Source organism: Liolophura sinensis, chromosome 11 (assembly GCF_032854445.1).
Source record: "Liolophura sinensis isolate JHLJ2023 chromosome 11, CUHK_Ljap_v2, whole genome shotgun sequence".
Taxonomy (NCBI): Eukaryota; Metazoa; Mollusca; class Polyplacophora; order Chitonida; family Chitonidae; genus Liolophura; species Liolophura sinensis.
The window spans coordinates 12,715,986-12,842,942 of NC_088305.1; the positions used below are offsets into that span (position 1 = coordinate 12,715,986).

At 39.7% G+C, this 126,957-nt stretch overlaps 3 protein-coding genes and 1 long non-coding RNA gene across 4 annotated transcripts; 2 read left to right on the forward strand and 2 right to left on the reverse strand.

Annotated features, from left to right (window-relative positions):
* Positions 1 to 41,566: 41,566 nt before the first annotated feature.
* LOC135477557 (uncharacterized) lies at positions 41,567 to 49,753 on the forward strand. Its single transcript, XR_010445208.1, has 3 exons — positions 41,567 to 41,695; positions 47,045 to 47,086; positions 49,665 to 49,753. It is a non-coding gene; the product is annotated as an uncharacterized LOC135477557 (long non-coding RNA).
* A 204-nt stretch (positions 49,754 to 49,957) lies between these two features.
* Positions 49,958 to 110,850, forward strand: LOC135477607 (secretin receptor-like). The gene is made up of 13 exons (XM_064757773.1): positions 49,958 to 50,423; positions 62,166 to 62,265; positions 64,923 to 65,033; positions 69,386 to 69,528; positions 93,819 to 93,913; positions 96,009 to 96,177; positions 97,631 to 97,787; positions 98,273 to 98,333; positions 99,500 to 99,569; positions 100,714 to 100,805; positions 102,024 to 102,162; positions 103,283 to 103,324; positions 110,271 to 110,850. The coding sequence occupies exons 1-13, from the start codon at positions 50,346 to 50,348 to the stop codon at positions 110,589 to 110,591; spliced, it is 1,578 nt and encodes a 525-aa protein (XP_064613843.1). The 5' UTR covers positions 49,958 to 50,345; the 3' UTR covers positions 110,592 to 110,850.
* LOC135477609 (uncharacterized) lies at positions 79,763 to 83,735 on the reverse strand. Its single transcript, XM_064757775.1, has 3 exons — positions 83,605 to 83,735; positions 81,954 to 82,106; positions 79,763 to 80,480 (listed from the first exon to the last, which is right to left on the reverse strand). The coding sequence occupies exons 1-3, from the start codon at positions 83,669 to 83,671 to the stop codon at positions 80,308 to 80,310; spliced, it is 393 nt and encodes a 130-aa protein (XP_064613845.1). The 5' UTR covers positions 83,672 to 83,735; the 3' UTR covers positions 79,763 to 80,307.
* On the reverse strand, positions 85,615 to 87,831 carry LOC135477608 (uncharacterized). Its single transcript, XM_064757774.1, has 3 exons — positions 87,679 to 87,831; positions 86,891 to 87,043; positions 85,615 to 85,889 (listed from the first exon to the last, which is right to left on the reverse strand). Exons 1-3 carry the CDS (start codon positions 87,743 to 87,745, stop codon positions 85,711 to 85,713), a joined length of 399 nt encoding a protein of 132 aa, XP_064613844.1. The 5' UTR covers positions 87,746 to 87,831; the 3' UTR covers positions 85,615 to 85,710.
* Positions 110,851 to 126,957: the final 16,107 nt, after the last annotated feature.

Here is a 126,957-nt window from a genome sequence, read left to right on the forward strand (position 1 = left end):
CCATGCAGAGTCAATGAAACCTAATTCATTTGTCGATTTAATAAAATAATCTCTCCACTATTTGCCTTTGTTATCGCTGATATGGTGTGAAGACATAGGCATTCATTCATCGATTCATTTATATATTTTGTTTGTTGTTCCTGTTACAAAGACTGCATGTTCTACATGTCAATGCATATTCATATGACATAAGCACTAAACGTTTCACTTGAGTTAAACTTTCTGTTATAGATATAATAAGACTTACAGCATAATGTCTTATAATAAGACTGTCAAACAGCAGCAGCGACGACAGTGTGATAGTGGAGAGCTCGTAACAAGCCAGTTCACGGATATGAACTCATTTGTTATTTCCCATGTTTCGTCACAGATATCGGTGTATATGTGCTCATAAAACATATATGAAGTACACACGCACTGCAACGTCACAGAAGAAAACAATGCGTTCTACTGTCATTTGGGTCTTTTGTGTCGCTCGTCATAGTCTCCACTGGGAAACGTTTATGCGAATTCGGTGAAATACAGCCCCTTGCCAGTTTATTTCAACTGTTTTAATTCTCGTCACGCAATGCCCAAGACTTCGTCAACCTCGAATAAAGCCATAATCGTTGATTCTTTTGTTCATTCAATCATCCAACCATCCATTCATCATTTATTTCAAAGGCTTAAGTTTCTGTTATATAAGCTGCTCTCACCATGATAGGCTTCTTATACTGCTGATTTTGCAAAAAGCTGAAATTATTCATTCATTCATTTATTTTAAAGAACTTAGTTTGATGTTCTGTTGTGACGACTATTCTCGTCACGAATATGTTTGTGTGTGACACTGTCTGTTTAGCTTATTTACTTACAGCCATGTTTGTCATTTTCTACACAAACAGGAAGTCTAACATGTTCATGGGGGATAGGCCTGTTATTTATGTCAAACTGAAGCTTTCCATTCAGAAATTCTCTACATTTAATACCCGTGGCATTTGGACGATGGATATTTTATTCGCCTTTGACATTTTATACATTGTATGTATACGGCTGCTTAACAAGGTTCCTGGTTATACTTAATAAGGCGCTTTTTTGCTTTTTATATCCCCTAGTCGCTGTTAAAATCTCTGTGGACATCCAGGTCATATTTCAAGTAACGGCTTATTGATCAGGGCGTGATTTGCTATCTTCGGAAATGAGCACTTTATTTTCCGTTATAGCCTCCTTGCCCCGCTGTCAATTGTTGTCTAAGTGCTCCTGGCATCCTCTGCTTTATGGGGCAACTCACTGTCATGCCAGTCTCGCCAAATCTTCCAGAGCATCTTCGTGTGTACTGTACATGCCCGGGCTGCTACCTCCTCCATGTAGCTACAAAACAGCAGTCTACATCATGTTAGGCACATTCCACTTCGACGCTAACTAGCCCCTCTTTGTGCATTTTTCACGTGCTCCCCTATTTATATATTAAAGCCACTACTGATCGCCTCTATGGGAGACAAATGAGACCATTTCCCTCGTGAATCCATCTCCGCAAAGAGATTTTGAATCGGAGTTGTTGTTTGAAACATATTTCAAATCAATGATACAGACATGCATCATCCTTGAAATTTACAACCGTGACAAAGCCTAACTTAAACTGTGAATTGTTTACCAGTTTTTAAATAAGCCTTGGCATAATCCCGGTGAATTGTTGTCATCTATATGGAAACAATGTATCCATGCAAACTTGTGTAGAAAGGAACCTGTTAAGTAGACATAACATATACTCTGTTGAAGGTGATAGGTTATCACTGCAACGTCAGTGATAAATACACAATTTTTCCAGTAGACCAGTCATATAATTACCTTTTTGTTATAATGTTATACATGTTGGTAAATAGGCCATTAAGTTTCTAAAGGTCACCAAACAACCATTTTCTGAAGGTCACCAAACAACCATTTACGTATATGTGTTCTTACATGAAGTTCATTAAAGATCGTTTGTCTTCCAACAGTGGCTTACACACAGTTTCACTCTAAGGGTGTAATTATGTTTTTCATGTAGGAAAGTTCTTCAGTCAGCTGGCAGAGTTCAGTGGTTTTCTCTGGACACTCAGGATTTTCTCCACTCAGAACACTTACTTCCGTCGCATACCTGAAATTTCCTTTAGTACGATGTTAAACTATAATCAGTCACGTCAAATCAGATTACACCAGTCACTGAGTTGAACAATAGCAGATATCAAGAGCATTTCCTTTTTTTCCCGAGAAGAGCTATAAACGTTAAATCGCTAAACACCAATCAAATAAATAAACAAATTATACTCAGAGACAGGCCGTCCCACGTTATCTATGCAACACACAGTGGTATGGAGATTAGAAAATTACGTTGCAGTCCGGTATTGCAAGGTGTGGTGTTCGCTTTCGCGTACTGAGCGTACTTCACCACTAGGTTATTCACATTGGTGTGACAGTTCAGATGCACAAGCAATTTCACCTCTGCGTTTATTTTTGCCCTTGTGTTTTCTCCTCACCCATTTCTAACCTGATGTGTAATTTTGGGAATGTGCTTATCAACTACTGATCTACAAACGCTGTGCAAAACGCAGTCACTCGGCTAATTGCCCCCCACACTCCTTAAGACAGAAGTGTGGGTTGGGCAACTGTAGTTAAGGTTCGACTACTGTACTGTGTAAACCTATACCTCCTCAGCGTCTGTCAGACCAGCTCCTGTTTGTAATTTGTTAAGTTGTCTCTTTTGATTATGTATAGTGAGAGCGATAATTACTGCTGGGCTTAATAGGATACAAATTGAGCACAACGACAGAATCTGCTTTTCTCCAATTGTTAAGAACTAGACTTGAGATCTCGGTTCCAGACATGACAATTGGTACAAACACCTCTTAATTGGCCTTGCGATTATTGACCTGGAAGGTCCATATTGGTTCACGGCTGGTATGCGAATATCTTTTTCGACGCATAGATTCTTAAAGATTACTTGCACTGTAAAGTTTGCACCGTCCAAGTTTTGAAATGATGTAAATTTCGAATAACGTACTAGGCTAGCACATCTGGTCAAGCCGACCACATTTCAGCAATCCTGTCACATTGTCTTCTGAGACTGAGTGTATTAGGTCGTTTGATTTCCATTTTCTGCTTACCTTGCCCGGTCTTGTGACAGATGTAAAACGGCTCTTGCTAAGTACTGTCTAGACTGAATTTGTCATTGGCTGATTGAAATAGTCCCATTTTCATGTTATACATACTCAGTGACCACAATAGTTGATGTAGATGGGTGTATTCAAGTCCCTGAGCGTAACTTCATGTCCATAAACGTAAACTAAGCGTGATCACCAGCGTAAACCTGTATCCCTCAACGGGTACTCGTGTCCCTCTGCGTATACTCGTGTTCCTCTGCGTAAACTCGTGTCTCTCTGCGTAACATCATGCTCTTCAGCGTAAACTCGTGTCCCTGAACGCATTTGCTCGTGCTCCTCTGCGTAAGCTCCTGTCCCTCTGTAAACTCAAGATCCTCAGTGAAAAGTAGTGTCCCTCGGCGTAATCTCAAAGTTTTCAGCATAAATTCGTGTCCCTCAGCGTAAACTTACCTCACAGTCTAAATTCGTTTCTCTCACCATAAACTCCGTCAGTCCGTCAGCGTAAACTCGTGTCTCTCAGAGTAAACTCTTGTCCGTCTGTAAACTCAAGCTCTTCAGTGTAAACTCCTGTCCTTCAGAATAAACTCGTGTACCTCTGAGTATACTCGTGTTCCTTTACGTAAACTCGTGTCCGTCTGCGTAAACTCATGCACTTCAGTCTAAATTCGTTTCTCTCAGCGTAAACTCCGTTAACGTAAACCCGTGTCCCTTACAGTAAACTCGTGTCTCTCAGCGTAATCTCGCGTAACTCAATGTAAATTTGTGTCCATCAGCGTAAACTCTTGTCCCTCAGAATAAACTCAAGTATGTCAGAGTAAAGATACGTCCTTCAGAGTAAACTATAGTCATTAATCGCACGCAGATGTTCCTCAACCTTAACTCGTGTCCCTCAGAGTAAGGTCTGTCCCTAAGAGTAAGCTCTTGTCCATCTCTCAGAGTAAACCCGTATCTTTCATAGTAAACTCGAGTCCCTCAGAGTAAACTCGTGTTCCCTTAGCGTACAGTCGTGTCTCTCAGAATAAACCCGTAATCAGAGTAAACCCGTATCCAGAGTAAACTCGTGTTCCTCAGCGTACAGCCGTGTCTGTCAGTGTAAACTCGTGCCCGGACATCACTATCCACTCGTACGCGTCAGCGTAATCGTGTGTCCCTCAGGACACAAGAGACACACTCGTGTCCGCCATCCGCCAGCCCTCATGTACGAAAACAGTTTGTCATAATAAACTGAAAATTTAATGGCTTCATCATAACAACTTACAGATGAAGTTCAAGTTTCTCTCTAATTCGTTTATCCTCGACGAAATTAAAGCCGTTTTTGCCCTATTTCAGAATGGACCTTATTCTGAACTGAAAATTGTTACATGCATTTGGATTCTCCAAGACGTGTTACAACTCAACGTTAAGCTTTGGGCTCTTCGTTTAAGTTTCAACAAAATTATGGTCGTTTTCAATCTGTTGTTGATTTAACTATTATCCTGATCTCTCAAACCAGTATAGAGAAATTTATGCCTGTTACTTTTACTTTATTATTTATCACCCTGATTTGGGCGACACTGGGATTAGTTATAAAAGTACAAAATGGGTTGATATCCGAGGTTGTAATTGGTTGAATATCCCAGATAGCACCATTGCTTTGTTCAGAAATTATCCCAAAATAAGACTGAAATATCTTTATTATCAAATTCAATTCCACCAGATGACGAAGCCATACCTGTGTAACTCACGCTGCTGTGGACAATTGTGCCGTTATTAGTAATGGTATATATATGTGTGCTTGGGGCTGATATCATTTGGCTCACAGCCTTCGCCTGGGATCCAACGTGCTGAATGATCTCTCACACATTGCTCTGACAGTTTCTACTTCGTGACTAACAGACCATACTGATCGTGAGAATACAAATGTATCTCAAAAAAGAAAATGACCTTTTGAATAATGTTTGGTTTGCATATATATGATGAAAGAAATGAAAACAACGGCGTGAAATTTCGGTTATCTATATATCGCACAACAAATATGAAATAAAATTTCGTTTTGTTTTCTATGAAATATTGAATGAAAGTCATTGCATGGGAGCAATGAAGGTATTTCACTTATTGCTTAAAAGCAAAGAAAACACTAAAATAAAATATTTATCACTGGAAAGAACAGTAAACACTGTCCAGAAAAAAAGGCTGATTAATTTTTTTTATAATTTTTCTAACCGAGTAAAATGCATTTAAAACAGAGGATTCTATTCTATTGAGACCCAGAGGGTATCAGTGACGTCACAGCAATATTGTTGGTTTGAAATAATTCGTTTTAATGTCAATTTGTTAATTGCATTGATAGCTCTAAATGTAGATGTATTTTGAATGATGACGTACAGGAAACTATGTGTGTCAAATGGCAAAATCTGATGTGACGTCAGTTGTCCTATTATAGTCAGAAGAGCATATCGTAGAATCCAAAGTTTCAAATGCATTTTACTAGATCTAAAAATATTCTAAAAAAAGATAAATCAAACTATTTTCCCCGACAGTATTTAATGGCCTTTCATCTGACATGTACTTCATGTTAGTGTTTTACTTGCGTGTACTATGGCATGTTCACTGTTAAAATTTCCCCGTAACCGTTCACTGAAAAAGGTGCATCTGGGCTGCATCTGCGATGCGGTAACGTTTGACTTCAAAGAAAAGTACACGTTTCCTTTTGTAATGTAAATGTTAAAATTTATCTTGGTAAACTTTTACCGGTCATGAATAAACATGTTTACTGACATATTTACTCACAGATATGTAGTTTTTGCAGAATTGCAGTCCTCATTCATGCATTCTACATAAGACCTATAAAGGAATATTTGCTTTATAAAATATAAATAATTTAAGAAAAACACAAGCGTCTTACGTGGCCAAATATACGTTCAGTTGTTTGGATGGAGAGTGGACTGTACCCGCAACTTACTATTGCAATGTAAACAATTACTATTTCAAGTAGAAATAGTGCAGATTTATCTTATAAATGTGGAATGTTCAGTGTAAAAGGTAAACATTAACACAATATGTGTAAAACATGTACCCTCATCCGTTAAGTCTAGATGACTTGGCAGTCCAGGCATTATTCTGAGCTTGCCATGTAAACCGATGGAAGGGTATTAACGGAAGGAACTGCCGAGTGTCTGTAAATTACAGGTCAATAAAACGTTCGCTACACTCCCTGTTGCGTGATTAGATTTTTTAAAATTCCTGATGGAGCGTAAGATTTCGCTGATTTTATCGTATGCTGATGACATCCTTTCGGCGCAACTGTCTGCACGAACGACTCGGCTATCGCCTCGGCTTCCACTCGCCATTCTCTGTCAGTCAATCAGTGATTGAGACAGCTCCCCCTAGCGTGATTTCTATCTCCTGAGATCTAACAATCTAATTTACTTTCCAATACCCATATTAATGACTTTTATACAAAAGGTGATTTGGACCTCGTTCTGGACACCCAAAATTGGTTGGGTGGGTTTGGGTAGATTACTCGTCGGTAAATAAAGTGGATTTTCTTCGGAGCCTTACCGTATTCAGACGCGATTACTGAGTTCATTAAAGGCATGTTTTACAAGACAAGTCGACTATCTGCTGACGACATTTTGGAGCTGCGGACAGTAACAAAAGTTTCGAGCGTTGTCAATATGTCTGTTTGACCAACTGTCCGAGTTATCCCCGCCATGCAGGAAGCTTCTCTGTCACACCCATAAATTATCCTCCGTGGGTCTGACGGGAAGTGAAACCCCAACATGCTAATGTACTTACGTAGTATCCAATTGTAATTTATGTAAAATGTAGTTAGACGTAGCACAAAACATTACTGAAATGAAGTGTACATCAGGAGCAGCATAGTTGTGGCTTGAAGGCCCGCCATCTCATACACGCCATATCACCACGCTATGGGCCGCCACGTGACAATATGGCTCAATCAGCCAATGTTCACTGTCGTTACTATACGTCTGCGGCCACTCTGTGTTCGTGTATATTCCGCTTTGCTTGTTTAGGCGATTTTTTTAAAGCTACCACTACAGAAAAAACATATATCTTGATTCTCGCAGATTTGGGGTTAAGCGAGTGTCTGCCATCATGATGGTGACTTTTGCACACTTGGCATGCGTCGGTGGTTTGAAGTAGGCAATGATGTAAATGAGGTAATTTGACCAAGGCTCGTATTTCACTAGTTACGTGTGCCCCTTTGCCAGAGACATATACTGTCGTCGCTGCTCTGGTTTCACTCTCTATGCTGTAAGTCTTTTATCATAATCTTGTATTTGGTGTGGGATGTTTGTTTACTAGTTCTTCGACCTATGACCGGCCCAGATAGCACAGTTGGTAGCGCGTCCGCTTAGGGAGCGGTAGATCCAGGATTTATCCTGGGTCGAGTCACACCTAAGACTTTAAAAGAGGGAGTTGTAACTTCCTCGCTTGGCGTTCAGCATGAAGGGGATAGTGCAACGTCTGGTTGACCCGTATCAGTATAATGGCTAGGGCAGGGCGCCTTACTTGCCTTCGGTAAGGCGTCTCAGTGAAGCAGCACTTGATAAAAGAACGGTGGAAATCCGTACTGCAAGAAGGAGGTACATTACATGCACCCAAAGGATTCCTTCGTCGTCATATGACTGAAAAATTGTTGCGCACGACGTTAAACCCCAAGCACTCACTCACTCACTCTTCGACCCATTTATGTGACAAATATAATACAGAGCATCATTTACGTTAAAAGTCTCCCCACTGGCTCTCTGAGACTTGTCGAGATGATGGTCAGTGAGGCTGTGTGCCGTCGCCAACATGTGGCTAAAAGAAACAGTGCCAAAGTGGCGTAAAAGCCATAATCATTCATTCCCATTTATATCCTGATTTATCACACATCTAGTGGTCATGAATAGCGGAGTGACGCTTGTACCACACCACTTAACCGCTTTTATTTGTCAAGTTTTGTATTTGGCGGCCACAAGTTGACGGCAACAAATCGTCAATCAGTGGGACATATTACTGTATCTGCGTGAAGTGTTCCCGTGGCACAATTGATTGGCTAACCAAAGAAGGAATGTCCATGCTCTCACACAGGTCCGCGCTTTTCAGAAGCTTAAAATAACACAGGTTTCGCGATTTCGCTAATGTAACATATGACAGGTTTCTACTGTTTGTAGAATTTACAATATGTAGGACATTTTTGTTGCGGTGTCCAGCTATACATATCTATACAAACAAATTCAGTACTTTGCGGAAAACTGGTCAGGCTAAAAAGCTATTACTTATATATATAACCAATCAGTTTCTGATTTTATCCCGCAAACCTACAAATTTACCTCGAGTGATCCTTGCTCCGTCAGATCCAGCCGGTCTACTGATGTCTATTATCCACATAACTAGTTATACTAAGGTGATACTGTTCCTGGCCGTGTGGGAAACTAACAATGGGTTTTGCCTGGTGAGATTGCAGGAGTAAAACTAAGGGGATATTTACTGGACTCTCAGACATGTTTACTGATGTGATTAAAGACCCATCGAACCTGGGTTTAAGCGAACATCAAATATAGTTGAGGTTTTCTGTTGTGGCGATTCAAGAGCCATATATGTGCATTGTCGAGAAAAACCCGTTAAAGATTACATGGTGCGATATGTCTCGGTTGTTACAATAATGGTGGGTTTTTCTGTATAATTTTTATTTTACTTAAAAATTAAACATATATCTAAAAATACCTTTACTGCCAATCGCTTGCCCCAGTGACAGTCATATGTAGATTGTCGATCTGCCACCAACCAGCTGCGGATGGTCCTGGTTTTCCAACAGGCCCCGCCCGGTTCCTTCCCGCCATAATGCAGAGAACGGCGTAAGAAAACAATGAAATGAATGAATAAATACAAGTGAAAATTCTTCAGTATAGCTCCAAACATAAAACAAATAAATGAACGATAAATAAGAATCAGACCTATTTGTCAAAACAGATTCATTATGACGGCATCGGTTGGGTTCTTGCTCATCAGTCTACAAAATCCAAGGGCGTTGCCAATTAGATCGTATTCTATTTACGATTGAGTGCACCATAGGGCAACAGTCCAGAATTGTGTTGTCACGCCCCACTGAGCAGATTAATCCCTGGTGAATGGCCTATGAGTTGTCAAAGACATCAAACGAGACCTGATCTGATAACGACTGAATGTCTTTGTATAATTAATACCATAAACAAAGTAGCAGGTTAATTACCTTAAAATGGCCTGATCAGTAGCGCGGCCATTACAGGTTTTAAGACTTGTTTTTCTTTGTCCAAGGATTTGACGGTGTTGTTGTTGTCCATGCGGTCTGCCTGGCATTTGACATTATACGTTTTTCCTTGTGCATTCTAGCGTTACTGAATATGACGTCGCTCATGAACATGTAGGTTCCCTTCGTTTCAACATTTTTCAAGAATGATATTAGGTAAATTATTGGACCGGAATTTTGCTGTATTTTATTCATAATAATTACTTATCTTATAGAGTTTTACACCGCATGTTTCACTTACACGACGACGACCAATATTATGGTCGGAGGAAACCGGGCAGAGCCTCTAGGGGACACCCAGGACCATCTGCAAGTTGCTGTCAGACCTTCTCTGGTACGACCGGAGAGGAGGCCAGTATGGGCTGGACCTCCTGACTTACAATCATGGCTGGATCCGAACCTAGGAGCTCATTGTTCAACAGCGGATCGGTAATCGCGCCGCAAACAGACCTTTACATAACTGAGCCAGCGAGGGTCGAAAAATTGGTTTAAGATTCTGTGTTTTGGCAAAACAAATGAGGCATTCAATTTGGACGATTGTATGTTTAGGTCTGAGAGGGCAGTGTAATGTCTGAAAAGAGATGCGGTCGTATAGAACAATCTCCACGGCTCTAGCACTGACTTTTCAGTCACTGTTTCATATTAATTGATATTAATATGCAGCCATCATATTAGAGGAAGATATGGAATTAGCCGACTGCAAGTTGTCCTATCTTACATAATGTGTAACTCACTTCAGCAAACACAGCTACTAATCTTCCATCTGCTTTTGTCGGTCATTTGCACTGTTGAGCCATCACAAAATACAGATCATAACCGCGATAGAGAAGTAATTGAAGTGCAACAAGGATATTGAAAAAGCCCCAAAATCTCCGTGGATACGGAAATAAGGCGTTAGCCAATTTCATGCCGCTGACAAAGTGTATTCAGCCTGTTGGATATTTATATTCATTTTGGGAAGTTCAGAATGATCTTGTTTTGGAATAATGCGTTTGCATTAAGTGTTTCACAGCAAATGCTTTGACAAGAGGTTTAAAGCAAGCAGGTGTTTTTTTTCCATTTCATCATAAAACACTAAAACTGGATAAAAATGCATATAAATTAGAAAAATAACGAATACATCTGTTCGATTAGTATTTAAAATACGTATATATAAAATGAATGTCTTTTGACAGGGCATAGGCGACTACCCGGTGGAATAAGGCTTTTGGCAATTTACCTCAGTTAAGGTTTTGTCCTAGCTGTTCACGTACATGGTTAAACAGTAGCAAACTAGACGCCTCTACATTAGAAGAAACCAACACAACACTCAAATAAGAAATGCCGGAATGTTGCTTTAAACAACACTCAAATGAATGAATAAAAAGCTGTGAATGTCAAACTTTGTTTCAAGGGCATCGTCAAAACGTCTTATGGGACAACGCAATGAAAAACATTGTGTATTATTTCCAACAGATGGCGACAATCCACGATCTTGGGGAAAATGAAAGCGTTGTCATGTCTTTACCCGGCCTCTGAATGGCATTTATATATCGAATTACGTTTTTGATGACCTCCATCTATTGAACCAAGGCGTCGATAAGCTGACCGTGTTTTGGCATTTAAAACAGGTATTGCCTGTAAAGGACTGTTTGAGTAGCTAAGATCAAATCGCAATGCTCTCACACGGGTCCGCGTTTTTCAGGGCCAAAGCGTAACGTTCGTATGGTTATTATCTTCTTAAAATATTTATTTCGTATACTTAGGCATATTTAGAGTGCTTGTCACATATTTTTCTTTAACGGCTTTGCATTAACCAACTTCTAACAGTTGCACTGTCAGCATTAAAGTAGCCCTAACAAATATCTTCCCCTACCTCTCTGCATATTTTAGTGTTGACGCTTTATATTTGCCCTGAGGTACTCTGGAAAGGCACTTCCTTGGTCATTTCCGGATCGAGGGCACCATATCAACATTTCATTGAACGGTGAATAAACACTGTCGTTGACCATTGGTCGCCTGTACCTTTGTTCATAATCGATATCAATCACATTTCTCCGATGAACAGTTGTCAGATTGGCTAGGACAAATAGAAGGATTCCCACCAATTCAAAATAGCCAATTGTGACTTTCGCTCAAAATTTTAAAAAATGATTTTAGGGCTTATTGCTGGGCTCGACAGAAATTAAATTATGACCACCTCATACGTAATGTTTAATTAAAACATCCGAAAAAAGGCTTTCAAAATGTAAACTTCCGGTACAAAAAACTGTTAAACACGGTGACGAATTTTATATTCAAGGCATAAATATAAGTGCTGCTCAAACTTTGTTGTTTAGTGCTTGTCCTTATTACTTTTCTTAACCGTGACGTCACGCAGGCAATGCCGATGCAATCAATATTCTTTAAGCGAAAGAAAGCAAAAGTGAATTACGCATCCATGGAAAAAGCACAGACAACTGTGTTACAAACTTCTTTTATATTTTGCAATTGCGCCGTTTCCATGATGGCTTAACAAAACATATTGTTGAGGTTGAAAAGCAGTGATGTAAAAACGGATTTTCTCCATTAACTTTCAGTTCCATTTTTAAACAAACGTTTGTAAAATTTTAATAATTTTACCAGTTAAATGATGCAAATCCCTGATCGGTTCTAACATTAAATATCGTGGATGCAGTGAAATAAAATCTGAGATGTCACTGACCGGAAAAGTGGTACATGAAGTCCACCTCAGGGATCAACATTAGACTACATTTTATTATATATATGCTTGGGGTTTTATATCGTACGTTACACTTACATTTTATTCAGTCCAAAAGTATCTAAAAAGGTATACTATAGGTTTCACTTGACTTTCCACTTATGTCTACTTCATTTTGTTTTCCTTTTATTTATTTTATTTATTTATTTATTTATTTGATTGGTGTTTTACGCCGTACTCAAGAATATTCACTCATACGACGGCGGCCAGCATTATGGTGGGTGGAAACCGGGCAAAGCCCGCGGGAAACCCGCGACCATCCGCAGGTTGCTGTCAGACCTTCCCACTTACGGCTGGAGAGGAAGCCAGCATGAGCTGGACTTGAACTCACAGCGATCGCATTGGCGAGAGGCTCCTGGGTCATTACGCTGCGCTAGTGTGCTAACCGACTGAGCCTCGGAGGCCCCGTTTTCTTGTTAACACTAGCAGCTCAACAACAGTCATCGAATTAAAATTCCAGCTTTTGTTGTATTTGCAATTTGCCTCTGACCTGAATATTGTTATGGCATTAAGACGCCCGGGAAGATATGTAACAAACCACATCTTCATGTATGACCACTTCTCTTTAACATACGTACTGCGTTCGGGCTTAGGTATTATGCATATTTTATTATCGCCAACTTACATTCTTTCATGGTGCACGATTTGAATACTGCTAACCGCTTCTCTTTGGATGATTCCGTCCTATTTTGGTACTTAATATGCTTTCTTAGTTCTACAGCAGTTTGTGTTAAACGTCGTTTTTGGAATTGCCCTGGAACGTCCATGTTGGTTGCCGGCTGACATACGAATGTTTGTTTCATAGACTGAACCGTTGTAAAGCAAAATTATAAAACATAATAGGTAATTTATCAAAGTGGTTTATCTCCACTCAATAAGTTTTTAATACATTGTTTGCTGTTGTTTTTTTTTTTTATTTCTCCCAAAAAGATGTAGTCTAAAATATTTAGAGCTACAAGAGATAAGACTTAGCCTGAATGCACATATTGATGTGTGAAACCTATTCTAACTGCTTTTATTGATGAGTTCAAATCAAACATAAAGCTTTGTGGATTAGTCGATACTGACGAGTAAGTGAGTGCTTGGGGTTTAACGTCGTACTCAACAATTTTTCAGTCATATGACGACGAAGGAATCCTTAGGGTGCATGTACGTGTAATGTGCCTCCTTGTTGCTCTTTTAATAGTGCTGCTTCACTGAGACGACTTACCGAAGGCAATTAAGCCGCCACGCCGGAGCCATTATACTGATACGGATGAACCAGTCGTTGCACTATTCCCTTCATGCTGAACGCCAAGCGAGGAAGTTACAACTTCCTCTTTTAAAGTCTTAGATGTGACTCGATCAAGGATTGATCGAGTGATCCTGGATCTACCGCTCCCGAAGCGGACGCTCTACCAACTGTGCTATCCGGGCCGGTCGATAAAGACGAGGGTTGTGGGAACATATGGCTTATAGATAATCTGCCAATAAGGGTTTGCCATCATTTTCAGCTCAAAGGCCAAAAGAAAAACCTGCAATGATTAAGGCTATTAACCTATGTAATTTAGCTATATCATGTCATCAAGATATATCAAGATACCATCTTAAAGTGTTATGTGATGCTGATATTGCATGCTTACTCTTTTCAATACCATTTGCAATGCGCTGGAATACAGAAAAGACACAAGGCCAGCTCATATCAAAGTGCCTATGAGGGTGATAATTACCATCTCGTTACATGTGTTGCTTTATGGACTGGGTTTTACTTCAACCATTTATAAGAGGATGATTAGTAACAAGATACATGTAACATGCAAAAGACTACATTATAGAGGGTAAAACTAGAGCAGTGACGACAGTGTGGTAACCGGTGAAATCTTGGGAAGACTGAATCAGAGCAGTGAGGAGGGTGTGGTAACCGGTGAAATCTTGGTAAGACTGTACCAGAGCAGTGACGACAGTGTGGTAACCGGTGAAATCTTGGTAAGACTGTACCAAAGCCGTGACGACAGTGTGGTAGCCGGTGAAATCTTGGTAAGACTGTACAAAGCAGCCCTTCGATTGATATTTTTTAAAACATACATCTCCTGAGTCATCTCTTTTAACGGACCATTGCATCTTAACCATTCAGAGAAACGTGAAGCTACGATGGCCGTAAAGCCGCTAGAATGGATTATACGAGTGTAACATCGTTGTCTTCTGTTTTCCTTAAAAAAACAAAACCCTTGAATGCCTGAAGAATTAAATTGCTTGTAAGCCTTAACTTATTTCTGCAACTTTGTAAAATGAAGATATATGTCATCATCCTGGATAAGGGCAATTGCTGTATTTTACTGGCCAATGGTCAGGAATCTTCCCCCAAAATCTCGTAACTTTGTGACGGGATGATTCAAAAGGACGATACTCTGGTGTAAAGTTCTTAACTGGGGGCTTTTTAAAATAAAATTTCTGTTATCGGGCTAGAGTGTGAAGATAGGATACAGTTTGGGTTACTTTTAGGATTTGGCTCATGTATGTTCGTCCTTAGTAAAATCGACATACTGATCTGGAAAAAAAAATACCACTGCAGCCCTTGCAGGAATTATGGCCAATCAGAATTTATCTTTCCCTTTGCTGCTGCGCGATGCAAAATGGTATTTAGAGTCAAGTACACTTCATCGCTATTGATAATGCTGGCCGCCGTCGCGTTAGTGATATATCCTTGAGTACGGCGAAAACACCAATCGGGGTATCCGTGGCTCAGTTGATTAGCGCGCTAGAGCAGCGTAATGACCCAGGAGCCTCTCACCAGTGCGGTGGCTGTGAGTTCAAGGCCGGCTCATGCTGGATTCCTCTCCGGCCGTACGTGGGAAGGTCTGACAGCAACCTGCGGATAGTCGCGGGTTTCCCCGGGCCCTGCCCGGTTTCCTCTCAGCATAATACTGGTCGCCATCCTATAAGTGAATATTCTTGAGCACCAATGAAAAAAATAAATAAAATAGAACACCAATCACCAAATAAATAAATAAATAAATAAATCCTTGCTATGGCTTTCGAAGTATCGTTCTTGGTTTTTAGCAAATTTGTCTTTAAATCAAGAGAGCCTCATGTTTAAAAAACAGGTCAGTTATTTATGGATCAATTCAAGGTTTTGTGGAACCCCGCACTAGCGTCTGGTAATCGCACTGCTATCGGTATCATCCTTATCAGATCCAGCTATCCCTCACATAGCATTTGTCTCTCAAACTGAATTTTCTGTGTCGTGCACAAACAAAACAAAAAAAAAAACGTTCAGCTACATTTCATTAAACCCAAACAAGCGAGTCATTTGAAAGTGCAATTTTCCAAATCCTGACTTTCCTACAGATAAAAAAGCTTTTCGCGTGGTTATCACGGTGGTGTTTTTTGTGCATCCTCCGCGTCTTACAAAAAATTCTCTCTCTGTCAACACGAGACGTAGTTTCCGAGCATATGGTTCCAGTATCATAGCATAAAAATGTTTCTGAAAGATGTATTCTCAAACGATTGAACACTCCCTGGAAGGTTCACAATTTTGAACTTACAGTCTTTGGAAAGACAATATCTCAACCAGTGACAAACGACATTTCGACAATGGCGGTAATCTGGACTGGGCACTATGCTATTAGACAAGGGGAGGTAACAAGGGTTTAGATACCCAGTTACGCCAGTGTCGTCTATTTAGTGACACGCCGAGAAAAAATAAAACAGCTATGACATCCAGCAGAAAGGTGTTTGTCGTCTGGCACTCAGACACCTCGTTAAGTGAATGCTGGAAGATAAGATATTAAACATTGGACCGATGGACAGGCCCACTTACTTGCTTGCAGCAGGAAAAAACTTTGAATCGTTAAATGTCGCACGGTTGTGAAAAATGAAGGAAGTGCGAAGAAATAAAACGATTAAAACCTTCTGTTTCCGCCTACAGAGTTCTATAGATCCTCAAGAGCAATGTCTTCAGGTCTGTAAACTCTGTGTGTACCCCACGGCAATATCATATCTAAACCAGCACCAAACGTTTCGTTTTAGCCAAAATGCCAGCTAATACATCTTGTAACCCAAATCACGTAGTATGGACAAAGTCTTTGGTTAAATCAGATGAAAAAAGAAAACAGAGGCAAAATGGCTCCCGACGAGGAATAATAGTATTATCAGGAATTCTCAAAATGCAATCTGTTAAAATAAAAAGACAATCTATTGTTGAGCTGTTGAGTGACATTAGAATGTTTGATTTATTTATTTGATCGGTGTTTTACGCCGTACTCAAGAATATTTCACTCATACGACGGTGCCCAGCATTATGGTTGGCGGAAACCGGGCACAGCCCGGAGGAAACTCACGACCATCCAAAGGTTGCGACGTACGATCAGAGAGGAAGCCAGCAAAGGCTTGATGAAAGGCTCCTGGGTCATAACGATGCGCTAGCGCGCTAACCAACAGAGTCACCAGTTGTTACAATAGATCATTGTGTTAAACACAGCAAACATATTCTTCCAATTCAAGGCGAGAATGACACATGACACATTACATTGAATATGGCACAGAATTGTGTCATGACAGCAGAATACATGATAACGTCACACAGACAACAAATATACGTCTGTATGAGATATCGATGCCACCACTAATGTTCGGTACATTGGGATCGACATTGAATTGATGGTAGTAGAAAAGATTGCCTCCAGTCGCTCGCAATATCGACTACTTTAATTCGAATTACCAAACTTCTTGTTTCATAAAACAATTGTCCCAAAGGAAACAAACAGATTGGTTTATCAGGAAATTTAGCTTGGTAAAGTGGCATAGCCACATCTGTCAAATTTTGGATGAATTGCTTGAAGACAACGCTAAGAAGTCTTACTGGCTTCTTGGTCTGGTTTTTTGGTTTAACAACTTTCTTGAAAAGCTGTTGAATGATCACCCCGGAATTTTTCTGACAGTTCCTTTCTAAGCCTAGACGACCCGAGATAATCATTCACACTCCAATGTCTAACTGGATTTTGTTTTTTAAAATGCATCGGCAAAAATGAACGTTTCACTGGCATATCTAATTGTTTTTATATTAACGATGATGGATGTAAAGTAAAAAGACATTTGAAATTCTGTAACACTCATTGGCGAGCGAGCTTGTATCAATCCAATCGTTTGCAAAAGTGATATACTGCAACTAGCATTGAACCATTTTCTATGGACCAAAATAATCATACTCAGGACATCTGTTTTAATCTCAATTGTATTTACAAAATCGAATGCCACCTCATTCATATTGTCTTAAAATGCTTTGGCTGTGGTATTTTTCTGCAGGGATATATATGCACAATGGGAAAGCATCGAGGGAACAAAAATCGAATCCCTTTAAATTCCGGCTTTACACAATAAACTACATTCGTCCCAGATGGAATACGATAGTTTTTTTCTACATCTAGTCTCCCATACAATTTGATAATATCTTATACGTACCATAATGTTCATGTCAATAGCTTATGGATGTTTTACACAACCGCCTTTGAAATTTCCCTCTCGGATGTTTACAAACTTCTTTGAGTTAGTAAACAGTGATGATTGCATGTGCTCTGATCGAGACCGTGTCTAATTAGTGATTTTTACATTGTTACATCCAAACAACCGTATTTCTATTGTGAACAATGTGTCTGCACCAAGAATTTGCGCATGTGCAATCCGTCCATTGATTGGGTAGTGGCAATGCGTTGTTTCCTGCAGAGCAAGGTAAACAGGGATAATACACTCTCCACCTGCTCAGCGGTGATATGGATTTAAAAACAAGCTCAGTCATGGCAAAAAAATTAAGAAAGCTAGCCAACCGTTTGTGTTAATATTTATTCATGTAACTGATTGTTTGTTTATTTGTTTACGTCAATAGCTTGTTTTTTGATCTGCATATCCGATGGTCGAAAGTCTTTATCCATTTATGCAGAGAAAATGCGACTTGCCATTTATAACTGGCATTCCGCAAACACACTACTTGCACACTTGTAGCAAGCTTCTAACGTGCTTTTCCAATCTAATTAAAGACGTACAACACAGAGAGTAAAACCAGATCAGCGACGACAGAGTGATAGCTGGCAAATGGTCACACGTGCCGGGTAAAATACGGCCTCTTGTCAGTTTACCTCAGTCAAGGTTTTATTCTAACTGTTCATGTTAATGCATATATGCAAATTACATGACTCGTAGCACCATGGTGTAAGTAGAATTAAGTAAAAAATATGCAATGATATTTTAATTTATAAGACGTCACTTGGCCTAGAAATACTCAAATTGCTGTGTTGTCATCACATTTAACATAAAACTCACACAGGAGTTGTTCATTCTGAGGCATTTCTTGTGTGACCTGTAGAATTGGTACCTAGCACCACTATAGCAGACTTGTAGAAGACTTCCAGCATGCGTTTTCAATTCAACAAGCCTTAATTGGTCCAAAGAGATCTAAAGCATGGGTTATATGTTTTCATACAATATTAATATATTATCTGTAAAGGGAATATTAATGGATCAAATGTAGTTTGCGACCTCAAGACATGAACAGCAAAAGATATCTTTTCTAGACTCATTTCAGAAAGCGTAGATTTCTGCATACTCTACAGAAATTAAGCTTTTTGATATTTAAAAAATAGTATAAACCACAAAAACCATAAACCATACATGTGCTATTCACCATGAGTGATCATCATAAAAATAACAGAATTTATCTAGTTAAAGACAAAAGTAAAAAAAAATCAGGCGACATCTCTATGAATATCTGTGCACGTAAACTAATTAACTCATATAACAAATATGCACCTGGGAACATGGTTTTATTACGAACCTCATTGTAATTCCATGAGTATGGTTACGTTTGGGATTTCTTCTGACTAACTAAAACAATCCATTACCACATCCTTAAGGAGCCAGAATCGCCCTGTCAGCCTGGGCATTGTACACGTGTGACAGATCACAAATCTCCTCAAAGTTTCTTCACACTGTCTTCATGTCACGATAGATTGGCGTCTTAGGCAGAGGCGTATTTTGCACATATCAATGGCGGCGTTCATGTTTATGGTGTAGTGGAAACCGGAGTACCCGGGACAAACCACCGACCTTTGGCAGGTATGTGACAAACCTCCTGGCTTAAAAAGCTGCGACTGACTATGAGTTATTTTAATGTTAAGTTTTTACCGACTTTTTATATTTGTTTTTATTTCTACGTCTTTCCTACATTATTCGTAATCGCTTACATGTGTATATTGGCTCTGCTATATCTCGATGCATATTAATAAAATCCAGTGGGAAACTTAAAGACATTCGTAACATGAACTGATAACAACACCTGCAACTTTATTAGAGTAATACATTATACAACCTCCCAACACAGGAAACGCAAATGTGACCCGTACATGGTCCTGACACCTGATGCTGAGAGGAACGTCTCCGTGTGACTTAGTGTCATCCCCGAATTAATTTCTATTGCATATTTTATGATTTTGGACACATTATCTCATTTCTTCATCTTGACATTATGTGGAATGACAACACATTCAACAGATTATCCTCCTCTGAACTAAAAACAGATTCATCATGTGAATATTCGACTTTGTGGGTTTTGCTTGTCTGTTGTTGTTGTTGTTGTTTGTCGCACTTTTTTGGCATCATATACATGTGGAAAGTTAAATTCATAAGAAAATAACAATTATAGTACAGGTAAAGCCTGATCAGACATTTGCTTATCAATAAAGGAATCTCAGTATGTTTGTCCTTCGAATTTGTCCACTTCCGTTCATGCGATCACTTTTATACTTGCATTGTGGCGGACCCAAGGTGTGTCTAATGTTCGAAACATTTTGGATATCGTATGGAAAATAGGCAATGGGGATGTCAGAAACAGGCACTGCAATAGTTATATTTTAATGAAGAAGAGAGAGAAAAATAAACTGGCTATCTTTTGGACACGAGTTTGGATTTATCTGAACGGGGAAGTAGTAATAGTATGTTTAAACGCAAAATGCTGCCACCAACAGTAAAACACTTTGATGTTAATGAAATAGATTTTGCTAATTTAAACCTGATTAACATAACAGCAGCTTTTGCATTTCCATATCTCCCCATCATCAAAGGACACTGATCACAAGTTCTCGTTTTGCTTTATGCTGGACTGCGTCAAGCTCGTTTCAAGCAATGCGATTATTTCCAAGTCACAGCGAGCATAAAAGAAATCACTCACTTGGCAAAATTTGAACAAAAGACATCAGTCGTGTCGTCAAAGGCACGTTCCAGTGATATAACTACGCAGGTTTTCAGCTGGACAAACAATTAGTGGTACATATGACAGTTCCCCGAACACTTGTAAAATCAAGAATTATAAATATGAACCAGAATACGTTTTTCAGAACTGTCCTATCCAAAAAATATTAAATCCGCTTTCTTTTGCTAATGTCTTTGGTTTCTAAAAATCCTGGGCTTTTACTGGTTCGCTTGACTAAAATCAGAAGATCAGCTATATACTCATTTTATTACAGTTTGTCATGACCCTGCTGAACGCCGACAACAGATAAAATTTCCTCTCCCAATATGTCGCCGCTGTATAGTTTATCCTGTCCCATAGCAACATAACGCAATGTAAATTATGCCATTCACAGGGCAAGAAAAGATTTTAGGAGTGAGGTTTAAAGATATAATATAATATAAGTATGAATAATAATACTTTAATTTTTAATTTGAAATCGATACAGGCTGAACATCACAGTATCTATATTTCCTGCTCCACGCCCGCCTCACTGCGCTGATGATATAAATACATGAGTCCTTTCATTTCAGTGCAAATATCACTCTATTTCGTAGTGTTGAACCACACGAAATCTCATGGGAACACTAAGGCTGTTACAGAGTCACAGGGGAATTTTGTGTATAGGAGATGAATGTGGTTTAGAGGTTAGCATGAACAGGTCCTAGCTACCATAGCACTGTGGTTGGAAAATACATGCACAAATTTGCCTGTCATGTTTAAGAGGAATTTCAAAGCACAGGGCTGACGAAACGTAACGTGTTGTGTGCTGTTTATGCCGTTCATGGAATGCCTTTATGTGATTGAGTACGGCCACGTTTGCCTGCTCTGCTTTTCATGCTGTAAACTGGTTTAAAGATAAGCTTCATCAATTATCAGGAGTCAGTCTGACAGTTTGCAATGAGTTAGGCTAGCCATTCTCAGTCACGTGGGCTATGAACCCACCAGCTATTGTGTTAATGAGTAGTATAAGAGGTGGTGCCTTGAGTGTACCTGCAATCAGAATCATGCTTGTCTCTATGACAACTGATGATAGGTCATCCTAGGGTAATGACATTGGCCTGATTTGATCACTTACACCATTTCAAGATATTCCCGAGTACTGATACTGACGAAAGAAACTTAATAAAACAACGGAATTACAACAAAACAAATATATCTAAAAATAAGCAGTAACTATGTTCAACTTCAATTTTTTGTTACATTCTATTAGCGTAAACGCTGCGCATTTGCACCCATCGTTTAGCAGTTGTGCTTCACATATTTCTAAGCCTGTACGCATAGCCTTGCAAAGCCATACACTGTTTCGGATTACTTCTCAACTAGAGAACAATCTGCAGACGCAACGTTTAAAATGTTTTTCACCGCAACATTAATCATAGCCCCACAAATACGTCCTTGATTTCTGATTATCTTACAATAACTGTAAATTAAGTTGTCTGTACCCAGACATCATTGCAAAGTTCACGTGTGGAAACTTATAGACCTATGCGGATTCATTGTCGTCATATTTCGATAAGAGAGGTTGCCATTTCATTTCGTTGGTTCCTCTACCAGACATCGCGTCAGATAACGCTAAATGGAATGGAATTCTGCGAGACTTTTACGATGACGTATCTGACAGGACCTTCAGTTTTTTTCTACACATAAGCATGCACCATACAAACTATATATTTAAAAGCGGTGTGCGCTCATGCCATTACAACGCAGTTTAAGACCTGCCAGATCATATTCAGGATGAAGGCTTATTGACATCATACAGAATTGCAAAGCAAACGTTTTGTGTGCGCAAAACCTCTGCACTGCTTTAATGTGTCAAGCCATGCGTTTAGAAGCCCCCATCTATCGATGAAAGGCATCCGTAAAAAGGGAAATGATTTGTCTATGCCTGTGTAATTCTTCCGTTGGAAGGTCAAGTGTTTGACTGGCTAATCTACATCCTCGATGCTTTCTCACGGGTCCGCGCTTTCCATCATGAAACCATAATACTCATCCGCGTAAACCTTTTGACGTTTTTCCTTTTTGAAAATATTTTCTCTTGTTCACATTGCACGTTACATCTTTTATAGACCTGGGCACTAAAGTAACCCTCTTTCCTCACTGGGATAAAAACTAATCCGATACCTTTAAGGCGTCTTTACAGGAGTGAACACTCTAGTGAATGTTGATATTGTTTTGTACTAACATTCGCCACAATCCACAGTCAGCTGTCCTTTCTAACGTACAACTGGGAATAGCCTACGAAATATCCTCTTCAGTCGTTCGTGATGGCGTGAATAGAAAGGTCATATGACCAAGTAATGCATCTAGAAACACTTTCTGAACGGGTTAAATAATCAACTGGAAGTTAGTCTCAGATGAGTACTTGACTTCTGGCCTGAGAGCTTGTAGGAAGTTCCATTTGTATGCTAATACATGTGATTTGATTCTATTTCTGGGTTCCCACAAGCCTTGTTTGGTCTTGTGCTTATATGGACATATTTTTCTCTCTGAAATAAAGCATTATTGTTATTAACATTATTATAAGTATTATTCGATTAACCTTCCTAGATTTGGGCATTGGGGGGCTACCAGTGATACTATTACTTTCTGAGAGGCATATGTTCATGTATTATGTCCTGGACATTTGATGAAACGTATCACCAATGCTGAATTCCCCATTAGCTAATGCCAGTCTAAAAGTAAAGAAGAAGTTATGATGACGTGGGAAACTAAAGAAAGTAGTAAACCCAATGTATTCATGAATTCATCCAGGAATTACTGGGCTTCACTAACTCATTACCAGCCACTGTGCCTGCTTAGAGAGAGATTTACACACACAGGTTCAGTATTCCCTGAAGGAATACCAAGAACGTGTTTTCTTTGTCGGTGAAGCAACGTTTGTATAGGCATTAGCCATACACAGGGACGAGGTGAAAAATGACTTGTGGCTTAGTAATCTTATGGGATAACACCCTGTAATAGTAAATTGCGTACATGTACTTTTAAAGTAAAATTTGCTGGAAATGTGGGCCACAGGGAATTTTTCGACAAATAACTCAGGTTTAACTTTAAATCTACACCCACTTGTATATTTACCTAGTAACCATGGTACTGCCAAAGGGCAATGCTGCACCCTGTTTTCTGACACCCGTAACCAAAATGGTGTTTAGGCTCAAACAACAATAAAACACAACACTTGCAATATTTGGTAAAGTTTACAGGTAACATGAGTGCTTTATTGACCATGAAATAACACCACTTGTGCAACATATTCAACCATATCGTGGACAGCATGTAATTTAATAGTGTATGTATGTCAGTACTGCAAACATAAATCATGTATTTGAATATGTGCAGTATTTTCTTACAGATGTACTTAATTGTCTGAATTGTCGTCAAGTATTTGCAGTACCTCTGTCTGTCGTAAAATACAGCAAAACAGTATACGTATGTTTGCAGAGATTTTATACAATGGTGATGCAACGGTAGTACTAAAACATTATTAAACGTTTCCTTTTCACAGTAAATCGTTTAAGTTCAACCTGTAACTTTTCCTTTTTTCAGCCCCTTTGCTCACTCTTATCCAGCTGTTTAAATGTCTTCATAAAGTGCTCATTATCAGTAAATAAATTTATCATGAGTAAAAAATCTGTTTTTTTTATTTTATTTTTCTGATATAATAAAAAAATGTAATACGAAAATAACTCAAATAACAGAGAAAAAAGTTTGAAGTGGAAATTTATTCATTTACCCAATAATGGATTTAAAATACACATAAGGATTGATTTTTGTACATTATCATCATTTTTAGAAATGTGGCTTTTAGAATCGATACCATAATTTACAAAGATCAGCAAGCTACCATTTTTATTTATAAATAATCAATCTTTATTTGATTAAAATTTTCCCAATGTTGAGTACTCTCTCATAGAAAACGGAAATAACGAACCCAGTTTTTTCATTTGTCTGATTTTAGAACGATGTCTTCTTCCAACGGTGTCTTAGTATCATGCTATTAGTTTATAAAGGTAAGCAATATGTCAAAATACTTATATTTATTCATTTATTGATTGCCGGTTTACTCCATGCTTAAGAATGTTTGCACCCATACGATGGAGCTTAGTCTCTAGAGAATACCACCGACCTTTGGCGAGTGACTGACAAACCTTCATATGTGACATACGTCATAATGGTGGAAAGGAAACGGTCCCAACGAAATTCATTGTAAGTCACACAAGACAACACCGTCTACAACTGTCCACCAACAAGGTCAGGAAATCAGTAGAAACGCGGGAATCAACAGTGATCCCATGTCTTCCTTAAAACAGAGAATGAAAGGCAAACACTGTATGATACTGATCTCTGTTAAACCATGGCAAAGATGACAAATATGCGGTCACCATGCGCTAACAGAACGGGGGTCAACAAATATACTTTTATATAATTTTAAGAGACCCTACTTTGATTAGTGACACTCGTCCTTGGGAATTTGAATTTGGATTTTATTTCAGCGGTTGACGGCATGAACTGTGATTTGGGTACTTCGCTGTTTACTATCACATTTTCCTAAACGCTGAGCACGAATGTCGTCGATTTGCAGATCTTCTTTTTATATACATAATATTTGACTTCAGAAACATAGCGCTGTTGTGACGATAGCTTTTACAGCTGAGAGATCACTTTTCTTCGATAGGCACACATCCGAGCGTTTGTTCTCGTGTTCTCGTCTAGAAAGCTCTGTCATCTTGGATCGTAATTATGTTGAATTTGGCCATATTGGCATAAGTTCAGTGGCCAGATACTTTGTATTTGGTTGAAGGAATGTTGGCATTGTATGCGGCAATTATATTTGTAGATCCTCGTTTATGGGGCCATGTGAACCATGTTGGCTGCTAGCCACTGAAAGTAGGCCTACCTTTTAACATAGTTATACCGTCATCAATATTCCCATCTTCCTATAGGTGTAATGGCTACATGAACACACCGCTGTTGATTCTAGTAAAATGCTGCTTCCTGCAAGAACTGGCTTCGGACCGTGACTTATACCACTAATTCCTTTGTATACTGACTACACTCTGCAACATAGACTTATTGACGGATTCTTATTTGACGCCATATTCGATGATGTTTCTTTAATTTGTCGATAAGGGTTATTTGTCTAGATTTAGAAAACTGGAGCGTTTAGAATAAACCACAGACCTTTGGCAAATTACAGTCGGACATTCCAACGGAGTGCACTGACTTCTGAAAGCCACACCCGACCGGTCCTTGACCAGTGAGGTCGGCGGTTCAAATCCAGATCTTGCTAATTCGGCTCTGCCTTTCAGTCAGCTGATTTTTGGGGCACCTGGCGCGGACGGCAACTTACTCTGAACCCTCCGGTTCCTCTACTCACAAATCAAAATAGCTGAACACGATGTTAATCACGGCATAAATGTTTTTATATTTTAGTTTCCAATGTAGGTAACTAATTTACAGAAAACATTACACTGTATTTAAAAACGAGGCGAGGGGACTGCGTGACCCATGGGGTTGGCACGCCAGGGCGACGCAACGACATGACCAATGCGGTCGTTCTGAGATCAAGTCCAGCTCATGCTGGCTTCCTCTGCGGTCGTACGTGGTAAGGTTTTCAGCAACCTGCAGATGGTCGTGGGTTCCCCCCGGGATCAGCCCGGTTTCACTCACCATAATGCTGGCCACCGTCGTATAAGTGAATTATTCTTGAGTACGGCGTAAAAAAAAAAAAAAAAAAACGCGACCTCTTGATTTTGCACTGTGGTCGGTGGTTTCGTTCAGTATGTTGGAGGCCAATGATTTTCATTGGATTGTAGGGTACAAACACACAGGAAGAATGACTGACCATATCAATCACATATGATATATGCATCAGGTTTACTTTACATAAATACTGAGATTGCCAATACAGCTTACGTAGCATAGTTATACAGTGTTTGTTCTTGCGATTTGAATGATATGCTGCCATTACAGGCAGACAAATATCCCCACGATCGTTCACAGAATTAGACAGCAACACCAGTTTCTTGCAGGTATTTCTTAAAAGCTTGTTGTGCTAAGAGTAGAAAAAAACTGATATAGGTGGGAGTAGGTTGGGGGTAGGAATTGTCAGATAGTAATGTACGTGCAAAGGTTTGCGACGGGTTTATTTGCTTGCCAATGAAAGCTACACAGAGGTAGAAAATTATATAGGTAATTGATATATGTGATGATGGTTATTTAGGATATACACACTGCTGCATAGCGGTATAAATCCATTGAACTGGATAATTTCTGGCATGACCCGGAATTGTACATGCATCGCTTTATAAAACAGGTAATAAAAACAAGCTTTTTATAAACATTTCAAAACAGGCGTAGGAGAAATTGTACTGGGGGCTTTCGGGTATAATACTTATGATTCAAAGCTCAGAGTTAAATAACAGCGGTAGAGCAAAATTTGTACAGAAATATAGGACCTTGTTCATCCGATTCGTATGTCGATGACATTTATCACAGCACAAAGATAGCACCGATAATTTAACTGAAAGGTATATTGGCATAGACAAGCCTATTGATCTTGATTTAATTCTGCGGGGAAATTCTGTTGAGTGAAATGAACGCACCGCTGATAGCAGCGCCAAACACTCACAGAATGTTGTAAGTTTATCCTCCAGAAATGACGGTGTGGTTGCTTAATTTTTGCTACTAATGACGGATTGCGTTTGATGTCGACCGCAGTGCCGCTTTCCGTCTGATGTCGTGAATGCTCTTGGGAAGGAATAATGGCCTTATGTAGGTCTAACCTTTATAATTCCATTTTGGTGCCTAATATGCTTCGCGGTTGGGATTTTTTTTCATCCAAATGGCTGACACACGGAGTACAGGGCCCAGTTTCACAATGCGGCGTACGACATTTTTTTTATCTGTCGTGCGATATTTTGTAGGTTACTAATATTATTATTATAATAGTTTTATTGTTATATCATTTCATCTACTAAGGTTAGGAATCGTCCGAAAATTTCTGGTTTATTACCGAACGGACTGCTCTGGTTGTACTCCTCTAAGGTGTATGTCCTTCATTATATTGTATTCCTGCATAAACCAAGATTCTGCTGGTGGACTAAGCTTCCAAGAGGCCTTGTCCCTTTGCTTTGTTTTCGTTGCGATTATATGTTAAATGTGATGACAACACAACATTTTGAGTAATTCTAGACCAGTGACGTACTAATATATTGCAATTAACATCACTTCATTTGTTTTTACCTAATTCTGCTTAACCTAAGAGGGCGTGTAATTTGCTACCATTTATGCATTTAGCTGAACAGTTAGAATAAAACCCTGACTGAGGTAAACTGACAAGCGGCGGTATTTCACCGGTTACGTGCGACCATTTGCCGGCTTATCAAACTGTCGTCGCTGTTCTGGTTGTACCCTCTGTGCTGTTCGTCTTCGATTATATTTTGAGCCTTATGACTTGCCCTTGGGAACGGTCACAAAGACACAATCCACTCTGTCTGAAATCTGATGCCTATTTTCAAAATCCGCTTTCGGGCTGGATAGAAAAAATAGCTAGCTTCCTTTAATGGCATGACTTTTAGACATTCTTTCAAAATCACGTGATTTCTGATCCACTATCGTCTGCTCATAATCACTTACCGCGCCCTCTGTTCTGAGAGGGAGATAAATCTTGCCAGGGGGCAGTCTCCGTGACAGCGCATTTCAGCTTCATTAATAAATGTAACCCAACACCTATAGACAGACGAGACAGATCGCCACAGACGGGTTTCTCGAAATCACTGACTTCAAGGAGGCGTTATAACTTCAAACATGACCACTAGATCGATAAATAGTAACAACCGATAGTCATCCATAACGTATGATATTTGGTCCATTGTGCACCATAGTTCTATTTATTTATTTATCTATTTGATTGGTGTTTTACGCCGTACGCCCGTAATATTTCACTTATACGACGGTGGCCAGCATTATGGTGGTGGAAACCGGGCAGAGCCCTTGGGAAACCCACGACCATCCGCAGCACCATAGTTCTATATTAAATGCCAACATATGATATAGTGTAGCGATCTTGATCAGCTGAATATATACTAGGCTTAAATACAGATTCCTAGGCTTAGATACATATACCTAGACTTAAAATACAGATACTTATTCTTAAAATACAGATACAAACATAAAGGCTGCCTGGCTGCCTTACTGTCGAGCTGACTGATTGCTTTTGTGTCGGTTAAACTGACTGCATTAGTGTTAGTCAGACTGTTGGCCTTACTGTCGCTCTGACTTACTAATCGTCTCGCTGACTTGCCGGGTCGGTCTCACTGACTGTCGATCTGACTGGCTGATTGTGTGTCTCTGGCTGGTTGAGTCATTAGCTGACACAGAGTTTCATTCTAAAAAAAATGCATTCATGTTAGTTGTCACTTATTAGTCATTGCTGGTTTAGAATGCTCTGTTTTCACCACATTAAAGGCTGACAGACTTGAACATACAATATTGAAAATTGTCCACAAACAGGGCTTTAGTTATTAAAATTTGAATTATCTTGCAAGTTAAAATAAATAATCCAAGTAACACAATCCATCGATTATGGATAGTATTAATTACCCTATATATCCGCCAATGTTACGACTTCATGGCATAAAGGAACATCCACACCGTGTCATAACGAGACACAACTCAAAATATCCGCATTGGAGGTTGTAGAACTAATCATTTGTCAGGCACGATTATAGCTGAACTATAGGTGAACGAACTTGATGTCACTGCTTTGGAGGCTCGATTCAAAATTGTGATCAACGTCTCTTGCTTGTGTATAAACACACCTGGTCTCGCACCCGAAGGCTTATTTTGTACTAACGCTATATTCCTGTCTCTCGTAACTGACATCTGTGACTTTTACGTGTTGCGCCATTCCCGTCCCACGGACGTGACGTTGTGGTAGACAGGCTTATGGTTGTATAGAGCATGTCGATAGTCAGTTGAGGATCAAACTTGGCCAGTCTCCCCTGCGGCGAACCGTCAAGGCGTGCTCAATCGCCCTCCATCAGTTGGGAGTTGGATAACTTCCCCCTCGTAAAATCTTTGCCTCGGCTGTGAAGTTTTATTTTTGGGTTCCCCACGGCTAAAACAGGCTCGCTTACTAAAGATAAAGTAGCATGTGATACAACCAGTAACCCTTTAACGATTAACCCGGCATTAGCTCCAAGTGGCTCCGATTTCAAAGAACGGAAGCCACACGAGACGCTAATAAGTGACCGCCCTTTTCGCGTATCGGATGAGGTTTGAAGCGTAAGGGGCAGCCTTGTGCGTGATTTGGAACCCAAGACGTCTGCAGGCAGTCAAAAGCCTGAAACACACGATGTTCTCTACAAATTGTGATATCGGTTACTTTAAAGGCGGTGACAAGGTTCCACAGAAACATAGGATAAATGTCCTTGTAAATTCATTCTATCAAATGAATATAGGCAAAGTTTGGTCAAAGGAAAGATTATCTACCTTTGTTTAGTATATGGAGTATCTCTTGATTAGCGCCAGTTAGGTCGCAAGTTTGTATCTAATCTCCGCCTATTTGGCTGCGGCTGAAGTCAGATCTTGAAATTTATCAGGTATCCCTGGGAAGATACCGTGGTTTCGCCAATGCTGAACAGAATTCCCTCCGCTCAGTAACATCGCTAGCACGTGTATGTTAAAGATCGTCAGTACAACCGGGATCAGTAGATCCAGTGTCAATCCTGGGTCACACCTAAGACTTTGAAAGAGGGAGTTGTAACTTCCTCGGTTGGCGTTCAGCATGAAGGGGGAAGTGCAACAAATGGATGATCCGTATCAGTATAATGGCTCGGGTGGGGTAGATTACTTGCCTTTGGTAAGTCGTCTCTGTGAAACAGCACTAGATAAAAGAGCGGTGGAAATCCGTCCTGCAACAAATAGGCACATTACACGCACTGTAAGGATTCCTTCTTCGTCATATGACTGAAAAATTGTTAAGTACGACGTTAAACCCCATGCACTCACTCACTCATTCCAACAGCTATTCAAAGACATAAGTAAATAAATCCAGTGTTTATAGCTGTTGTCTTTGAGAAACCATTTTACCAGTTTGGTTTCCAATTGTTCAATGTTTTCGCTGTATATTTTTAGGCAACGTAAACCCTACACTTCGTAATGCCAACCGTAATATAATATTTATTATTTAAAAAGTCAAATGTATTTTTACCTATATTCCCAACACTTCCCGGATGCATTTCTGATACATACTGAATCTGCTGAAGTCCGGACAATTTCATAGACAAGTCTTAGTCAATACCGTTTAACTATAGATGCCAATAACGTCCGTTAAACGGTATAATTGTGAGCAGACAAACACCAAGAGATACCATATCATTTTGGTTTGACTGTTAAAGAATGCCAGATAACTTTATAACGGTTCCATAGATATTTGTAATAAAATTTAAACACGCAATTCGAAATTAAGACTGCACAGATAACAGAGGAATTAACGTTCCCGCCTTTACCATGATGTATAGGTATTTATATTTGACTACGCTATCTCATATTGTTAACCTGTGACAGTTGAGTGCACTGGCAACTGCCTACACCACATCCCAACTATATAGGACTACCGCTTATACCACGCTCATTTTTTGTAACTGATCGAAACCAATTCCACCGACAGAAAATGCTGCAGAATTTGAGCACTGTTCCCACAGAGTAATCGAGTCGTATGTCTACACAATTATACGTTTCACTTTCGTATCTATTTTAGGGCGGATTATACTGGCACTTTACTAGGATGCAAATTCGTTAATAATTCAGTAATCAATCTATGGGGTTTCAGTTTGTATACGAGTAAAAGGATACTTTCGATAAGGGTTTCCTTAACCGTATAATCATTTCAGTAACAGATAAAAGTTATTTACAGGTTTTGGTCCTATTTCTGTATCACTATTTTTGTATCGAATGTGTCAGGTGTTACGTAACTACGATTTCTGGCTGTCCTAACAGTAATTTAAAAAAAAAAATTAACCAAAGGCGTTTCCAATAGGCCAGAGCTAGCATAAAGTGTAAGGATGGAACTAAGGCCCCTAACTGAAACTAGCAGAAGCACCAATGGCATACTGTAAAGATCGGCCTATTTGAGAGTGGCTAGATTTCATAAACGTTATCACTCATCAGTTTTCAATGGTCTCTCTAGGTTAAACATAATCAGATTTAGAAATATTTATACAAATATGTATCACTTGCGCTTTAATTTCAAGAGTTGCTATATTAAGCTATATATCGTATATATCTATATTACTATTTTATCCAGGCCATGGAGCAAAATTATCATGTTTATTTGATTATTATTTAAAGCTGTATCTGACACAATTTGCACTTGTATCGACAAGTAACTTACAAACCTTTCTTTCTGTGACGTACAGCGGATTAACGTGTTATTATCGGAATCAAGTATGTACACCGCGAATGGGGCTTGTTTTGTAATTCTTGCATCAGCTAAGGCGTTTACTTTGCGCTTTTCAACTAATCGGTGTCCAGTATGTATTATTGTATAATCCTTACGTAGATGTCTTTGGCTACAGGAAGTGTCCAGTCTGCCATTGAGAGAATATGTGCATATTATCACAGGGATCTAGTCTGTAGAGCTTATTGTAATCAGCTTGGGATACACTTTTCTCTATACATAGCTCGCTGTTTATGAAAATTTAAGTGGAATGCGCTTGCCGCCCTAAATCCGTCTATGAGTAAACTACCCACATGTACCTTAGGTTGTATTAACCCTGTCTCTAGCAGTAAGGCATTTGCCCTATGATTTGATTACGATGAAGACTGCATTCATTCGGGCCACAAACTGGTTGTACTATTGTCCACGTGGCGTACTGCCACGGCCATTTATTGATACAGTATTGCCTGCAATAAGATTTTATATTAATACTTACTTTACAAATCTGTCACGTTGAGCTCTCCTTTACCATAGTAACTTTATTGTGTGTTACAAATTCCGGGAATTAAATATCATCTAATGTATGTGTATATTGTTTGTGTTGCCACGCTTGATTCCATGTATGACAACATCAGTTGGGTAATAATAGAAATGCCCTTTCAGTTTGTTACTTATTCCACTCATGAGACATTAGCATCAGATGAGTTCACAAGTGATGTTTGAAAACCTTAAACTATGGTTCAGTGAGCGGAGGCAAACAAAGCAATTAGCAAACTGTGCCCATTCAGTTCGCTTTTTATGGCCAAGGATAAGGCTGACAATCAATAAAAAACACACACATTGAGAAATATCTGCGTTGTCACCAGTTGCCACCGGTCATAACTCAGAATCTGAGTTTAATTTGTGATTCTGTGTAACCCGATGTTATGGGGCGAAAATTTAACATAGAAGTGCTAGTCACAAAACAACAGGGAACATTTTGTTTGAATTTATTACTTCCAGTGTCAGTGTTCGGTCGGCATTTTTTGTCTGTTTGTATACATTTATCTGGCTGTCTGTATGTTTTTGTCCATCTGCCTGTCAGCAAGCTTAAGGAATGAAAAATTTGACCAATCTGTTAAAGTTTGGTGACAGTCCGGTTACAGGAAACGGGTTGGCCAGAAATTCAGATTATTGCCCATTTGTCATTAGGTTAGTGAAGGAATTTGTACATTCAGCCGTGATGGTGGATTCGGCTCTTATAAAACGTATATCAAAACTTATATGCTACGAATCTGTGTTATGACCTGGTCAGGGGCTATTCTTGTAACGCCCACACCCTACCCTGCTCTGAGTTATGGCCTAAAAGATTATTACCCAGGAGCCTCTCACCAATGCGATCTCTGTGAGTTCAAGTCCAGCTCATGCTGGCTTCCACTTCGGCTGTACGTGGGAAGGTCTTTCAACAATCTGCGGATGGTCGTGAGTTGCCCCCGGGCTCTGCCCTGTTTTCTCCCACCATAATGCTGGCCGCCGTCGTATGAGTGAAATATTCTTGAGTACGGCGTAAAACACCAATCAAATAAATAAATAAATATATAAATATATAAATAAATAACCAAAAGATTATGCTCAGCTCTAAGTGTTTTGTTATGTCATTTCATCTACTGATGTTAAGAATCGTCCGAAAATTTCTGGATTATTACCGAACGGACTGCTGTGGTTGTACTCTCTATGCTGTACGTCTTTCATTGTGAGTAATTATAGACCAATTACGCCTAATATATTGCAATTAACAACACTGCAATTTTTTTTTACCTAACTCTGCTTAAGGCATGGTGCAAAGAGGCATGTAAATTGCTACTATTTGTGCATTTACATGAACAGTTAGAATAAAATTCAGTAAACTGACAAGAGGCCGTATTTCACCGGTTAGGTGCAACGATTTGAAGGCTATCACACTATCGTCACTGCTAAAGCTGTACTCTCTATGCTGTTTGTCTTTAATTATATTTTGAGCCTTATGTCTTGCCCTTGGGAACGGTCAGAATTACAAAGACTTTAAGAATCCATTCTGTCTGAAGTCTGATGTCTACTTTCCAACTCCCGGTTTTTTATGGAAAAAGTAGCTTGCTTTCTTTATGGATAACTTTTAGATATTCTTTCAAAACGTGATTTCTATCCCGCTGTGGTCCGGTCATGATCACTTACCGCGCCGTCTGTTGTGAAGGGGAGATAAATCTAGCCCGGAGGCAGTCTCCGTGTCGAAATAGATGAGATTTCCGTGACAGCGCATTACAGTTTCATTTATAAATGTTACCCAACACCTATGGACAGACGAGAGTGTAAATCTCCACAGACGGGTTTCTCGAAATCACTGATTTCAAGGAGGCGTTATAACTTCAAACATGACCACTAGATCGATAAATAGTAACAACCGATAGTCATCCATAACATATGATGTTTGGTTCCATTGTGCACCATAGTTCTATAGTACATGCCAACATGTGGTATGGTGTTGCCATCTTGATCAGCTGAATATATACTAGGCTTAAAATACAGATACCTATTCTTAAAATACAGATACAAACATAAGGAATGTGTGGCTGTCTTGCCGTCGGGCTGACAGATTTCCTTAGTGTCGGCCTGACTGACTGCCTTACTGTCGGTCTGACTGACTGTTTATCTCGCTGACTTCGCGTGTCTGACTGACTGATTGACTCGCTGACTTGCCGGGTCTGACTTAATAACTGTCTCTGACTGTCGGTCTGACTGGCTGATGGTGTGTCTATGGCTGGTTGAGTCATTGGCTGACACAGTTAGAGTTTCATTTTTAAAAAATGCATTTATGTTAGTTGTCACTTATTAGACATCACTTGTCTAGAATGACTAAAACTGCTCTGTTTTCACCACCCTGAAGGCTGGCTGTCTTCGCTAGCACAAGTACTTGGATTGGCTTTGGAAATGACAGACTGATTACGTTACTTGTTATGATTATATATCGTATTTGCTGGTTGAGTTTACAGATGTTTGGTTTAAATTCTTCTGTGTGATAAGTCAAGAAGGATACGGGGTTTCGAGTGGTGACGCAATGAAGTCCCCTACTGGTCTCGCACCTGAAGGCTTATTTTGTACTAACACTATATTCCTGTCTCTCGTAACTGACATCTGTGACAGGTATTTTCACGTGTTACCTTATTCCCGTCCCACGGACGTGACGTTCCGGTAAACAGGCTTATGGTTGTATATAGCGTGTGTATCGTCAGTTGAGGATCTAACTAGGAGGACCGTCTTAGCGCGCTCAATCGCCCTCCATCAGGTGGGATTTGGATAACTTCCTCTTGTAATCTCTTAGCTTTGGCTGTGAAGTTTTATTTTTGGGTTCCCCACGGCTAAAACAGACTCTCTGACTAACAGATAAAGCAGCATGTGATACAAACAATAACCCTTTAACGATTATCCCGGCATTAGCTCGGTCCAAGTGGCTCCGATTTCAAAGAACGGAAGCCACACGAGACGCTAATAAGTGACCGCCTTTTCGCGTATCGGATGAGGTTTGAAGCGTAAGTGGCAGCCTTGTGCGTGATTTGCAACCCAAGACGTCTGGAAGTCGTGACAGCCTGAAACACAGCCTGTTACTTTAAAGGCTGTGACAAGGTTCCACAGAAACTTAGAATAAATGTCCTTGTAAATTCATTCCATCAAATGAATGGAGACAAAGTTAGAGCAAAGAAAAGATTATCTACCTTCCTTTAGTATATGGACTATCTCTTGATTAGCGCCTGTTAGGTCGCAAGTTCGTATCTAGTCTCCGCCTATTTGGCTGCGGCTTGAAGTCAGATCTTGAAATTTATCAGGTATCCCTGGGAAGATATCGTGCTTTTGCCAATGCTGTACAGAACTCCCTCCGCTCTGTAACATTGCTAGCAAGTGTGTTTTAAACATTCTCAGTACAAAAGCCATTTAAAGACATAAATAAATAAATCCTGTGTTTATAGTTGTTGTCTTTGAGAAACCATTTTACCAGTTTGGTGTCCAATTGTTCAATGTTTCCGCTGTATATTTCTATGTAACGTAAATCCTTACACTTTGTAATCCTAAGGGTAATATAACCTTTATGTTTTTCTGGATGCTTCTTATTAACAGACAAACACCGAGTGGTATCCAGTCATTTCGGCTTAGTTGTTAAAGAATGCCAGATAACTGTATGACAGTTTCCATAGCTATTTGTAATCAAATTTACACACAGAATTCGAAATTAAGAAGGTACAGATAACAGAGGAAATACCGTTCCCATGATGTATGGGCATTTCTGTTTGACTACAGTATATCATTTTGTTGGGTGGGGGGGGGGCCTCCGTGGCTCAGTTGGTTAGCGCGCTAGCGCAACGTAATGACCAGGAACCTCTCCCCCAATGTGGTCGCTTTGAGTTCAAGTACAGCTCATGCTGGCTTCCTCTCCGGACGTACGTGGGAAGGTCTGGCAGCAACCAGCAGATGGTGGTGGGCTTACCCCACCGGCTGTGTCCGGTTTCCTTCCACCATAAGGCTAGCCGCCGTCGTATAAAACACCACTTCTCTACACAGCCATATAGAACATTTTTGTATCGGATCGGAAAAAATTCCATCGGCGGAAAATGCGGCAGACTTTGATCTCTGTTCCCACAGAGAGTAATCGAATCGTATGTTTTCGCAGTTATACGTATAGAAACTTTCATATCAGTTTTTACTGCGCATTTATACTGGTTATTTTACAAGGACTGCAAATTCTTTTTAATAGCTCAATAATCACCTTGTGGGATTTCAGCCTGTCTACGAGTAATAAAACACATTCGATACGGATTTTACGGATTTATCCGTCTATACATCTGCCCGTACGTATCATTTTTTTAATTTCCCCTCATTAAAATGAGAAATGGGTGGACATATGGTGTGTCGACTCGTGCGACTTTCTTCTACTCGTGCGTTACTTAAGCTCCAGATTGGCGCATCAACTGCGAGCATTGGCTAGAAGTAACAACGCGTAAGACCACCGCGTGGGCATCTGGGATTCATAATCACAAGACAAATTTTCCGAGCAGGCCTTGATATAAATTCCCAAAGTATTGTGTTACACACGTAAAAGAATATATGACTGTAAGGTTGAGGGCCGACTATAATGCATCCCTTCACGGAAGCCACCTGCTGCATGACTGATGATCAGCTGTATAGGCTACTTTTACGTTACATTAACTATTAATCAAATGTATCAATAAATTAAGCTCTGTTTGCCGGAAGCGCTTTCTCGTATCATCAAGAAGCACACAAGCAAATCGCAGAGCGTTCTACCAAATCATGAGATTTCGTTTATCTTCGACCGAAAGCTACAAACAGAACAGGGTAGAGCACGTGCTTTTTAATGCTACTTGTATGTCATAACATTGCTGAAAACTGCTTTTCTTTGCATGATTCCGCCCTAATTTCGTACTGAAATACTTTCTTAGTTCTTTGGTGGCTTGTGTTAAATGCCGTGGCAATTCATAGGTCAAGAATTCAGAAAAAAAGCGGTAATTATGAGATTCCGCCACTGCATGCCCTTACATACTATACCGGACCTTTCAGGTCTTTTGCAGTGTTGATCAAAGGAGTATCAACAGGAACAATCAACCAAAAAAGTTTAAAATTTCCATTGATGACAAAGTTTCAAAATTATCCCTTCATCTTGTGAGCTCATCCCTTGCATACAGACTTGGACACGAGATGACGTCAGGAAGGATATCATTTAAGAGTGGATCGGTGTTTTCTTCGGAACACTATTTGATCTGCTCGCACCTTAAAACATAATTGTCCTCTTGAGTAAATATCAAGCAAAACTGCTAAAGAGATAAATGAAAAAATATATTTTTCTTAAACGAAACAGTCTACTTCATTTACACAGCGATATGTAAGCAGGTGCAATTGCAGAGCAAAGAGCACAAATGTCTAACCTCCTATAAGAACCATTTGTCTTTCCAACAATATAGTCAGCATGTCTGTAGGTACCGCGTGGAAAAGTCTGCCGCTGGTTCGAAACCCGGAGTGGTCGTAGGCCAATTCTCAGCACTAGAATCTGCGCTATATTCAGAAAGTGTAATCCTAATACTTAGGATATAATAATATAATATAACATAATATAATACTTAATAATCCCCTTTCCAAATGGCATCTATATCTGTCTGAACATGCCAAAAGTCCATGGTTTACCACGGGCATTCCTCCATGGTTTTCTCCACCCGTACATCTGACCTCCATCGAATAGCGTTCAACAGGAATTAAATAAACTTATTTACGCCGCGGACAATAGTGATTTCCTAACATGGCGGCGATCAGATTTATTATTGCAGGAAACCGGACAGAGCGTGGGATGCATTAGGCTTCATCAGGTACCGTATTAATAAAACTCTTGGTTACGATCAGCCTTGGATGCAGATGTACCGGTATATGTATCCCCTTTCCTAAAGCCTATAGCCTACCTATCCCAAGGCTCGGTCAATTGAGCTGGGGGAGAAAGAGAGAGACGAGTGAGTAAAACCCTGATCTGATCGTGACGCACGATTAGTTCAGTGATCCCTAGGGGGAGGGAGCTTAGGTCTAGGTGTTGTCAAATGTCAAGTCCTGTGGCGTGCCCCGTCAACCTTACTGGGGACTTTATCAGCTTTATCGGATATATCTGTTTTTACAACAATTTGCGTGAGATCGGGTGTTAATATAGTTAGGTCTGGTCGATTTATTTTGCACGCTGCCTTGTCACCATTAATGCGTGTCTCCGATTTTTCAATACAGGTTATTGTTTTTATGGCAGCTTATGGGTCCGGTGGACAGAGTGAATCAGCGTACTGTTCAGAATCTAGTGGTACAGACGAACTATATTAAGCGACAGAGATATGGTTCGTTGACAAGAATGCTCCACTTGATTGTGTCTTCACTGTGAATGTAATTGGTTAACGACGGCAGTCATACGTGAATGGTTTATGTCCTGGTGCTCAGACTGAACTTAGGAATCTTAACAATCCTCACGAAAGGTGAATCAGGCATGTACTGTCCGTGCTATGTCATGACATAAACACAGAATAAATGCTGTGTGCCAGCAAAGCGGGATTAATACCATACAGAGGAACCAGTCATTTCATCTGTAGATGACAAAAGATATACACGTGTACAATGTACACGTTGACACGTGTACCGTATGCTGAAATGAAGTATTTTAAGCATATACCAATCGGAGAGGTATGTGAAGCCGTTTAAGACCATCATCGTACATTCGTATTATCGCCCCATCGCCTCACGATTGAACGAAGCGACGATGTGACAGTCGGAAGCGGTGATACCACACTGTCAAGCGATGGAACGAGGCTGGCATCGCTTCGCAATATCGTGTTCTCGCTTTGTTCATTCGTTTCATCACTTTGTTCCTTAGTGTCATCGCTTCGTCACATCCTTCGATCGGCTTTACGACAAGTGATGTTATTGATGTTTTCTTGTTTCAGTGGAATTTACAAGTTGAGTTGGACAACATAACAAACATAGGAATCACAACTATTTGTTTCGACGTTTCGGTATAAGTACTAATACTAATACCGTTATCAAGCCTAATGCTTAAACACGGTATTGATACCTCTACCGAAACTTCGCTCACTGAATAAAAAGAAGTTGTGATACACATATTTGTTATGTTACGTGCGTTCATTACTAGTTCCGCTTTATGTATGTCACTGTTTCCAAATACACTTGAGAAAGGCGCGAAGCTAGAAAAGTCCACGTGATTACATTTTCCAAATTTTCGGCTAATGACAAGTATTAGTACCAGAAAAGGAAAACTGAAACCACAATGCTCTGCTTTGGTCATGCGACGAACGAAGCAATGGTTCGTACCAGAAAAGGAAAAATGAAAACCACAATGCTAGGCTTTGGTCATGCGACGAAGGCTGTGGAACGAAGCAATGGATCGGTGGCGCGGAGTGGGTACGTGATGCTACGAAGTAAATGGAACAAACCGTCGTCTGGCGACAATAGCACTATCGTACGATGATGGCCTTAACCACATTTTATAGTTGATGACCTTAAAGAATAGTTTCCAGGCAAAATGGTCATTTCACAGGTAAATCATACATAAGGTCGCATGTCCACTGGTATCTTTCAGGCAGATCATTTTTATCACAAATCTTTGTTCGACATTTTACCGTAAGAAACTTTGTGTCTGTTGTGACCAGAAACTGAACGAGATTTATGCACATGGCACATAACTTTTCAAATTCGAAGATTGTATGTGAAAACTAGAAGCCAACCTGCTTTACCTCTCTCTCTCTCTCTCTCTCTCTCTCTCTCTCTCTCTCTCTCTCTCTCTCTCTCTCTCTCTCTGTCTCTCTCTCTCTCTCTCTCTCTCTCTCTCTCTCTCTCTATATATATATATATATATATATATATATATATATATATATATATATATATATATATATATATATATATATATATATATATACCTTGATGTAAAAATCGATCAGTTTACACCAGACGGCCATGGGGGAATATAAGTTGACATAGGATCAAAGGGTTTCAGCCCAATCCAAAAATTTCGCTGCATATCAAATTCCTTTCACTTTTTTCAAGGTGCTACTATTAAAACGAATCAGTCGTTTTCTGAATAGCTTGCCATGTTTTCGCACCTTCGACTAGATTAATTGCCAAGTATAACTATAGCAGTAAGTGAAAATATTATGCATGTAACATCGGTGATATATAATGAATTGCAGTCCACTCAAACTGTCAGCGGTTTTGGAGGTTTACAGCTGGAAACCAGCTGTGGCTAGGTTAAGTGCGGCTTTGAGTTTTGCGGTTTGTCTTGTATGCCGGTACCTTGCTAAGGACGGTGGTTTCCTCCGGGCAGTCCGGTTTCTTCTTGACCGAGGTTGTATAGGTGGGAAATAGATATATATATTTGACAAAACAGAAATCAAATTTGGTGTCGATGTTTTTCTGTTTTGTGGCATTTCCTCATGATTTGCGATACATGTATATCAAAACAACTGAAATCGAAACCAATGAAAGTAGTGCCTTGAGTGTAACCAGCACACACGACTTACAAGGTGTTTTGCATCCTTGACCCTCCAAACTAACCTGTGGTCACTGATTAAAACGATTCGCTTTTATGATATTTTGATTGTCTGGGGTTTAACCCCATATCTCACTTTTATCACGCTGAGCAGGTGTATTGGCAGAGGAAACTCGAGTATTTGACAAATACCACCGTTCTTCTCCAGGTACCTGACAAACGAGCTGACTTAAAGTCGCAGTCTTATTAGCGACACCTAGATGCAAACATCACCCAACGTCAGGAGTCACAAGTTCAAATTTCTCCGCAGCAATTGTTTTGTTTAGCTTCATTGTCGACAAATTCAAGTAAATAATTCAGGTGATAATTGCAGCTTTATTGGGGTTTATGAAACACCTAACTGTCAATAAGGCGTCGATTATAGAATAAATTTCCCTGATTGCTCAACATTACTGTATGGGTTTAAGACCAAGCGCAATGTCTCACAAAAGTCTGCACGGCCAGCTTTGCTGGGAATGGCCGGATCGTATTATATTCAAGTCTATCTTGCCGACTGTGATAGTAGAAAATTGGCCATTAGTACTACATAATTGTGTAAACTACGCCTATATGCATATAAAGCTAGCTGTTCGTGCTAGTGTATGCGCTGTAGGCATAACAGGCCATAGTGTATGACATCTGCGCACAGTTAGCAGGTCTGCTTTATTGACTACACCAACGTAATGACAATGTATCAACGTTTATACCTACTTTCATACACGTTTATGTACGGCGTATTCCTCAATATATGTAGCCCACATTAGAACGCTGACTGAGGTAAGTCCTTTCTTTATTATGCATCGTGTAACCAAAACCATTGCTTGCTGAAAGATAATTTATTTTCTTTCACTGGGAAGACGCCTTCATTTTTGGATAAAAATTGGCTGGGTGCAGTGATTTTGTGCAGTATTTTTGTGGCATGTAACGCAATACTCAAGAGCTGTCCACTTGTCTGAGGGCCGTCTGAGGGCGGCCAGGTTTTTGCGTGCCGTGCCGTACCTCTTCTATCTAGAAGAGCCGCTTCTTGAATCCTTATTGTCACTGTTCCTGTCATTTTCCTGACATTATCTCTCTGTTATTATCCCATTTTGCTAATTTTGCCTACATTGATCTCAGATGCCGTACTCGGAGCTGGCCGTGGCCGAGTGGTTAATGTGCCAGTCGCAAATACACTTATGACGCGAGCTCAATCCTCTTCTCGTGGACTCGGTCATCAATGTTCTTCTCTGTAGTTTTATATGGATTTGGCTGGAGGCCACTAGTTTTTCATCGGTATGACATATGTAACAAAAGGGGCTGTTTGACAGGGTAAAATTCGTGGGTTCGATTTCCACGGGGTACGGTGAAATCCTCTAAAAGCAAAGTTTTTACACGATAATCAAATAAATAAGTACAAAAAATAAGTCCCGGGCCGGGACTCATAATTTTCACTTGCATTACCTCGTGAGGAAGCCGCCGAAGGATTTGAACAGGTGTTTGCATGAAGTATTATATAATTAAGACCTACAGCTTAGAGAGAAAACAGTGTGATAACTGGTAAATGGTCACACATAACCAGTGAAGTACGGCCTCTTGTCAACTTACCTCAGTAAGGGTTGTATTCTAAACTGTCCATGTAAATGCATAACTAGTAGCCAATAACACGTCCCATAACACCATAGTTTAAGCATAATTAGGTAAAGTAATGCAGTCATGTTAACTGCAATTTATTATACGTCACTGCTCAAAAATACTCAAAATGTTGTGTATTCATCACATTTAACCTACAAACACATTAAAACAGTGTAACACCTTTCTACCTATTAATAGCAAATGTCAAACTAGAATCAAACGGGGGCCTCCGTGGCTCAGTCGGTTAAAGCGCTAGCGCAGCGTAATGACCCAGGAGTCTCCCACCAATGCGGTCGCTGTGAGTTCAAGTCCAGCTCATGCTGGCGGCCGTACGTGAGAAGGTCTGCCAGCAACCTGCGGATGGTCGTGGGTTTCCCCCGGGCTCTGCCCGGTTTCCACCCACCATAATGCTGGCCGCCGTCGTATAAGTGAAATATTCTTGAGTACGGCGTAAAACACCAATCAAAAAAAAAAAAGGAATCAAACGTGCGACCTTATTTGTCGAGAGACGATCGACCTTTGGTAAGATCGAAGCACCACGTAGAGCCGCGAACATGGCTTGTCACAGACAATGTGAACAGCAAGCTTTAACTGACGATATGTATTCCAGTCCGGCACAGCCAGCGCCCAGCGTGGCTCTGTGTACTCGGAAATAGCTGCTTACGGCGCAAAAGGAAATAAGGTCATTTCTACACGGCATAAATGTTATAGTTAAGTTAATATGTCTCTGACCTTTCATTAACATGCAACTTAAACATGAACGCTATGATTAGTAATAAGGGCTGCAAAGTGGAAAGTTTCTCGTTATGTCACGTTTGCCTTGGTTCGATGTAAATGCCAAATACCTATCTCGATTTACGTTGTAGTGTATAAGTGAAACATTCGTGAGTACGTGAAAAATAATCAAATAAAAAAATAAGTAAATCAAGTTTAATGTGAGTTTCAATCAAAAATTAAAATCTTAAAAATAAGACTTTAATTTCGCAACGCTTATCTGAAGATTTCTTTTTTGTTCAAATCATACACCAGTTGTGAAGCTTGTTGTGTAACTGGTCATTTCAGCCCATAACGCATTATTCTTTTCCTCGGAGCTAAAATTCTTAAAATGCATAGAATTAAATCCAGAATTTCCCCTCAAAATGACGAATTTATTAAATTAAACTGTTATTAGCGGAATTCCTTTTATCTCCTCTTTTCTACAGTACCACAGTATACCTTTATGCTTTTTTATATTATCCCTAATATGTGTTCGTGCACCAACGGCATTATCTAACTTTTATGTTAGATCTTTCTTTCCTTTTCTCAGCTAAAGGGATAGATCAAGCTGATGTGAGCTTTAATCCCTCCGCTCTGCTAACTGTTTTTCTATATGTTCATATTCACATATCTTCTTTCTTTAAGGTTGTTCATAATATTGTAATATTAATTTCATTGGTGATTAAACAAATCAAATAAAATCGATTTTGTTTCAATATGCTGCCTAACTCAAACACATGTCGACATTATAACCATGTGAATAGCGTTTACTTGGCAGCAGATCTACCCTTAGACGGCTCTCCGCTGATACTGAACCCAAAAGATCAAAACGATCGGATGTCATCATTTTTACGTTAGTCGTAACAAACGAAATTACCCGGGGTTGAACTTGCCAACTCTCACGCTTAACTTCGCTTCTCTAGTTTTACTCTCTATGAGATAGTTTCTTTATAAACTGACGGCCAAAAGAAACATTATGACTTCGTGAGTTAAATTTAGCCAGACTTTTTAGCAAATTAATACCAAATTATGGTAGGAAAACATTGTACAAAACATATTCCCATGTGCAACAAGTGTCATATACGCTCACACAAATTTGTTTTGAGACAATGAAGAAAGTTGTGAAGTTACGGGAACCTAACAGCTCAACGTTACGTAGACGAAATTCTACGTCCTGTTATCCTGCCATTCCTTCAACAGCAGCCACGTGGTGTCCTGTACCAGTATGACAACACCAGACCCCATACAGCTCGAGTTGTGCAGAACTTCTTGGAAGTCAGCGACGTCAACGTCTTGCCGTGGCCTGCACGTTCCCCAGATATGTCCCCCATAGAACACCTTTGGGATATCATGGGTCGTCGAGTAAGACAAAGCCAACATCTTGCAGCCAACCGACAAGAAATGGCTATCCCTGTCCAAGATGAATGGCAAAGAATCCCACGTCGTCTCATCGGACGACTGACTTTTTACTATGCGTCGGAGAGTTTTTGCATGCATTGAAGCAACGGGTTGCCACTCGCGAGATTGATTGGTTTTGATACTGACTGATTTTAAAATGAACTTTTTGTATACTCTGCCCATTGTTAAATAAGATGGAATGGCTATTTTTCTACCCCTGTTCTGTTTGTTCACTTGTAAAATGATTTGAGAGCTGCTTTGTCCGTTCTTACCCAAAACTTCCAATATCTAAAGTCATTGGTCTTTTCAAAATATTAAACATTCAGTTATCCTGTTTTCTGCTTTAGCAAAATAAATTGATTTGAACTCTTTGTAAAGTTTCTTTTGGCTGTCAGTTTATTATACTACGCCTACGCCAAGAAGGACGAAGGAAATGTCTGAAATTTTCACTAATACTAGCATACATGCGAGAGGTAGTTCCATACTATATATACCTATATTCTATTTGTTCTTCATCTTTTCACACTGGCCTCTTGCCATTCACTAATTGCGCACTTTTCATTCATCACCAAGACCTTGATAAGTGCGTTCAGGATTGATTGAGCAGAATTTTCAAAATACGTTGGCACAATGTTTAACTAACTGTGTTATCGCTTCAAATACGTACCACTTTTACCTTGGCAGCGCAAGAGATTAACTCCCGCAAATCATGATATAATTTTCAATTATAGCTGTGGGTGCCAAGATAAGTGCTTGAATTAGTGTAGAATCTTTGCGTACCCTTGTCAGTTTGCTTGCCAGTTTTATGGTTAGCTATTATGTCTTCACCTGTGTACAGTGTGATCGCTATTTAGTCTATATATACATATATATATATATATATATATATATATATATATATATATATATATATATATATATATATATAGACTAAATATATATATATATATATATTGCCCTACCCGCTTTCCGTAGCACAGGCTACCATGAAAAGGCCGCTGTGTATATCACACTGCACCGTGGCCACGACTGTGGGCGACCCTTACATATACCACGCCGCGTATTCTTCGTAGGTGTGACCGCTACATACATGTACACAGGTTTAATCAACGTGTCACACGTGTACCATTCCGCGAGGTGAATTGACAAGAGGCTGGATTTTACCGGTTTACGTGTGACCATTTTACCTGCGTTGCGCTTGTTTTATACAATGTGCTGTAGTCTTTCATACGGTATGTCGGCCTCTTTAAACCAGAATTCTGGAGGTGGACTAAATAACACTGAGGCCTGTTTCTTCGCTTTGCATTGTTTTCAAAGCATTTTGTGACTAATTATTTGGGAAATTGTGAACTATTCGCTTTTAGCATATTCCCGATTCTGGTTAGATCGTGGTGTTAGGGACTCTATGATTTGTTACCGCTTGTGCATTTTCATGAACATTTGGAAAGAAACCTGAATTGAAGTTCTCATATAAGTGTACGGTAGATGGACTTTGACCGTACGTTTCGTCAGGCGCACAAGTCCCAGAGTATATTTTGTGTGACTGGCCATTATATTTTATATTTTGGTGTTTAAGACTTTGCTTCTGAATTCATTTCTGGCCTGAGGAGGGAGTGGGGAGTAGTGAGAGCTTGAGTGTAACTTGATTATCACAGACAAACTACCTCGTATAACCCATTTATTTCTATATTTACGTCATTACATGTATAGATTGCTCCCCTAACAAAATGTTTATTTTACCTCCGTGCATGGCAAGTAGCATTTTCCACAAATACAGTCATGTCTCCTATATTTTTCTCTCCGTCTGACAGAATATCAAGCAATGTGAAAATAAATTACTTTGTTACTCGAGCGTGAATTATATACACTGAAACTATAAATAAATACTGCTGAACATATATACCTTCAATGGAGGCATTTATCTTCGCTCGCCAGAGCTTGGCGCTTGACCTTGACACGGAGCTGTGCGGACTTCAAGGTCAGAGAGACAAGTCTGTTTTCCGTTCGTCTTGACAACATTTGCCCTGCTTTCCTTCAGACATCGATAACCCTGCGCGATTTGGGGGGTGATGACTTGTGAAATAAACAAGGGTAAATAATGTTGCCCTGTAGGGCTTCTCTGGCAAAAACGCCTCTATTCATGGATTTTACATAAAAAGGAGTATTACCATTTTATGTTCCAAAAATAAACTCCACTTTTATCTGAAATATCTGTATACATACAATAAGAATTTTAGCGACTTATATTTCAGATTGTGATGAATAAAATGGGTTGTAGAGGTCTGAATAGTGAAAAGGGTCACTAAGAACGGGGCGTAAATGATACCGGCTAATAGACACATGTTTATCTCTAATTTGCAGACTTTCTTCCGATTGACTTTGAGCGATGTTGTTCTCAGTTTGGTAAGTAATTTTAACACTTGTTTGAGAATAGTTTAATGTTTATGCTCAACCTAAATATGCGGATATTTTTAAACCAAAGCGAATTTTAGTTGGAAACTGTGGTAAGCCTTGAAATGACGGTTTGTTCATTGATACAAATTTAAAAGATAACAAACTTCAAGGGCTATAAATGTGCCCCTTTTCCCAGTCTCACAGTTGCGCCTTTGAAATTTGTTTTGCTGTGCACTTAATTAAACATTAATCACTGACGTTTAATGCTATATAATAAGAATGCCGGCTTACTAAACTTTACTTTGGCTTTTGGAACGTTGCGTCCACTGGACATTTGGCTTTTGGATTCGTCACATGGAATTCGTCTGCAGCTTCTAAAAATTCAAATCTGGTAGGTTTCATTTTTTATTTGTGTAACAAGGTGAGATATGAGCGCTACACTAAAACAAAATTGTTAATTTTAACAGAAAGCCTGTTGGCTGAGCGATGCTAGAGAGTATTCTGTTATTACATAATAGTGTGTCATATTAAACATAATATTCTGTCATTTTAATGGAATCTTTATGATGAATTAATAGAATATGTGTCTTATATTCAATAGAATAATCTGTTTCAATAGCAGAATACATTCTAGTGTTAGTCAGAAAACAGACTTTCTGTTAAAATTAACAGAATATTTTTTTGAGTGTATCTACATATACCTTTGTGCTGGGGGAATTCTCTTCTAGACTGGTAGAAACGTCGAATGAAAATCCAGTCTGGAGGTCATTGGCTCAAATCCCCAAACCCCCTTCACATTTATCGTCGGTTTTTACGCAGCTTTTGTTATCACGATATTGAGATAAACCATGTCGAAGACACCAGGCGTGAAGTTCTGTGTATTCGCAGTCTATTGCTAGCGTGCCCAACATCTACATGACCGATTATTGTAGCGAAGGCGACGAAGTACTGAAAACTTGGCATTGACACGATTCAACTCAACTCAATTCAACTAGTCGTACCCAGTTGGTCCCAGTCGTTAATGCCCATAACGATTTTAAGATTGACCGGTGTACACGTAACGCCTGGAGTTCAACTCCAGCTGAGTCGCGTCTTTATTTCGCATACGCGAGGCCTTGCGCTCTGACGCTTTAGTCAAGTTGACTTAGGTTTTAAGCTCTTGTGTAAGCCCAATGTTTTTTATAAGCATATACACACCGAAAAGTGTTACACACTACAGGAAAGCACAAAGTGAGCAAAACGTGTGGTTTATAGTTCAAAGCTCGATATACTCAACTCACCTCAACCAAACTGTTGCGTGGGTCGTCAGATTTCCGATACAACTAGAGTTTGTATTTCAGTTGTTACGTGTTTACCGGTTCAATCCAACGCCATATGGCCACCAGCGGCTGCGACCAACTACGTACGACCAGCTGGGTTGGGGTGAGTTGCATCTTAATCTCCTGTGCATGATGAGAAGTGCATAGTAAGAACGTATTTCCCGTTTTTAGCTGAGTCACGTGCTTATACCGTATACACTCGCGAAACGGTCGAGTTGAGTATCTGGGTCAAAGTCACGCTAATGTCACGCATTCGTCGCTGACCCACTCACACTCACCATACTGTACTGTTATATATTGAATTACTTTATTATTGAATTCCTGCATAAACCAGGATTCCATTGAAAGACTAATCGTCCCCAAGGACTGTCTCCATTGTATTTAAATTTCAATGTTATTGCTGTATGTTAAATGTGATGACAACACAGTGTTTTGAGTAATTCAAGACCAGTGGGTCCAATGTAGTACCGTTACCATCACTGTGTGTTTTACTTTATTAAGCTTTGGCCACGGTGGTAGTGGGCATGTAAATTGCTGTTATTAAACGTTTACACGAATAGCAAATGAAATAAATGAACATGAATTTCTTTATTTATTTATTTATTTATTTATTGATTGATTGATTGATTGATTGATTGATTGATTGATTGATTGATTGATTGATTTATTTATTTATTTATTTATTTATTTATTTATTGATTTATTGATTTATTTATTTATTTATTTATGTGACTGGTGTTTTACGCCGTACTCGAGAATATTTCACTTATACGACGGCGGCCAGCATTATGACGGGAGGAAACCGGGCAGATCCCTGGGGAAACCCACTACCACCCGCCGGTTGCTGCGGACATGAATGAATAATAAATCCCTGACTAAGGTATATTGACAAGATGCCGTATTTCACCGGTTAAGATGCCGTATTTCACCGGTTACGTGTGACCCTTGGCCAATTATCACACTTTCGTCTCTGCTTTAGTTTTATTCACTATGCTGTCGTCTGTATGGAGCTCCCTTTTGTACCGAGCTTTAGGAGTAACCCATGTTTTAAGTCTAAGGTGTGACCCGACTTAGAATTGAACCCGGGCCTTCTCATTTTCCAGCAGTACAGTCCTAATCACGCGGCAGTTCGGCAGATGTCATCACGGTGTTGACGAAACTGCCACCGTGGCCAAAGCTTAATCTAATTAGTCCCTTTCCTGAAATGTTGTATCTCTGCCCATTGTAATGATCTTATTGTAAATGAATTACTCTTATTGTCTTTACAGATTCGACCTCAAGGAACCATGTCTGTCTAACTGCGGGGTAGGGGATTACCGAACAGAAATCTGGAAATCTGTTCCATCCTACAGGAGAGCATTAAGCAAGATAAGCCGTGGCTTGTGTAAGTACAGGCTAGACAGCTGGCGAGTTTATGGGCCTTTGGCCTACGCTGAGCACCAAACTTCCATTCTCCTCAGCTGGTAGTCCCAAATAAGTATCTTGTTGCATGGACTGTGTGACTGGTCTGACATTCACTCCCAACGCTATCAGAATCTCTGTGTCAGACAGTCGGCCATAAGGAGGAACATTCCCATTTGTCTCAGGCTGTGTACCTGTCAATCCTTTTTCATTCAAGTGGCCGATAGTTTACTGTCCAGGGGACCGACTTTTGGAACACATTTATAGATCCAAGCGAAAAGCGTTTCTCGTGAGGCACGCATGATTACCCACAGTTACCTGCCGACGAGGTCAAGCAAGACTGTGAATGCTCCGAAGACTTCAGTTAGACATGCCAATAATGGAAACTCGACGAAGCCTACAGTTCTGTGATTTCTAAAAGGCACAGTTGATATTCCCAGAGTCATTCTAAAGCTGTGATAGTTTTCCTAAGAAAAGTACTAAGGTGACCGGCCACAGAGACAAAAAGGTTATCTTCCAATCAGAACACTGTTACGGTGCATACTGCGATGTATGTGACAATGACTTCCTGGACGTCCCAGTTGACTTTATTTGGTGTGTTGTTGTTGGTGGCGATTGCTCAAATGGTAAGTATACTATTTGAATTACGTAGAAGTGTGTAAGTTAATTATCCAAGGTATACGTATAAATAAACTGATTATTTATCATTACATACAGGAAGTAGGAAGGTGGCTTTATTTTCCAAAATTTTCCCTTTGGGATGCGTAACATGTAAAAACCACTTACCCAATAATGAACGCCTTTAACTGTTTCACCAAATGTTGTTTTTCGGCTTCAACATCCGTAGTAATATAAGCTAACCGACTCATTCATCCTAGGAATTATACAAATGAATACATCCAATTCCATTTAATCAATCAAATCTCAATTAGGAATTCCTTACTCAATGTTCAATAAAGTTCACTCTGCCTATTTAAAACGTCCGGTCCGGTTTAATTTCACTTTCTAGCTTTATTCTTGAGTGCGGCGTAAAACACCAATCAAATAAATAAATAAGTGCTAACTTTATTTCCATGCTCCAAAATTGTTCACATGTTTGATGCCATTAACATACCCGGCGATCTTTGCCAAATTACGAACGATCTTTCTCGTGTATAACGCACATATGCCTCGCCATATTGGAGAAACTATCATTGTTCTGTTTTTTCCCCTGGCCTTCGTCCGCGTTCATCCACCGAATCGTCGTCATATGGGTGAAATATAGTTGAATACCGGATCCAGCCAAATGAATTAAAAAATAAAGATAACGTTTCTTAACATTTACATGCAAAAATACTTGCGGCCCATCACCCTGGCCGGACCCCTCCCCCCCCCCCCCCTCAAAAAAAAAATGGCAGACGTTCATTTGAGTGGTCCGGTTCGAAAGTTTAAACGGCTGGACAACTGTTGAAAGATGCTTCACCAGTGCTGGCTTTGACATATTACATTTCGGGCGTTTTAGGGAATCAGTGGATAGCAAAAATAAGGTAAGGTTCGAGCAGGTTTTGTACTGAAATTGTCCGCGTGGAAGTGTATATGACCGAAGCTGGGCGTTACGGTAAGAACGTCCAGCATAGCTTTGGGCTATGTCAACACATGATGAAGAGTAACGTAACCATATGGTAGGCGAAGGCCCCAAGTGTTGCGACATCCAAGAGTAACCCAATCATGATAAACACTCTAATCGTAGGCCCCTAGTGTTGCGACATCCAAATGTAACGTATTCATGGTAAATACGCCTAGCTGAGCTTTGGGCTATGTCAACACATGGCGGAGAGTAACATAACCAAATGATTGGTGTGGACTCCTAGTGTTGCGAGATCCAAGAGTAGTGTAACCATGGTGAACACGCTAGGCGTAGGCCCCTAGTGTTGCGACATCCAAGAGTAACATAATCATGGTAAATAAGCTAGGCGTAGGCCCCTGGTGTTGCGACATCTTTGTGCAGGTGGATTAGTGTTGTATTTGAATCTACATCACACGATGCAGGTGTTATTGTATGATAGTTGCCACATGAAGTTAGCCACATGTTTGCAAAGAGCCCTTCCCTCGCATGTCAAATTTATGGTTCTGTATATTCCTTGCACATACGCGTAAATCTGTCCTACCACTCAGTTCAGCTTGTTGTTTCACGTTGCATCTGGCGTAGGCTTTCAGCTGCTTAATTTGACGGTCAAACCAGCTTTTTGATTTATTTATTTTATTAAATTATTTCATGTTTTACTTCGTGCTTAAAAATATTATGAAATGATATGACGTCAGTAGTGTTTATGTGTGGATACCGGCTCAGACATAGTGTAATTGGTTAAGGCCTACTCTGTAAAACAACCTAAGCCATGGACAAAGTGTGGACAATCTCTGCCATCGCTTAATAACTACATGTATGTGTAATTTCCCTTAACCTGGGGCAAGGGGATGTATATTCACCGTGTTGAATAAGATTGTAACCTGATTCTGCCCCGTTTCCTCCCACCAAAATGCTAGGCACCGTCGTATAAGTGAAATATTCTTGAGTACGGGGTAAAACACTTTTTATCAAAAAAAAAAAAGAGTTAGATCGTCACGTTGGATACATGAACAGTAGCACTCAAAGCGCTACTGAGATGCACATTTTGATCATCGAGATCTTATGTGCTTCACGCTACACGAATTAGGTACTGATTTCATTCATTCGCCTAGAACAATTATTGCGTTTTTCCAAACATATTGAAAACTGTTGACTGCTTCCCTTTGCATGATTCCGTCCTAATTTTGTACTTCATATACATTCTTAGTTCTTTTGTGGTTTGTGATAAACGTCATTTTGGAAATTCACGATTATTGACCCCAAAAGTTCATTTTGGTTAACGGCTGGTATATTAATGTCTGTTTTTACACATTAATAGTTAAACCAACGGAAGTGGAGATATCAAAATTAATAATAGAAACCATTAACGGTCAGCTTTATGAGCAGAAGGCGAGGGGCGCACAGTAAATCAATAGCCTTCATTAGGTACAACCCTCGTCACAGAGCAGACGGGACCAGGATTCGAGTCTAGGATCTCCGAGCCGCTTTATCTGCGGGGAACAAATCAGCAAAGGTCACCATTAAATAATGGGAAAGGTGATTTTACGTCCATCATGTGAAACTGGATCTATGTCGTATTATGCAACTGATTAAAATAAAAATGTCACACGCGGATACATCTAAGTGCCTTGTACTGGAAAAACATTCACGATTAGCATAGAAATAGTTCTGCGGTTCTACTGTTTGTTTTTCAAGACATATCCATGGAGACACCACCCTCGAAACTTTCTCACTTTGAGACTTTTCTCCCACGCAATTTGTCTCCTACCAGAAAATGTCGTTATCACATAACCAGTGTCATGTAGCTTTCCTATAGTAGACGACAACGGTGTTTTGCTTTTCGCTGAGGGGTGGGGCTCTCGTGTGGTTGTTTACGCAATCTACTCCTGCGCAGAAGGGCACTTTCACTGCTCGTGACACCTTGGTGACAAATAGAGGTCTACCACGCTCAATATAATTTATATATTTATTTGGTTGGTGTTTTACGACGTACTGAAGAATACTTCACTTACACCACGGCAGCCACACTATGGTGGAAGGAAACCGGTCAAAGCCCGGGGGAAACCTACGATAATCCACAGGTTTGCTCAATATAATGTTCTGGGCCCATTTGTTCGAAAGTGTGTTAGCCAATTCTGGTATTAAGTCACTTTTTATATTTAAGTTTTGGCCGAATGCGGCCACCAACGTACTATGACAATATAATTGTCCCAAGTCAAGTATAGCAGTAGCAGATATATACTTCATATTTAATGCGCTGTTAAGAAATTAGTTTTGGTACTAATTACCATCACTGAAGACCAGACAACAATCAAATAAACAATCCCGAGATTTTCCTCCCACACAGTTTACCTCTGAGCAGAAAATGAGGTCAGCACTTAATCGGTGTCATGTATCATTGTCAGGGCAGACGACAATTGTGTTTTGGCGGGACCAGGTTATATTGTTTACGCACTTATACAAGTTGTTTGGGTCGACACCATTTCTTGGGTGACATATAAAACTGTGCTGTAAAAACTACATATCACGTGCCGTAACGTTTCTTTGCTGAGGCTTATATCATCTCTGCGGTTTCTGAAGGGGAACACATCCATTTTTTTTGGATATCAACTTACCTTTCCAAGGAAGATATTAGTTTATCCATTTTTTTTTGTAATTCTACAGACAAAAACCCACCCATAGGTAAAACAACGATGTCATGTTAACAGAGATACTGTTGGACCGATTCACATAGTAATGAATAAACACAGTTTTAGTAAAATGCCAAATATCATAACTAGCGTCATAAAACTTTATTTGTGTGAATATTAAAAGAATTAAATATTAAAAAGATTCTGAGACCATACGGAAAATGTAGATTTGTGTAAATGAAGACATTTTTAAACCATTTTATAAATGTTTCGTCAGACGAGTTGGCCGACAAAATAGTATGCGTACTTTTAAACTCAGTTCAGTTAACCTCACGTGCGTGTAACATAACGTGACAGTAACGCAATGCAGTTGTAAGCATCTAATGGTTATTTTATTTACTTATTTGATTTAGTTGGTTGATATTTTACGCCGTACTTAAGAATATTTCACTTATACAATGGCGGCCAGCATTATGGTGGGAGGAAACCTGACAGCCCCGGGGGAAACCCATGACCATGCGCAGGTTGCTGGGTAATGACTAACAGTACTATTGTGAAATATGAGCATCTAAATATATATTTATATTTGTTTGCTACAGTGGAGTTTTGTCCCGCATTCAAAAATATTTCACTTTACGGATGCATAGAGAAAGACGGTGCAAGACAAAGCACTCGTGAAAAAGCTGCAGGTTTCATGGCAAAAGTCATTTATCCCTTCGGGACGTCACAGTATTAATTTATAACATTAGGTCATAGTTATACAGATCCGAGCATGTGTGTAGTTTCGAACAACTGAGTAAAGTAATACACATTCAGTTGTATTGATACACACTAGGTCATAGTGGTACACATACGGTTATATTGATACACATATGCTCACATTGGTACACATCCGGTTATACTGATGAACACCCGAGGGTATTGATACAAGATTTCTCACACAGTGACCGTCCTGTTGTACACGTATTACCAGACATGCGCTTCCACTGATACGCATTTGATAATAGTGGTACACATCCAGCTTTATCTATATTCATCAGCTTACACTGAAACACATCCGGTTATAGCGATGTACATTCGGGGGTATGGATACATCATTTTTCACATAGTGATACACATGGGGCTATAGTAAATACTATAGTGATACACAACCTAACGTAATGATACAGGAACAGAGAATTCAGCTCTACTGCATACACACCTGAACATGGTGATTCTCATCAGAACATGGTGGTACACATCAGGATATGATGATACACATTTGAACATAGTGATACACATCTGAACATGGTGGTAGACATGTGGATATGATGATACACATCTGAACCTAGGGTTACACATCTAATCATAGTGATACACATCTGAACATTGTGATACACATGTGAGCTTGGTGATACACATCGTGAACATTGTGAGATATCTGAACATGGTGATACACATGTGAACGTAAAGATACACATCTGATATGATGATACACATCTGAACATGGCGATTTACATCTGAACATGGTGATACATATTTGAACATGGTGGTAGACATATGGATATGATGATACACATGTGAGCTTGATGATACAGATCTGAGCATAGTGATACACTTGTTGACCTGGTGATACACATGTAAGCTTGGTGATACAGATCTGAGCATGATGATACACACGTAAACATAGTAATACACAGGTGAACATATAGACACACATCTGAACATGGTAATACACAGCTTAATATAGTAAAACACATGTGAACATGGTGGGTGATACACATGTAAACATTGTGATACACACGTGAACATGGTGATGCGCATGTGGACATGATGATATACATCTGAACATGATAATACACATCTGAACATGGTGGAGCACATCTGGATATAATGATATACATCTGAACATCGTAATACACATCTGAACATAATGCTACACATCTGAACATGGTGGTACACATCTGGACATGATGATACACATGTGAACATGGTGATATACATCTGAACATGGTGATACACATCTGAACATGGTGGTACAGATCTGAACGTGATGATACACATGTGAACTTGATGATATACATCTGAACATGGTGATACACATCTGAACATGGTGGTACACATCTGGATATGATGATATACATCTTAACATGGTGATACACATCTGAACATGGTGGTACAAATCTGGACATGATGATACACATGTGAACATGGTGATTCACATCTGAACTTAGAAAAACACATCTGAACATGGTGATGCACATCTGTGATACACATCTGAACATGGAGATACACATTTGAGCATGGAGATACACATCGCAACATGGTGATACACATCTGGACATGGTGATGCACATGGTGATACTCATCCGAACATTGTGATACACATATGAACACGGAGGTACACATCTGACATGTGAACATAGCGATACGCATCTTTTCACCTTCACCAAATAAATATTAATGATTGTCGAGGATGGGGTTGATGGCGGATGGGGTAATAAAACATGTTACACATATTGGATATTCGTGATTGACGAGTTTTATTCACTCATTCTGTCCATAATTACAGGATAATTTACAATTGCTGATTAGGTGTTATCCCTAATCCGTAATAATTTAGTGACTGAAAACATGGTGATACACATCTGAACATAGGGATACACATCTTAACGTAGTGATACACTTCTGAACATTGTGATACACATGTTGACATGATAATACTCATGTGAGCTTGGTGAAACACATCCGAGCATGGTGATACACATCTAAACATGGTGATACACACGTGAACATAGTGAGACACATGTGAATATAGAAATACGCATGTGAACATGGTGATACACATGTGAAGATGATGATACACATCTGAACATAGTGAAACACATGTGAACATAGAGATACACATCTGAACATGGCAATACACATCTTAATATAGTGATACACATGTGAATATGGTGATACACATGTGAACAGGGTGATGCGCATCTGGACATGGTGATACACATCTCAACATAGTGGTACACATCTAAACATGATGATACACATCTGGATATGGCCATACACATCTGGATATGATGATACACATCTGAATATGGTGATACACATCTGTACAGGGTGATACACATCTGAACATGGTGATACACATCTGAACATGGTGATACACATCTGAACAAGGTGATACACATTCGAACATGGTGACATGTTAAAATAGCGATACGCATCTTTTCACCTCCACTAATTAACTATTAATGATTGTCGAGGGAGTTTGGGTTGATGGCGGATGGGGTAATAAAACACGTTACACATATTGGATATTCGTGAATGATATTGTATCAATTGGATAATTTACAATTGCTGATTGTTATCCCTAATCTTTAATAATTCAGTGACAAATTAATGAGCGCTGCAAACAGAGCAGATGTTTGGAATTAGAGAGCAGTTGTTTGGAGTTCGTGAGTCTCTCAGTGCTGAACGCTAGGCAAGGCAGCAATGCATACTGTTTAATATGACTCGATCCGAGTTTAATTCCGACTTCGAGGTACACGCTCTAAACCTCTGGTCACCGCGGTGCGGGAACTTTGTAGTTGAAAAGATATCAAATCCACCACATTGTGAATGATTGACTGATTGATTCATAATGTGAATCGTACGTGGGTAGGTCTTCCAGCAACCTGCGGATGGTCGTCGGTTCCCCCGGGCTCTGCCCCGTTTCCTCCCACCATAATGCTGGCCTCCGTCGTAGAAGTGAAATATTCTTGAGTACGGCGTCAAACACAAATGAAATAAATAAATAAATAAATGGTAATGTGATTTGCGCATCATAATGGTGGAAGACAACTGGTGTTCAACATAAGAGTGCTTAAACGGCCCTACGATCGTCGTCAATCTCTTATTGTTACCATGATCCCAATGCGAACACTGAAAGCAGGGGAAATCCACAAATCCCCAGTCCAGAGCAGGGATTGAACTCTTGTCTCATGTGCCTGGTGGACGAGCGTGATTGATTATTACTCTTATTATACTGTGTTAGAACATGTGATCTCCGGACAGATGCATGTCACATACAGATTGCGCAGTTCCCGAGAGTGCAGGTTGTAGCATGTCGTGACAGAAACTATCCTAGCACACTCCAGACAACCAGAGGGGGCAAACATCGGCAAGTCCGTGCGATAAGAGTACATGTATAATTAACGGTGCTGCATCGTTCTATCCATCATCGAACCGCAAAAGTACGGCAGGTATATGTTCGAAAGTAAAAACTCGCTGGAAGCTAACTGAGTGATACAGATTTCCAGTAATTGATGTTATACTGACACAGTTGGCCTGCGGTCAAATGCGTACTTTTAAAACATTTGGCGCGTTTACTAGGAACGTTTTTATCTTTCAACAACAGATTTTTTCTCACTCGGGTCCTATAAAAATGAATTAAAAGTTACATCCGGAAACTCATCTTTTATACAGCAGTGTGGATAAATCGCGCATGTACACTCACGTAATTGATTGATCCACAGGATTCCGCCAAAAGTGCCAATCATTAATAAAAAGCAACAATATATTATCCGGTCACATACTCGATTTTCATTTTGTACAAATTGGAAATTCTTTGCTTAACGCAATTCGCAGCTGACGTGATGAAAGATATTAGGAAATGAGAATTTGGTTCCAAGGAATGAGTATTGTTCCAGCCCTGAGGAATAAAGGAACTCAAAATTTGAAGTGTCATTTCATGATTTTTTTTAATATTAGGAGTTAGAAAAATGGTGTTATATTAAGGCATATCAATCTATTAGAATTTGAATATTCAAGGCCATAAAAATATCATCCCAGAGAAGGTTTTCAAATTGTTGAATATCAATTAGAAGTCGTTTTGAGGTACATGTGCCCTGGTCCTTAGTTGTCCCGTCAACTTCTGTCCACACCAAAGAAAGATGGAATTGTTCATGCTCAGTTTATTTGTCTGGCTGTTTGTTGCATTTATTTTCATTTTTGTTTTTGTGTTTCGTAGGCATTGTCATACTATATTGGCAAACATTTCCTTGTGTGACATATGTTTATTGTCATATAGCAAATCGTGTCCAGCGAACAGCGAAGAGGAAACGATTCAAGGATTGGTGTTTGATTCGAAGGCCCCGAGAATGATGTCTTGGTTTTCCATTTCGTTACAACGATACATCGAAACAAATAGCCCTTAATCTTGAGGTAAAAGGTGTAATGTTGGGCGATGGCTTAACGATACACAAGTCAGGATTTAATGCCCAGCAAAGGTTATAGACCATTGTGTTGTGAATCTATGCATCGTGTGATGCACAAGTCAGCATGTAATGTCGAATACAGGTTCTAGATCAGTGTTTTATGAGGCACGAGTCAGCATCTGATGCTGAGCAAAGGTTCTAGGCGATTGCCTAATGCTGCGTAAAGTTTCTAAGCGATCGTCTTATGAGACTATCTAATACCAAGAAAAGGTTACAGACTATTGTGTTGTAAATCTATGCCTCGTGTGATGCAGGAGTGAGGATCTGATGTCGAATAAAGGTTCTGGGAGATTACTGTATGAGTCACGAATCAGCAGCTAACGACAGGTAAAGGTTCTAAGTGATTGCCTTATGAGACAAGACACATGATCTAACGTCGAATAAAGAATCTATGGGGTTTCTTTATGAGGCAAGACACTGGATCTAACGTCGAATAAAGGTTCTAGGGGATTGCTTTATGAATCTTGGATCTTGTATCAAGGACAAATTACAGGCCACTGCTTCACGAATCTGTGAAGCACGAGTGAGGATCTATTGTCGAATAAAGGTTCTAGGTGATTGCTTTATGATGCACAACTCAGGATCTAATGTAAAATAAAGGTTCTAGGCGATTGCTTTATAATGCACAAATCAGGATCTAATGCTGAGAAATGGTCCTGTGAGATAAGACATAGAATATCAGCCAAGAGTCTAAGCGATTGCTTTGTGACACAAGAAACAGTATATAATGTTGAGTAAAAGTTCTAGGCGACTGTTTTGTGACACAAAAGAGGACCTAATATGGAGTAAAGGATCTGGGCGATTGCTTTGTGACTGAGGAGTTAGGATCTAATAGTCGAATAAAGGTTCTACACCACTGCAGGAGCCAGGATCTTACGACGAGTACACGTTCTAGTGAAAGGCACTGGCGGTCGATGGGTTACACCGTCCGTGAGCGTGACGATGGCAAGCGGTTTATCGCTGCAGTTGGATTTTCTATATTGCTGCCATGTCATCCTGAAGTACAACGCTTTCACAATGACGTGCTCTACCTACGCATTGTCCCCCAGTCTCTCTGTTAGAGGGCCCTTGGTGACAATGTGGTGTACGTATCGGTATGTCACACATGACGAAGTTCGTCGATAACTTGCCAAAGATCTTCTGGGTTTCCTATGCCTATACAACTTACAAGTAAAACATTATTTAGTATGGCGTTAAATCAAACATAGAAATAAATATTGACTGTTGGCCGCCGTCGTATAAGTGACATATTCTTGAGCACGGCGTAAAACACCAATCAAATAAGTAAATATCAATAAACATTGTGCTTCGGATATTGCTGCGCAGGTAATGTCCCCTGGATATATTCATGATGATTGCATTCCTTTGCTTCTTAGTTTATGCTCAGAACATGTTATTCCTGCGACTTTCTGCGAACTAGCTACCTGTTTTTCATATACATATATAATCATTTAAACTGGTCACCAAATTTGTTGTGGACTCGTTATAAGTTCATGAAACCTCTGCTGGGTACTAACAAAGACGAGAACGAAATTCAGCGGTTATAAATTAAATGTTGATGAAAAGCTTGGGAAATGGACAGGAAGTCATTTCCTGCGTTCATTCATAGGCTCTTTAGCGCTATCTTCAATATGAATTCCCCTGCTGATTTCGCTTGATTGACGCATTCATTTGCTCTGGAAGTCTCAGTGTATTTGCTATTACATAAGCCAGCACTTCTAACGGGCCAATCTGAGAACGAAAAAATACGTGGCCCGGGAAAAGAAGATCATGTTAATTCTGTAAAATCAAGCTCTTTGAGAACGCTTTCCCAACATGTCACCGTCACTAGAATATCTTCTGCTGAACGCTGACTGTATTATGAACTTTGTCATTCGCTGAAATCGGCCTAACATGGAAGTAAACAAGTGCATGTAACGAGGTGAATATTTACACAACAGAAAATTTTGCCACTCATCACAGCAACTCTTTCGGATGTTATAAGCACTTTCTGTATGGCTTTGATTTATTGATTTATTTGATTTGTGTTTTACGCCGTACTCAGTATTATAGTGGGAAGAAGCCGAACAGAGCCTTGGGGAACTCAGTCATCCGCAAGTTGTATCGCTTAGAATGAATGCATGAGTATTAGAGGTTTAACGTCCTATGTAGCAATCTCTCAGTCATATGACGAGGAGGAGTCATTAGGTGTGTGTACGTATACTTGTATTGCTTATATATATTTAGGTCTGTGCAGAAATGGAACGCATCATCTTCTAGCAAGTTCTTCTGACATGTTTTGTTATTGGTTTTGTTATATTTCCGTTTCTCACAATTTAATACATACCTGAAAAGCTTGCGTTGTCGTGGGTTTCCTCTCACTATAATGCTGGCCGCCGTGGCGTAAGTGAAATATTCTTCCTTACGACGTAAAACAACAATCAAATAAATAAACAAATAAATTAAAGCAGAAGAAAATGTAAACATCAAACAAATACCGTTGAAAAGAGTATGCATACCAAATAAAATTCTAATATGTACCTCAACTTGATAAATTATAAATAAAATCCGTTATGGGCGTCTCCATTTTCCCTACGAACTAGTCCTGAAGTCTTCTGTGTTAGGAGAAGACTTAAGTGCAGTTCGTACATTTGCGGTAGAAAATGTACGTGACCTGCCAACCACCGGTAATTCGCGTTGCTTCGGTGATTTTCGCTTGACGATTGGGAAACCGGAATCTTGGACGTAGGTTCCGAGTTAACATGAACAAGCCGGAAGTTTTAACGACTCTCATTGACTGAAAGACAACACACCCGGTGTGACTTCCTTTCCAACTATCATATTCTGGGCGCTACAAAGTTTTTATTTCTCTGCTGTAACCCTTTACATGGTATGCCTGTTTTTTTCTGTTGTTTTCAGGAAGTCGTAAACATGCAAATGGATCAACAGTCTAAGCTGCACGACAACGCGCGCAGGGAATGTTTCGTGGCAATCGCTAAGGATCCCTACCCAACCGGAGGTACGTCAATTCCTTCGTGTCTCCTCTTCCTTTCTCCCACCTGACTAACTAAACATGGGATTCCCGAGCCTTCTACAAAGGAAAGCAAATATGTTAACTCATAAATCAGCAGTGCCCTCTATCCATTTGAATATCAGTGTCAGGTATTATTATTCATGTTACTGGTGTTGGTATTGAAATCAGTGGTATTGTTATTTAACTAGGTAGAGGGCACTGCTGTTTCACGAGTTACAACATTCGCTTCCCTTTGTAGAGGGCTGGAGAACCCTATTGTAATCGACCCAATCATCTCATCCTGACTGCCGCCTGTATTTTAACTGCTTTACCAGAATGCAAGGGGGTGGGAGGTGGTCCTATAGTAAGTGTTTTATTACATCGTATTTCTGTATCAACCTGGTTTCTGCTGGTGGACTAAGCATTCCCGAACCGTGTCCCCCTTACATTGTTTTAATGTCATTGTGCGTTGAATGTGATGGCAATACAGTAATTGCATTTTTTAAAGCTAGTTCTGCCTAAGTTGTGATCCTAGTGGGCGTTAAAATTGCTGTTATTGAAGGATTTACTCGAACAGTTAGAATAAAATTCGAATTGTTGTAAACGGACAAGAGGCCATATATCACGAGTTATGTGTAACCATTAGCCAACTATCACACTGTCGTGGCTGCTCTGGTTTTACTCTCTGTGCTGTACGTATATCACACTGTCGTGGCTGCTCTGGTTTTACTCTGTGCTGTACGTATATCACACTGTCGTGGCTCTTCTGGTTTTACTCTCTCGGCAGTCCGCATATTACACTGTCGTGGCTGCTCTGGTTTTACTCTGTGGGCAGTACGTCTATCACAATGTTGTCGCTGCTCTGGTTTAACTCTTTGGGCTGTACGTTCATCACACTGTTGATTACACGTACATGCACCCTAATGATTCCTTCGTCGTCATATGACTGAAAAATTGTTGAGTACGACGTTAAACCCCAAGCACTCACTCACTCATCACACTGTTGTCGCTGCTCTGATTTCACTCTCTTTGCTGTACGCCCATCACACTGTTGTCGCTGCTCTTGTTTTACTCTCTATGCTACACGCCTATCACACTGTCTTCGCTGCTCTTGTTTTGCTCCCTGTGCTGTACGCCTATCACACTGTTGTCGCTGCTCTGGTTTTACCCTCTATGCCGTACCTCCATCACACTGTTGTCGCTGCCCTGGTTTTACTCTCTATGCTGTACGTCCATCACACTGTCTCCACTGCTTTGGTTATACGCTCTATGTTGTACGTCTTCATTTATATTGTATTCCTGCAAAACCCGGGTTCTGCCAGTAGTTTTACCTTGTCCCTTTGCATGTTATTGTGTAGTTAAACCGTCTCAAGAAGAGGTCTTGTGATACATGTATTGGAGAAGATTCCATTCAACAACTTTTCTTTTGTGGTAAAGAAAAAGCAGTGACAATAGGACCAAATTCTACACTACAGCTAGCCTACAAAGGCATTTTAATTCATTCTTAACAGAAAAACACTTGTATCCATTCCGTATATACGGGGCCTCCGTGGATCAGTTGGTTAGCGCGCTAGCGCGGCATACCAACCCAGGAGTCTCTCACCAATACAGTCGCTGTGATTTCAAGTCAAGCTCATGCTGGCTTCTTCTCCGGTCCTACGTGGGAAGGTCTTCAGTAAACTGCGGATGGTCGTGGGTTTCCCCCCCTCCCCGTCTCTGCCCGATTTCCTCCCACCATAATGCTGGCCGCCGTCGTATAAGTGAAATATTCTTGAATACGGCGTAAAACACCAATCAAATAAATAAATAAATGTTTAACTCTCAGATAAATAAATGTTAAATAAATGTTTAACTCTCAGATCAAACAAAGAAACACGAAAACGCTTGAATTTTATTTATTTATTTTTATTTTATTTGGTAACCAATTGAGCCACGCTTGAATAAGTTCAATACATATATTCTAACAAAATAATACAATTGATAATAATATTCAAAACAATACCATTAATTAAAAAAATATATAGTCTCTTACTGATGGTAGCGTCTAAATCCGGATGGAATATTCCGCTTCCACAGGCGAGTCAGTTCACGTCAATATAGAATTCACAATAAAGTGGAATTCTCAAATCGAAGGATGACAGTCCGATAAGTGACAAGCTGTAGACGACGGTTGGTCCACAATTGCCTGTGAAGGTGTAACTTCTCAGTGCGAACAGGTTGACAGTAGCGTCCGTGATGCCGAGCTGGCGATGTATGTTTCATTCCTCGGAAATATACACAAAGTGACTTTCACGGTAAACTGGGATGAAATGTACGTAATCGCACTAGGAGATAATGACCGATACAAGCTCTAAAATAATGTCTCCAAGAAATAGCAAGTGGCGAAATACAAGCTAACAATGTGCTGCGTACAGAAAATGGAGTGCAAATGACTAATGCTGAATACCTCCAAACCCGGTAAAATCCTTCACGGGGAGCATATAACTTGTACTATCTAAGAATTTAAATGAACAGTGAGAATGAAAGCCTAACTGAAGTAAATTGACAGGGCGTATTTCAAGGGTTACGTGTGACCATTTACCAACCATCGTACGGTTCTCATTGCCACATTGCCACGTTATGTTATTTTCTTATAAACTAAAATTTTCCACTTTCTGTTTTAGGTATATACTGTAATCGAACCTGGGACGGGGTGATGTGTTGGCCGGACGCCCCAGCGGGCACTACCAGCATCCAGCCCTGTGCCGACTATATCCATGGGTTCGATACAAGCAGTAAGTGTCCTTATGAAAACTGAACAAGAAAAATTAGTTTTGTCTACAGGATCTTTTATTTCGGCACGAGTTTATATACGATAAGACTGGATACGATGACACAACTGTCTCAAGAGAATTCAACTTTCTTCTCATTGTGTTATTTAATGTACACAAATTAGCCTTAAACACACTTCAGACTGATTTAGTATACACAAATCAGTCTTATACACACTTCAGACTGATTTAGTGTACACAAATTAGACTTATACACCTTTCAGACTAATTTAGTGTACACAAATTAGTCTTATACACACTTCAGCACATCCGACTTATGCGTACTTCTTCACACGCAAACCGGATCGGTGTTTTATCCCTTTTAAGCCCATTAACAATGATATTTCTAGGAGTCCAGTCATTTCATGTATTTTTTCACGGTCTTATATAGCCTTAAAAGAATAAAACAAATGATGCACCACCGGCTTCGGAACCACGACTGTCCGCTTTGGCCGTGTCATAGCATCCCGAACAGCAAAGTTTCACCCTCATTAAATCCTTTACTCTCGAAAGCTGGGCTACGGGGTTATGACAGACAATACCATGTCTGACGCATCGCCTGTCAAAACAATTTTTACGGCGATGCCGGATAGGCCACAGAAAATTTTGAGGCATGGCCATCGACTTGTTCAATAAATTAGAGCTCTCGTTTCGTGAGCAGCGAAGCAGTTTCAATGTAGACGTCAAAATCATTACTATACCAAATTGTTTGGTGGTTTGTGTCACGTTGTTGTGGGAATTGACCTTGGGATTAATGACACCGGTGCAAGAAAGTCTGTTTCGAGGCAGAAATTTATGCTACTTTCCGTGTGATACAAAATCTGCAAATCTACAGCACATACTTTTGTAGATAATCGGCTCTGTGCTTCAGGTACTTTATATGCTTTCTTAAGTTCTTTGATACTTGGTAGTTTGGTAAACGTCGTTTCGGGAATTGGCCTTGTGATTATTGCCGTATAACGTCTATCTTGGTTGACGGCTAATATAACAATGCTTGTTTTGGCGCATAGATTGTAAATCTCCCTTATTCAGTATGCCACAGAGTATGTTTTGTGTTTATTCGGTGAATACTCGTATCTGTCTAGCGATTATTTATCACTATTATCGTGTGACCATTGGTAATCGATCACACCGTACATCAAATGTAATGTAAAAAGTTCTATACCTACAGAAATTATATTAACTCTGTGGAATAGAAATAAAAAAAAACTTTATAAGCTAAAAGTACATATTTATATTACACGTTAATTTTACACCAGATGTTAAGTTTCACTTACAGACATTATATTTACTTACATTAACTGTTTGAAATAAAGAGAATAAAGAAACAGAATGTCTTGATATGCTAAAAGGACATCTTTATGCCAGATGTTCAGTTTTACTTACTGAAAATATATTTATTTACATTAACTCTTTGAAATAAAGAGAATAAAGAAACAGAATGTCTTGAAGCTGAAGGACAAAGCTGTTAGAGAAGAAAGAAGGGCTTTTTTCCTGTGAAAGAAGGTCAAGTTAAATTGATTTACTTTTTCGTTACTATGACGTTCTCAGAAGACAGGTGGTATCGGCATCTGACTGAGATTTATAAGGGGGATAACTTCAGTTACGTGAGTGGACTCGTTTATGTCGAACTTGTGGACATAAATCCGTGTTTGTGGCCGCTTGGAGCTAACAGGGGAGATAAGCCGGGTATCATTTGCGAGTACAGATTGCTGACTGGCTGTCACTTCCGGTGCAGCTGATAGACGGCCCGGCGAAGAAACGCTCATTTATCTGTCTCGCCTGTACAATCATATTGTAATTAGAGATAATGTCTCCTTGTTCTTCCAGCTGTAGATTCACGAAGGATCGCAGAAAAAAACCCGTCCGCTAGAATGGGATTCACGGAATGTCCACTTATCTGTTTCGAAGAGCCAGACTTGTTGGCATTTCTCACGTTTTGACAGTAGCGATAACTCTAGTTGCGTTTTCCGGCCGCCAGGGCTCATTTAGACATCACCATGGTACATTTCCTAAGGGCTTGTCATTTCTTTCCCGCTGCCATCAAGGCCATTGCAAGATAAGGTAAAGAGTACAGTGTGTTTGTTGTGACAAAGCTGATATCATTGATGTCGAAACATAAATAGCACCATCGGTTTACTAACCCCTGGATACACAGACCATATATTTTTAGGTCAAAAAGGTCGGCTGTATAACACATGATCATTACATGCACTATGTAGCTTTAAATATTGTCTTGCGTTAGAAATGATTTATAGAAACCCATTGCGTCATTGACAGTGAAAAATGGAAAATGTTTCATTGCTGGTAGGCGTGTGTGGCTCCATACATTTTAGCGGTACTGCATTACATGTATAGCACAAAACAAAGCTACTGCTTATCACTGACTGTGGATCGCTTAAGCTTCGGCTTCTATAGTTTCTATTTTGACATTGTAAATTATCCTTACTTGGACAGCAACATATCAAAGGGCATATGGCGTGTACATAGCTCGATTTTGTAGCATTTGTAAGATCCTGCGTGTTGCGTGAAGGTTTCAATCAACGTCACAAGTTAGTATTGCAAAAACCAGTGTCGTGGCTATTCCGTCAAATGCCTTCAATCTAAGTTTTACAATAACTATAATTCCCTTGTAAGAAAATATGGACACAGCCTCCAGAATCTGTGACCGTCCCGATTGCACAGTTGGTAGAGCGTCCGGTTCAGGAGCGGTGGATCCGGGATCAATCCTGGGTCGAGTCACACCTAAGTCTTTAAAAGAGGACGTTGCAGCTTCCTCGCTTGACGTTCAGCATGAAAGGGATAGTGCACGACTGGTGTTATTTATTTATTTGATTGGTGTTTTACGCCGTACTCAAGAATATTTCACTTATCCCACGGCGGCCAGCATTATGGTGGGTGGAAACCGGCAGAGCCGGGGGGAAACCCACGACCATCCGCAGGTTGCTGCATACCTTCCCACGTACGGCCGGAGAAGAGGCCAATATGAGCTGGACTTGAACTCACAGCGAACGCATTGGTGAGAGACTCCTGGGTCATGCACGACTGGTGACCCGTATTAGTATAATGGCTCGGGTGGTGCGGCTTGCCTTCGGTAAGTCGTCTGAATGAAGCAGCACTAGACAAAAGAGCAGTGGAAATCCGTCCTGCAACAAGGAGGCATATTACATGCACTCTAAGGATTCCTTCGTCGTCATATGACTGAAAAATTGTTAAGTACGACGTTAACCCCTAAGCACTCACTTCACTCACTCCAGAATCTGTGCAGCTCTACTTCATGTTTGTGTCTAATTACGCTTAACCCCGGGCCAGGGGCGGCATTCTTATCACCTTCCATGCTCATTTCGTTTTTTTTTTTGTTGTTGTTGTTGTTTTTTGTTCACGCATATTCTCTTGCAATTTAGTTCCCATTAGTGAATGTTATTGCGCAAATTTGCAGTAAATTGCGCTTATTCCCGGATAAAGGTGAACACGTGGGACTTGTCGTCTTGCACTGTATAAGGTCCCTCGTTAGTTTAATGGTGAAACGAAAATTCCAGTTAAAATGACCATCCCATCCCCCACCCCCCAACCACCACCCCCAACCTGAATGACCCAGCTTGATCGACTGACAGATATTGTCAGCGATTTATCGCGGCTAAAAATATCAGACCTTCAGTCAGTTGTTGGGCATTTAACCATTTTTTTTTATCCCAGCTAGATACTGTGCATCTATAACGACTTGCTATATTAAACTGTAGCTGTTATGGATGCTGACTCTTTCCCTGAGAATCACCGTGAGTCCTCCAGCAAAGTCCGTCAAAATCCCTGAAAGCTTACACGTGAGAAATAGGGTGCGCAGACATTGCTCAGTGTAGACACCGGGAGTTAATGGCGATGACTGATTATCAAATTCCGATTACCGTACATGTTCATACCATTCATCGTTTGATTTCATACCGCTTATCATACAATTACGTACAAACCAATGCTTGCTTTCATACCGTTCATCGTACACTTTCATACATTATATTCTTGAATTTCATACATACCCGTACGTGGGAAGGTCTGCCAGCAACCTGCGAATGTTCGTGTGTTTCCCCCGAGCTCTGCACGGTTTCCTCCCACCATAATGCTGGCCGCCGTCGTATAAGTGAAATATTCTTGAGTACGGCGTAAAACACCAATGAAATAACTAAATAAATAAATCATACATACCCTCGTAGAATTTCAGTCCAAATCTTTGAGGCATTTAATTCTACAAGGATGAAAAATCTTATTGATTTTAACGAATATTATTGAATGACTTCACATTGTTTCGTCCTTTAACTCAACAGAAACCGTTACCCGGGTTTGTTTACCACACGGAGAATGGATGATCAGTGAGCTAACCAACTCCAGCTGGTCAAACTACACGGCCTGTTTCGCCAGGCCGACACCTGATGCCGATGGTTTACCGAAACTAGCTGAGGGAGTAGCGGTAAGTCATTCCGCATTCCATTTATTTTTTGATACAAAACATTGAGGCATAATGGCAGAAGACACGTTCCTAACCACAGAAAATGTTTATTCGCATCGGCTGGTTGAATGTCGTTTAAGATGTAAAGCGTACACAATACGCGCGTACATTCACACAGTCTGTCACCTTCCTCCGATTTCTCACCCCTCCCTGCAGGATTATGAAGCAACGGATGAAATATACATTTGTATACCATTTTAAATTTCGTTCTTATAGACTAATACCAGGTGGTCTGTACCTCTTAATATTGTACGTCTTAATTATATTGTACGAAAGGGACATTCGTATACCAGTGCGCAACAAAATGGGCATTCCAGGTCAATAATCGCGAGTCTAAAATTTAACGGCTCAGAAAAATGGGAGTATTTCTCCTCAGAAATTAGGATCGCTCACTATTGGTAATTTATCTCGAAGTATGAGGATTTAAGGAATTGTTGCTTCTAGTTCTACGATTGTTTTTACTCATATACTACCAGGCAAAAGAAAGGTTTCACCCACTTCTTGAGCCCATAAAAGAAAAACAAAGGCAGATATAATAATTAAGAGGATTGGTTTATAAACAGAAATCATTGTGAAATATTCTCTGAAAAATGCTTTAAAATATTGGCATTCAATTGGCCGCAAACACAATGAAAGAGACAAGGGGTCAGAAGAAAAAATTACACAAATGTAAAGTTAACTGGCAAGTGCATGTAAAGTCACAGTATCCACAGAAATGAAGGACTACAGTCATCAGTAGCGAGTGTGGCCACCCTGGGCATCAATGCAAGCAAGCACACGCCTCAGCATTGACGTCGTCAGTCGCCGGATGACGTCAACAGGGATAAGGTTCCATAGGTTTAACAGAGCTTGCTCAAGTTCCTGTTGGTAGTTGGAGGAGGCACCAGCTGTCTCAAACGGCGGTCAAGGTGATCCCAGAGATGCTCAATGGGGTTCATGTCTGGTGAGTTGGCTGGCCAGGGCAACACGATGACGTTTGCGGTCTCGAGGTAGTCTGTAACAATGCGGGCAGTGTGAGGTCTTGCGTTGTCGTGTTGCAAGATCGATCCTCTTGGCTGTCGTTGGAGGAATGGAACGACGACAGGTCTCAGTACCTCATCAAGGTATCGCTGGCCAGTCAGATTACCTCACACAATAACCAGCTGCGTCTTCATTTGGTCATAAATCCCTCCCCAAACCATGACGCCTCCGCCACCAAACGGATAAACCTCTCTTACGCAGTTTGGCGCAAGACGCTCGCCTCTTCGTCGGAAAACTCGAACTCTGCCATCGTTCCTGAATAGACAGAACCTGCTCTCGTCTGTAAAGAGCACTCTTGCCCAGTCACGTCGCTGCCACCGACGTACAATACGTGCCCATCGCAATCTGCGTTGACGGTGTAAAAGGGTCAAGGCCATCCCACGGAAGGGGCGGTAAGGTCGTAAACCAGCTGAACGAAGACGACACAGTGTTGTTCTGGGGCTGATGACATGGCCTAGTGCCGTCGACGCTGTTGACGTCGCCGTGACGAATCGGTTTCGAAGGTGGATCTGCCGGATGTAGCGATCTTCAGCCGCAGTTGTTACCCTCGGTCTTCCCGATCTTGGTCTGTCTTGGGTCTGGCCTGTCTGCTGATAGCGTATCAACAACCTCCTGATGGTGGTTTGGCTGCAGTTGAACGTTCTTGCAATGTGACGTTGCGAGACTCCCATGGTGGACATACCGATGGCCTGGTTTCGTTGCGCTTGCGTAAGTCTTGGCATACTCTTGGTGTTTTTTCGGTCACTGAATGTCTGCTCTTTCGAGCAAGAGTATTTATGCAACATTACCGGACGTGCATCACGAGCCATGCTTCAAAAGGACGTTTTGCATGTAGTGGCAATTTCACAATTCCAATTGCTGCGTTCGTGACGATGCGTTCTGGTAGAGGAAACGATGCAGTCATACACTAAGTCCTGCTTAGAATCAAACCCGGAACCGCGCTTTTACTTTTTTTATGACAAAAAATACGGTGAAACCTTTCTTTTGCCTGGTAGTTTAGATATCAAACTAGGATTTCGAACAAGTTGGTCTGATTATGAATGAGTTAATGGAATGTTGCGGGCTGAAATGGTTGGTAACCCTGCAAATTGCTTTCCTACCAATATATTGTTACTGCTCTTTTTAGGTAGAACCTCGCCGACCGTTAGTGTTAGTGCTTAAAATCGCGGTTTAGACTTACGAATCCTAGGGCTATATTCGCTGTGTATCTTTTGCAAATCAGCTGTATTTGCAGTGAGCTCTACAAGATGGTTGTCTCCCAGTGTTTCGCGTGGAAGTCCAGTTTACAAGCTTGTATAAATGGTAAACAAATTGCCAAACTCAAATTCGGTGGTTGGCAGCCAGGAAGAATCGCAACCCATTTTCTAACACTACAATATGAGCGTTACTACGACAGTACATACAACTATTGCATACAACTGTAGGACAGCTGGTACAAAGGTAAATTATCTGTATAATTACACAGTTGGCTCCTTTTGGTATTTGCAGTCGTATTTGATATATGTTTGTAATTATTTTTATTGATTGATTTCACTATTTTCACTAATAAAATGGCGGTCAGTTTTATGATGGGTTGAGGAAAACGGGATGCCCAGGGGATCACCGATCTTTAACAAGTTATGACGAACCTTTCCACATATGACGTACCGAGATAAACACCATATTGATGGAATACATGACAACTTCGAAGAACGTTAGACTATGCAGACGGCAACAAGAGCGTTGTCGACGGCCTATTGTCAATAAGTACCTACGAACAGTGAGATCAGTAAGTCGTTAATCGTAAGGAACATGGGTTGTCAGTAGGACTGGAAGACAGCTAGAGCTAACAATATATATTTACGTCCACAAAAATTGCAAGTTAAACCACCGCACTTTATTTGCCTAATTTTCTTCAAGACATAGCGCCAGGGGCATGTATACCCCATGTGGGACATTGCTAAATTTTAAGCATTAATATGCGCCAAGGAAGCCTATGCAACCATCCTCCGTTCCTCCGTTTCACTCGTTTGTTCGATGATAAAAAAGATTGATAACACGGTCCTGCTCGTAACCCATTGTCGTTTTCCTGAAGAGGTGTCGGCGCAACAAGACATTCAGCGCACAGGCGTTAGCCGGATCACAAAGAAAGATTGTTCCAGATACTGCACTCACCACGATAAACCATGAAGTCTTGTCTAAACGAAAGAAGTGCCTAATTTTCGTCCATCAGCGTGGTGTTGGAGTTATCTCATGTCTTCGGTATGAGGCAATAACATATTTTGTTGCATTTGTAGTTCAGTGGTAACTAACTTTCATCCACCAGTGTGGTATTATGGTTATCTTATGTCGCAGTATCAACTTAACAAAATGACACGGTCTCGGTATGAGGCAATAACATATTTCGTTCCATTTGTAGTTCGAAATGATCAGCGAAATTCACTGTTTGTAAGCCGCCAGATTGCTGTGATCTGAATTGGGAACAGGACAGCGGTAGACTAGATATAGTATGCTTGTACTAAGCCGGCTTTGTTTGTCTCGCTTAGATCTTAAAGTCTTATTCATTATTATAAGAGGTTTAACGCATATATAAATAATCCTTTTTAGACAACGATGGTTGGGTATTCACTTAGACCAGGGGCCGTTTCCACAAAATTAAATTTTAAAAACTCTGTACGATGCTTAGTTTTTGATACTGAAAAATGAAATTTGGGTACATTGTGTTAAGGCAACTTTGATGAGAGGACAAAATTTTAATGTTTACAAAACAAAAACAGGCTTCAGATCGCATTTCAAAGTCTGAGTTAAGTCAGGAATGGCTGGATTCTGCCACAAAGGCCTGGCTAAAGTAAACCGATACGAGGCTGCACTTCGTGACTATTTGCCAACCATCACAATGTCGTCGATGCTGTCTATGTGATAGCCTTAAATAAGGTATAAGATTACGACACTGATCGTTACCACAGGACCTAATACTCAAGTCTCCCAACCACCAAAACATATTTGTACTTAGGGACGTAACCTCCTCACGCTATGCAGACATTCGGTTTTAAACGCACCCGAAATAATCCGTTATCAGGGAGCAAATTTTAGAATAGATCAAAAACGCTTATTTCTTATATTAACGGTTTGACAGGAAGCAAAAATGACGACAGTGCTAGGAGATAAGCGATGTCCCGATCGTGGTTTGCTGTTGTGTGGACAGGCTGATGATGTGTAGAGCCCACGATCCCTCGGCTTTTTATACTACCCTGTGTTTCGCGCACAGTTCTAAAAAAGCCATCTTAATCAAAAAGCACATTTGGTTACGAGAGCAGTCAGTTATATAGCTTGTTGTTTTCCATTTGCAAAAATACCGTTTTAATATCCAGTTAAATATGTTGTATTTATTGACAACAGGTGCCAACCGTAATAATAAACTCCGGCATGTGTGTTTAATGAAAAATTTAATAGCATGTGCTTGACTCGAAATGCCAACGGCATTTTGTTTAAAACACAAACAAGGCTGTGGTTCCCGCAAAGTTCATAAACAAGAATAAATGATCATCCTGCACTTATAAACGGAGATCTGAAAATAACAGAATTTTATCAAAGCTACCCGTTACTGATATTATGTCGTAATTCATGTTATGTATCTTATTGACCTTACAACCTTGGGAGAGAGAGCTCTCCAACAATACTGACAAGATTCCTATGATGTCGATCATGGGGAGAATTGCAGGCGACATTAAATTAAATGATTTGACTGAATTAAATAAATGGGGAACCTTTCACACCTAAAGTTATTCCGATCAAAGCCTACAACACAGATTAGTCCCCTTTTGAGATAATGATTTGTTGTCAAACTGCTGACATTTCTCATGTTTTGCCAGAGAAAATTACATCTAAATGTATACTTTTTGATCGAATTCACTAGAGATTTAGGGTAATATGTCATTAACGGAACTATGACAAAGCCCCACCCCCGCACCCGCAAAAGCCCACAAAGGAAGAAAACCAAGACAAAATAAGAGGATTTCTGTGTAAAATGGATAAATGGAGACTTTATTCGTTGCTGGAACATCTGCTTCAGATATCAGATTCTTGGAAAGGCAGAATGGCAGAGCTATCAACATGGAAAATGTGTACGAATCCGTCAAAAAATGGTCTGATAAGGACTTGCATGTGCAGTGTTCTGCCTGGTCGTCATGGAATTTATCCGCAGCCTCCCGTATTGGGGCCACCTGACGGATTGAAGCATCCTGCAAGAGGACATCTATCTGCCTTTTGAAAAAAAGACAGAACCACTGCCTACGGTTGTGTCTGGACAAGAAGCAAGATATATTTTTCGGTTTTTCGTCTTTAAGGAACATTCCCACCGTTCTAGCCTTTAATATTAGCTGCAATCGAAAGATCAACCTATTTATACCTATACATATTTATACATTTTTTCTTCAGCCAAAAAGGGTTTTTACTGCATCACCAGTATTATATTTGTCAGTTGTGTATCGTCCACAGTCGCGCTTGCGCGCTGTTCCTTCGCTCTCTCCATCTCTTCCGGCTTGGGTTTTGTACCTACATGCTGTTGTTACGGATCGATTAATAAAGCTCTTTACTCCGACGAACCTGACGTCTCCAGTTAATCGTGTGCCAAGCTAACTTCGAAGGTATCCTGCCTTACTGACGCATATCTGAATCCCACAGCCTCAACGCCCGCTCTATGTTCCCTCGCACTACTAGCAAATTTTACACAGAAATTTTGAACAACACACAGGTGACGAGGGTCATGGTAATGAGGCAGGAAGACCTTTTAGAAAGCCCAAAACTCTGTGAAAACAGTTTCTTCTACCTTTTCCTACATATGCAGACATTTTCTTTATTCAAACGGTAGATAGTTTGGTACAATGTTGTTCTTCGGGTGTGGATATGAGAGGTCAAAACACGTTGTGGCCGACAGAAGAAATCATTTGACCCCCAAGCCCCCCCCCCCCTCCCTCCAAGCTGAAAAGGTTGTTTCGAATACCGTCAAACAGTTTATCTCCTTTTTCCCATTTCTCACCCATCGTCTGTCTATTTTCGGATGGGTCACGGCAGTTTTCTTACAAAACACAAGGAACATACCCCATTTAAAGCTCGCTCTTATTTTCTAGACCCATGCACGTGATCTTATACAAGTCATATATTTGCCGGCTCAGTAAAATTCATTTTTGTCTCTGTTGGTTACTTACCTCAAAATGAAAGACTGACTGTGGTTTTTAACGCAATATTCACTAATTTTTTATTTGTACAAGGACGGCCTACTTAATAATGCATGGAGGGAACGAAATTGCCCGGGGTAAACCACTAATCACTGACTAACACTGTGTGACGCATAGATATACTCAGCTTGTGTTATCTTTCTTTTCAATTTTGGTGAAACATTTTTTTTTGTTTAAAAACATAGGTCTTAGTTTTGAAATATTCATTTATTACATCTGTCCACGTCTGATGGACAGATATATTCAGCTTGTGTTATCTTTCTTTTCATTTTTGGTGACTCATTTTTTTTTTGTTTTTGCTGAAAACCAAGATCTTTGTTTTCGAAAATTCATTTGTAACATTTCAATCTTATGAAACGTGGGAAGTCGAATACATCACTGTACTTTGTAAGCAGAGTTGACTGTAGTCTGTTCTACGTTTAAGTCAGCAATTGCAACATTGCGACACCATCGTTACCATTGTAGCTTATCTCCGGAACCTCCCCCCCCCCCCCAAAATTAAGATGTTATGATTTACAATGCAAATTCCTCGTGCAGTGTTATCATTCAATTTCATCGCACGCGCAACTTTCCGTAATCAAAGAGCAAAGTTGATGGCTAACAAGTACTTACCTGTTATGATGGCGGCATGGCAGGCGGCAAAAATCACTACGTTGCAGATAAACAGTTTCCGGATTATGGGACGCTGTGATCAAAATAGTTTTATCATGTTTGCAGCCTCGGTCTTTTTATACCTTGTGCTTCGTACTCAGTTCGTAAAATGCCATCTTGATTCAGTTTGGATAACAGTCAGTTATTTACATTGTTATCGTCCGTTTGGAAAATCACCGTTTTAACATACGATCAAAAATCTGTGCCATGTGTAATTGTAATCTCCTATTTCGAGAGCCACGGATTTGCAGTTGCAATAGCACTTGTTTTAATGAAAATGTGCAATATTATGTGTTTGGCTCTAAATGTCGATAACATTTTGTTTAAAAGAAGTCTGTGGTTTTGTCAAAGCACATAAACAAACATATAGCAGCAGCCCGGATGTATAAATGGTGATTTGAAGGTAACAAATTTTTTTTGCACTTAAAAATGACTTGTAAGGTTGGTAGTCTGTCTTGTATAGAAGCCGTGATGCTTTGGTGGACCTTGTGTGTGTGTGACTCCCCTTTCCCGAGTAGTAACGAAGATGTGACTAGGAAAACGGGGAGTGAATGTAACAGGGTGATATTTCATAGGCCTATCTACCTCTGGGTTGGAGGGAATTTCCCATTAGTCCAGTGGTAGATGTGTGAACTCCAAACCGATAAATCGCTGTCATCTCGTCGTTTCGAATTAATTCTACGGCTATGAAGTCTAACAATTAGCAATTAACATTCTTGCATTTTGAAAGCTTAATCTACATAAGCCATGGTGTTATGGGGGCGTGTATTTTGCTACTGTTTAAGCATTTACATGAACAATTAGAGTTATTATCTGACCGAGGTAAACTGACATTAGGAGATTGTATTTCACCAGTTACGTGTGACCAGTTGTCGATTATCACACTGCCGCCGCTGCACTGGTTTTACTCCCATTGCTGTATGCCTTTCAGTATCATGTTTATTATGCTTACTTGTGAGCCTGCGTTCCTATGATATATTGACAATATTCCTACAATGCGTTCCTATGATATATTGACAATATTCCTACAATGCGTTCCTATGATATATTGACAATATTCCTACAATGCGTTCCTATGATATATTGACAATATTCCTACAATGCGTTCCTATGATATATTGACAATATTCCTATAATGCGTGCCTATGATATATTGACAATATTCCTGCAATGCGCTCCTATGATATATTGGCAATATTCCTATAATTTGCTCCTATGATATATTGGCAATATTCCTACAATGCGTTCCTATGATATAATGACAATATTCCTATAATGCGTGCCTATGATATATTGACAATATTCCTGCAATGCGCTCCTATGATATATTGGCAATATTCCTATAATTTGCTCCTATGATATATTGGCAATATTCCTACAATGCGTTCCTATGATATAATGACAATATTCCTATAATGCGTGCCTATGATATATTGACAATATTCCTGCAATGCGTTCCTATGATATATTGACAATATTCCTACAATGCGTTCCTATGATATATTGACAATATTCCTATAATGCGTGCCTATGATATATTGACAATATTCCTGCAATGCGCTCCTATGATATATTGGCAATATTCCTACAATGCGTTCCTATGATATAATGACAATATTCCTACAATGCGTTCCTATGATATATTGACAATATTCCTATAATGCGTGTCTATGATATATTGACAATATTCCTACAATGCGTTCCTATGATATATTGACAATATTCCTATAATGGGTTCCTATGATATATTGACAATATTCCTATAATGTTGATAATGGTCTAACATGGATGCAAATTTAAATTAAATGATATAATAGAGTCAAATAAGTAGTGAACCTTTCCCATTTGATGTTATCCCGGCCACAGCTGCGTGTAAGATTATTTACATCTCCTTTTGTCAGGATGATTTATGAGCAAACTTGTTGAGTTACAAGAGCAAAATGGCCAGTATCCAGATGAACTAGACGGTAGGGCCGGCCAGTGAGAGGGAAAAGCTACACCGTTTGAGGTTAAATGAGCGCAGTGATTTTCCTCACTATCATGTAGAACAATACATGTAACATGACCACAATTTTCTGACTTGTTGCTACCGGAAGGGAAGTCATATAGCTTGTGATTCACCTTGGTAATTTTATGGAGATTGGGTAGAAACTCTGGGCAGAAAAAATTCGGATACATTTGAACTAGGTGCAAAATAACTGCGCAGAACTAGGGATTTCATAAAAATCCAAATCCCGCACATTTCTCGCGATACCATCGCGATATCGGAACGGCAACTGAACATGGTTGTTTATAATAATCCCAGGCGACCTTAACTTGACACAGTAGCTAAGTGCGTGGTTCAATTATTTTTGACCCATGAGTGGTTTGAAAGGTTATTTGATTTACGTTTTGTATATTCCACTGGCCTGTAGTTGATTCACGTACAAATGTCTAGCCTAATTATCAGCAGAATTATGGCGTGTCAGTGTATACTGAATGTCTTGTCCACAGGCAAAACGCTACATGTACAGGGTCTAAATGTGTCAACGGTCGCTGTGAGTTCAAGTCCAGCTCATGCTGGCTTCCTCTCCGGCCGTAAGTGGGAAGGCCTGCTAGCAACCTGCGGGTGGCCGTGGGTTTCCCCCGGGCTGTGCCCGGTTTCCACCCATCATAATGCTGGCCGCCATCGTATAAGTGAAATATTCTTGAGTACGGCGTAAAACACCAATCAAATAAATAAATGTGTCGACAATCACATATTTAGATTAGAAATTTATTTGTATGTAGTGCTAAGTTCGTTAGTAGAAATTGCATTATGTACAGTAATTTTGGACATGGCGTTAAATCTCATCAAATAAATTAATCAACAAATAAATAAACATTCCCATTACGAGTAAACTACAGGCGAATCCGCAGCAGCTGATTATGAAGTATCGGTGGAGTTTAGGCAAACATTATACTGGGGCCAGAACCTCAGTTCGGCAGAATGGCCAAGAAGTCTTTCAATGTAGTCGCTGTGAGTACAAGTCCATCTCACGCTGGCTTCCTCCCCGGTCGAACATGGGAAGGTTTTCCAGCAACTTGTCATGGTCATGGGTTTCCCTCGTCCTCTGCCCTTTTTCCTCTCAGCGTAATGCCGATCGCCGTCCTTTATGTTAAATATTCTTGAGTACGGTGTACGGCGTTAAAAAAAACAACAAAATCAAATAAATAAATAAATAAATCAACCAAAGGATACAGATGCGTACAAATCCTATGACACAGAACGTGTCCTATTTTTTGGACTGGTGGCATTTGTCGAGCCGATACTACAAACCGCACCTCCTGAATTTAGCTTATAGGTCATACTGAAATGTCAGATAATGCCTTCCCAGAAGACACAGTCTAATGTAAGAATCTCACAGGGACAATTCAAGTGACGGTTCGCGCCGGCCATCATGCAAACTCTTGACCAATGAAATCAAGAGTTCGAATCCATCTTTATTAGTTATCTACCTGGCTGAGGGAGGTGGGTTATTCCTCGCTCTCCGATTTGGCTCCTCCCGGGAAGATGTTAGGCCTAACAATTTTGACACTTTCGCTTCACGACCGTAGTCAATCATACCGGCCAAATTAGTCAGCATATTCTCGGACGCTGCAATATCCAAGCCTGCTCCTTGCGAGAACTACCCTTAGACTAAGTCCTCAACATATTCCACCACTCATATAGTTGTAGGTTTTGACACATTTGTGTTCTGGTTTCCTGATTTACAGGTAGGTTGTTTGAACTTCATATATAGCTCCACATGGGCAATACATTTTAGCCTTTAAACTCCCATGAATTACTCATCTGCAACTAAAAAAAAACTCATCTTTATTCATTCGTTGCACTTCAAACACCTAATTCTTGTACAGAAAGATCGACGGAGCAATCAGCGTGGAAAAGTGTGTAGGCATCCATCAAATATGGGTCTGATCCGGATTTGCACGTGCATAGATCTCCGTTTTCGTTCTGAAATACATCCCCAGCCTTGAATATTGGGCCACCTGAGGGATTGGGACAACCTACAAGAGGAGAATGATTTGACATTGTGACTATGCCTGTAATTATGCCTGGGTTGTAAATAAGATATATTGCCGCAACAGAAACCAGGCATTCAAACATTACCGACAGTTCATCTGACTGAGCAGTTCGTAAAACTGCATGATGTTCACGAGATGTGATACGTTGAAATGTTGACCTCTAGATCTAAATGAAGTAGAATGACTGATATTATTTTCTAATTAGATAGTTATAAGATTTTATCATTAAATCAACAAGAAAGGCCCAAATTATTATACTGTCACAACTGTGACTGTTTATCGTATGCTTAAGGATTGCAGAGCAGTGACTTCGTATGTTACGCCGCTTCGGGACCGGTAGATCCAGCATCAATCCTTGACCGAGTCACACCTAAGACTTTAAAAGAGGAAGTTGTAACTTCCTCGCTTGGCGTTCAGCAAGAAGGGGATAGTGCAACGACTGGTTGACCCGTATCAGTATAATGGCTCGGGCGGGGCGGCTTACTTGCCTTCGGTATGTCGTCTCAGTGAAGCAGCACTGAATAAAAGAGCGGTGGAAATCCGTCCTGCAACAAGGAGGCACATTACACGTACATGCACCCGAAGGATTCCTTCGTCGTCATATGACTGAAAAATTGTTGAGTACGACGTTAAACCCCAAGCACTCACTCACTCACTCGTATGTTACGGAGTTGTAAATCATAGTGGTGGCAAAAGACATTGTGGGAGGTTGACATCTTTGATATGCAAATCACGAACTGCATGTGGCAATCCATGTACTATGGGTGACAACTGCAACCCGGGAAATGGCTGAGAAAACGTTGAGCTATGAAGTAAAAAAACTTGCTGGGTCTTTGATATGCAGATCGCTACCGCCGACTGGCTATCTGAGTGCTGTGTGCGGCCACTGCAACCGTATGATTGGCCAAAAACTTGGAATTGGACACCGATCCCCTTTTTCAATACTTTTTAAATTTTACAGACGAAGTAAAAATAACCTAATACACAAGTAAAAGTTATTTATACACCTAAAAACTTTGTAATTCGACATATTTACCGGAGCATATAGATCGATTTAAGGGAACGTTTCCTGGCTATATTTTGGAAGAATGAAACTAACCGAATTTGTGACGTCACTCTCTTGGGCCAAAAAGTTTATTCACTCTATGTCTGAAAGTAACGGTAGAGTTTCTAATCTATATTCGCATGCTCCATTTAGCATATTACAGCGCATGCGTCGCTCTTTACGCTCACTCTTTACTCCTCATAAGCGAATTTTCTACAGGAATTTTAAACATCGCCAAGGTCACTGGGATCATATATTTTACTCATATCCAAGCATTCTCTTTTATCTAAAGGGTAGTTCATTTAGTACGGTGTTGGTCTTTGCACGTGAGTTCAAATCCCGCTGTGACCCACAGAGAAAATCCTGCGACTGTTATACAAGTTCTGCGTAAGTGCAGAGAGAATGTTTACCGTTCCAAAGACAGTGGCTAATGGGGGCGGATGGGTTATCCCCTTCCCAGAAGTACAGCAGGCTCTCAGGGTAGATACATTCACACAGTTTATCTCCTTCCTCCCATTCCTCGCCCAGACTGTGCGTATTTTCAGATCCATCACTGCAGTATTCTGAAGCAATACATGAAACATACACCGTTTAAAGTTCACTCCTGTTGGCTAATACCACGTGGACCTTTACGAGTCATACGTTTAACAACACATTACAGTAAGCAAGCTTACAAGATTTTTTTCATAATTACTCACTGTTTGTTATTCACATCAAAATTCAAGGAATGAAAGATTGACTGATTGGTTTTTATTTGTACAATTGCGGACTACTTCATGATGCGTGGAGAAAACGGAGATGCCAAGAGTAAACCACCGATTATTGGCAAGTAACTTAAGAACATTTCTACGTCTGATGGAAAGATGTACTCAGCTTGTGTTATTTTTGGTGGCTAATTTTGTTTTGTTTGTTTTTTTTTTCGCTGAAAAACCAAGATCTTTGTGTTCAAATTTTCATTTGTAACATTTAAGTCTCTTAAAACGCGAAAAGTCGAATATATCACTGTTCTTTGTCAGGAGAGTTGACTCTAGCCTATTAAACTAACAGAATATATACTGTTCTGTACTTAATCTATGGATGGAAACAGACATTCCTATACCAGGCTTCACCCAATAAGGATGTTCCGGGTCAGTAACCGCAAGGCCAATTCCCAAAACGACGTTTAAAACAAATCAACAGTTTTTAATGATGTAAGAAAGACGCAAGGTATTTTCTAAGTGACTAAATGAAATCAGTATTCAAACCGTGTGATATGTCAGCATATAGGGGAAATTATGTATCTCAGTTGAGATTTGATTGCAACAGTTCATATATCCAAAGTGGTGATGTTGTTCAAAATCCTGAATACACGGCCGCTAGCCCTGGGGTAAGCGGAATTACACATACTCACCAAGCAGAGTGGCAAAGATTCTGGACGCTCTGGCCATATTTACTTACAAGAGAATTATACTCATTGTATAACTGAAGAAACTTAGAGCGAAGGAGTTGGATGGAATAACCTTGACCCACTAGTTTTTGCAGTAATAAGTCGTGACGTTGTTTGTCACATAACACACATGATCTAACAAATGCTACACGCCATATGCAGGAGCCTTCGGTATATCACTGTCCCAGTAGGGATAATTTACAATGTCAAAATTGAAACTCCCTGTTGTCGTAAAGTCTGCGAGAGAGGAAATCGTTTTGGTCTTTGTACAAATATAGGTCCAGATAAAATGTACTATCTGGAGAGTCTGCGGCTTTCCTTTAAATTAAATCCAGCGAAGATGGATATATATCTTTCACAGCCTTTGCTATACATGATTGTTTAAAGCTAGCAGGTCATCAATATATCGTTTAGTCAATGAGACAAAAAGCGGCCACCAGATGTCAGCAGTTGCAAGATTGTGATACTCTCGTTACCATTGCACCTTATCTCCCGACTCCCCCACCTCCGAAAAAAAAAGATGTTATGATTTACAATTACAACGCGACTTCCTCGCGCTATGTAGTCTTTCCGTTTCAACGCTCACGAAACTTTCCATAATCAGAGAACAATTTTGAGGGTAAACAAGAACTTACCTGTTATGATCTCGGCCTGACAGGCGGTAAAAAGCACTACAGTGCAGATAAGCAGTTTTCTAATCATGGTTCCGTGTTGTGAAGACAGTCTGATGATGTGTGCAGCCCATGAATCCCCGGCCTTTTTATACCTTGTGTTTAGTGCACAATTCTCAAAATGACATCTCGATTTAGTTATGACAGCAGTCAATTATTTGCGTTGTTATCTTCCGTTTGGAAAAATACCATTTTAATATCCGATGACACATGTTGCATGTATTGGCAACATATGCCAATTGTAATTAAAATGTATCATACCCAGAGCCACGGAGAGCCTGCGGTTTTGTCAAAGCACGTAGACAAACGTAGTAGCATCGTCCATGCTTAAGAGGCGATTTGAAGGTAACGGAATGTGTTTACACTTAAAAATGACTTCTAAGGTTGGTGATCTGCTTTGTATAGCAGGCCATGATGCTTTGGTGGACCTTGTATGTGTTTGACTATCCTCTCCTGGATAGTCACGTGGACGTGACAAGGAAAATGGCATGTGAATGTAACAGGGTGACACATAAGCGATATTTACCTCCAGGCTGTAGGAAATTTCTCTTTAACCAAGTGGTAGATGCGTACTCCAAAACCGAGAGATCACTGCCATGTCATGCTTTTGAGTAACTCTCCGCCAATGACGTCTAATAATTTGCAGTTAACTTCAGTGCATACCAAATTCTGCTTAAGGCATGGTACTATGGAGTGTGTTATTTATTACTGAGCTGAGGTAAACTGACACGGAGAGAGCGTGTTTCACCGGTTACGTGTAACCATTTGCCAGTTATCACACTGTACTACCTTGTGAGGCTGTGTTCCTATAATATATTGACAATATTCCAATAATGTTGATAATGATTTAATATACAGGCGAAATTAGATGAAATGATATGACTGAATCAAATAAAGGATACTTTTCTCATCTAAAGTTATTCCGACCACTTCTACGTGTAGCCTGGTACACTGTTTATCCCTCCCTATGTGAGGATGATTTATGGTGTTATGAGGTATGGGGTTATTTCTCCTGTATAACGACAGAAAAATGGCCAGTATCCGCGTGAACTAGACGGTAGGGTCGGCCACAGCGGGGGAGAAGCTGCACCGTTTGAGGTTACTTGAGCGCGGCGATTTTCCTTGCTATTTTTGTGAGAAATTTATCGTCTTTAACCCCAAACTCTTGGTCTTTGTTCTGCCATAACACACGCCAGCGCAGCGCAGTGACACAGGAGCCTCTCACCAATGCGGTCATTGTGAGTTCAAGTCCAGCTCATACTGGCTTCCTCTCCGGCCGTACGTGGGAAGGTCTTCTAGCAACATGCGCATTTTTCGTGGGTTTTCCGTGGCTCTTCCCGGTTTCCTCTCACCACAATGCTGATCGCCGTCGTAAAAGTGAAATATTCTTGAGTACGGCGTAAAACACCAATCAAAAAAATCAATCAATCAATATATGCGTACAAACCCTATGACAGAACTTGTCCCATGTTTTTGACTGGTGACATTTGTCGAGCCGATGCAAGACACTGCACCGCCCGAATTTAGCTTATAGGTCATACTGAAATGTCAGGTAATGCCTTCCCAGAAGACACAGTCTAAAGTAAGAGTCTCACAAGGACAGGTAAAGTGATGGTTCGCGCCGGCCATCATGCAAACTCTTGACCAATGACATCAAGAGTTCGTATCCATCTTTATTAGTTAGCTACCTGGCTGAGCTAGGTGGCTTATTCCTCGCACTCCAGTTTGGCTTCTCCCCAGAAATCGTTGAATACGTGTCAAATTCTGGAGCTAAGCGTTAAACACCAATCCATTAAATAAGTCATCGCTAGTCGATGTCAGGCCGAGCAATTTTGACACTTTCGCTTCACGACCATAGTCAATCATACCGGCCAAATTAGTCAGGATATTCTTGGACGCTGCAATATCCAAGCCTGCTTCGTGCGAGAACTACCCTTAGACTAAGTCCTCAATAAATTCCACCACACATACAGCGCAGATTTTAAGATATTTCTATTGTGCTTTTTTGATTTACATGTAGGTTGGTTAAAATCCCATGAATTACTCATTTGCAACAAAAAAAACCCCATCTTAATTCATTTGTTGCACTTCTTGTACAGAAAGATCGACGGAGCAATCAGCGTGGAAAAGTGTGTAGGCATCCATCAAATATGGGTCTGATCCGGATTTGCACGTGCATAGATCTCCGTTTTCGTTCTGAAATACATCCCCAGCCTTGAATATTGGGCCACCTGAGGGATTGGGACAACCTACAAGAGGAGAATGATTTGACATTGTGATTAGTACTGTGATTATGCCTGGGTTGTAAATAAGATATATTGCCGCAATAGAAACCAGGCATTCAAACATTACCGGCAGTTCACCTGACTGAGCAGTTCATAAAACTGCATGATGTTCACGAGATGTGATACGTTGAAATGTTGACCTCTAGATCTAAATAAAGTAGAATGATTGATATTATTTTCTAATTAGATAGTTCTAAGATTTTACCACTAAACATCTTTGATATGCAAATCACGAACAGCATTTGGCAATCCATGTAGTATGGTAGCAACTGCAACCATGTAAATGGCTGAGGAGATGTTGGTCTTTGGTCTTTGACACGCAGATCGCTACGGACAATTGGCTATATGTGTACTCTGTGCGGCACACCGCAACCCTATGAATGGCCAAAAGCTTGAACCAAATTGGGTACCGACACTGCTGTTTACACAGTCTGATCGCCCTTTCTCAGTACTTTTTACAGGTGAGGTAAAAATAACTTGGTACACAAGTAACAGTTATTTATACACCTGAAACACTTTGTAATTTGACATATTTACCAGAAAATATCCTTTGCATATAGATCGATTTAAAGAAACGTGTCCTGACCTTATTTTGGAAGAATGAGACTAACCGAATTTGTGACACCAATCTCTTGAGCCAAAAATTTATTCACTGAAACTAAGGTAGAGTTTCTAATCTATATTCGCATGCTCTCTTCAGCACATTAAAGTGAATGCGTTTCTCTTTACGCTGGCTCTACATTTATTGTCACCATTAGCAAATTTTCTACAGAAATTTTAAACATGTCAAGGTCACTGGGATCATATATTTTACTCATATCCAAGCATTCTCTTTTATCTAAAGGGTAGTTTATTTAGTACGGGTCTTTGCACGTAGATTTGTGAGTTCAAATCCTGCTGTGACCCACAGGGAAAATCCTGCGACTGTTATCCAAGTTATGCGCAAGTGCGAAGACAATGCTTACCGTTCCAAAGACAGTGGCTAATGGGGGCGGATGGGTTATCCCCTTCCCAGAAGTACATCAGGCTCTCAGGGTAGATACATTCACACAGTTTATCTCCCTGCTCCCATTCCTCACCCAGCCCATGCCTTCTTCCGAATTTGTCCCTGCAGTATTCTGAAGCAATACATGAAACATACACCGTTTAAAGATCGCACCCATTGGCTAACAGAACGTGATCTTGTGTGAGTCATTTGTTTTAACGACACAGTACAATATGAATTTTAAATTAACACGATGACTGTCAGTTTTATAAAGCGTGCCCGCGGAGTATACCACCGATTATTGGCAATTCACTGACGAACATTTCCACGTGTGACTTAGTTTATGTTGTTATTTTCCGTATTGGTTCGTCAACGTGATGAAGAATGTCTTTCATTGTACATCGCATCACAATAAAAGCTTTAGTTTTCGAATGTATTGTTGCAACAAATTAACATGGTTGCATTTTTTTAAGTTTTATAAAAAGTGGGAAGACGAATATATCACTGAATATCTTAGTAATGAGGGTTGATTATAGCCTGTTGACTGAATATATATATATAATATATATATATATATATATATTCCCTTCTATGCGTGTCAGCATTCATAAGATGGCGACACTATCGTTGCTACAGCACCCTGTTCCCCAATCTCGCAACCAAAAGTTGTTTTGATTTATATTTACAATGCACCCTCTTCATTCTTCATGTACATTTATTCCATTTAAACTGAAACTTTCGGAAATCTTAGAACGAAAATATACTCACCTCTTAAACCGGCGGCCTGACAGGCGGCAAATAGCACTACAGTGCAGATAAGCACTTTTCCGATCATGGTTCGCTGTTGTAAGGACAGTCTAATAATGTGTACAGCTCACGATTCCTCGGCTTTTTTTATACCTCCTGTTTCGTGGACAGTTTGGAGAAGGTCATCTCAGTTAAGGGCACGTTTACTTAAAATAGCGGCCACTTATATGCTTTATTATCTTCATTATGAAAGAAAATATCGTTTTAATATCCCACTAAATACATCTGTAAATGATTTGTTTCCCTTATTATCAGCATGCACCAATTGTCTGCAATCATAACTTGTTATTTTAACTGCTACGGTTTTGCATGCACCTACAAAAAAGGCATTTATGTTTGTGAAACACTATAATAGATATGGGAAGGGTATCTGAGTATGGTTGTCCCTAATGTCCCCTAATTGTTTATGACCTGGCATCGACCCAGTGGCTCAGCACGAGGCTTCATTGGCATTGACCTACATGTATAAGTAAGTAGTCTGAAATGTCACAGAATGTACGTTTATTGTCCACTCCTTTATTAAATGAGCAGATATCTACCCTGTGTATCTATCTATTTATTTATTTATTTGATTGGTGTGTTACGCTGTACTCAAGAATATTTCACTTATACGACGGCGGCCAGCTTTATGGTGGGAGGAAACCGGGCAGAGCCCGGGGGAAACCCACATGTATTTATTTATTTATTTGTCTATTGACCGGTGTTTACGCCGTACTCAAGAAACCCACGACCATCCGCAGGCGTATGTATTATATTAATTTGAATGGTGTTTTATGCCGTAATCAAGAATATTTCACTTATACGACGACGAAAATCCACGGCCATCCGCAAGTTACTGTCAGACCTTCTCACGTACGGCCGGAGACAAAGTCCCTATGTTACATATATCAATATCCTTGTGAGTGAATATTATTTAGGTTATAAATTAATGTAACGGTATAAGTATGTATAAACATTGTAATGATTAAACTGGAGAAACACTGATTATAACTGAGAACTGTTCGATTTAGTTATTTGATTGTTTTTTTATTGCCATGCATACTCGAGAATTGTTTATTTACACTCTGACGGTCAGTTTTGTGGGTGAAGGAAATTAGAGTGCATTCTTGGGTAAACCAACCACCTTTGGCAAGTTACTGACGAACTTTCCGACCTGTGACGTACAGATATGCACACCGTATTGGTAGAAGACAAATGGTCTTTGACGAACGTTTGGCTGCGCATCGAGCGTCAACAAGACCATGGGAGCAGTGAAAGTGGACAAATCTAAAAATGTCCTGTCGAAAGCCCAGGCTAGAATCTGCTGTATGTCATAATATAATTCGTAATTATTTTTTACATTCCGGTATGTAAGTCTGTGGACCATGAACGGGCTTGTGTAAGTGTTCTTGATCTATATATGGTACATCTGTGGATCGTAGATCGTAGTTTGATGGCCCTACTAGACTTGTTGGTTAATTCAATCTTGCATTCACGATGCTTGTGCTACCATAGCAACACCAGAAACGCCTCTTTCTTTGGCGGGACAAGGAGCTAGTTAGAACTAACAATGCTTCGACTTGCTCGATTCAAAAGATTATACGGCTGAATTATTGTTGAAAGATGGTTTACCGCTGCTGGCTTTGATGTGTGTACCTTTTTAATGAATATTTACATATGTACCAGATATATGCATCGGTTTGAGTTCTAAATGTCATTGAAATTGTCCGCGTGTGGTCAAATGGCAGTGAACCTATGAGCTAGGTTTCTCATAACAGTGGCTGGAGCATTTTTATTGATGTCACGACCATCACCTAATCACGCCCCCACCCCGCCACTCTCAGAATTTATTTATTTATTTATTTATTTATTTATTTATTTATTTATTTATTTATTTATTTATTTATTTATTTATTTATTTATTTATTTATTTATTTATTTATTTATTTATTTATTTATTTATTTATTTATTTATTTATTTATTTTGAGTGTTGTTTAAAGCCATCCTGAAGAATGCGATGGCATTCACCATGGGTGTAGTTATAACAACCGGCCAATGGAGAGTTACCGCGTTGCAGTACTGAATCTATGCGTCGAAACAGACATTCGTTTGTACCAGCCGTCAATCGAATAGAAAGTTCCAAGTCAATAATAGCAAGAGTAATTCCCAAAACTCACACTTAAGATCAAACCACCGAAGAGAATACGAAAACTTGGACGGAATCATTCAAAGAGAAGCATTCAACAATTTCCAGTGGTGTTGGAAGGAGGCAAGGAATATGCTAGACGAATGAATGAAATCATTATTTTCAAATTGTGTACCATGCTAGTATATAAGTTATCGTTAGTTAAGATATTTGCTGTGATGCAACTGTTTATATATCCAACGTGGCGATCTAATCCAACGCGATGAAGATACGGCCACTAGCCCTCCTTTCAGAAGAAGCTCTCTGACGAACCTCATGCCAGATCACACAAGGGAGCACTGTTGACTGCTTACTGCCATCATGTCTTTATGCCACGTAAGAGCGGGGGAGTCTCGAAAGTTCCCTCTCCGATAATGAGACTTCATCCATGCATGACTGGCGTGTAACCATCAAATTTAAAAGTTTTCTTGCCCACGCCCCTCTTAATGTCAGCAGCAACATTTACATTTTCAGCAATTTACCATTAAAATGAGACACTTATTATTTTCTAGTTAATGACACAGCTTTGTCTTGATAACCTTTCAAATCTTTCGGGTTAACCGGTGCATGATGACCTAACTGTACATACGATGAATACCCGCGTGCTGTATACTCATAGGAATCAAATGTCAAAATGACCTTCAGAACAAGGAATATAGAGGCCATGTCAAGGTTGTGCACAAATAAATTCCTTTCGAATTGTTGGGCATTATGTGAAATACAACCGCTAAAGAATAGATACGTGGAAAATTGGAATAATGTGGTTTATACTGTTTGGTTAATCAAAAGACAGAAAGTAGGGTCAGAAGCAGATTTTGCTATTTTAAGGCGTTTTCCTGAGGGAATTCCCTGTATAATAAAATATGGTTTCGCAGACCAAAATCATTCCCACATATTTCATGTCTAGTGAGAGAGTTGTAAGCAATAATGAAGTATCGGGCTGGTTCATGCAACCATATTTTTATAAATCGAAAAAAAAAACAAAAACGAAAACTTTTTTGCAACTTCAGTTACATTAAGAAAGGGTGGGAGTACGTGTTAATCAGTTTAACTCCGTAATAAATGCCCTTTAAAGGCACTGTGATATATTCACGTATAACTTCACGAATTCACGAATACCAAAATTAGACAGAAAAGGATATTATCAGTTAACTGAATATTAGCAAAGAATATTTTTAGCTTGGTCTTTTTTATCGGCCACACCTGTTCCATAGCTACTTCACTGGCATACCGGGGAAACCATTGCGTCGCTTCGAAGAAGATCTTTCACTGTGAGCAGGTTGGTACTCGCCCTGAGCGACAGGAGAACGATTTCCCATCTAGTTGCAAGGGGTCCTTTACATCAATTACGCGCGGAAATAAACGCGGAGACACATGTGGTTCATGAAATACTGTGCTTGATTTCCTGTCTGTAAAGAGCAGTTCACAGAGTATACAAAGTAAATGCAGAACTTCCTGTTCAGAATTTGTTATATAGATACCCTGCTGACAGTTCTTAAATCCCATAAAGACTAATCTATGATTTCTTTACTTGATTGGTGTTTTACGCCGTACTCAAGAATATTTCACTCATACGACGGTGGCCAGCAATATGGCGGGAGGAAACCGGGCGCAGCCCGGTCAAAAAACCCACGACCATCCGCATCCGCCGTCGTTGCTGACAGACCTTCCCACGTACCTAAGCTATGCAAGAAAATCCTGAAGCCGAATTCTTGAGGTTCTATGAGGCATCACTTTAGGTGTCGATGTCGTAACAAACTCGTAGCGAAGACTTTATGCTCCTTATTCGTGATACATCAACTGTTCGTGTCGTTAGCTCTCTTTCGACAGAACCGGTTCACTTAAAGATTGTAGACTTCAATAGGATGCTTGTGTATTTACAACCGGCCGACAAACCTGTTGAAATAAATACATACGGGCGTTATATAGAATATATGTGTTATAGTTAACAGAATAATCTGTTACAATAATACATTCTAGCATCACTCAGACAACAAACATTCTGTTAAAATTAACAGATTAATTTTTTGAGTGTAATCATAGTACTGAGGGTTTTTTCACAAAACCATTTTGACTGAAACTTGACTGAAATAGCGTACCACTACAGCATCAGCGGTCGAAATTGAATCGATTTATGCATATATTAAAGAGTTTAATTTGCATTATAGATTTAGACTATAGCCTGAAATCGCTTTGTGGAACGGGCCCCTGATTTTTTCTCAGTCTCCCAGCGCTATAGACTAAAAACACGCGAGCAAGAATTTCAGAAAGAGAAACTTATAATTGCACTGACCTTATACAATATTTAATACGTTATGCAGTAACACCAATTGAATCAATGTATAAATACGTTATGCAGAAGAAGAATATTGAAAATAACAGTAAAAGCTTTACTGCCAGTACTTGTAGAGTATGCGTGCCAGGGTTCGACACTCGTCGGTTTCGGAGCCGCCTTTGACTCAGAATCGAAGTTAATATCCTCAGGTAAATAGTTAATTAAGGGCAGTTCTCTTTTTCTGAATTCACCCACGAAAATGCCTGCCATCGTACAAGTGAAAATCTCTAGAGCACGGTGTCAGACTTCAATTTAATAAATAAATTACGGCCTGAATACATACATGACAAATAGACTCATTAACGTAACGGACAAAAACCTTCCCTTATCAGATCACCTGAATCGGATTAGCTTTAGAACTTTGCCGACGGGATTATAACACTAGTATTATCACACACCACCAAAATATTACACATGTACATAGTGCATACGTAAGTTGTCCACAGTGTTAGACTCCACGTAAGTAAATAAATTAAGACCTGAATACATACATAATGTATAGGCCTCATGACTTAACGAGAACTATCTTTCACTATAGCAGATCATATCAGACTCACATTGAAGCAATAGTCTTTTTTTTCCATAAGCGTCATTGTTAATGATTAGTTCTGTAACTTGGCCCCGGACTTTCGATGGCCATGAGGAATTGTGGAAAGGTAGCTATAAAAATCTAGACAAAGGCTGACGCCATTTTTTAGGCAGCTGCGACAGGTACCTCCTATACATGTGGCAACGTCAAGGGGAGATAACTCGGAGCTTTCTCACTACCCGACATATTCTTCCCCCTCAGCAAGGAGTTCCAACAATCATCCATAAATCTCACACGTGTTCAAAGTGTATAAAATTTCAAAATTTTTAAACCTAGCATGCAAAATGGCCAGCTGGCACCATGAAAAAATTCAGTGAGTGTGTGGCGTAAAACACCAATCATATAAATAAACAAATAAATAAAGAATAAGGTCGGAAATCAGTTTGCTGTATCTTTCTTCATTAATAACGTCATTTTATTGCACTATAACCTAAGCAACGTCAACGCAACAGATATACAAAGTTTTATTACAGATATAAACTTATATTTTTCCATGGTTAACGCTTTCAGTACTAATTTCATTCATTCGCCTTGAACATTCCTTGTGTCCTTCTGGCATCATGGAAAACTGTTGATTTCTTAGCCTTGCATGATTCCGTCCGAATTTCGTGCTTTATATATTTTCCTAGTTAATTGATGGTTTGTGTTAACCGTTGTGTTGGGAATTGGCCTTGCGATTATTGACAGGGAACGTCCATGTTGGTTGACGGCTCTTATACGAATGTCTGATTCGGCACATAGATGGTAACAACCCAGCGCGTGTATTACTGCGGGAGGACACCGGTCAATATTCTAGTGTTCCATAACGTTCTAACCCTCTTGGTCCTTAACAGAAAACTAAAGACACCTCTTAATACCAGAGAGATAATTACTTGTACTGCTACTGAAAAAGTATTCAAATCTTGCCGATAACAGAAAACGCAAGAAAATAAAAGAAAAAAATACTGAAATTGACATTTCCCAGAAGTAAGTTGAAAACACTTTTTAAAGATTTTTTGTTTTTTTTTTTCAGAAACACCTGAAGAACATTGTGCTCATCCAGAACATCGGCTACGGAGTGTCCTTAGTCTTCCTTGTCTTCGCTGTCGTCATCATGATCTACTTCCGGTGAGACTGAAACTGCCATGCAACAACATCTAACATGACAACTGACTGATCGACAGCGGAGAGTTAACCTCGCCAACGGGCTAGTTAGCCACGCCAACGTGACAAGCAGGGACATAAATTTTATTAGAGCCGACACTAAGAGTCCGTGAAAAGAAAATAGCATTCACGTTCCCGTCAAAGTGTACAAAATGAGTGAATGAATGAGTATGGCTTAACGCCACATCGGCAATATGAAAATGAAATCAGCACAAATGCACATACATGCGAACAGATCAAATAAAATATTCGTGATGTGCACTGCTCTTGCATAGCCAAAAACGTCCCAATAAACATTTCTTTTAAATATCCACCGTTCACAGCATGCAGCCTATATGTATTCTCAATTTCAGCTGTTCATTTATATACTTTTATTTTATTTTTGTTCTTTTTGTGTTATACGTAATTTGGTTTTGTTTTATTTCTGCGTCTGCCGGTCATTTATGCCATTCCTATGAAGTTATGTTTTTAATTCAGTTTATCCACATGTAATTTAGACATTATATACTGAATAATGCACCTGGGTTACAACGGTTCATTATTATTCTTTATATCCTGTAATGCAGAACATTGTTTAAAGACAAAGAAACTATTAACATCAAGTATATATATCAGATAAAAGCCCATTAAAAACTGTTCACAAAAATAGTTGGATAGATTTATTTTGGAATTTGTTCAACCCAGAAAAGACATATTTGGAACTTAGGACTCTGCGGATACCATGTCTGACCATATTGGGACCAGTAATGTCACAACAGGTTTTTGCCACTTAACACACCTAAACCGCTTCATTTCATCGTTGTAAATGCACATACATCTATAGATATATGAATGCACTCGCGGAAACGAATTATTTCACGGAACAATGTGAATGTGGCGTCACAGACACTGTCTGGGTCATTACAGACAACCGTGGATTCTGAACCATTTTACTCGGTTGGAAAAATTCTAAAAAAAAATAATTTTCATATCACCTAGTTAATCCGTTTAGTAATCAGTAATTATGAATTTATCTATATTTCACATGAAGCGTCATTGCCAGAGCCACACAATCCACACCAACTAGTATCTGTATCACCCCGTTAATCCGTTTATTAGTCAGTCATCATTGTGTATTTCCCGGAAACCTGACTTGCCAATGCGGCACCATCCACATCAACCAGTGTCTGTATCACCTCGTTAATCTGTTTATTAGTCAGTCATCATTGTGTATTTCCCGGAAACCTGACTTGCCAGTGCGGCACCATCCACATGTAGTATCCGTATCATCCCATTAAACCGTTTATTAGTCAATAATCAGTCAGCAATTAATTAGTCAGTATATTTTCCGGAAAGCTCCATTGTCGATGAAACACGACCCACACCAACCAGTTTTTGTAACATTCGATCAGCCCGTTTATCAATCCCTAATTGTCCACCTATCTATGATTTCCAGAAAGCTCCATTGCAAATGGCACACCATCCACATCAACCGGTTTCTATATCATCGCTTTAATCCGCTTACTAATCACTAACCATGACTCTATCTCTCTTTCCCAGAAGGCTGCACTGTCAACGGAACACGATCCACATCAACCTGTTTCTATATCATCGCTTTAATCCGCTAACTAATCACTAACCATGGATCTATCTCTCTTTTGCAGAAAGCTGCGCTGTCAACGGAACACGATCCACATCAACCGGTTTCTATATCATCGCCTTAATCCGCTTACTAATCACTAACCATGACTCTATCTCTCTTTCCCAGAAAGCTGCACTGTCAACGGAACACGATCCACATCAACCTGTTTCTATATCATCGCCTTAATCCGCTAACTAATCACTAACCATGACTCTATCTCTCTTTTCCAGAAAGCTGCACTATCAACGGAACACGATCAACATCAACCTGTTTCTATATCATCGCCTTAATCCGCTAACTAATCACTAACCATGACTCTATCTCTCTTTTCCAGAAAGCTGCACTGTCAACGGAACACGATCCACATCAACCTGTTTCTATATCATCGCCTAAATCCTCTAACTAATCACTAACCATGACTCTATCTCTCTTTTCCAGAAAGCTGCACTGTCAACGGAACACCATCCACATCAACCTGTTTATATCTTTCATCCTCCGCTCCGCCATCTCCTTCATGACGAAAAACCTCCTTATCGAGAACTTGGGCCTCCCGCAGGACGTATATTACACAGAGTCAGGTCATATTGTGTTTAGAGAAGAAGGCACGGTAAGACATGGACGCCAAAACGGCCACAATGTTCTGAGTGTATGGGGTATGCTGAGTGTAAGGGGTATACTCTGAGTGTAAGGGGTATACTCTGAGTGTAAGGGTTTACTGAGTGTAAGGGGTATGCTTTGAGTGTAAGGGGTATGCTCACAGTGTAAGGGGTTTGCTCCGAGAGTAAGGGGTATGCTGAGTGTAAGGGGTTCGCTCTGAGTGTAATAGGTATGCTCTGGGTGTAAGAGGTATGCTCTGAGTGTAAGGGGTTCGCTCTGAGTGTAATAGGTATGCTCTGAGTGTAAGGGGTATGCTCTGAGTGTAAGGGGTTCGCTCTGAAGGGAAATTTGCCGTTTAATTTACACCGACGTCTTAATTCGTTTCCTGTATGTAAATAGAGTGACTTACCGCGATTGACTTTTGTACTCAGTCGTACGTAGCAAACTCAGTCACATGTATGTTTGTGTGTTTTGCTGTTATTGCATTTGAAACTTTTTAACAGTTTTGCGACCAGTAAGCCCACTGTGCGTCATGCGCATGACAAACGGGATTCTTCTAATCCTTCTATCGTCGTCATATGACTGAAAAATTGTTGAGTACGACGTTACACCCCAAGCACTCACTCACTCTAATCCTTCTAGACCAGCGAGAATGCCGGGCTTAATATGCCAATTTATCCCTGTATTGTAATACAGACTGACTGAATCATACGGTGAAGGCGCTGTACTGCTGTTACTACCAGGCCCTTAAACAATGAGGTGGCGTGTTCGAATCCAGCTGTTGACTTTAAGTTAGGTTATTCGGGAAGACTATCAGGCGAGGGTGGTGATTTACTCAGGGAACGTCGGTTATATCGAGCCATAAGCGTGACACCCATCATACAAGAGAAAACATCTGTGCCTGTCTAATCAAGTGTGTTATAGCTATTAACAATATCGGTATAAAATCATACTTTTTTACGATTGTATCAAAACCCATCGAACCACACAGTTGTACCCAATGGAACAGAAGTGAGTGAGTGAGTGAGTGAGTGAGTGAGTGAGTGAGTGAGTGAGTGAGTGAGTGAGTGAGTGAGTGAGTGCTTAAGGTTTAACGTCGTACTTAACAATTTTTCAGTCAGGAACAGAAGTATATTTAGTTCATATTTAATATGCCGTTATACACTTTGAGGACAAGTTAAAAAAAACAAATCTGGTAATAAGCGTTAAGACGGTTTTGAACAGCCCGGTCCGTGAATGTATAACTACGGTAAATTACCCAAAATGTCTCCTCAAAATTGCCTTCTTAGAGACAAATAAATAAAATAAAGGGTTACTTCTATTCCTGCGACATACATCAATAAGATCTTAAACGGCCTTTCAAAAGGAACCTCAACAACTTTTGCTTAAATCATAAGAACTCGAAACTTTAGTTTAGTTACCATAAATAAATAAATAAATAAATAAACAAACTGTATTTGCAGCACTGGGAATGTAAGCTTCTGTTTACGGTGTTTCACTACATCCTGGGGGCTAACTACATGTGGGTGTTCGTGGAGGGTCTCTACCTCTACATTCTCATCTTTGTGGCCGTTTTCTCGGAGAAGCGAGCCTTTAAGTGGTACATCTTCTTCGGCTGGGGTGAGTCGATTTTAAAATGTGCCTTCAGTTAAAAATAATGTGTGCCTTAAAGAAAGGCAATAGAAACCCCTGAAATGAATATCAAAATATTTTTGTCCCAAGAAATTTGACAAATGAATTATTTCTACAGTAGGTTTTTGAAACCATATTTTCGAAAAGTTTTTCAACAAATCCATTAAAACTTAGAGATGATTTAACAGAGAGTAACTGCTTTCAAAATGATCCGTAGGTAAACACCTGAAATCAAGTGATGTGATCCGAAAAGACCATTGTATTCTATCCTGTTTTAAATGCTTTTCATGGCGCATCAAAAATGATTGAAGATGGAATTGTTTACAGATTTGCATGGCATTTTAAAAATGCCACTGACTTTGTTGACAAGAGGTTGTTTTTCGCCGGTTACATGTGACCATTTGCCAGCTATCACTGTCATCGCTGATGTGGTTTCACTCTTTGTTGTATGTCGGTTACATGCTCTGTTTCAGTTTCACCACTTGCGTTTGTCACACCTTGGGTTTTGGTCCGGATTTTCCTTGAAGACACGTTGTAAGTATATCACCTGTCTGTTTTTTTGTAAGGATACGTGGGGGTGGGGGTGGGGGGGGGGGCGATATCCATGGTCAAGGGTTCAGCCCCGAATTTGATCAAGGCAGAGGCTTATCTTCTTATTATTTTTGACTTATCGCATAGCGGAGTCAATTACCGGTGAAAGATCATCAGTAACTTGCCAATGGTTTGTGGTTTATCCCGGGCTCTCTAATTTGTTCAAGCCATAAACTGATCGCCACAGTTTCAGTGAGACATTCATAATGGTGTCCTTTTTAAACAACATACAATCAAGAAAATGAATCAATCGAGCTCTGCTGCAACACAGGGTGCTGTCTTGGGTTTACGTTATAACAAAATGCATCCGTTAGATAGTGGCAACAGTCTTGTGACATTTTTGTATTCTCAGTTACATTTATGTTCAAGTCATTGCAGTAAGGGTGGCCTGAACTAAAATATAGGTGTGGTCATGGACGGCTAGAATTCTAGAATAAGTATTGATTTTGAACACTTTTATCCAGTTATCACAGTGTCATTGATATACATATTGCTGGCCTGCTGTCGTTGCCTGTTGCTGTCGTTGTCCGTTCGATCGTCCGTCCAGGTGCCTGTCCGGACATTGTTTGGTGTTACCACTATATCTACAGAACCGATCCTTTAGAGGATATCAAATCTATTCATTGCGTGACTCTATCACCAGAACTGGGTCCAGTTGCAAAAAGCGGCGTACGACATTTTTTATCGTACTTTTCACCTCACTATTGCCGTATCATTGGCCTATATGTGCGATTATCGCATGTGCACCACATCTTTGTGAAACTGGACTCTGATTCCTATAGAAAATGAGTTATGTCCCTTTTGTGATGTGTTTTTTCAGGAATCAGAATTGAGGTTCCTGATTTCGATCCTCAACGCGAAGCTTGTATGATGGTATTGTGAATTATTCACGGGGCGTATCGTGAGGATTCGAAAATATTGTTATGTATTGTACCATATAAGCATTATACATACAAAAAATACAAGGTAGATTTGTTCAAATATGCCTTTTTGTTGTCAAGGACCCAAGTTTGTGTTCATACAACACAAGTGTTTTTTATATGTATTGTGCACAATGTGTCAGCAAGAACGCTGTCTCAAAATTCATGGAATGCTGTTTTCGCTTTTAGATGCTGGAATACGCATGAAGTGAGGGGATACTACTGGATAATGAAAGGTCCTATTGTCCTGTCTATCCTAGTAAGTTCCTCAAATTACTCCAGTAAAATACCACAGGGGCTACGTGGCCGAGGTTGTTAGCACGCCAGTGCGCGCAATGACCCAAGAGCTTCTCACCAATGCGGCCGCTGTGAGTTCAAGTCCAGGTCTTCCTGACTTTCTCACCGGCCGTATGTGGATAGGTCTTACAGCAACCTGCAAATGGCCGGTGGTATAAGTGAAATATTCTTGAGTCCGTACGGCGTAAACCACCAATCAGATAAATAAATAAATAAAGTTCTGTGTCATGTGTCGGACATGGACGTAATATTATCAACACGTAAGATATAGCCGGCATTACGAACCCTTCGGTATGGTGAAACCAATCCTAAATTAAAAACGTCTTCAAAAAGATTATCCGCTAAAGGTTCGGCTGTCCCTGTGTCCGTGGTGAGTGACCAACCACAGAAATAACATCGTCATTATCAATTATGTGAACATTTGACTGAATTGTTCATTATTTTAAGGAAATGTAGCTAGAAATTGAAATAAACATCGTAATATGCACGACTGAAAGCTGCACCCAATAGAATTTTTAATCATTTTTAGGAATTTTGAAATATAATTATTGTCATATGTGATATCTAATATGGGCAACATTGCAGGTACTCACTATTTTTCACGCTTTTTGTTTCTTTATATTCACCTGTGTTGTGGGATTTCATATAAGTAATGTTTTACTCATAGGTAATAAAAACTATTCTAGCAGTGAAACTTATTTAGGGTGGGGGAAACGTCTTATGATGTACCTAAACACTGGCCATATGATTCATAAAGACGCCATAGATTTCAAACATTTTAATGAAGTTTTTAATTCTTTAACAAGAATATAAATAATATTTGAATCCAGCTATCGTGGTCTCAGCTGTGGCTTTAAGTCATGAGGTTTATCAGGTACCTGACAAAGGTCGGTGCATTACGACACTCTAAGTCTCTCCCACCTCATTTTTGGGGACGCCGTTATACAACCGTAAATCAATGGATTAATCAATCTATATTATTGTCTTTTTAAATTAGAAATTTATTACTAGTTATATATGTGTGCTCTACGGACGTGACCTTGCTATATCCCAAAATACATTATTTCTGCAATCAAACACATAGTTTTAGCTTTCGTCTGTTGCAGGTGAACTTTTTATTTTTCTTATTTATTGTTCGAGCCTTGTTTACAAAGTTGAGGACGTCCAGTCGTTTGGAATGTCGACGGTTCCGTTATAGGTAGGTTCACTGAACACGATGTTGATCCCCAAACCTTTGTAGCGCCTGATAATTCCGTTTCATGCTGTATGTTATTATTTTTTCATGATGGCACTCTTGTTTAGTTCAGGATTTGTTCACGTTTTAAATTGTTGTCTCCACACCATTCATTCATGTATCAATGCCGTGAACAAATTGTTTTTCGAATGATTTCTCAAACTTTTAAAAGAGATGACAGGAGGGTAGGGTTTTTTCCCTCTAAAACTAACATGATAATTACGTGATATATTCTTATTAGATAAACAGAAACTGTTAGTGTCTGACGGATATGTCAACAATTCAGTGGGATAGCAGACATTTTTGATTAAGCTTTGGCATAAACACATAAATACGGAGAAGTATGCCACTGTTTTGTATGACATTTCGCATGTCTGTACGCAGTCCATTCTGAATGGTAAATATTGCAATTTATCGTGACGCTCTTACCAAGTTTTATCGTGACGCTCAATTTCTACGTGCAGCCATTCTCTTGAAAAATTTCCTACCAGAATGCATCGGGTCTATAATACCTGTGTCTGTAAACAGAAGCTTGGGATTGGCTGTTTATGTGGCTATATGCACCAGTCATCGTGCATTATGGTACGCAGGCCGTGGCATACTTCTCTCCACAAAAATAAAAATAGTCTGTTAATTTTAACAGAAAGTCTATAGTCTGAATGATAGTAGAATGTTTACCGTTATTATAACATAATACTTTAATCGTATTCAACATAATATCTTGCTAGTCTAATGCAATCTACTAGTATGTGTTGAATTAACGAACTGGTATGTTTCGTCTTAACATAACAATCCGCTGCAATAACAGAGTAAATTATAGCATCATTCAGACTGTCCGCTAAAATTAACAGATGATTATTGTTTTAGAGTATCCATGTATCTCTGGTGGGGCCTCCGTGGTTCAGCTGGTTAGCGCGCTAGCGCAGCGTAATGACCCAGGAGCCTCTCCCCTCTGCGGGCGGTGTTCCTCTCCGGCCATAAGTGGGAAGCTCTGCAGCAACCTGCGGATGGTCGTGGGTTTCCTCCGGGCTCTGCCCGGTTTCCTCTCACCATAATGCTGTCCGCCGTCGTATAAGTGAAATGTTTTTGAGTACGGCGTAAAACACCAATCAAATAAATAAATAAAATGTATCTCTGGCTTAGTTGTTAGTCCTTCTGGATACTTTTAACCTCTTCTTTCAGACGACTGGCCAAGTCTACCCTGGTCCTCATCCCACTGTTTGGTGCCTATTACATCGTATTTATATGTATACCTGATTATTCTCACCATGAACTAGAGCTGGCCAAACTCTACACAGAGTGTATATTATCTTCCTTCCAGGTAACACTTGTCTTTCTTTAAAGGGAATGAAACGTTAAAAACGAAGCAAGCGTCCATAAGACCATTAAAGATGGAGAAAACATAACAGTTACATAAAGTTCAGATGAAAGATTGCAAAAAGTTAATGTGGTTTTCAGTATTTTTTCCTTTTTTCTTTAAAGAGAAAAAGACACTTGAAAATAATTTTTGTATGGTGGGTTTTTGGTCCATATAGTCTTCGCGTAATAATTCTTATCGATGAGGATGTAACACATGTTTAATAAATATATTTGCGCTCAACCTGGATTTTGGTCATATTTATATTTTGAATATATTTATAGATATTATCAAGATTCAGATTAAATTCATATGTTTGTATATAAACAACGAACTTACGTTCAAATAAATTTATTAGACATGCATCACATCCTTATCTAGAACATTATTATGAAACGACGATAAGTATATTTTATTATATTTACTTTTTTCTCTTTTTACCGATATAAATACAGTCAAATGTTTGGATTGTAAGTTGCGCTTAATGGAGAATATTGATACTATATGGCAGTGACATCGAACACTTTTTTCTTTAAATTTTCCTTCAGATCTACATGTTTGTGGACTGTATTGATAAAACATGTCGCAATATAGTTTTTTTTCATGTTTTAAAATCATTTCAACACTATAAAGATTACGGGCATGTGTCTGATATTTACCGAAAGGCAATAATTTGAGATGTTTTCGGAAAATACATAAAACTGGACCTGATTAGCGAACAAGGATTTTCTTGCTAAAAAAATCTCTGGCGTAGCCTTTTTATACGACGACGTATTCTTATTATTATTAAGATCATGCTGATGATAACGATTATTACAATAATAATAACGATGACCTGGACAGTTTGGTATCCTTTGGTTACACGCCACCATTTTCACCATTATGTGATTTTTCTCTCATCCAAGAAAAAGTTCCCCACAAATGTTTTAGCTTTTCACTTCAAACTTTTTATTGTACTTGCCTCACAAATGCCAAGTGCATATAAAATGACTGCATTAAAAAGCTGAATCGGTTCGCCAAAGATATTAAAAAGACTCTTCTAGCGGTCACTCAACACGTAAACCACAACTGTTTCTTTTCACAGGGATTTATCGTTGCTCTTCTCTTTTGCTTCCTAAATGGAGAGGTAAGAACAACTTTATCTGTTTTCTTTACTTTTTACTTCATGACCACTTAGCGTATTCTTAATTTGTTGTGGTTGTAACATCACCCGCTACACTGTAATTAAACCAGACGGCAATTTTAAGTGCGCATGACACATCCAGATCAACAAGGGGGGTAAAAGGCATCGAAACCTTTTTGTGTGTTTTGTCTATGGACTCGAGCATAGTTTCGTTCTTAGAGAAATCCTGATAAAAATCTTTAATTGATATGAATCCTGGGCTTTCGCCATAAATTTTTTTGCACGTGCGCACTCAATAAGTCTGTCTGGCTTTTTAACATCGAAGAACAGCCGTGGTTCATCAATTACAGTTGATTGGCTCCGCTTATGTGCTCTTTATCCGTCCAATACAGACCAAAGAATGCCGGTTTGCTCTGAGATCCTCAGTGTGGTATAAATATAGTCGACCCTCTTCATAATGCAGATAGATAACATGATGGGCAAAAGCTGTGTCTAATCTAATAATTATTTTTTCGCTTGACTGATGATGTACGCCACACTTAAGAATGTTGCACCTTTATGATGGCCGTCAGATTTACTGGTCAAGGAAACCGGGCTAACTTGAAGAAAAAGCACTGTATGTGTATAGTCTGGTGGTAACTGGGTTTGAACCCGTGATCTGATTGGCTTATATGGCTTGGGCTCAACCAGTCTGGACCGCTGGGACAACGAGGGCCCTCGCTGTATTACAAGCTATACCGATCAGGACATATGTGGTCTCTACCATGAACCTACAACGTTATGGATAGGCTATGAGCATGCGTTTTGAAATCTTTAGTAAGATATATCCTGCAGGAGTTAATGCTCCATCTTGACATCCTGCAGGAGTTAATGATCATTCTTTGTATCCTCCGGGAGTTAATGATCACCCTTTGCATCCTACAGGAGTTAATGCTCACTCTTGACATTTTGCAGGAGCTAATGCTCACTTTTTACATCCTGCATGGGTCAATGATCACTTTTGACATCCTGCATGAGTTAATGATCATTCTTGACATCATGCAGGAGTTAATGCTTACTCTTGACATCTTGCAGGAGTTATTGCTCACTTTTGACATTCTGCAGGATGTAAAGCTCACTTTTGACATCCTGCAGGATGTAAAGCTCACTTTTGACATCCTGCAGGAGTTAATGCTCACACTTGACATCTTGCAGGAGTTAATGCTCACTTTTGACATCCTGCAGGAAGTAAAGCTCACTTTTGACATCCTGCAGACGTTAATGCTCACATTTGACTGAAACCTGTTACGCTGCCCGATTAAATCCAGTGAAGATTGATTTAAGTAGATATGCATTTTTGTGTAGATTATTTTTTATAGATTCCTGATTACATATACTGGGAACAAATCATGCCTATGTAGTATTTTTTAGGTAGAAACTGATATGAGCAGAAACTTAATGCAACGTTTATTGTATTGTGTTATATTGTATTTATTCACCATAAGTACAATTAGAAAAATGTTTACAGAAAATGAATCATGGCGGGAATAAAGTGACAAAGGGCTTGATCTATGAAGATATTCTTCTGTATTAGTTTATATAATTATGTATAAAAGAATGTAGAACTGAGTATTGCGTAGAAAATAATATACCAAAGTTAAATGTAGTGCATTTTGCCCAATGCCATGCAGCTTCCTTGCTTGTTCTCGTGGACTCTCTGGAATGCATATAAGAACTTCAGCCCTCTCCTCTCCACTATATATACGAATACCTTAACCCATCCTATCCTGTATACCTACACCTTGCTATAGTTAAGAGTCCACATGGATGATTCTTTGTTTCCGCTTTTGTACCCTCTAACCGCTTACTTGACACCATCACGCACACATATTGCACATTAACTAGAAGAGTGCAATATTCAGTTTCAACAACTAATTGGGGATCGTAGTTCCGAAAAATGATTTATTTATTTATTTATTTATTTATTTATTTATTTATTTATTAATTTATTTATTTGATTGGTGTTTTACGCCGTACTCAAGAATATTTCACTTATACGACGGCGACCAGCGTTATGGTGGGAGGAAACCGGGCAGAACCCGGGGGAAACCCACGACCACCCGCAGGTTGCTGCCAGACCTTTCCATGACAAATACATGATGGGAAATAGTCAAGTTCGGTGATGTGGATCCACAGAGAATGGCCAACCGTCAAATACGTCCCAAAATTTAACTGATGCGCTATCTTGTTACTTCCGAATTGTGGACGCGAATCTATATTGTATTACATAGGGTCATTACGTTGTCACTGCATTCGTCCGAGATTGCTGAGACGTAGGGATCTCAGGACCACGCAGCCTAGGAAATAACCGATCGACACTGTTCGTGAGATAAATCCACAGATGAAAAAATAAGGGACATAACGGTCACAACGGTCGCATTAGGTTTTTAAATGGAGCGCTCCATGGCGTTGGTTTGGGGTCGAACAAAATTTTGCCAAACGTAAGGTCATAGCGATCTGGGACTACCAGTAATGGGTTTATGGTTGGATTTATTTATTTATTTATTTATTTATTTATGTATTTGATTGATATTTTACGCCGTACCTAAGAATATTTCACTTATACCTCGGCGGCCAGCATTGAGTGGAAAACGGGCAGAGCCCGGGGAAAACCCACGACCATCCGCAGGTTAATGCCAGACCTTCACACGTACGGCCGGGGAGGAGCCAGCATGAGCTGGACTTGAACTCACAGCGACCGCATTGGTGAGAGACTCCTGGGTCATTACGCTGTGCTAGCGCGCTAACCAACTGAGCGGTTTATGGTTGGCAGTGCTCATGCTTGTTCGACAGATTTCATGGTTATTCACCTGTAATTTTCCATCTGCATGAAGTGTTTTGTTCAAAATGAAGAAAGAAAGAAATTAAAGATAAAAACGTTTAAGTCAAGACGATATTTTGAATGGTTTATTTTTTTTCTGAAAACATTTCCAGCTTGAACAAAAGGGAAATAAAAATATGTTATTTTGTTTTAACAGAGACTTGTGTACTCTGATTACAGAAATATATAGCTCCATCGTTTCATCGTTCCCTTGACTCCACCCTATAATAAGATCACAACACTCCCTCTGTTAGGACGGCAACCCTAACATTTTACCTTACATTTCTTATTTTATCATATTCACCTAAAATTTGTGTCCAAAATTGTTCACGCTTTTGTACTTAGTTATTTTATTTCATAAAATATATGACACTGAGGCCATACCAAATACATATAGTAAAGGTTTAAAATATGCCAAAGTAGACGTAATGGGAATGGCACAGGAGTCGGATTCAACCGACCGGATGTAGATTAGAAACTGCAATATGGCGTCGCAAGGGGGAGATAACTGATCTGTACAGATGTTTTCTGTGTGTATTGTCAGGTTCACGCTCAGCTGGCTGCTTTCTGCGGAGTGGATGGCCTAATGAAGAGGCAAACGAGGTCATAGTGTTCAGTCTTCATACGTCACTCATACAAAACAAAACCGACCGTTGTTGTTGTTTCATCACACGTGACAAAGAACCTCTTACTAAAGCGGATATCGTTATAGTATGACCTGTCTTACTGTGTGTCAGCTATACATCACGCTTACATGCGCTGCTTTACACTTTCGGTTCCACAAAACGCCTTGCGTTTTTCCAGTCTTTCTGTTTCACGTTGTTTTTGTACGGTTCTGTGTCTTTGGATTCTCAGTGGTAAATTTGTCGCATGTGCCTGGATATTGTTTTTGCACGAAACCCCATATACCCCATCGTTGTTGGTATCCCATTTGGACACCTTTTCTTTCTTTTCATCGCGGTTTGGAAAAGTCTTGATATTATGCACAAACGCGAGAATAGTGCAGTGGTACTAAGAATCGTAACCTGGAACAAATTAATTAAGTAGCTTAGTGTATCCTTAGGCAAGAGCATTGATTGCCTAACAAAAGTCGATCCAAGCGGGGTACTGTTGGTGCCCGTAAAAGTAGAGGGTACCTGACAGTGGCGTAACAGATTGGAACAGCAGAGAATGGTGTGGTTTTACACAGTTTGGAACCGGTTTTTGTAGGCACGATTAAATATTGAGCCAAATAATGTTTCAGTAATTGAAACACTCAGTGCAAAGCGGAGCGTAAATCTTAGCCTAAAACATCATTCAGTACCATCAGTTTTATACCCACAAGTTTTTGTAGATGCCTTGCCTGATTTTTGTACCAAATAACAACACCAGAAGTAGGTTTCATGGACACCATTACAATGATTTCAAATAGGATAAATTAAACTTTAGCTCTTAAAAAATAAACCAAAATTCAGAGTACACTGCAATAAAAAAAATGATGCCGAAACTGGCGAAGTTGCATTTGATTAATTATTATTTTGCTTTTTTGGGAAGTGAAAAGTTAGACATATGTAGGGTCTCGTTTATAATTTACAAGTGTACTTAGGCTTGTTCCGTTATGGTGATTTGGCGTACAAAGTCGGTACGAGCCTCAGCCAGTTTCTACCGGTTAGTCAAAGAACAATAAAACAGAAAGTAGGGGAGGCAACTCGAGAGAAATACCTATTTCACTGTTAGCGAAAGATTGACAGCAATGTGTGAGTGAGGGGAGGGGACATAATCGATGGTTGTTTATTGCGCCAATCTGGCTTTCTTGTGTTTTGTCCAAAGAAAGACTGCACGTGCATCTCACGTTCCCCTTTCCTTCACCAACAATTTAGCTTCATGTACACATGCCTTTTGTGTTCTTATGTCTGCTCTGCCATGTTACCTCACGCAGGAACTGGAATCAGTAAAGAAGAAGCAATATTTGGTTTTCAATTTTTGAGATGTTAAATAGTTTCAGATCTTTGAATTTTCATATTTTGGTGGGTGGGGTGAGGAAGGGAGGGGGACAAATTATTCAGCTCTCTACCGGACTTCGCCAGGCCTCATGTCCATGTCACAGGTCGAGATGTTCAGAGCTGCGACAGTATGACCTCGATTTCCTCTTCCTCATACATTTCGTAGTATTACGCCCTTTTCTACTCACCTACTGATCAGGTCAACTCAACTCAAAGAAAACTCTGAAGTTTACCTAATACCCACCAATACACAGTCAGCAGTAAACTATAAAGCCTAGCTTCAATACAAAATGTCAACTCATCAACAGACATAAGAAAGCCAAAACGCAAGATAAAAACGTCCCAGATACCGGTGCTTAAAGTGTCGGGAACTTAACTCGCCAAACAGGACGTTGTCATGGGAGTTGGTACTCTCAAAAAATGTTAAATTTAACAGAAAGTCTGTTGTCTGAGTGATGCTAGAATGTATTCTGTTATTGCAGCGGATTATTCTGTTAAATATAACACACATATTCTATTAATTCAACATAAAGATGCTATTAGACTGACAGTATATTATATTAAATATGACACAATACTGTGCTATATAGACGATATTGCGCAGTGAAGACTGAATGTCTTAGGGTGAGAGGTGAAAATGATTGCCCACGAGACACGAAGCGTCAAGCAGGTTATCATTTCCACCTTTCACGAGAAAAATATTTATAATATTCAACCTTCACTATGCAGTATACCATTTGATTGTGTATATTTTGACAATATCATGATTTCGTGTATTTGAACAAGTTTAAGCAATGTTTCAGCTATAGGCCCTCGCAGACGTGTGTATTGCGTGCCGTCGCACATGACGTATTGTATGACGTCGTGTCGTGTTGCGTGACATAAGAAATGTTAATGTTGCCATTCTGCTTAGCTCGGATTAAAACGTCATAAAACAAAATATTTCTTTTTGTCACGTCAATAACAAAAGTGATATCTAACTCTAAACAGTGAGATATCGCTTTTATCAGTTATAGGAAATCCTAACATTTCATCGTTATATAAATAACAAAATAGCAGAATACATTTAGCATCACTCAGACAACACACTTCCTGTTAAATTTAAGAGATTCATATTTTGAGTGGATATCCAGTTCGACCTTCTAATTGTTCTCTTGTAAGACGCCGTAATTCATTCGAATCATGCCTGGACTAGTTATCCGAAACAACGCTGGATTTAGTGAATCAGTTAACGATGTATCTATGGAGCTTGGATGTGAAATGTTCCTTGGACTTCAAACCTGTATTACAGTTAACTCAGAATCAAATTGCAATGCCGGTCTTATCGTAACACTATCGTAACACTGGGACTATAGCAGACTAAAATTAGCACCGGGCTTAATTTCTAACACACGTCTGACCAAGTGCGTCCTTTGTGCACAGAAGCTTTCTCATTTGTTAATATCATTTCAATTTGGTTGTTACGTTTATTTCTGCAGCGAAGGCATCAGTTGGTTTTCGGATTTTATATAGTAATTTTGCTTTTTAAGTTTTTTTGTCTTTGTGAACGGGATGCGCTGTCAACATTAACAAATTTAAAAGAACATGTGTTCTGCTTGGCTGAGACGCTCAAAAAAACAAGTGAGCTAACAACAAATCTGTTTTGTACAATGTTAGTGGAAAAATGATTTGCATTATAATGCATTTTACATTCATTTATGTCTTTTGATCAAAGGCCTTCACATTAATTAATGTATTTTGATCAAATGCCTTCTACATTTCTTGTCAAAGCTCTTCGTCACACATTTTTGCACGTTACACATAATATTTTACAGTAGCAATTTTACATTATCCAAGAATCGGTACACTTTCTCTTTGATTTGTTGGTTTTCTGTAAGGCATTTAGAGGTTTAATTTGATTTTGCTTTTAAATTAATTGTGTCATGCTGACATTTTTTCACTATTCCGAAGCTTCGGTTATTCGCTGGTTCAGAGAATATTAGATAACTGAGAACCAGTTTTTTTCTTTTAAACCTTTTTTTTTTGTTGCTGTAAATTTTATAATTGAAGAATTTATAATCAATAACATGTGACTTGTGTGTTTTTTTTTATTTTATTTTTTCTTCAGGTTCAAGCTGAAATTCGAAAAAAGTGGGGCATCGGCATTTTGCCGGGACGCAGTAACTCCGGGAGATCCGGAACCATGTCAACTGTAGCGCGTGGCTCCACAGTGATTTCAACAGGTCACGAGGAGGGTCATCATCAGCCGAAAAGACCGGCAGGGGGAGCTGATGACTTAGCACAGTTCGAAACCATGGAAATGATGCCTCCACCCTCGAACGGACATGCGCGGAAGGGCGATGCAGACGTTGACACCTCGCAAGGGCTGGCAAATGGTCACATGTTTTTTTGCGGTGACGTCACAGGGGAACATAGACCAATGATTTAGCTCTATCTTGTTTGTTTGACAAGACACAGCTATAATGTTCCCAGCTGGTGTTGCTACGTACTTTTGAAAGTCTTGTCTTGTTCTGAGGGCCTTGTTTGTTAATGCTTGATCCCTCGATGAGATTTATGAATGTGACTTCGGAAATACCTGAAATTCTTCCAACAAGCCACATGGCAATTTTTTTTTGCGCTAACCTGTAAGCAAAATGAGATGTTATGTAAAACTGGTGAATGCAACTCAATCACATCAACCAGAGAACAGCACAGGTTGCACGTGGGAGGGGGGGGGGGGGGGGGGGGTTATCAGCACCGTTAAAGAAATGACACTTCCTCTTTTCTTTTTATACCTTAGCATAAAAGATCTTTGAGCGAAATTTTGTACATGGATTTCAACATACTCTAAACCACGAGTTTTGCCTGTGTTATTTTGATTTATTAACTCTACCATATATATATATATATCTAACATATATATTTGAGCTTTAAGTTATAGTTACATAGTAGCCTACATAAGTAAAGCAATAACTGACACAATAACCCAAGAAAATATTTCCCTCGCATGTCATAAATGCTCAAACTTTCACAGACGAGGAATTTTCATAATATACGACTCAACAATATAGCCTACGACTTGTATACGCGACAGCACGAGACTTCACGGGGAAAGCAGGGTTTAAAAGGTAATAAAAATCGGCATACTACAGTACAATGGCCTGCTTTGATTACATAAATGACACGTTAAGATACGATATTTGACGTGCTAAGACTATATAAATGACGTACTAAGATTACATTAATGACGTGATAGGTTTACATAATCGACCTTCTATAGTATTAAATAAATGGATGTTAAGATAGATCAGTGACGTACTAAGATTACGGGAATAACGCTCTAGTGTTAAATAAAGGACGTGCTTAGATTACATAAGGACATGCTAAGATTACATGAACAACGTACTAAACAAGTTGAAAATTTGACGCGGTCGTCTTAAAGTCAAAACTTGATTTATGAAATTGGCACTAGATCACCTAGTACGTCGTATCTTTAAGTACTGATGCTCTTAGGACGTCGTTTCTGTAAGAAGCGATCACCCAGTAGTCTTACCTATAAGTAATGGACCAAGAGTATCCTGTAAATACAGATCACCCAGTATGACATATATGTAAGTTTTGATCACTTACAGCACGTCGTATCTGTAAAGATCATCCAGTGCAACGTACCTGTCAGTAGCGATCGCCCAGCAGGCGCGACGTAAGTCATAATCACCAAGTATGTCGTATTTGTAAGTACTGTTGCACCTAAAAACAGGTGCGTTTGTAAGCACTGATCAACGAATACATCGTGTCTGTAAATACCGATCACCCAGCACGTCGTGCGTGTAAGAACTGATCACGCAGTACGTTGTGTCTATAAGTACTGGTCACCAAGCAGGTCCTGTCTGTATAAGTACTGTTCATCCAGCGCGTCGTGTCTGTAAGTACTGGTCACCCAGTGCGTTGTGTCGGTAAGCAGTGATCACCCAGTACGTCGGGTCTGTGCGCACTGATCACCCAGTACGTCATGTCTGTGCGCACTGATCACCCAGTATGTCGTGTCTGTGCGCACCGATCACCTAGTATGTCGTGTCTGTGCACAATGATCCCCCTGTAGGTCGTGTCTGTGCGCACTGATCACCCAGTACGTCGGGTCTGTAAGTACTAATGCACCCGGTGCGTCGTGTTTGTAAGTTAGAAATAGAGCATGATTCTCGGATATTCTGGTATATACGAAAGCTGTCTAAGTATATATGATCAATATATACAGTGTGTATATGTATACTCTTCTTGAATTGCACCCATTTGGTACCGGTATTATAAGTTCGGGTGAAATATTTCTCTCATTAAGCACTATGTCACGTCTACAAATTAAACTTGACGATTTCCAATATTTCACGAAATTGCATATGTATATCTAGGCATACTTCCGCTTTGAGAATAATTTCAGTTGATTCTTGCCCACCTTTCACAAACGGGTTTAAAAAGTGTATAGTAGATTGTGAATATGTGTGATCGTTTTTCATGTGGATAGAAGTGAGAAACTCGACCCGTCCAAAACACACCTGTGTGCCAAGCTGAGAAAACACGCTGCTTTCCTGCTTGACGTCGCAATATTTGTGAACATGACTCGTCGATATAGGAACGAAACGTCACAGAACGCGTATATGCATTATGTATTAGCTTCCTATATCAGTGTTTTATGGACGGGCCAAACGACGTATGAAATAGACCCCACTTGTGAATTGTAACGGGAGATAACTATGTATCTAACACAAATGTAGACTAAAGTTGAAAGATGGACTTTCCATTGTATGCATTTTTTTATACTCCTAATAAAAGAGAGTAGTGACTGTAACGCCTATACGTCATCTCTGGTGTATTACATGAATACGTCCCATGGGGTTCACAGCTATTAGCAATAATTTTTTCTGTGAATCAAGCGCTTAATTAGCATGATTAGACTTACACTTTTATGCACTTGCAAACGTTTATCTTTTGCCTGTTATTTATCTTACTAGTAATGTACATACATCGTGTATAGAAAATTAAACACTGTGATTTTGCGGTGGAGAATCATGACATTGCGTGGAAAATAAAATTGAATTGCAAATCATTATATGTTGTTGTTTATTCATGGTTCTGACTGGTCGCTGACATCCTTTATAATGGTTGAATTTTGTTGAAAGGTTTTCAGGAACTGGAAAGTCCTTGAAAATACGCAATGTTTTAGTTTTGAATGTAATATTCCATTATCATCGAAATAGATTTATTCAACTGAGTGTCCATAAATCTCCAAATGAAAGTTTGTATGAATCCTGAATCATCAGTAAATGTGTAGGAAAACTTAGGTTCTAGAACAGTCCGAGAGTTCTTGATCGGCCAAGGAGCTCCAAGCCAATGTCACATCACGCTTGATAAAAGAACCTGATGCAGTTGCCGTGGCAACTGGTCACGCCCTTCGATATCAAAATTACCCATCAAATACGTCTCGATATCCTGAAGTTTGCCAACACTGTCCTTCCTTGTCTTTTAATCCGTCGATTTAATGCAAGCACAACGTCGATCGCTCATTTCCTTGCCCGGTTCGGCCAAAAGTTATTGGTGACGCCCAAAGTTTCCCTGACTTAACATGTTTGACCAGCACAAGTACAAGTGGTTTAATCAGGTTTTAAATGGCGCGCTTTCTGACCTTTGTTTAGGACGATGCTTGGCAGAACAAATTTTTTGTCAAGTCTAACGTCAGTTTAATCTCCGGCTAGTTTCTAAAAAGCATTTCTTAGATGGGCGGGAACCTTGTTATTGTGTGTCTTGATTTGAATTGGAATGCTGATTTCACTCTTTGACCTGAAACATTTGTTGCGTCTTTTCACCTTCATTGAAAACTGTTGACTGCGTGGATCTCTTTGCATGATTCCGTCCTAATTTCGCACTGTATTCTTTCTTAGTCTCTGTGAGTTGTGTTAAACTAGCCTTGCGATTATTGACCTGGAACGTCCATCTTGGTTGACGGCTTGTATACGATCATCCTTTTCAACCCATAGATTTATTGATCATGTATCTAATGATGCTCGGGTGACTATGGTCATGGGTGTTATCGTTCCAATCAGAACACTGAGGAGGCCGAACAATGATCAGGTCGTGGGTTCGAATCCAGAAGATTCTGCTGAGGCCACATGTATTTCCTAATGCTACAAACCGTCTCCGTTATGACTGAATGACTGGTTGCTGTTCACTGACAGCAATGTGAAACATGTAATGCGGACAACAACAAAAAAAAAGTAATAATAATAATAAAACAAGTCAGACGAGTACACTTCATGGCAAATAGATGTTTTATATTTTTAGATATTTCCTCCCTGGCCCCAACAGCGGTGGAGGCAATAATCGTGGAACATTCCTGACTGAGAACTCTTTTATGTGTTCTTCCTATTGAAGTGGCCGTTTATTCATGCTTCGATGACTGTTTTGTATGCATGCTTGGAATTTAACGTCGCATTTAACAATTTTTTAGTAATATGACGACCAGGAGTCATTAGTTGTTTGTACATGTACTCTGATGTCTTTTGTGGCAGGGCGAGTCCATGGCACCAAAGTTCTGCTGCCATTGAGTTATCATGCCGAGTACCCCACACATTGCAGTCACAATATATCGACACCGAGATCAACCAGTCCTGCTTCGTTGTTCTGACCTCTCATTCCTGAACGCCAAGCAAGGGAGCAACAAGTACCATTTAAATGTCTTTGGTGTGACCTAACAAGTAAACAAAGAAATCCATGCAATAGTAAAGACATGCGGCAGCTTCCTATAGGTTCTTTGGCAGGGGAAATGAATAAGCCCACTGTCAATCTAATACATATGGTCTGTTGCCTGGTCCTATGTCGCTTATCAGGGAAACTTCACAAGCCTTCACAGCTCGAGCCCATCTTCATGTTTGGTATACACTCAATTATCCAAGTTTTAAGATGTCAAAACTTGCAATGACAAACTGTCTTCTAACAATCATCCAACCGTTGAAAATTTGAATCGAGAAATCAAGTCGACGTCTGCCAGTACCACTTCTCTTGATCGTACCTCAGGCAAGGTAGGCGTTTCAAAGATAAACGAGATCCATTTACTACGGTACCCTTGTCTTAATTTGAAGGCAAAAAAAGCAAAATAAATAAATAAATAAATAAAATAATCTAAAGTTCCAATGAGAAGTCCCGTTGAAGGACATTTTCACCTACTTGTATTCTTGCCAAAGTTAAAATTCAAAAGATGGCGGACGTTGGTTCTGCTAAACTAGAAATGAAAACACAATGATCTGAAACAAAAGAACAGGAAACAATGGTTATTCTACCAAAGGAACTAGACCTGTTCTGCCAGAAGAACTGCAATGCAACAGTGTGCTGGCAAATATAAGGGGAGCTAACTGATTACTGAAAGTGAAGAGTTCTTCTTCACATACTGTTATGTCCCTTGTACTACATGTTTAGTACTTATGAATTTAAAGTTTTCTCTAAAGCTCGCGCGAGTATGTAGCCGGTACTTCCATGTTACTCTTCAGACCAAAATAAAAATAACTACCGGTAGTTGTATGTATGACACAATGTGTCAATTGCAATTATTCTTAGCTCCGCATCAGTTGTCTTCGCTCACTTTGGTACACCTGATTACACTTCAAAGGAACCTTTCATTTTGTACAACTGTCTCTACAATGTAGGCCTACTCGTGCACCACCGCAGTGGCGGGCACCATCTACCAGTCTTTGGATATAATATAATTAAAGACGTACAGCATATAGAGAGTAAAACCAGAGTACCGACGACAGTGCGATAGCTGACAAACGTAACCGGTGAAAACGGCCTCTTATCTGTTCACCTCAGTTTGGGTTTCCAATTGCCAAAATTTACATTCAAATAACTACGTGCAAAAAAAAGGTCACAGTTAAAAAAAAGTTATTACCTTGCCATTTTGAATTACTGAAAATGGGGTTTTACGTCGTACTTAATAATTTTCCAGTCATATAACGAGGAGTGTGTTTGCATATACTCTTGGAGTTTTACGCTCCACACTGCAGTTGGGCAGGGCAGCCATCTTTCATCAGCGAACGCAGTCGTTGTCTCAGCAACTGCAAGGCACTGCTCAAAAGTGTGAAAGAAATGCCTTGAATTATTTTTTTTTAAATATCTTCTTTACAATACAGATAGGACGGACGGGCAGACGGACAGAGGGAAAAGCAAGCCGTATTTCGAACTCCCCCTTCCACCTTGGTTGTAGAGGAAAAAGATAAGAGAATTTCATGGGTAATTCTGTGTTATATATACATATTAACACGAATGGGCTATTGCGTCAATGTTTTAATATACAAACCAATATGGATAACTACTCTGAAAAAAAAATAATCAGATTATTCTGTTAAAGATTATGATGATACGTGGAACAGTATTATGCTTTAACAACAGATACTAACATAATACTTTATGTTATTTTTTTTTAGTGTATCGTCTGTAATAACACGATTGGGCGTCACGTATTTATGTGACAGTATTATAAACCAATATAATGATGCATGAAAGCAATTTTGTATGGGATTGCATGGAATGTATTTGTTTTCAAGTTGGAAATATTACTGAATTTTATGAATATACATGTACAGGTTCGTGTTCAAAAAAAAAAAAAAGAAAAGAAAAAAAAACACTCACTGGAATGGACTTAGCAAATGACTGTTTTGGGAACTTAGGTGAGACTGAGCTGATGAAATCTTACATCGTCCTGTTAACCGGCCCGGATAGCACAGTTGGTAGAGCGTCCGCTTCGGGACCGGTAGATCCAGGATCAATCCTTGATCGAGTCACACCTAAGACTTTAAAAGAGGAAGTTGTAACTTCCTCGCTTGGCGTTCAGCATGATGGGGATAGTGCAACGACTGGTTGACCCGTATCAGTATAATGGCTCGGGCGGGGCGCCTCACTTGCCTTCGGTAAGTCGTCTCAGTGAAGCAGCACTAAATAAAAGAACGGTGGAAATCCGTCCTGCAACAAGGGAGGTACATTACACGTACATGCACCCTAATGATTCCTTCGTCGTCATATGACTGAAAAATTGTTGAGTACGACGTTAAACCCCAAGCACTCACTCACTCACATCGTCCTGTAGATAAGTGACTAACGATTTAATCAAAGCATAGGCCTAACCTACATTTGCAACTACTGATCTAGCCACACGGAAGGCAAATTCCCGTATAGTACAAAAGAAAAAAAAAACAGTGTGTGCCTTTGAGGTTTAGCGCGGTATTTTATGGGGACTTGAAGTTACCCATGCAGAGGAGCTTGAAATTGTTTGCTTTACATGCAGCACCGAGAGTGGGTTATTTGTATAATAGATTTGCGTTCGGCTGATATAACTTCAGGCTGGAATTCCACGAAAAACACACCAGAGCAATAACGTTATTCATGTCTGAATTAAATCCGATGGTTCCTGGTTAGTAAGGTTGAAGGTTCGAATCTGCCTTTCTTGTGTGGGAGATTTTTTATGACCCTATCGAAGAAAGATGGTTTTGACCGGGCATCTGGCTGTCCGTCATTCATAAACCTGACATCTCACCAAAGCGCTTCAGAAATTTTTGGGCTGGGCCGTTAACCAGTGGGGTCAGTGATCTGGTTGTTCGTCTGTGGTTTCAAAGTAGGACGTCTGTCACAGACATGTAAGATAAATGAAAGAAAACACAACCTACAGATGGTTGTGGGTTTCCCTCGGGTTCTGACCAGTTTCCTTCCACCATAATGCTGATCGCCGTCGTGTATGTGAAATATTCTTTGTGTACGGAATGACGGACAGACAAACGGACAGACAAATAAAGCGGGCAGAACTATAACATTCTTTCGCAGGAAGTAATTATTGGAATGATTTAGTCAGCTAGAAGACTTACTTATACGATGACGTGAAGGTTTATGGGCGGAGAAAAGGCAAAGTACAACACCGATCTTCGTCAGACACCTAAAGCCGATCTGTCGGAGTCAAAATTTATTTATTTATTTATTTATTTTACTCGTGTTTTTCGCCGTACTCAAGAATGTTTCACTTATACGACGGCCACCAGCATTATGGTGGGAGGAAATCCCGGAGTCAGCAACATGCAGTGTGCCAGCAGAATATAATGGTACAGATAAACCCAGAGGTCACATATTCACTGGACACGTAGGCATATACATTTAGTTAAACATGGTATTGCAGTGTTTTCTTCCAACAAAACGAAATGTTTTTGAATACAGCGTAAAACACTAATCAAATAAATAATTAAACTGGAACTGCATGCAGTTATACGGCTTCCAAGCAGTCTGTACACACAGCTTTTAGCGTCCTCTCTCTAAAACTTTCCACTCTCTAAAACTTTCCACTTTCTCCACCACAGACCGTTCAAATCTATTAGTTTTATGCTCTCCTAGCATTAGGTTTGTCTAATACGAGCAAAAAATAGACGCAATCCATATTAGACAATAAACTTTCCGAACGAGCGAATTGCATGTAACATGACTTCCTGATCACGAATCTGGCCTTATTTTTTCCCTGCCAGATGTACTTATGTCGCAAATTACCATCAAAAATCGAATATTTGCAATTTTCTCCCATAGTTTAGGTCATGTGACAGAAAACTAATACAGCTGTAAAGTTCAGAATAGCTGAGTGGAAGGGACTATGTATATGTACTGTATGTATGCTGAAAATCTGTGAGTTGTCTTAATAAATACAGGATATACACTTCTTCAAAATTTGACAAAAGGCAGATTTCAGATATTTTGGCACATTGACAAGTGTATGTTATATAATGCATAAACGCTCTATTCGATGATTGTAGAAATATTGTAAGTATGCCATCCGACTTAGTTTGACGTCCTGATCACGAATCTGGGCTTATTTTTTCCCCTGCGATGTATAGTTTTATTGCAAATTGCGATCAAAACGCGAAAAGCGCAATTTCCCCTATTTTTACAGGTCACGTGACAGAAAACTGTTACAGCTGAAAACCTGAAAATCCCTGTCTATAAAGGGCTATACATGTAATGTATGTATAGTGAAAATCGTTGACCTGTGTCAGATTTACCACATGTGGCACATTTTCATATACGTACTATACTGTAATACAATGTATGGATAGGTACGAAGAATATGTATCATGTATATGCTCTCTTTATATTCTGCTTTACACTGCAGTTGCGATAGGTTCACCCAGTACCATTGCAACCCAATGTTGTGCATGTATTTCTAAAAGTGAGCTTTGTTTTGCACAAACCTTGTCTTCTTTACTACACGCTAACCAGGCCCCGGTGATTGACAGATATACCTACATGTGCCCTGGTTCAGGTGTTCGTATTTTGACAGCGGCCGAGTTATTAGTAATGGAGATGCTGGCCAAATTTTCCCTGACTTGGCCTAATTAAAGAAGGATTTAAACGCTAATCGTCATCCGTCTGTGTGGTATGACGCTTATGTGTCTCGGGCAGTTGAACGGCGAAGATGATTGACGTCGGGAAGCTGACATTAAGCAGGTCGCGCCGGGCTTGTATCGCTCACACCTGTCAGTCATACAAGAGTTCGATCCCAGTATATTTATTTATTTATTTGATTGGTGTTTTACGCCGTACTCAAGAATATTTCATTTATACGACAGCGGCCAGCATTATGGTGGTAGCCCGGGGAAAACCAACGACCATCCGCAGGTTGGCTGAAAGACCTTCCTACGTACGGTCGGAGAGGAAGCCAGCATGAGCTGGCCTTGAACTCACAGCGACCGCATTGGTGAGAGGCTCCCGGGTCATTACGCTGCGCTAGCGCGCTAACCAACGGAGCCACGGAGACCCCCAGTTTACCGAATTTGTCACGTGAATAAAATTTTCAGAATTTAAATATTCTAAGTACGCTGGTTGGTGTAGTTCTGATCACCAATCTGGTCTGTTTACTATTCTCTGATGCAAAGTTTTGTCGCGAATTACCATTTGTCAGAAAAAGTGTAATTTTCCGCCATATTTGCAGGTCACGTGACACAAAACCGCCACTACTTAAAGCTGTAAATGGCTGAGTGCAAAGTGCTATATGTGTATTGTATTTATGCGGAAAATCATTGAAGTGTCTTAATAAATGCGGAAGTTGAAACGCTTGAAAAATTGTCCAAAGGCCGATTAACTGTATTGGCACTGTGACGTTCCCATTTTGTATATAATGCATTTTAAATGCATTTATGTCTACGATGAATTTATAACCCGAAGTGACACCACAAAGGCCGGCAATACCGGCTTGAACCCCGGAATCGCTGCTATATTTTAGATTTTTTTTTAGTCATAACCTGGAAACTATACTAAGAACAAAAAAAATTCTTACAGATTTGTAATTCGTGCGTCACGCAGTACTAGACAATTTTTTTTTTTTTTTTTTGGTTTATTTAATCATTTTGAGCAGTTTTTAGACGTAACCTAATTTTAAGCTAATTTCACTGGTCACTTACAGCACAACTTACATACCAAACAAACTGTATGTTGTACAATATAGGTACGGCAATCTACCTAAAACTTGCAAGTGAAATTTCCTACAAAGATCATTAGCCGATTTAGGAGGCCTCCGTGGCTCATTTGGTTAGCGCGCTAGCGCAGGGTAATGACCCAGGAGTCTCTCACCAATGCGGTCGCTGTGAGTTCAAGTCCAGCTCAAGCTGGATTCCGCTCCGGCCGTAAGTGGGAAGGTCTTTCAGCAACCAGCGGATGGTCGTGGGATCTGCCCGGTTTTCTCCCACCATAATGCTGGCCGCCGTGGTATAAGTGAAATATTCTTGAGTACGGCGTAAAACACCAATCAAATAAATAAATAAAAATTAGCCGATTTACGGAAAAAGATGTTTTAAGCTTTTCAATAAAATTCAAAATCGCTGCTAAATCACGTGACTGTCCAAAAAGTCAAAAGCTGCTTCATATGTTGGCTATTAAAAAGGCCAAGTTTGTTTTTTCTACTTTTACCGGTTGTGGAGATATTGTAATTTCATGAGCTGACTATGATTAAATATAAGTTTTTAAATGCATTTTAATGACAAAACTATGAGTCGTATCTGTGCGGTCTTACAATCAAAAATGAAGATCTGTGGCTGATCTATCTACTGATCATTTTTCAGCTACAATAGCGGTCACGTGACATTTGAAAATAACACTGAAATGAACTATAATTGCAATTTAAAGAAAAACTATACATCGTGGAAAAAACTAAAACCAAGGTTGTATTCAGCAGGGCAAACTACATCTAACTGCTAGTTTGTGATTTTTTCAAAATTCATTAACGGGCCAACACGTGACTAAAACGGCCAATATAGCGAGCTTCCACATTTTGCAACCTGTTTGCATAAAATTTTCAGTCCTGATACCCTCAGTAGTCTTGTACATGCATATCAATTTCCAATGCAATCGGATCAGCAGTTTTAGAAAAGTTTTTTTTTTTAGATTTCCGTACTGCTCCAATATGGCCAAAAAGTGGGTCACAGGTGGGTAAAGTTTTATACTCCAGCAGTTAGCCTAAGAGATTTGGTAATGAACATGTGTAGAAAGTTAACAGCTGTGACACGCAGTTTTCTCGCAAGGCGAATAAAACAGTTGTGAGAGAAGAAGAAAAAAACTGAGCAAGAACAATAGACATCCAAGCAAAGCTTCGGAAGTCTGCATGATAATCTGAGGGAGAACAGCGGTATTCGAAGCGAAGCTTGGTACCAAATAAATAAATACAATGTCAGTGGAGAAAACATTAACCTTCTTTATTTCTCCCTGGTTTGCATCTTTGATTGATTGCTACAAATATGGTCCCACTGCTACACTAAAAAATGAATCTGTTAATTTTTGTTTGAAGGATACTAGAATGTATTCTGCTATTGCAACAAATTATTCTGTTAAATATAACACACATATTCCATTAATTCAACATTAAGATTCTATTAGACTAACGGGATATTATGTTGAATATAACACAGTATTATGTTATAATAACAGAATACATTCTAGCATCACTCAGACAACAGACTTTCTGTTAAAGGGAACAGATTGATTTTTTTTTAGTATAACACCTTTATAGAGACAGTTCTTCAGTTTAATGTCAATATTGACGCCGTTTTATTTCACAACGTCCAGACCTGAATTTTAAATGTTTTGCTCCATACAGGTTGAAAGCTGCACGTAAAGCAAACAATCGCAAACTCCAAATACAAGTCCCTATTTGCGTTTTTACCTGTCGCGACGAATTTTTAGAAATTTCAAGCTAAACCACACATGCACGCACTACTTTTTTTATTCTCGCAACATACCGCGGAATTTGAAGTCATTGTGGATGAACCAATCACAGCAAACGTAAGTTATAAACATTACGCATGCGCAGTTCTGGTCGAACTGATTAATCCATTCGTCAGATTAATTCATTTCTTCTAATTTTGGGACACCTGGTCTACTCATTCTCACTATTTTAGTTTTCTCACTATATTCATGTCCTTACTTTTCCAAAAGGCTTGTAAAGAAATGTAATATTCTACTTTCAACACTACTAATATCTATCCCAAAAATTAGAAGAATTAGGGTCCCTTTAGGTCGACGCCAGGTTCTATAGCAGCCAAATTTCACCTCATAGTGTACACACAACATACAGTGAGTGTTGTTGACAACACCTCAATGTAAGTTCATCAAACTCGGTAATATTTCAAAATATATACTGTCGAAAACAAATGTGGGGTAATGGAACATACAAACTTCTCACGAAAGTGCATGCATGCTTACACACAACTTGATTATTCGTTTTTAATACCACTGCGTACATGCATATCTTCCGGGAATGTTATATCAGGCAATTGACCTGTATCCAATCGCAATTAAGCTGATTCACAATCTAAAATTTTAATATCCAAAATATTTATTATTTGATTGGCGTTTTATGCCATACTCAAGAATATTTCACCTATGCGACGTTGGCCAGCATTATGGTGGAAATCCACGACCATCTTCAGGTTGCTGGAAGACATGCGGTGGGAGAGGAAGCCAGCATGAGCTGGACTTGAACTCACAGAGACCGCATTGGTGAGAGGTTCCTTGGTCATTGCGCCGCGATGGCGTGCTAACCTCTCGGTCACTGAGGCCCCTCAACATTCTAAACAGGAAAACACAATATACTGATATATAAGAAAATGCAGAAGGTTTTCCACAGAACTATGTAAAATATGCTGAAATAAGTTCAAATGTTGTCACTATAACAAAACTCCTAATCTGTTCCATACAGTGGACCGCATATAAAAATAATTTATTTCCTATTAATTATATATATATATATCCCTCATATATCACTATATCATCCCTCACTTGGATGGACGTTATTTGCAGCAAAGTCAAAACTTACGTGATACAAGAAACAAGATGGATTGATCCCCCCTCCCCCCCGGATGCATACGTGGGAATCTATACGTCGAAACAGACATTCGTATACCAGCCGTCTGCCAATAATTCCCGGCCAACAATCGCAAGGCCCATTCCCAAAACGATGTATAAACACAAACAACCAAAGAACTGAGAAAGTATATTGAGTACGAAAATAGAACGGAGAAGTAGTCAACAGTTTTCTATAATAATGGAAACACGCATGGTATTCCAGCAACCTGCGGATGGTTGCGGCCGTGGGTTTCCACTGGGGTCTGCTCGATTTCCTCCAACCATAATGCTGACCAATGTCGTATAGGTGAAATATTCCTGAGTACGGCGTAAAACACCTATCACATAAATAAAATAAATAAATAAATAAAAAGGATAAAAGATGGCGGGGAAACGCATTTAACCAGACGTGGATGTTAATAAGGAAAAGCACACAATAGCAAGAAAATATTAGTATGATAATAGACGCTATCTGCACGTTGTCTCAAGGATTGTCTGCATGATCAACATCTTTGCACTTCTTTGCAACGAGAACGATGCCTCTGATATCATGGACGTTCTGGTTGATGGGTGAAAATAGTACAGTTTATCACCTTGGGTGAACTTTTTTCAACAGAGTATTATCGTTTTTACCCAGATTAGGAGAATTTTTTACCCATGCAGGGGAAATCTTTTTCACATAAGGGGAGAACGTTTCCACCCAGGTATAGACACCGAAGAAAAAGTTAGGAAACTTGAAGTAAAAACGTCGAATTAATGTGGGCCATCGAAGTTGTATGTAGAATTCCAGGAAACACCTGTAAACCATTAACCATTGAAAGCAATGGTGAGCAAAGTTTGCTCAGACCAAAAACATACACAGTTGTCGTCCACGTCAAAAAGGTCTTTCAGCCACATACGGTTCGTCAGGGTCCCAAAGCCTCTGGCCGTTTTCCTCCCACCATAATGCTGGCCGCCGTTGTATAAATGAAATATTCTTGAGGCCGGAATAAAACACCAATCAAATAAATAAATATCAAATCATGTCATGAAAACGTTCGGACGGGTCCATTTCGCTAATAAAACAGGGGGTCTAAGTTTTGCTGTGGGAACGTATGCTTTCGTCAAAGTCTTCCAGTTTTTTCTACTTTCCTGAAATGAGAACTGAATTACATATCGGACAGTAAAGGTTTACGATATCATATCACGGATTTTGTACTTTTCTGTTTATCATATAGGCCTATCAATGGGCATCAAACGACAAAAAAAATCAGATCTTCATATTTATATTCTAACACATCAGTTTCGCCAAAATAATACTAATTTACTGCATTTTTTAATTAATTTCTTTCCACAAAGTTTCTTCAAACTAAGCGCATAACTTTGACAGAGAGACGGATATCTGGTAATGGAGAAGTGCGGTTCAAATATTCCTTAATCGGGGTCCAGGTGTAGATCAACGCTAAAATTTTAAATGGATTAATGTTGGTACTAAGGTCAAGCTGTTCACAAAGCTTCATCAAAATACGTGCATAACGTGTTTACATGCATACATGACAATTGTTCAAACAATTCCTGAGTCCGGATCCAGATGTAGATCAGCACCAAACTTTTAAATGGATTAGTGTCTGTGCCCAGGTCAAGCCGCATGTGCACAAAGTTTCATTAAAATCCGTTCATAAGGCACTGGTGAGAGATCGTTTAAAACTCTTCTAGAGATTTGAATCCAGTTTCGAAAATCTTCAACAAAACTTTAATCCAAATACTTCAACTTTTCCCCTAACGCTGGCGACACATGCACAGACAGATCGACAAAGTACGAACAAAGACAGAAACATAATCTTCATTGGCGAGGGTATACAGATATGCTTGTAATGCATAGTTGTGTTGTTTTGACCCTGAAATATATATCTTTTAACAGAATAACATTCTTAATACATACAAATATTGCCGGTTTATTCTGATCGAATGAGCGAAATGTGAGATGTTGCCAGTTATATATTTAATGCTTCTCCGGCCGCACGTGGGGAGGTCTGTCAGTAACCTGCGGATGTTCGTGGGTTTTCCCCGGGCTCTGTCCGGTTTGCTCCCACCATAATGCTGGCCGCCATCGTATAAGTGAAATATTCTGGAGTTCGGCGTAAAACACCAATCAAATAAAATATATTTAATGCTTACATGTATGTTAAGGAACAGAGCAATGCAATATCTATTCTAAAATAAGAAGGAAATAAAACAGAAAAACATGGTAATGATGCATGGCTTTCATATCCATAGACGCCATTCATACATCATTTAAATGCTATAAAAACGTGCACAAAGGAAATGACAATGACTCTAAATTCACATAAGAATGTATACAGACTCACATAAAGCACGTAGTGGACTGAACGTCTGCATGTACAGATCTATACTTTAATATATGCAGTGCAGACAATATCACAATGTCCAGTATAATAGAGCTGTAATCTTGTACTATATCTCTCTCTCTCTATATATATATATGGGCAACGCGTTTAATAAAGGTTACGGCTTACAGCGGTGTGCAGTCATGCTGAAGAAACTAAATAAAAATTCAATAATATTGGGAAAGATGGGTCATCAGCGTATTATTAAATTTAATAGGCCCACCTGTCTAGGGCTGTATTCTACACATACAACTGGATATTATATTGGGTATAGCTCTACATATAAAGTGTTCGTGAACCTGGTCCTATATAGGTAGCGCGGTTAATCGAAGGTGCATAGGCCCATATATGTGTTCAGTAATTTGTAATGTTATATGAAAGCCCACTAACACAGACAGGTATCCACCGACGATGATTACTATCACATGCAAATAGGTTAAATAGTTTGGCCTGGTTTTTTGACGTCGATGCTCCACTATAAAGGCCCCTAGATGTATTTAATAGATGGAGCCCGACTCATTCATGTTGTAGAGATAAAGCGTCATGAATTCAACCGGCGTCATGGATTCATTTTGGAGGAGCAGTATAGGCCTATTGTTGAGTGAGACTTTCAGACACACGCTGCGGCACACCTTTCCACCTTTATAACTAGTGACTCACCCCAGGTATCCAGCTTATTCCGTTACACGAATACATACCTGTCAGATTTATAACGCACTTAACCCTGTCCTCAATTAAATAATAAAATGTTTCCGGCGTTATATCCGTAATTTTCAGATACGCCTATAAATATGAATATACATGTGTATATATATATATATATATATATATATATATATATATATATATATATATATATATATATATATATATACACACACATGTGTGTTCAAATTAGATGCATACGTACGTATTACGTCAAAAAAAGTATGTTTAAAACAGCTGAGAGATCGCCATTGCATCAGAAGGCCCTATTTCGAGTTTATTTACAAAGCTCTGCTGTCTAAATTAGTTCAATACATTGCT

Coding starts and splice junctions, on each gene's coding strand:
- LOC135477607 (XM_064757773.1), top strand. CDS start 50,346: ATGTATGTGACAATGACTTCCTGGACGTCCCAGTTGACTTTATTTGGT. Junction 69,529..93,818: donor AACTAGCTGAGGGAGTAGCG/GTAAGTCATTCC, acceptor TTTTTTTTTCAG/AAACACCTGAAGAACATTGT. Junction 98,334..99,499: donor ATTTTCCTTGAAGACACGTT/GTAAGTATATCA, acceptor TTTCGCTTTTAG/ATGCTGGAATACGCATGAAG.
- LOC135477609 (XM_064757775.1), bottom strand. CDS start 83,671: ATGATTAGAAAACTGCTTATCTGCACTGTAGTGCTTTTTACCGCCTGT. Junction 82,107..83,604: donor TCAGGCCGAGATCATAACAG/GTAAGTTCTTGT, acceptor GTATTGCTTCAG/AATACTGCAGTGATGGATCT. Junction 80,481..81,953: donor TAGCCACTGTCTTTGGAACG/GTAAACATTCTC, acceptor CTCCTCTTGTAG/GTTGTCCCAATCCCTCAGGT.
- LOC135477608 (XM_064757774.1), bottom strand. CDS start 87,745: ATGATCGGAAAAGTGCTTATCTGCACTGTAGTGCTATTTGCCGCCTGT. Junction 87,044..87,678: donor TCAGGCCGCCGGTTTAAGAG/GTGAGTATATTT, acceptor GTATTGCTTCAG/AATACTGCAGGGACAAATTC. Junction 85,890..86,890: donor TAGCCACTGTCTTTGGAACG/GTAAGCATTGTC, acceptor CTCCTCTTGTAG/GTTGTCCCAATCCCTCAGGT.